Source organism: Mustela nivalis, assembly GCF_964662115.1.
Source record: "Mustela nivalis genome assembly, chromosome: 3".
Classification (NCBI taxonomy): Eukaryota; Metazoa; Chordata; class Mammalia; order Carnivora; family Mustelidae; genus Mustela; species Mustela nivalis.
This window is the reverse complement of record NC_139022.1, coordinates 148,872,379-149,016,557: the sequence shown is the minus strand read 5'-3', so window position 1 is coordinate 149,016,557 and position 144,179 is coordinate 148,872,379. Positions and strand designations below refer to the sequence as shown.

General features: G+C 37.5%; 2 long non-coding RNA genes across 2 annotated transcripts; one reads left to right on the top strand and one right to left on the bottom strand.

Annotated features, from left to right (window-relative positions):
- Positions 1 to 37,169: 37,169 nt before the first annotated feature.
- LOC309861629 lies at positions 37,170 to 39,773 on the bottom strand. Its single transcript, XR_014310079.1, has 2 exons — positions 39,713 to 39,773; positions 37,170 to 37,373 (listed from the first exon to the last, which is right to left on the bottom strand). It is a non-coding gene; the product is annotated as an uncharacterized lncRNA (long non-coding RNA).
- Positions 39,774 to 98,828: 59,055 nt separating this feature from the next.
- LOC309860889 lies at positions 98,829 to 143,881 on the top strand. Its single transcript, XR_014309690.1, has 4 exons — positions 98,829 to 98,903; positions 100,505 to 100,701; positions 138,976 to 139,222; positions 143,424 to 143,881. It is a non-coding gene; the product is annotated as an uncharacterized lncRNA (long non-coding RNA).
- Positions 143,882 to 144,179: the final 298 nt, after the last annotated feature.

The following is a 144,179-nucleotide window of genomic DNA, read 5'->3' as shown; positions in this document are numbered from 1 at the left end:
TGCTGACCTGGTCCATGACCAATACTACATGCTAGTGATTATAAGCCACTGAGTGTGGGGGTAGTTTGTTATGCAGCAATAACAAACTGCTACAGTTAATGAAGGAAAGAAAAATTCCTAGAATGAAACCAAGAGAGACAAAGTGAAATAATGGACCCCAAAGCATGGGAGGTAAGAACGAAAGGCTTAAAATACATCCAGTGGAGTTCCATATGGCAACAGGAGAGAAACTATATTGAAATGGTGATGACTTAATTTTTCAGAGTTGATGAAGAACTTGGATGATAAGTTCAAGAAGGACAAGCAGCAGAATAAAAGGAACCCCTATTTAGATACATTAAAGTGAAATAGTAAAACATCAAAAATAAAATATATTTAAAGCAACCAGAAAAAAGTTTACCAAGAACTGACAATGACAAAAAGGTATGACATTGTATGAAGCTTTCCGTAATCACTGTATAGGTGCAAAGTCTATGCAAATTCTAAATATTCTACTTACTCTTCCCTGATCATCTAACCCTGGGAAGGTTTTCTCTCTCTTCTGGTTATCAGCACTCTATGCAAGAGCCCTGCATACAGCATGTGTCCCATCATTTTTAGTATCATCATTTGCGTGTGGGCCCAAATTTTTCATTTAATATGGAAAAGTACTTTTTTTATTCAAATGCATATTGAAAATAGTAGCAATATTAATACTTTGCTATTTACTTTTATGATGGTCGGCTTATCAAAATATTGTTGTCTTTTCATATTTTTCAACAGGACTGACTTTGGCAAAAACCCTAAAAGGTTTAATTGGCCCAGTATTTTACCAACACTCCCCCGTTCATATATTTAAAACATATTACTGTTCTACTTAATTGCTAGTACATCAATCAAGAATGTAAATAAAGTAAGCAGTAGAACACATCTAGAAGGGATGCTTTTAAAAATTTCATTATTTAAGGGGACCCCTGTGTGTGTCAGTGAGTTGAGTGACCGGCTTTTGATTTCAGCCCAGGTTATGATTTCAAAATTGTGAGACAGAGGCCAGAGTCAGGCTCCACACTCAGCCTGGAGTCTGCTTGTCCCTCTCCGTTGGTTCCCTTGTTCTCTCTCTCTCTCATTGTTTCTCCCTCAAATAAATAAATAAAATCCTTAAAAAATTTTCATTATATAAGATTTAATGTGTGTTTTATACAAACACAAACTTCCTATCTTCCCAATGTGTTTATTTTGCTATTTTGGATAGATAAGTACTCACTTCCTACATTCTTATGGGCATGGAAATGCTATTCACAGCTATGCCATAGAGTACCTAATGATTACCTTTCTTTTCTTGAATATTCCGCTCACCCCTCCCCACCCGGAGATTTTAATAGACCTTATTTATACAGTAGTTTTAAGTTCACAACAAAATTGAGCAAAATAACGGTCTTTCCTTTGTTGAAATGCTTCATATGTTTTTATAATTCAGACCCAAGATCTCCCTAATGTGTTTACATACCCTCTCCATACATCTAAGCACATTAATTATTCTATCAGTTATACAATTTTGAAGAAACTTCTCCTGAACTCATGACTTCTATCTTGACTACTGCTTTCTATGGTGACTAAACAATCCTCTAGGTCAAAGACTATATTTTTTGTCTTTGAAGTCCTTACTGTCAGCATGGTGACATGCATACTGTGAGCCTTCAGTAAACTGTGAAATAAATGATGACCCTACCACACAAGGAAAGCCGATGGAAAAGACGCTGCGTAACTGAGCTATTTACGCAAATACTACAATCAACTGATGACAGAGAGAGCTTAGATCATCCCCAGTTTGTAGGCCTATGGCTGCTTCAGCAGGGTGTCCCAGATCTGGGAATTTGTCTCAACTATCAAGTCAGTCCAGCAACTGGCAACTCCATTCATTTAATTGATCTTCATTTGGGTACATATAGCTACTGCCTATGACATACTTGTTTGAATTGACAACTAGAAGATCATTCAGTAAGCTTCTTATCTAACAGTCTTCCCTTTTTACATAAACAATGAAAAAACAAAGCATGTAAGTACAAATATATTATCATTGTTGCACACATATCAATGTCCCTGAAAAGAATTGATGCAGATGATTTGATGTCCCAAAATCAAGAGAGAGAATCTCATTTCCTTCAGCTTGGTTGGAAACTGCCCCACAGATCAAATGTACTAGTATCTGAGAAATGCTATTATATAATTATTTTATGGATTTCGTGTTTTTTTCATCTCACTGTAGAAAATACTGCACTTATATTAGAAGTAATACAATAGAGAAAGCAATGCACAGATAGAATCCTGGAGGAAACCCAGCTGGAGGTGGAAACCCAGCTCTGAAATCTATTCATAAAAGCTTAGCAAATGCCTACTTCCTCTGTCTCTGCTTTCCCTTATAAAAAAATAATGATAATAATGATCCTTACTTCAAGGATTGCTTGGATTATATGATGTGACAAAGACTATAATAACATTTTATAAATCTTAATGCACATGGAAAATATAAAATATCTTTTCATTCTATATTTAGATATAACCATAGGTTAAGGATTCACAACATACATAAGAAAATAATAAAAGGCCACAGAGAGCAAAATACTGTAGGGTGACAACGAACAGTCATGGTTACTAAGCATGGGATCTGGAGACAGTCTACCCTAGGTTCAAATCCTAGCTCTAGCATATACTGGCTGAGTGACTGTAGGTAAATTATATATCTTCTCTTTTCTCAGTATTCTTATTGTAAAATGGGAATAATAATAATAGTATTCACCCCATAGGGACATAAAGTTAAATAAGTGTGTGAAGCATATAGCCTAGTGTCTAATATATGGAAATCATACAATAAAGATTAGATATTTTCCATCATAATATTACTGCTCAACACGAGCAGTAATTGGTATTAGGGTTCAATTTACCTTAATTCTTCTGCCAAATTCTACATTCTGAGGGCCTGTTTTATAGTTACAGGGAAACATACAGTTATTCCATTAAATCTTTGATGACACATTATAAAAACATGTAATTTTTAGCTAAAAAAATTTTAGAGGTGATTTATCTAACATATTTTGCAGATAAGGAAACTGAGGCATAGTGAGTACATCTACTTGAATAAGATCATAGAGAGTTAGTGGCAGAGTTTAGAGTAGAATCCAGGATCTTGGTGTCTAAGAACCATAGCATACTGCCTTCCAGATACCTCTAATTATCTTAAAGATGTATAAGATCTATGTTATAAAAATTACTAGTACATATCCTGCCTTACCAGTCGATGGACTTTTTCTGTGTTTGCTGATTAGAATGTAAAAGAATGCTCAAACTACCATGTATTATATGTACATATGTATATGTGTTATATGTGCACAAATGGTAAGATCAAAAACATACATTTTACTACAATTATCTGTTGCCAACTACTGGAGGTAGAGATCCCTTGAGAAATTTAAACAATAAATCATTATGTATTTTCAATTAGGTGATGTAACTTCTTTTTAAATTCTGAGATACTACTAAATCCACTTAGGCTTTAATTACAGTTTTGAATTCTGATAACCCCCATCTGAATTGTGAGTACAAAAATAAGTAGCTTTGCTCTTACCCTATAATCTACCCTACTGTTTTCTTCTAGGTCGGATTTTTAGTATCATTCCTATATAAAACTAATAAAATTAAATAGAACAAAAACAAAAAGAGAGATAATCAGAAAACAATAACATTTAAGGGGCCTCAATAGTTTCCCAGACTTGAGTAATTTCTATCTGGCCAAAAGAACCCATATAACCCCTAAACATTTCTGCTCAAATAACCGAGTTTCCTGCCAGGAAGATGGCAGAATATCCATCCCTAGAAACTGTGAACCAGGATACCTGCCCCACCACTGTCTTCTGTAGACCTCCTGCCTGCCCCTGTTGCTGGGGGAATGAGCAGAGACTGAAGAAAGCAAACAGTGAGGAGAGCACTTACTCAATCCGTTCATGCTGCCTCATGGAAATTCCTTGATGTTTATTTTGATCCAATTTTATTTGGATACCATGTGATGGAGACCTGGAGGAGGAAAAACCAAAACAATGTGTACTGAGCTCCACATCTCTCTGAGGGCATTTTTGAATCTTTGAAATCTCTTAGGAAAGTGCTGAAAAATAGAGTTCCTCATTGAGAAATGAAAGCAGTACCATCATTTTTCTATTTGTAGTTTCATAAATTAAGTATACTCTTGAATTGTGACTAAACAATCAGTTAATCTAGGCAAGGAAATAGGTTCTTTGCTATCTTCTTTCCTGATCTGCAGATGGGGACCTCAAAGCAGAGCCAAAACTTACCCTAGTGCTTTTCCTACTCAGCATGGTCCAGCTCCTGGATTCGGAAATGTATGCTCTCTCCTGAGCCCCAGTGCACTTTGTCTCTCATGTCTTCAACTTACTAGTCTTTTGTCATAAATTTCTCTTGAGTTCAACTAATAGTTAATGTAATAGGTCTATTAGTGGTCGTGGCTCTATATTTAAGATGGTATATTTCTTTATTTTCAATATAAAGTTGTGGGTTTTTTTTAATAAAAATTGCTTTTCTGGGGTACCTGGGGGGCTCAGTGGGTTAAAGCCTCTACTTTTGGCTCAGGTCATGATCCCAGTGTCCTGGGATCGAATCCTGCATTGGGCTCTCTGCTCAGCAGGGAGCCTGCCCCCCCACCCCTCTGCCTCCCTCTCTGCATACTTGTGATCTCTGTCAAATAAATAAATAAAAATCCTAAAAAAAAGTGCTTTATTTAACTCTTTCTCAAAGGATAATTTCACACCTGTTGAAAGAAAATCAAGAGTATAAAGACTACATGTTAGGGAGCCTGGATGGCTCAGTTGGTTAAGCAACTGCCTTCAGCTCAGATCATGATCCCGGAATCCCAGGATTAAGTCCCACATCGGGCTACCAACATCATGGGGAGTCTTATCCTCCCTCTGACCTTCTCCCCTCTCATGCTCTTTCTCTCGCTCCCTCTCTCTCAAATGAATAAATAAAATCGTTTTTATAAAGTATAAAAAAAAGACTACATGATACTTATTTACTATACTTTGTATTTTTAAAAGTGAAAAGTATATTATAACTCATTTCCATGTGTCCATCAGGCAGCTTTAACAATTATGAACTCAGGGCACATCTTGTTTCATCTATATCCCTCACCTACTTCCCTTCTCCTCATTATTTTGAAGCAAACATTATAAGTATTTCAAATATTTCATTTTCTATCTTTTTTAAATTAAATTTATTTATTTTCAACATAACAATATTCATTATTTTTTCACCACACCCAGTGCTCCATGCAATCCGTGCCCTCTATAATACCCACCACCTGGTACCCTGACCTCCCACCCCCCCGCCACTTCAAACCCCTCAGATTGTTTTTCAGAGTCCATAGTCTCTCATGATTCACCTCCCCTTCCAATTTCCCCCAACTCCCTTCTCCTCTCTAACTCCCCATGTCCTCCATGCTATTTGTTATGCTCCACAAATAACTGAAACCACATGATAATTGACTCTCTCTGCTTGACTTATTTCACTCAGCATAATCTCTTCCAGTCCCATCCATGTTGCTACAAAAGTTGGGTATTCATCCTTTCTGATGGAGGCATAATACTCCAAAGTGTATACGGACCACATTTTTCTGATCCATTCGTCCATTGAAGGGCATCTTGGTTCTTTCCACAGTTTGGCGACCGTGGCCATTGCTGCTGTGAACACTGAGGTGCAGATGGCCCTTCTTTTCACTACATCTGTATCTTTGGGGTAAATACCCAGGAGTGCAATTGCAGGGTCATAGGGAAGTTCTATTTTTAATTTCTTGAGGAATCTCCACACTGTTCTCCAAAGAGGCTGCACCAACTTGCATTCCCACCAACAGTGTAAGAGGGTTCCCCTTTCTCCACATCCCCTCCAACACATGTTGTTTCCTGTCTTGTTAATTTTGGCCATTCTAACTGGTGTAAGATGATATCTCAATGTGGTTTTAATTTGAATCTCCCTGAAGGCTAGTGATGATGAACATTTTTTCATGTGCCTGATAGCCATTTGTATGTCTTGATGGGAGAAGTCTCTGTTCATATCTTCTGCCCATTTTTTTTTTATATGATTGCCTGTTTTGTGTGTGTTGAGTTTGAGGAGTTCATTATAGATCCTGGATATCAACCTTTTGTCTGTACTGTCATTTGCAAATATCTTCTCCCATTCCTTGGGTTGCCTCTTTGTTTTTTTGACTGTTTCCTTTGCTGTGCAGAAGCTTTTGTCTATGAAAGACTCACAGCAAATATCATCCTCAATGGGAAAAAGCTTGCAGCCTTCCGTTGAGATCAGGAACAAGACAAGGATGCCCACTTTCACCACTCTTGTTCAACATAGTATTAGAAGTCCTAGCAATAGTAATCAGACAATAAAGAGAAATAAAATGTATCCAAATTGGCAATGAAGAAGTCAAACTCTCTCTCTTCCCAGATGACATGATTCTTTATATGGAAAACCCAAAAGACTCCACCCCCAAACTACTAGAACTCATACAGTAAGTCAGCAATGTGGCAGGATACAAAGTCAATATGCAGAAATCAGTGGCTTTCTTATACACTAACAATGAAAATACAGAAAGGGAAATTAGAGAATCATTTCCATCTACTATAGCACCAAGAACCATAAGATACCTGGGAATAAACCTAACCAAAGAGATAAAGGATCTGTACTTGAGGAACTACAGAACACTCATGAAGGAAATTGAAGAAGACACAAAAAAATGGAAGACCATTCCATGCTCTTGGATCGGAAGAATAAACATTGTTAAAATGTCTATACTGCCTAGAGAAATCTATACTTTTAATGCCATTCTGATCAAAATTCCACCAGTATTCTTCAAAGAGCTGGAGCAAATAACCCAGAAATTTGTATGGAATCAGAAGAGACCCTGAATTGCTAAGGAAATGTTGAAAAACAAAAATAAAACTGGGGGCATCACGTTACCTGATTTCAAGCTTTATTACAAAGCTGTGATCACCAAGACAGCATGGTACTGGCATAAAAATAGACACATAGACCAGTGGAACAGAGTAGAGAGCCCAGATATGGACCCTCAGTCTATGGTCATTTAATCTTCGACAAAACAGGAAAAAATATACAGTGGAAAAAAGACAGTCTCTTCAATAAATGGTGCTGGGAAAACTGGACAGCTATATGTAGATGAATGAAACTCGACCATTCTCTTACACCGTACACAAAGATAAACTCAAAATGGATAAAAGACCTCAACGTGAGACAGGAATCCATCAGAATCCTAGAGGAGAACATAGGCAGTTATCTCTTCGATATCAGCCACAGCAACTTCTTTCAAGATGTCTCAAAAGGCAAAGGAAACAAAAGCGAAAATAAACTTTTGAGACTTCATCATTTTCTATCTTTAAAAGTCACCTTTTTCAATAAACATGATCGCAATACCATTACAGTCTTAAAATAATCATGAATAGCTCCCTGTTCCCATCAAACATCCTGTCCGAGAGAACCTCTGGTTGTGGTTGCAATAGAGTAGCTTGTGACAGAACCGTGCAGTTCTCCAAAGACTATCAGCAATGGATGAGATATATCTCTGATACTTGAAGTCATCCAGAAATCCGGGGGCAGGCAGGACTTGGGCACGCAGGTTCAAGGGGGAAAGAAGCTCAGTGTTCCTCATGCTGCCATTTCTCTTGCAGCATATGCCAGTTCTTCAGCTCCAAAAGTGAAATAATGAGAAACAAGGTAGAAGAACTCAGTAAAGAGGCAGAGAAGCCAGCAGAGACTGGCATCTCACAGCCCAGGAAAGAGAAAAGCTAGAGTCCAGACGTGGAGGAAAAAAACAACATCCAGGACTTGAGAAACTAAGAACCTTGAGTAAAGGGATTGCAAGAAAATGAGCCCGACCCTCTTTGCTGATTCCTTCGTAAGGTGGTTGCTACATCACTAGATGTGCAAGGCAAGAAGCCAAGAACCCAAGTAAAATACTGCTGAAGAGCTGAGCAGAGATGTCAGCATTCTTACAATGCAAGGGAGACAGAAAAGAAAAGAGAAAAGAGAAGGGAAGAAAAGAAAAGAGAAAAGAGAAGGGAAGGGAAGGGAAAGGAAAAGGAAAGGAGAAGAGAGGAGGGGAAGGAGAGGGGAGGAGAAGACAGGAGAAGAGAGGAGAGAAGAGGAAAGGAATAAAGAAAAAAGAAACCTTGGGACTTACCAGATCATAACAATTCTCCAGGCTCTCAGTCAGAACTCCAGAGGGCTACAACCTAGCATGAGGTAAACCAGAAGCAAACTGATCAATATGAGGTTATCTGTCCATATTTAGTCAGAGTTTGATAAAGTGTCTTCTCTCTAAAGAAAATGCAGCAAAAATTTCTCATACACAATGCTGGACAGTCAATCAGAATTACCAGGTAAGCCCAGAAACATGACCAAAGCTAAAAAAAAAGAAAAAAGAAAAAAGCTCACAGGTGTTTCAAATGTTGGAATTACCAGAAACAGTCTTTAAAGATAACTATGATTAATATTTTCACAAAAATATACAATGAAATAGAGAATTTAATGGAGACCTAGAATCTGTTTCCTTAGAAAAAGGATCATAGATTCTAGAATTGAAAAATACAGTAACTAAAATTAATATCCAGTTGTATTCAGCTTTCTTTGTCTTTTAACTGTTTTGTGGGTCTTTTCAAAATAATTTGTTTTAAATGGGATTGAAATAAAGTCCATATATTTTCCTTGGTTGATATATTCCTTAAGTATCTTATAAACTATAGGTTTAAAGCTATAGATTTCCTTTTAATCTTTTTTTCTTTTCCTTACAAATTTTCTTAATAAAGCCAGGTTCTTATTCCTTCAGTTTTCTTCAGTCTGAATTTTGCCTTTGTTTTCCCATGGTATGTTGTGTTTTTTTCCTCTGTCCTCTGTCCTGTATTGCTGTGTATTGGTGTTAGATCTGGGTATTTCATAGAGTTCAAGTTTAATTTCTTTGTCAAGGTTATTTAATATTTCATGGGTAGTGATATGTACTTCCATCAGGAAGTACATAATGATGAATTATCTTTCACTTTGTGATGTTAGCAGCCATAAGTGGACAGTGCCTAGATCTATGATTTCATTTGGGGCTGCAAAATAGTGGTATTCTAATTTTGTCATTTATTCACCACTTATTAACTAGAATATTGCTATAAAGATTCCTATCATCCATATAAGGCTACCTTGAGATACAGTTCACAGAGAAAAGACAAATAAATGATTCTTTTCATTTATTTACAAGTTTCCAAAATACTAAGTTGGTTTGCTAGCATCCTTCAACATTTATAAGCATCATTACAAATTAATGGATTTAAAAGCATTTGATGTGTCTAGCCCATTTTATTTATAACCCATTATGATGCTCCAATTAATGGAAGCCTATTTAATTGGCTCCTGAGCCCTTTTGAAATAATTTTTGTTGTCATTTATAGCTTCCCAGGCCACGACTCTTTAGCCTGAACCATTTTTAAGGAAACAGAAGCGTTATTAGAACACATACATATGTTGATATATGGATACATATATGTTGTGTATATGTACATATGTGTGTATATATATATTATATATGTGTGTATATATATGTATAATATATATGTGTATATAATATATGTGTGTATAAATATGTGTGTATATAATAATATATAATTATATTATATATTATATTATTGTATATTATATATTATATTATATTATATATATTGTACATATTATATATGTATATAATATATATGTATATATAGTTCTATATAATTCTATAATATATAATAGAATTATTTATATTATATATGTTATATATAATATATACCACATATATATGTGATATATGTATATAAATGATGAGTCATATATATATGACTCACCTGGATGGTATTTCCATTACATAATAGAATTATATTATATATAATAGAATTATATTACATATAATAGAACTATATGTAATATTACATATATAATAGAATTATATGTAATATAATTCTATTATATAATTATATATAATATAATATAATTCTAAATAAATGATTCTTTTTTATATAATATATATAGAATAGGATATAGAATAGAATATAATTCTATTATATGTAATAGAATTATATATAATTATATATATATATATATATAATGGAAATATCATCCAGATGAGTCACAGTTCTCAACTGAAAACAAATGAAGAAAAACCTTAAATTAAGATTACCTTAAATCCTTCAATTTACGTACCAGAAAGGGAAGCAAAAATTTCCATCAACTGCCTGCCATTTCCTATAACTGCCATATATTCCATAGCACAGTATATGAAACTACCATAGAACCAGGAGAAAAGATGACAATGTTTTTTTCTTCTTTCAGAACTAAGAAAAAGGAAACTGTCTTAAGGTGCAACAAAATAATTATATTTAAGTCCCTAGCACCATGCAGGTTAGGACTAGTCTGTGTAAAAAATACTTTATATGAGTATAGAAAAGTAGAAAACAAAGAAGCAAAATTCAGAAAACAAAATTTTCTGAAGGAGATTATATCATTGCCTTTAAAAAAAAAAATTATTTCTTGGGTGCCTACAACAGTGTGGAGACAAACCCTCTTGAAAAGGAGATAAACAAGATGAATTTTAGGCATGTGGTTCTTTCCAAACTTCTAATTTCATAGGATCAGTTCACCAAAAATAAAATTGTCATAGTAACTTATTGTTTGTCATGTTAAGGCTGGATAATTGGCATCCTATTGTTTGTACAGGACAAAATATTACAGGAAGAACACCATGTGACTTGGGTACCTCTGGGTTCTCGTGGGAACGAGAAGGTTCTTAGCAAGAAGGGAAAATATTCAAACAACATAACCACAAGCTCACTAATGCCTATTCTCTGCTTAAAAGTGGAAATTGAGAGAATTTTACATTCTCATCTATTTTTTTCAAAAATTGAAAACACATCTTTTGAAAAGTAAAGGAGGAAAACTGGAATATTTATTGTAATTCTTATCATCATTTCTGCCCTGATATGAGGCAGCAATGTTTAGAGAAAAGGGCAGTTAAGACTCTGTACTAAAGAATGAATTTGGAAAACAACGAACACTGAAAAGAAATAAAATAAAATAAAATGAAAAAACAAACAAACAAACAAACAAAAACTCTGTACTTTGTAATCTTTTCTTATTTAGTTCTGTGTATTGCTCTTTCCCAGCTCGGCCTTTCTCAATTATCTGCGGTTGTGAAGAGTAACAACAGGATCATTCATTGAATACTGTATTAGTATCCTCTTGTTCTAACAGATTACCACAAATTCCATGGCTTAATGCAACCCAAATTTATTATCTTTTAGTTCTGGAGGTCAGAAGTCCACAGTGGGTCTCACTAGGCTATTTTGGCCTAGTAAGCCAATTACTAGATTTTAGCCTCACGAGCCTCCTTCTGAAGGCTCTAAGGGAGAAACCATTTTCTTGCCTTTTCCAGCTTCTAGATGCTGTCTGAATTGTTCATGTCACAACCACAGAGCACTATAACCCCTGCTCCTTTGGTCACATCTCCTTCTCTGGCTCTAACTCTCCTGCCTCCCTCTTTCACTTGTAACGACCATTACTGTTATACTGGGATAATTTAGGATAATTTAGGATAATACCCCTATCTGAAAATGCTTAATTTAATCTTATCTCCAAAGCCCCTTTTGCCATATAAGGTAATATAAGGTGATGTTTATAGGTTCCTGGGAGCAGGACATAAACAACTTTGGGTGCTATTTTCTTGCCTGTCACAAGTACTTTATATATGCTGGGTGCTTCTAAACTCTTCCCATGTATAAATTCAGCTAGTCTGAAAAACAGCAGATTAGGTAGCAAGGTAGTTACTATTATTCCATTTTAAAGACAAGAAAAGTCGGAGTATGGAGGTTTTATTTCTAGGAAATGGTGGAGGTGATATACAAACCTACTTAGGCTCAAATACCCAATCTTTAAACCATACTACCTTTGAAAATAAAAATAGTATGGAAATCAAAATACATGAATATGCCCAAACACCATTTTTTTTCCATTTTATTTTATTTCTTTTCAGTGTTCCAATACTCAATGTTTATGCACCACACCCAGTGCTCCATGCAATATGTGCTCTCCATAATACCCACCACCAGGCTCACCCAAACCCCCATTCCCCTCCCCTCCAAAACCCTTAATTTGTTCCTCAGAGTCCACAGTCTCTCATGGTTTGTCTCCCCCTCCGATTTCCCCCATCTCACTTCTCCTCTTCATCTCCCCATGTACTCTGTGTTATTCCTTATGCTCCACAAATAAGTGAAATATGATAATTGACTCTCTCTGCTTATTTCACTCAGCATAATTCCCTCCAGTTCCATCCATGTTGATACAAAAGTTGGGTGTTCATCCTTTCCGATGGAGGCATAATACTCCATTGTATATATGGACGATATCTTCTTTATCCATTTGTCTGTTGAAGGGCATGTTGGTTCTTTCCACAGTTTGGTGACTGCGGCCATTGCTGCTATGAACATTGGGGTACAGATAGCCCTTCTTTTCACTACATCTGTATCTTTGGGGTAAATACCCAGTAGTGCAATTGCAGGGTCATAGGGAAGCTCTATTTTTAATTTCTTAAGGAATCGCCACAGTGCTTTTCAAAGTGGCTGCACCAACGTACATTCCCACCAACAGTTTAAGAGGGTTCCTCTTTCTCCACATCCTCTCCAATACATGTTCTTTACTGTCTTGTTGATTTTGGCCATTCTAACTGGTATCTCAATGTGGTTTTGATTTTAATCTCCCTGATGGCTAATGATGATGAAACTTTTCATGTGTCTGTTAGACATTTGTATGTCTTCTTTGGAGAAGTGTCTATTCATGTCTTCTGCCCATTTTTTGACGTGATTATCTGTTTTGTGTGTGTGTTGAGTTTGAGGAGTTCTTCAATATCAGCCCTTTGTCTGTAGTGCCATTTGCTAATATCTTCTCCCATTCCATGAGTTGCCTCTTTGTTTTATTGACTGTTTCCTTTGCTGTGCAGAAGCTTTTGATCTTGATGAAGTCCCAAAAGTTCATTTTTGCTTTTGTTTCCTTTGTCTTTGGAGACATATCTTTAAAGAAATTGCTATGGCCGATGTTGAAGAGGTTACTGCCTATGTTCTCCTCTAGAATTTTGATAGATTCCTACCTCACATTGAGGTCTTTTATCCATTTTGAGTTTATCTTTGTGTATGGTGTAGAGACTAGTCGAATTTCATTCTTCCACACATAGCTGTCCAGTTTTCCCAGCACCATTTATTGAAGAGACTATCTTTTTTCCAATGTATATTTTTTCCTGCTTTGTTGAAGATTATTTGACCACAGAGTTGAGGGTCCAAATCTGGGCTCTCTGCTCTGTTCCACTGGTCTATGTGTCTGTTTTTGCACCAGTACCATGATCTCTTGGTGATCACAGCCTTGGAGTAAAGCTTGAAATCAGGCAACATGATGCCCCAGTTTTGTTTTTCTTTTTCAACACTTCCTTAGCAATTCGGGTCTCTTCTGATTCCATACAAATTTTTGGATTGTTTGTTCCAACTCTGAAAAATGCCAGTGTAATTTTGACTGGGATGGCATTGAAAGTATAGATTTCTCTAGGCAGTTTAGACATTTTAACAATGTTTATTCTTCTAATCCATGAGCATGGAATGGTCTTCCATCTTTTTGTGTCTTCTTCAATTTCTTTCATGTGTGTTCTGCAATTCCTCGAGTACAGATCCTTTACCTCTTTGGTTAGGTTTATTCCCAGCTATCTTATGGCTCTTGGTGCTACAGTAAATGGAATTGATTCTCTCATTTCCCTTCCTATATTTTCATTGTTAGTGTATAAGAAAGCAACTGATTAAAAAGAAAGAATAAGAAGAAAGAAAGAAAGAAAGAAAGAAAGAAAGAAAGAAAGAAAGAAAGAAAGAAAGAAACTGATTTCTGTACATTGATTTTGTATCCTGCCACATTACTTAATTGTTATATGAGTTCTAGTAGTTTGGGGGTGTAGTCTTTTGGGTTTTCCATATAAAGTATCATGTCATCTGTGAAGAGAGAGAATTTGACTTCCTCATTGCCAATCTGAATACTTTTTATTTCTTTTTATTGTCTGATTGCTGTTTCTAGGACTTCTAGTACTTGACAACACTGTTTTAACGAGAAATATTCAATACTCTAAATACATCTTTTACAAGACCTGCAGCGAGATAGTTGTCATTTTAATTCTCAATTAACCAGCAATATTATTGAATCCCATAATCATGGCAAATGTTGAGAATTTGCAAAATCCCTGCCTTCCAAAAATTTACTTGGAAAAACAAAATGAAAACTTTTAAAACTCATTAGAAAAACTACAAATGTATGTACTCAAATACTACATGGAATGAAACTTTCCTTCAAGTATTTTTTAGTAGAATCCAAGACACAAATAACACCATTAGTGTTTTAATTGTAGTGCTCCACAGGAAAACAAAATAAGAGAATCAGCCAGGGACATGGTCAACTTATAGAGTGAATATCCCCATCTAGATAACTGTTATGTGTATTCATTCTTAACTTACATTATAATGGCAGTAATTTCATAGCCAAATCAATTTCATTTAGAATGGTTACAATGGACAACTTGATCCTTTTTTTTCCCCATGGGAGGGTAATAAGACTGTTTCAAGTATGCCTTGATTTTTTTAAACTGCTTCCAGATATTATTATTTTCAGATAAATTCCCTTCCATAACAATAATAAAATCATTTTATCATCATTCATCAGAAAGTGTTCATGAGGAGAAAAATACTGGGTCATCACATAAAACACCAGATATCCAAGTTATTAGCAACATCTGAGTTTTATAGTCTACAAATAAATAATAAAGGAACACATGGTATATTATGCAATATTATGGTATTTTGAAGTGTTGAGGTAAATAGAGGGAGAGAAATGGAGGAGAGGTTATAAAGAAGAGGAAGGTAACTCAAGCTCTTGTAAGAACTTGGAAATAAGATCATTTGTTCCACATTTCTAAGAAATGAATTATGTTAAGTTTGTCTTAAAAGCAGATAACAGAACCTGTTCATCTATATACTCTGAAGTAATTGTATATTTCCTATTCATATTTTTAATATTCAGTGTGAATAATGTGGTTATTAAGCATGATATTGCATTTCAGGGTCTACTTTCTTCTTCTGAGGAGGGATTTCTCTATTTCAGTCAGTTACCTTTTTTTTCAGTTCGATACTTCTTGTTACTCTATGCTTAAACCCATAAAGACTGTTTTCTTGAATTTTTACTGAGAAGCAAACTTCTCTTAAATTTTCATAATCTTATCTATTGTATGCTTCATGAGACTTCTTCTTTTCCCTATACTAAACATATTTTTTTTTCTGTTTACTCATCCTTATATACAGAGCTATCTATCTAGATGTGGTAATTAAAAATGGTCACAATATTTTTGACATTTTTCCCATCAAGAGCTTGGGTCTATTTTCCTCCACAATGAATCTGGGCAAGATAATGGTTACACTGACCAAGCGACACTATGTCACTTCTAAGCACAGGCTTTAGGAGGACTGCTAACATCCTTCTTTGTCTTTTGTAGTCCCAAGCCACCATGTAAGAAATTAGACACTATTGAGATTGACATGCTGTGAAGATGCCCAAGCTTGCCATTTGGAGAAACCATGATGAAAGAGAGAAGTAACCTGTCAATTCATAAATGTTCCAGGCCCCAGCTATTCAATCATGTCACCTAAGCCCAGCCTTCCAGGCGTCACTTCAGAGGTGCCAAGCATAAATGTTAAGCTGTCTTGACTCCAAACTAAATCAGTTACCAGCTAAATAGCACTGAGTGACTCCCATCTATTACCACATGAAGAATCACTTAAACAATTACTGCCTGAATTCCTGGCACACAACATCATGATATAATAAATACAGTTGTTGTTATAAACCACTAATATTTGGGGCAATACACCATAGATGAACTAAATCATACAACAGATGACTAGACACCAAGATTTACACTTCTCAATTTACATGATTCATTAGGAGATCTTTAACTTGTCTTTAGTATCTGCTTAACCTCTGAAGGCTAACAGACATTATCTGGTATGGTGTACTAATCACAGTAGGGTAACTACTGTAATAAATACCCAAATCTCACTGACCTAACACAATAATGGTTCTTTTTCCTTCATATTATAGTCTAGTAAAGTTCTGAAAAGAACACATTGTCTAAAGGCATGCCAGTCACCTTCCACATAGTGGCCCTCCCCTTTCCTAGGGTCTTTGAATCCTTCACTGAATCTTCTATATTTGGCTAGCAAATAAGGGAAAGGAGAAAAAACGGAAATAGGAGAGAAGTTTTTGTGGTTAGGGCTTCAGATGGCTTACATGACCTTTGACTATTTTCTACTAAAAGTAAAAATTGACAATTTAGTTGGAGTCCATTAGGTAGTCATATGCTGAACCTAACTTGCAGGAGGTTAAAAAAAACAGTCTAGCTCTGTGCTTAGGATGAGAAGGAAACAGGGTTTATGAGCATATATGACAGTCTCTCCACATATGTCCATGTTAGCATGGAATGACATCTTTTGATCTGTCAAGATTGCCTCTATCCAAGCAAGCCAGATGTAGAATAGGGTAATACACTTTTGTGTGTGCACATATAGAAAATACCACACCCCACATTCCTTGCTTTCCAGGTACTTTCTCTCTCCTTGACTATAAATCCCAGGAGTGGTGGTCATTATAGCTTTTCCTCTCCATCATGCTACCTACTCAGATATGATGTCTCCAAATAGGCATAAACAGAGAAGAGCCCCTGTGGTCAGGATGGGAGAGGAGAATAGGACAGGACTCTGGTCAGCTCAGAAGTCAGCTACCTGAGTTTCTGGTAAGGGTCAAAGACTAGACTTAGCCAAGACCACTTCATGTTGTATTTCAGCTCTATTTTTTTTTTTTTTCTGATTTGGTTATTCTGTCAAACCAATCAAAACTGCAGTCCCCAAATTCCTATGAGTTGGGCCTATAGTTTTTAGTATTTCCACCACCTCCGATGTCAGTGTCTGTGCACAGATTCATGTGTGCTGGTCTCTTCATACATCTTGCATTGGAAGTTGAGAGAATTATGTATAACCAGGCTGCCATCATACTAACTGAAAGTCACCCTGTCCTCTTTGAATTTTAGTTGTCATTACTGTTGCTTTCTGTTGTTTTGTTTTTCAGTTTTCTGAATGTCACTTCCAGTTAGACTTTATGTAAATAAAGTCTGTAAATAATTATTACTGTAAATAATTACATCATGGAATCCAAGGCTAATGTTTTGTCAAGCTATCACTCTGTTCAATAAAAACAGAATCAAAGACAGGTTTTAGAGCAGGGAAACATCTCGGACATCACTATGATTCAAGTTTCATTTACCCCTGAGGTCTCCAGAAGCCTTATGGTCCTCCTTCTCAAGCCGTCTTTCTGAGAAGCCACTGGGGATCAGCGCTGGCATGTGATCTGAAGTCTGTCTGCCGTCACTGTGTTAGAATGATCTCATTCTGCTTGAATAGGTGGTTCACTTAACAAGCATTTATTAAGCATCTACTATGACGAGCACTGTGATCTTTGCTGGAGATAATTGGTTAAAAAGAACATGCCCTAATTCATCAAGAAACACAATGCCTACTGGAGGGAAAAAAAAATTACACACAGAATAAAAAGGTAAAGAGTAGCTAAATCCAGGATGCCACGGAAGCATCCGGACCAAGCACCTGTCCTAGTGCCCAGAGTCAGGAACGGCCGCTTGGAGGACCAAGAGCCGAAAGATAAATGAGCAGAGGCATCCAGGTATTCCGTACGCCCTTACCAACATTTACCCCACTTCTCTGCTGAACACTTCTCTGGCAAATTCTCCCTCCCGAGGACTCCTGTGCCTAATTCTTCAGGTATTACATGGAAGTTTGGATGCCAGAATTGTTATTATCTCATAGTGAATCATTTCTCTTTGATGGTGGTGTTGAAATTGCAAAGGGATGACATAAACTGGCTATGGTTCTTATTTGGGAAAATCTCCAGAAAGCCTCTTTCCTCTTTCTTTTTATAGATCTCTGCCTTCTATTTTCTGCCTCAGGAGAGGCACTCCTGAAGTAAAGTTTTCCAACACCCGTAAGCATTTCTCAGCTCCTTTATTTTGGTCTCATATAAGCCTCCTGCACCCACCCAAATCTGCTTTCATCTGTGACTCCCAAACAAAGAGATTCTGAGCCTTCAAACAGAAAGCCAATTTTTTATCTTATCTCTAAGATTGGTTTTATGATTGTACGGGGAAACAATTTCCTCTCAGGTTAAACATTTCTTCCAAAAGTTCTCTCATGGAAATCACCGTGAAGAAAGTATGGGAGAGTCAACAACATGCGAAGATATGAAATGATGGACACTGCGAGGATTCACTGCCCCTTCTGAACAACTTCTGTGTCCCAGCCTAGCTTTTGATTCCTTAACTCAATATTGCTTCTTTTGAGTTACCCAAACAGTCTGTGGCTAAAGGGAATCATACCAGACCCTGGTTAAAATCTTGGTACATCTATCTCTGTTCATATTCTAACTTGGATGTTTTTGTTTTTGTTTTTGCATTATAATTAGCCACAACTAACAAAGAACTGGTCTTAAGAAAATAGAACTCAGGTCAGATACTGTCAGGAAGTGTTTAAAAGAATTTGAACAACAGAAAAAAACACCATCTGAGCAGGACATTTCTAGATAGACATTCTGATTATACTTTTTTTTTTTTAAGATTTTATATATTTATTTGACAGAGAGAGAGAGAGAAAACTCAAGTTCAGCAGCAGGTGGAGAGAGAGGGGGAAGCAGGCTCCCCATGAGCAGGGAGCCTGATGCGGGGCTCGATCCCAGGATCCTGGGATCATGACCTGAGCCAAAGGCAGCCGCTTAACCCACTGAGCCACCCAGGCGCCCCTATACTCTTTTTTAATATTAAATTTTTAATAGAGAAAAAAGTTGGAGTCATAAATATGTAATAATTTAATTATTTGGGATTTAGAAGTCAAAAAACAAAACAAAACAAAAACCTATACATGAACATATTTCATAATTAAGTATCTCCCCCCCACACACCCATCCCCACTACCAGGATACACGTTAGGATACCTTTCTGTTTAAGTCTCAAAAGAAAAGGAGCTTAGATGAAGTAATATTTTTGAAAGTTGACCTTTAGTAAGTTATCAGTTGGCAGCACTTCTCTAAATCTTGCTCTCCATTTATAGCCTTTTTGATGCTTATGCTTAGGTATTTTCATAAAGCATCATAATGTTATTTTTTAAAAGTGTAACCACATGGATGCACATGCTTCTTTTAACCTTCATTTGATCACCTTTGGGAAAACCAGTTGGTGCGTCTAGGAGAATATAGCCAAGTCATTAGTATAAAACTGATGAAGGTTCTAAAATAATTATAAGTTAGAGAGTGAAAAAAATAAAACAAATTTTAAAAAAGCAATCGTATAAGCCACAGCTCTAAAATAATTGCAAGCATTTCAAAATACTCCTTGAGATAGTATAACGATCCTTTAACTCTTAACAGTATTTTTAGTCTTCTATTTTTTACAATGGGGGGGGAATGAAAAAGTGAGAAAACCACACTATTCTAAAGGATTCATAAACAAAGCAGTTTCCTGCATAAATCTGGGGATGACAACACATTCATTCCAGCCTCCCAAGTTTCTGCATTATAGTGCTATGTATCAAGTCCTCAGACTTCACAGACAAAAGAGAGTGATTTCATGCATTTTGGGAGGACTCTGGTAACAGTTTTGAAGCAAAAAGGGGTTTTCCACATTAGCCACAGCCGACCACAAAATAGGAATTAATGACTTGCCCCACTTCCTAGACATCCTGGTTGAGGCTTTGACATACATAGCTAGTGGAACATTTTACCGTGTTGTAGCTGGAGCATCCAATCCCATTTGGACCAATGACTTAGAAAAACCTAAGCCTACCACTACTTCTGTTGCATGAAGTCTTCTGATTATCAACTCTATAGTTCAGTGACTCATATCTCATTAACTCAATGTGGTTTTAAGCAGCTGAGGAAACAGAGTGCCAGCACATGCTCAGTAATTCACTTGCATGGTTATTTCCCCGAAATCTTTATTAGGAGTGCCCCTCAATCAGGCATAAACACACATTATTCATTCACTGCACATCCTTTCCACTAAACAGGAGGAATAGCATCCCTAAGCTTTTGCCTGTACCTAAGCCACAATCTGAGCAATTTTGACTTCTCTGGTTTTATACTTTGAGATCCTAGATGCATTTTATAACTTCTCTGGAAAATTACATTTTATTAAATATTTAACCAGAAATTTAATTTACTGCTTCCTTTTCTTTCCCCAGAGTCCCCGTGTGAGGCTCACAGTTAAGTCACAGGTGCACTTTGGAAAGCTTAACTCTCCTTCTGAGTCATGTTGCTGAACAGCTAAAGTCTCCCTCCCATCCCAAGAGGCTCACTCCTCTTCAGTTTCTTCTCTCTTTCTAAGGACACCAGGATAGGATGAATAAACTGCACTTACTGTATTTCCAAGCATGTGGATTTTTAATGTTATCTGTTTCCAAGAACATTTATAACAATACTTAGATTCTAGGACTCACTCTAATACATATAATCTAGTAAAACTCCAGAAGACTGTTCAGTTCTGTAGTCCTGTGTGTGTGTATGTGTGTGCACACACGTGTGTATTCACTTCTATTTGGTCTAATAGAAAGAACCCAAACTCAGATTAGGAGATCTGATTTGAAGTTGCGAATCTGTGTGATCTTAAGTTTGGGAACCATATAGACCTTTTGCTACTGAATCATCTGGCCTCTGAGACCAGAAGCAGCAAGGATAGATTGTGAACATGAACTCCAAAGAGCCCCATGGAGAAAGGAAGGATCTAAGAGCAATATCAAGATGAAAAGGCCTATAAGACCAAGAGATTTTGATTATTAATTTCACTAAGATTATTTATAATCTTATAAGATTATTTGTAATACCAAGGGATCTGAGTATCTTATTGATAGATATCTATCAATTCCTCTTCATCCCTATCATTAGTTTCGTAACTCAAGCTATCACGTGGCTTTCCCAGATGACTGCCATGTCCCCTAAATGATGTCCCTAGCTCCCAGGCTTTATCTCTCTTATCCACTACCCTTTTTATACAGAGAGACATTCCCCTACTTAAAATGCTTACATGACTCCTCACTGTCCTCAAGATGAAAACATGGAATTACAAGGACTTTCTTGCTTTGCTCCTGCTTGCTTTCCTAGCCTTACTTCTTGACCCACCACTTCCTGCCTTGCAATCTAATCTCTAGTCAGACTGAATTACACACACACTCCTACACATAAGGTCTTTGCATAAACTGTGCTTTCTACCAGGGATAACATCTCATTCCATACACCTCCACTCTTACCTAGATCGATCTTACTCATTTTCAGATTACATGATACTTCCTAAATGTTACCACCCTATAACCTCAAAAATTCGTTAAGTGGCTCTCCAGCATACCAGCTACCCAGATAGCAACAGGTACTGTATTGACTCACAGTGCAGCTTCTCACTTAGTTTTGAACAACTCAGTGAACTCAGAAGTCCACAGCTGGGAGACCAGGATAATGAGATTAAGTATTGAAACTGCACTTTCAGGGGCGCCTGGGTGGCTCAGTGGGTTAAGCCTCTGCCTTTGGCTCAGGTCATGGTCTCAGGGTCCTGGGATCGAGCCCCGCATCGGGCTCTCTGCTCAGCAAGGAGCCTGCTTCCCTTCCTCTCTCTCTCTCTCTCTCTGCCTGTCTCTCTGCCTACTTGTGATCTCTGTCAAATAAATAAATAAAATCTTTAAAAAAAAAAAAGAAAGAAAGAAAGAAACTGCACTTTCAGACTCCAGAGCTGCAATGGGAATATCTTCTTTTTCCCTTTAGGACAGTGGGAAGATAAATTCATAAATTTATTTAGCCATGTTTAGTGGAAAGCTATGGTACCAAAGCTTTAAATGTCTTTTATATGTTCACATCCCATTCTATAGTAGAAATAATCTTAACAATTCTAGGTCATTTCATTCAAGTCTGGGAGTCCCAACTCGCCCCTGGAGTTACAGGAAGAAGAGCTGATTTCACGCTTAGAAGATGAGAGCAGGGATGGAAATATGGCCCTTAATCATTACCAGCTCCCCAGACTAGCATTGGTTCTTTGGTCACTGGTCTTTACAATCAGTAGCATAACACATAGCATGAGGTAATGACTACAACAGATAGCGAGAAAGAATGCATTTGCTCCTTTAGACCTCATGTATGCAATTAAACCCTTCTTAGAGTCAGTCATTTGGCCTGTGAAAGGACAGAAGCCTAGGCCAGCTCCCACAACAAAAGGGGTAGAACTGAGAAGAGACTTCTGCACCAACCAATTCATGAAGCAGGAAGTGAAAGAAATAGAGGAGCATGGCTTCTTATATTTCAAGGCACAGTAATCTTGTTCACCAAAAAACTGAAAGAAGAAACAAATGGATAATTAATGAGTGAACGAAAAAAAAAATGTAAAAGGAAGAAAGACATAAAAGAGAAGGAAAATGTGGAAAAAAACCTGGAAATTTGGGTTTGTAAGACATAGCATTTGTACACATAAGTACACATTTGGCTGGAAATTTTGTTGGCTTTGATCAAGACTTATACGTTGTTAAACATATTTCATTCCAAGCATGTTTGAGTCAAACAAAACAATGTATTTGAAAGTATGCCATAGGTTATAAAATACCATAAAAGGAGAGTTATTGCTGTCTATTCCACTAGTGTTACCCATATGTTAATTCTGTTGATTTCAAAAAGATAGGACTGCATTCCAACATATGAATATTTGTGGAGTGTCTGATATTCCTGATTTGCTCCAGAGATTAGAACACTTTCAAAACACAGAAGAACAAGGGAAGGAAGCCTATAGGAGCAATTAGCTGCTTCAGCAAGCAGGACTTTCCACCAGATGCACAAACAAGAATCCAGTCACCCAGAGGAGCAGAAAATGCATAGCTGAAATTGTCAAACCATCCAATGATGCTTAATATTTACAAGTGGCTGTGCATAAAGGAATTAATTCACACAAACACTTTCCTGTTATACCTAAAGCAACAGATATATATATATATATATATATATATATATATATATACACACACACACACACACACACAGATTAAGGGTGTTCCCAGCCAACTGTTTGGGGAAATAAATGTGAGGTTTTTTTCATTCTTTTTTATTTCTCTTTTACTCTTTCCTTCTTATTCTCATTCTAAAAAGGAATCTGAAATCGATAGCCAATTACTCAAAATAAAACAGAACAGAGATAGAGAGATAAATAAATCAGCACAAGGTCAAAATGATGATAGGAAAATGAGAACACCAGGGAGAGGAATCAAGCTTCATGCATAGGTGATAATTTGGCTCCAAGCAGCTCAGTGGTCCACTGAGTTAGTGTGATTGTTACAACATTCATAATGTCCATGAGATAAAAAAAAAAAAAAAACAACCAAATTTTCAGGATAAATATTTCAAATATAAGCATCATTGGGACGATTTTCTTCATCACTCTACATATTGTAAAACCATTGTAATAGAAACTTCCAAGTTCCCCTGCCATGTATTAGAGAGAAATCCCAGCCTAATCTGAATCTTGTGGACAGAATCTCCTTGCCGATGTACCATTCAATGCAGACACATTCACAGAGCATTCTCATCCTGCTAAGGAGTATGTCTGTTACACTACTAATTTGAAGCACTTGCTGCTTTAATAGAGGGTGGTTCTCTTTTGTTTTTACTTGATTTCATTGAATGTTTTCTGTCTCAATTGTACCCCTGTGATGAGTCTATTTTCATATTGTGCCCTTTGCTTTTGTAGGTGTTAATTGATGAAGTTTATTCTTGTTCAGTTTATTGTCTTCTATCCTTACCCTCTTTCATTACTTAAATGTCAGCCCTTCCTTCGTCCCATCTTCTGCCCAGCTGCTCTCAATATCCTGTAGGGGCCTGAGGGCTGGGCTGGACTGAAACCCTCCCAAGTCCATGAGCAGGCGGGAGGCCAATATTAACTAGATTCAGCTGAGCAGGCTGCTCATTTAGAAAATTGGTCTTACAGGGATGGTGGATGAGTTTGTTCTTTCTATGAAGATCCATCATGCTCTTTTCTCTGCTTGCAAACACCATGGACTCCCTCCAACTCCCCTCAAATATTGGTACCCTAAAATGAATTTTCCTCCTACATCCACTCTTTAAAAACCTCAAGAGATCTGCATCTCAAACTCTGTATTCATTTTCTATTGTTGCCATAACAAATTACCACAAATTTAGCAGCTTAGAACAACACCCATTTATTATCTCTTAGTTCTATAGGTTAGAAGTCCAGCAAAGGCCTCACCAGACTCAGTCAAGGTGTCACCAGGGCTTTGTCCCTTACCGGGGACCCTGGGGAAGAATCTGCTTCCAAGTTCCTGGAGGTTGGAAGAGTCTAGATTTTTTCTGAAGTAGGACAGAGCCCTATTTCTTTGCTGGCTCTTAGCTGGAGGCCATGCTCAACTTCTGGAGGCCTCTCTCCAGGCCTCGCATGTGGGCCCCTGCATCTCAGAACCAGCAACAGCACATCAAATCTATCTCGTGCTTGGAATTTTTCTGATTTCCCTTTCCATCATATCTCTGCCCTGCCTCTGCGGGAGAAAACTGTATGCTTCTAAGAATCTATTATTAAACTGTACTCACCTAAATAATGCAAGGTGATCTCCCTGCCTTCTGGTCTCTGAAAGTACATCAAGTCCCTATGACATATTCACAGGCTCCAGGGATTAGGACATGGACATTTGGTGAACCATTACTCAGTCCATCACACGCTACCTCTAATGCTCAGTTTGAAGACTCCATATAATTCTTATTTGGAGTTTGTCAAACTGTCTGGACTCCTGAGGGACTTTTGTGAATTCCTGGCATTCTGCCAACTAAACCTCAATCAATCTATGTAATAAAGCCATTAGACATTTCCCAAACTATTCACAATTTACTTTGTTTCCCTGTGTTCCTATAAGAACCTCTACAGCCTAGTAGCACATTAGTGTCACTACTACACAAGGTATGTTAACGTTTCTCCCCACTTCCCTCCTGCCCACGCCAAGCCAGGTCTTTTGCCACTTGTTTTTAATGAAGAAACAAACTGAGATTTACTGGAGGGGAGGGAGGTGGGGGGATGGGGTAACTGGGTGATGGACATTAATGTGATGTAATGAACACTGGGTATTATATAAGACTGATGAATCATAGTCTTGTACCTCTGAAGCCAGTAATACATTACATGTTAAGAGGCTAGAAGAAATAACATACATCTTGAATTTGCCTAAGAGGATATGATTTTCATAAGTAGATGCATCACATTATAGCTCATGACTTTCCACAGTTCATTTTCTTACAAATACTAAACCATATCAGTCTACCACTCTCTAATATAATAAGAAATGAGCAATAAATCTGGAGTCTAAGGGATCTGAGATTTTTTTCTTGTTTGTTCAGAAAAGTTACCAAGCATTTCAAGAAAAATGTTCTATTTAGCAAGGTCAAATGCAACTTGATTAACAATGAAGGTATGTGCATGGGCCAGATCTATGTAAACTTTTTAACAGCCAAACAGTATATCAAGGGGTGCTGGGTGGCTTAGTTGGTTAAGCCTCTGCCTTCAGCTCAGGTCATGATCCCAGGACCCTGGGATTAAGCCCCATTTCGAGCTCTCTGCTCAATGGGGAGTCTGCCTCTTGCCCTTGCCCTGCTAGTCCATTTTTCTCTCTCTCATTCTCTCTCTCCCAAATAAATAAATAAAATCTTGGGGCACCTGGATGGCTCAGTGGGTTAAGCCTCTGCCTCTGGCTCAGGTCATGATCTCAGGATCCAGGGATTGAGCCCCGCATCGGGCTTTCTGCTCAGCAGAGAGCTTCCCCCTCTCTCTCTCTGCCTGCCTCTCTGCCTACTTGTGATCTCTCTCTCTGTCAAATAAATAAATAAAATCTTTAAAATAAATAATCTTAAAAGAAGTTTCTCAAATTGTATGAGATACTTATCAAGTATAAATCGTGTGATTTTTAGACAATTATTTGTGTGCATTTCACTGTGTGTGTATGTTTGTATTCATCTGTAGGTGAAGTGAAAGAAGATAAGGCAATCAACCACTCAGATGACATCCCTACAGTAATTCCCACCTTGTCTTTTATATGCCCTGGAGTTTGGCTGTACTAATGGACAAGCTACCAATAAATGAATACAGCAAACCTGATGGGAATTGCCATGATTAGGTTACAAAAGGTGTGCAGCTTCTGTCCTAGCTGCTTTCTCTTTGTCTCTCTTGGATGATTCACTCTGGAGGAAACCAGCTGCCATTGCATGAAACCCGCCACGAAGAGGTCTATGTGAGTGACTCTGGAAGATGATTTTCCTTTGATTGAACTTGAAAATGACTCTAGGCTTGTCCAGCTGCTAACTGCAACCTCCAGAGAAAGCCTGAAGCAACCAGCTATGCCATGTTCAGATTCTTGACCCATAGACACTGTGAGATAATAAACTTTTTTTTTTTTTATTTTAAGCACTTGGTCTTGGGGTAACTTTCTACCTAGCAGTCAATAACCTAATATAACAGATGTATACTCACAACCCAATTGAATCCTCAAAACTAACACTTTATGGAGAGTTCCTAATCGTATTTGTATCCAAAGCACTCTATTTAAAATAGATTAAGTAAAAGAAAAAAAAATGATTATCTTTTCTTAATATAAAAAGACCAGACACACATTCGGAATTGGTGAGTTAATCTCCATTCTAAAGTAGTACCCACTTGATCTACTCATACTTGACATCATTTTCTTTCATCAACTATAGAATCTGCTTAAGAAGTTTCTTAGAATCTGCTATGGACACAGAAACAAGGGTGATTTAGAGGACATAGATATTAGCTGTAAGTCCACTGCAAACTAGCTGTGTATCTTTCCTGTATTGTTTAAGGCAGGTCTGTCAGGAAGCCCGTCAGTTGTACTTCTTGTAATGGCACTATAAAATACTGATGTCTTCTCAACTAGGAGGTACCAAAACATGCTAGGTATTCAAAAGGCTGTCTCATCCAATATCACTCTTACCAATGAGGAATAAAAAAATCTAGAGTCATAATATAAAATCAGGACATATGATTACAATGTTCTTACCAGTTTCCTTAGAGTTTCATTAATCAGAGGTGTATCAAGGGTCTCACAGATAAATGGACTGAAATCAAAAACAAAAATTCACAGAAATAGAGATCTGAATGCATAAGAAATATGAAAAATACTAAAGGCTCATTTTTAATCAAAGAAATTATAAGTATCCAATGAGAAATAACTCTGGGGGTTCTCTATCAAGTTGGCAATGATTGAAACACATGCCTGAAGCTGCAGTGACACGAGCACCCCACCAGGTTTCCGGGAGCAAAGAGCTCCTGGAGAACTGTTAGGCCATGTGGATCAGCTACCATAAAAAATTCAACACTTTGGGGGCACCTGAGTGGCTCAGTCAGTTAAGTGTCTGCCTTTGGCTCAGGTCATGATGCCAGAGTCCTGGAATCGAGTCCCGCATCAGACTCTCTGCTCAGCAAGGAGCCTGCTTCTCCCTCTCTGTCTCCCACTCCCCCTGCTTGTGTTCTGTTCCCCCTCTCCCTGTGTCTCTCTCTGTCAAATAAATAAATAAAATCTTAAAAAAAAAAAAAATTCAACACTTTGATTCCTGAAGCCCACTTCTAGAAATCTTTCCTAATGATATAATTTGAGATTAATTCAAACATATACGTGTAAAAAAAAAAAAAATCATGGGAATGTAATTAGTAATAAAGAAAAAATAGTGGAAGGAAGGAGCCATCTGAATGTCTATGCAGGGAATGATGTATGAAAAATGACAAAACCGATCCATGAAGCATTATGCAGACATTTAAAGAGATGTTTTTAAAGACTAGTAATAGAGCTGGCACCTGGGTGACTCAGTGAGTTAAATGTCTGCCTTCAGCTCAGGTCATGATCCACGGGTCCTGGGATTGAGTCCTGCATCAGGTTTCCTATGAGCAAGGAGCCTGCTTTTCCCTCTCCTTCTGATTCTCCCCCAGCACTCTCTCTCAAATAAATAAAATCTTAAATAAATAAAGACTATGCAATAGAGATAATAACAGCATATTTTTAAAGATTATTATTTTAAAGACTATATTTTTAACTATGATAAAAATAATAGTGTGAATAAAGTTTATACCCTATTAATGTTAAGTAAAAATGATAGCATAAAAAATATTATGTATTATCCTGATTTTATATATATAAAATACTCAAAAGTTATTAACTCTGCTGAGGGATTCTAGGAATTTAATTTTGATTTACAGCATGTTATCTAGATAACCTGGAAAACAATGTTTCCAGTAAAGGAATGCACATTTGTTCTCTCCTCTCATGCTATCTCAACAAGTTTTATGAAAGGAGAGCTCTTGCATTTTCAGGGAGCTGTCGCTTAGTTTGAGTTTCACATCTTGTTTTATTTCTCTGAAATTAACATCGAGGCCAAAACTTAACACTTAGATCAGATCAGCTGTCATAAAACTGGCACACCACCTACTTGGATAAAACTTTTCACTATGCTCATTTTTTTTTAAAGCTTTAGGATTTCTGCAAATTAAAATGCACAAAATAATGGGGAAAATGAAATGAAAATAAGTTACAGAATAGATTCTTTAATTTTCAGCAGAAAAACATGGAGTATGATTAAAGGAATTTGCTAAAAGACAATTTATGACTTGCCTTTCATGTAGCATTTCTGTGAATAACAGCTTTCGAAGAGGAAAGAAATGTGTGTGGATCATTTGCTGTTTGCAAGATACCTGAATTTTATGCATTTGTAGATTGTTGGGATAGAACCATCCAGATGCTTTATTGCTACCCTCATGGTTTTTATTTCAGTGGTAACTCTTGACCTTGCCCCCCCCCTCAAATTTCTTATATCTTGAAATTCAAATACCAAGGTCAACAGAATTGAACAGATTTTTGAAGTACTGAACAGAAAAGGTAGACAGAAGGAGCAGACTACACAATCATGTCATCATCCTGGAAAGCTAGAACCACTTTGTCAGCTTTGGCTAATATCCTCCCCTGTTCAAAAGGAGAAAGAACAGTTATGCAGGAAGAACAGAGTGACCTTGTGCCAGAGTTTCTGAAAAGTAGGATTCAGGCTGTTGACAGTAAGTGGAAACATAGTTATATACCAGTGTGGGAGTCACTAAGAATTTTTTTTTAATTTATTTATTTATCTAACAGAGAGTACAAGTAGGCAGAGCAGTAGGCAGAGGGAGAAGCAGACTCCCCGCTGAGCAGGGAGTCTGATGTGGGTCTCGATCCCAGGACTCTGGGATCATGACCCAAGCCGAAGGCAGTCGCTTAACAGACTGAGCCACCCAGGCGCCCCTCACTAAGAACTTTTAAAGGAAAGATTATTGTATTGCTGGAAAGCAACAGCAACAATCATAACAAAAAGCAAGTGATAATCTCAAAAAGAGTTAAAAGGAAAGAAAGAGAAAATAAAAGCAAGAATATAAATAAAATATACTTCAAAATAAAATAAAATAAAATAAAAGCAAGAAGACATTTTATGAAAGATAAAAGGGTCACAAAGGTGAGTTTTTGCTGTTTTCCTTTCTGGTCAAGTCTTCTCATGAATGAATGAGGTCATGATGAAGTCACATTTGATTGACTTTTTCTCTGATTTCCAAAGACAAGAAAGAGCTGGTAAAGCTTAGAAAGCTATCAACCCAAATGGAGGGCGTGCCCAATGATGGAAATTTTGCTTTTAAAAAATGAAATGGATTTGGAGGGAAACAATGAACATTCTAGAACACTGAGAAAGGAAGGAATTCATGATATATTCTGAGGTTCACAAATGATGTATTATTGACAAGTCATTCTGAGCATAGATAGCACACACACAATTTTTTTCAAAAAAAGATTCTATTTATTTGACAGAGAGAAAGAGAGAGCCAGAGAGCACAAGCGGTGGCAGCAGAGGTGGGGGGGGGGGGTGGGGAGGCAGCAGAGGGAGCTGGAGAAGCAGGCTTCCCACTGAACAGGGAGACCAATGTAGGGTTCAATCCCAGGACTCTGGGATCATGAAATGAGCCAAAGGCAGATGCTCAATCCACTGGGCCAGCCACCCAGGTGCTCCCTGACACAATTTGACTGCTAACCAGGGATTAAACCACCTAACTTACTCAACTCCTAGAAAAGGACTTGAATACAGGTAGTTTATCTGCAAGGTGATCTGAGAAAGTAAAAAGTAGGACTAAAAAGGTAGGAAGAATGAGACACAGAGGGGGAAAAACACAACAAAATATTTAGATATGTTGTCAAGGCTACTGCTACATGCATTGGTAGCCCTCTGTGTTTTCGTTTGTTTTGTTTTGCTTTTCTGGGTTTTGGTTTGTTTTTTGGGGGCCTGTTTTGGTTTGGTTTTTTGTTTGTTTGTTTGTTTTGGCTTTGTCTTAAAAAACCTTCCAGAGACTTGGAGAAGTGAACACAATATTTCTCATAAATATCCATCCAAAGGATTGGCAGTAGGGCATTGATTTAGACGCTGACTTCTGTGTGCGATGTTTTAAAGGATAGCGCCAGCGGGTGTTAATTCGCTCACATGTGCTGAGTGTGTGTGCTCCACAGCATCAGAAAAGGCCTTAGTGGAGCAGGTCCATGAGGTCAGATTATCATCATCCATCGCTGGTCCATCACAGATGCAGACGTAAGCAAAGTCACCAAAACATGAGCTACATCGTGTTTATGCCCTCTACATCCTCACTCCTACCCTCTGCTGTGCGCCATACAGGTGAGTGAATAGTACACATGACTTAATACAGGGCCAACTCAACGGTGCAAGCCAAAGAGGACTTTGAGCTGGGGCGGCAGTAAACTGTTCTTTAAAAATATATGTTCGGGGCACCTAGGTGGCTCAGTGGGTTAAAGCCTCTGCCTTTGGCTCGGGTCATGATCTCAGGGTCCTGGGATCGAGTCCCACATCGGGCTCTCTGCTCTGTGGGGAGCCTGCTTCCTCCTCTCTCTCTCTCTGCCTGCCTCTCTGTCTACTGGTGATCTCTGTCTGTCAAATAAATAAATAAATAATCAAAAAAATATATATATATATGTTCAATCACAAAAGTCCCAAAAAATGATGCTAGTTTTACTTAGAGGTAGGAGATAAAAGAAACTTAGACTGACATTTCCAAAATGCAACTAAATGGTGGGGGAGTCAGATGAGTCCCTTAGTGTAGAAGTTTACAGTGGAAATTCTTGAAGGCAAAGATTGTCTCATTCATCTTTGTAACCATCAGTACCTAACAACCTGCATTATAATAGCATGTGTTCAAAATGCTAATAATTAAACAAAGGGTGATTTGAACACACTATGTCTTGAAAGTGAATTATGATGACTTCAGTATAGTTCATTCCTCCATCCAAGCACTAACCATTAAATACTTCTTTGTCTCTTTCTTTCCACTAGATTATAAGCTTATTAACAGCAAAATGTATCTCATGTCTGTACTCTTAACACACAGCCCACTGTATCTTGCTTTATGACCTCTTAATAAATATTAATGAGTTCATGTTTGAGATTTGTTCTTGGAGATTTCTTTATTTGATAAAGGTGTTGCTTTCCCCCCAAAATATTCTTTTCATTTCAATGTTCAAATACTTTTACAAATGTTTTCATCTAGTATATTTAATATAAAGCACAACATTTCAGACTATACATATTAAATGAGTTTTAGTCAGGATCAGATGGATGTCAGGATATTACAAAATTCTGTATGTTTCAATATGATCACCATTAGTCAAATATGGATATTCACATTTTAAATTAATTAAGATTAAATATAATTAATTCAGGACTTCAGTCACATATTTCAAATGTTCAACAACAACATGTGACTAATGGTACCCTACTATACACCACAGATTATGAAACATTTCTTCTATCGTGGCAAAAAGTTGTACTGGACAGTACTATCATAGAATCTGGTGCACACACACACACACACACACACACATGCACTCACAAACTGAGCTTCTAAGGATGAACTGTGTAATTCTGAGGTAGATCTGGGTGTTGGTCCCGTACATCACCCAAATAAATCTCTTTTGTCCACATGTTGGCCAGTGAGTATGAACATCCCAGCCCCACCTATTAGCCTCCCTGAAGATCTGACACAGAAAGCAGAGAATGGGGCAAAGGTGAGGTCTGCAGGCCTGGATGCTCACAAAAGAGGATTTCTCCTCTTAACCCCTGTCTGAAGAATAGTATCACCTCTGGTAAATTCTCTTCAGTGCTTTCAGAAAACTGAGAGCTAAGTCCCTAAGACAATCTCCCTATTTATATTCAGTGACACATAAGGGAAACTCGTCAATAGATACTTGCTGTACAGAACTTGTAAGTAATATTAATAACTTTGAACACACTCTCTGATGCTTTTTTCTCTGTGATTCTGAGATTATCCAGTGGTGTTCATTCCAGCAGTAAATACCATGCTAAACTGTGTGAACTCTGAATGTCATCTGCTAAACTTACATTTTAAAAAAATTACAGTTCAAGGGAACCTGGGTGGCTCAGTGGGTTAGGGCCTCTGCCTTCTGCTCAGGATCAAGCCCCGCATCCGGCTCTCTGCTCCGCAGGGAGCCTGCTTCCCTTCCTCTCTCTCTGCCTGCCTCTCTGCCTACTTGTGATCTCTGTCTATAAAATAAATAAATAAAATCATTTTTTTAAAAATTACAGCTCACTAATGTTCCTAGATTTCTTTGAGTATATACTGTGCTTAGGTTGAGTTTTGTGTTAAGATATTTAAACTCAAGTGACCTCTAGCTTAACCCTCAGAGTCCTAAAGCAACTGTTGAAAGACAAGAAATGTCAGGCTCAGTACACCATTTTCCTCCTGGTGCTTGAATGCTGTAAAACCACATGGTGTTTATGTACTAGGGGTCAAGACATGTTTCCTTTAGTTGGATAAAGAAGCTGTGATGATCAAGTCAGTATTATTTCAAAGTGGCATGAAGACCATGCCTATCCCCTGCTGAAGACAAAACTTTTTTTTTTTTCCTTAGCGTAGCCAAAAACTATAATATACCCAGAACATTGGGCACCTGAGTTGCTTAGCCGGTTAAACACCCAACTCTTGATTTTGGCTCAGGTCATGATCTCAGGGTTGTGAGATCGGCCCTGTGTCAGGCTGTGCTGGGCATGGAGCCTCCTTAAGATACTCTCTTTCTCTCCCTCTGCCCCACTCCACCTTCCAAAAAAAATCCAGAACACTTTTGGTAAACCCTAGAGCCACACTGTGGTGAGTGAAGCCCTGTATGTAAATATAAATGAACCATCTTCTGCTTTGTCCTCATGTGTTCCCAAACAACTTGTGTTTATTTCACTTTAACCAACATTTAGATGCTATTATCAAGATATAGGCAGCATTTAAGAATGGGAATTTTATTAAGTCAAATAATTCTTTTGTTGGAAGTTATAAGAACTCTATTTCCTTACATTTTGTTTTGTTTTGTTTTGTTTCATTTCTGGTGAGTGAGTGAATGAGTGTGTGTGCGTGTGTGTGTGTGCACATACGTGCTCTTTAAGTAGAGCTATCATACTGTTTCTGTCCATTCTTACAATTCTATGCTCCTCTGGTCTTCCCTTCTAGGAAATCATTTTAAAATTCACATCATTTTGGACACCTTTTTTGACTTAACAACTTGAACTTTGATCAAATCCTTAATTCACTTTGCTGAAGAAATTTCTGTGAACGAGTGAGACATTCACTGAGCTTGGTCCATGCTTCTGTTTCTGTATTCCATACAAACATATCTACCACATTCTTCATTGCAACTATCATATGGTTCCAGTCACATGTGGACATAAGGAATAGCACCTTAGGAGAAGGGAGGGAAAACTGAAGGGAAAGAAATCAGAGAGGGAGACAAACCATGAGAGACTCTGGACTCCTGGAAACTGAGGGTTTCAGAACGGAGGGGACTGAGGGGATAGGGTAGCCAGGTGATAGGTATTAAGGAGGCATATGTGGGGATGAGCACTGGGTGTTATACACATTGAACAATACAGCAAGAACTAATGATGTACTATATGTTGGCTAACTGAACATAATAGAAAGATAAAAATAATAAAATCTAATGAAGACTTTAAAAAAAATTGCAGCACTGCCATCAGGAAGTCCAGTATGAGCACAGTGATGGCTCTTTAGGACTGAATTCTTATTTCACTGACTTACCATTACCTGTTTAGACTCACTGTGTTTGATGTAAGGTAGTAGCCAATGGGTCAAGTAAAAACTGCTGGAACAGAAGTACTGGGTGGCTCAGTGGGTTAATCATCAGCTCGGGTCATAATCCAAGGGTTCTGGGATAGAGTCCTGCATCAAGTTCCTTGCTCAGCAAGGAGCCTACTTCTCCCTCTGCCGGCCTCTCTCTTTACTTGTGCGCTTGCTCTTGCTCACTCGCTCTCTCTCTCTCTCTCTCTCTCTGATAAATAAATAAATAAATAATTTTTTTAAAAGCCTGTTGGAATAACTGAGTAATGTTTCAGTTTTCAGTTGGAAAGTTGCCTTATAACCTATCAACTCAGTGTTACATCTGGAAACAAAATAGTTTTCGCATGGAGTGATTCAGAATTTTAATATTGGTCTTGTATCAATTCAGTTGGGTAAACTGCTGAACACATACAGTAGTTTGGACTATTGTTCAAAAAAAAAAGAAAAAAACAATTCATTCTACCTCTTCTTTTCACAGTGGTTAGGGTATAGGGTATAATTCTCTGACCTGGTAATGTTAGGCTTGGCCATAAGACCTGCTTGGGTCAATGGAATGTTAGGCACGACCTAAGTAGAGCCCTCACATAAATTTGCATGACTTGACTTAACTTTGAACCCCCGGAACCAGCAATGGGAAGTGAATGTCCTAGACAGCCATTGCTTGCAGCCTGGGGTCCAGAAGAAAACATGAGCAAGAGAACTAAACCCAAGCCATAGTCTGGCATAAACTCATCCAACCTGCATTCTTCAGCAGTGCCACCTTGCTGAATAAAGTCTAAAACAAAACAAAACAAAAAACAAAACAAAACAAAAATACACTATTGCTGTAAGCCATTGTTTTATTTTGTTGTTGTTATTTTAGTTTTAATGAATCTACTTCCTTTATTGCAATAACCACTGTAAAAAGCAGCAACTGCAATGCTCAATGTTAAAACAGGCAAACTTTTTTTTTTAATTGGCTTGTTATGAAACATTATTGTGGCAATACCTGATCAACAATGTGGTTTTGAAGCATGGGTATGCCTCTCATCGTCAGGGCAGGAATCAGGCACCCTGGCCTTTAGTACAGCTACTAAGAACATAGGTTTCCAAAAACAAATGTGTTTTATCCCAGAAGGAGACCAGGAACAAAATGAGGGGGAAAAGGTAAACTGAAAATTACTCAAGTGACAGTAAGATATCACGGCAGTCCAAAGACCAGGACAGGAGTCCCTGCCCCGTATTATCACCATTAACCTTATCATCGCAGCAAATCAATACATTTTTCTGAAGCTCATTCCTTAGTTTTTTCATGCATAAAGTGAATTAGACTTTGCCACCAACCTCATAACTTTTACAAAAATAAACGTACCATAGGTGTAAATCTAAAAACATAAAACCATATACTTTCTAGAAGAAAACATACGAGGAAATCTTTACAACCTTGGTTTAGGCAAACTATTTTTAAATGATAAAATCTATTAAAAATGACAAATAAAAACTTTTGCTCTACAAAAGATAATGTTAAAGGAATGAAAAAAATCACACACTAGGAAAGAGTAATTGCAAATCACATCTCTGACAAAGTTCTTAAATGCAGAATACATAAAGAACTCTCAAACTCAACAATAAGAAAACAAACAACCTGATATAAAAGTAAGAAAAAGAGGGGTGTCTGGGTGGCGTAGTAGGTTAAGTGTCCAACTCTTGGTTTTGACTCAAATCACGATCTCATGGGTCTTGAGACTGAACCCCGAGTCAGGCTCCAAGCTCAGCAGGGAGTCTGCATAAAGATTCTTTCCCTCTGCCCTTCCCCAACTTTCTCAAATAAATAAATCTTTTTAAAAAGTAGGTAAAAGATCAAAACAGATACAGAGATGGCCAATAAACACATGAAAGTTGTTCAGCCTCATTAGTCACTAGAAAAACACAAATTAAAACCACAATAGAATACCATAACTATGAGAATGGCTAAAATTTAAAAAAAAAAAAAAAAAAAAAAAACCTTGATAACAAATACAATAAGGATAAGGAGTAACTGGAACTTACACATTATTCTTAGGAATGAAAAAATGATTCAATCACCTGGGAAAACAGTTTGGCAGCTTGTTATAAAGTTAAACATATACTTAGCATATGATTCAGCCAACCTATTCCATAAAAATTTATGTTCAGACAAAAATCTATACACAAATACTAACAGCTATTTTATTAAATCATCAAAAACTAGAAACATCCTAGATGTTACTCAACCAGATGTTCTTCATGGTACATCTATAAGATGAAACACTATTCAGTAACAAAAGGAACAAAACTATTGATTTATCAACAAATGGAAGAATTCCAAATAAGTCTTGCAAAGTATAAGAAACCAGTCACAATATACTACATATTCTGTTGTTTCATATATGAGATGTTCTGAGAAAAGGCAAAACTTCAGGGACAGAGAACAGAAAAATGGTTGCCAGGTGTTAGAGGGTGGGTGAAGGGTTAACATGATGGAATTTTGGGAGTGATGGAATTGTTCTGTATCACACTCATGGTGGTGGATACAAACACTTCCCTTTACTCTTTGGATCTTGATCTGTATGCCTATGTAGTCAGCCTCCAAGATCTCTCCAAGAATCCCTGCCTTCTGCTATTTGCACCCTTGTTTAATCTCCTCCTACACTGTACCAGGGCCAGTCTCTGACCAACAGCACTTGAGAGGAAGTGATGATATATTACCCCCAAGATCAGATTATAAAAAAACTGGAGAGTTTCAATGAACATTTATTGAACATGATACCAGACATTGAACTGCATGTCAAAACACAGAGATTAGTAACATTGCTCAGACCCTCAGGGAACTCCCCTTCTAGTGACGTAATGAAGAAGATCCACTACAGCATGCTGGGTGCTACAGAAAGACTGGGAGGTGAAGGGAAACGGCCTGGCAGAGAGCGATCCCCGCTGGCTCCTAAAACACAGAAAGGATGTTAGTTAGACAGAGGATAGAGGTCATAGATGAAAACAGAGGGAACACACTGTTCTGGAAAATTGCAACTAGTTCAGCGTATCTGTGGAATTGGGGTAAGAAGAGAAGTTTGGAAATAGAAGAAGCAAAAGACAGTAGGGACAAATCACAGAAGTCCTCCTATGCCAAGTGGTTTGAATTTACTTTTTTTTTTCCTGAAACTGATATAGAAGTGTCTAAGAAACATATATTTTTAAGTAGAATTACACAGATTACATTTTTAAACATTTTAAATAGAAAATATAATGGTCAGATATTTGTATATAATGTACAACAATCACCATAGTAAGTTAATTAATATGTCACTATAGTTATAGAATTTTTTTCTTATGATGAATACTTTTAAGATCTACTGCCTTAGCAAATTTCAAGTATGCGAAACAGTATTGTTAACTATAGTCACCATACGATACATTACACCCCTATGACTTATTTATTTTATAGCTGAAAGTTCATAGTTTTTGACTCCCTTCACCCACTGTGCACACCCCACACCTTACCTCTGGTAATCACCAATCTGTGTCTCTGTATCTCTGAACTTGATTTTGGTTTTTAGGGGGGTTTTTTGATGCCACATATAAGATCATATAGTATTTGTCTTTCTCTGACTTATTTCACTCTGCATAATGCCCTCTAGGTTCATTCATGTTGTCACAAATGGTAAGATTTCATTCTTTCATTGAGATGAAAAGATGCCATGTCTTCAGAGCAAAGCCTAGAAAGAGCTGAAGATCATTTGCTGCCAGACACGAAAACCTCTTCATGAGAACACTTGGGGAGAAGTTCTGTCTCAGTCCTTAGTACCATTCCTGAGGAACTGATACATTTTATGGTGACTTTTGTGACTCTTAACTATGGCGGCTGAAAAATTCAGGTCCAAATTTAGAGCCTATTTCTATGACATAGAGACTACTATGCATTTCTAAACACTGCTTTAGCTGCATTTAGATTCATCTTACTATCCCATGCTTTTCCTTCCATCCTGCTGTGTCTATCTTTATCATCCTTTGATGGGGAATATATTTCTTTAAGCCCTCAGAATTCCTTTTGGAAACTTGAAATTGAAATAAATATATTAGCAGACAAACAGACAAACATGAATCCCAAGTGTTTTAATGTTGACCTCTTAATAACATCCTATTTTGCCAAGATAAAATAGATTTTAAGATTCGGTATGGCAAATCTTAGAGACTATGTAAATGTTGTTATTATAGATTTCCTTCACTACTAAGTGACTTCTATTACTTCTCAGTTTTTTATTAAGTGTCAAATCATAGTCTTTCCCTTAAGATGGACCGATGTTAGCATAATTTTACAAGAGAAAATAGTTCTTATTGATAGCTATAGATAAATCTAAGAAAAAAAATCTATCTTCTCCTTGATCTAATAAGAACTATAATTATGCATATTCTCGACTAGAAGGGGATATGTTTTGTATGAAAAAGGATTAGAAGAAAAGGCAATAAACTATACTCAAGGCTCATTTTATCACAGTGAAAGTTGAGTCACCCAGATCACACAAATATTTTAATTTTTATAATGCAGAGTACTAGAGAACCTAAACATTTTGACCAAAAAGTTCTTTTAATTAAAAAAAAGAAAATAGGAGGGGCACCTGGGTGGCTCAGTCGTTAAGCATCTGCCTTCAGCTCAGGTCATGATCCCAGGGTTTTGGGATCAAACCCTGAATCAGGCTCCTTGCTCAGGCGGAAGCCTGCTTCTCCCTCTCTCACTCCCCCTACTTGTGATCCCTCTCTCACTGTGTCTCTCTGTGTCAAATAAATAAATAAAACCTTAAAAAAAAAAGTGAGGGGGGATATAGAAGATAAAGACTTCCTGAAATTCCAATCCCAATCCTCCAAGTAATTAGAGAAAACATGCCTAATCTGATCAAAGTCCTCAGCTAGTACTAACATAAATGAATAAGTGAATTTAAGTCAATATTTTAATAAAAATATATACCATTAAAGCCAAGATAAAAGTTATCTCAAAAAACATCCTAGTACCATAATATCTGAGATTGGTATCTTTTTGTTTTTCTATTTGAAGGGTATATAGGAAAGATGCCTGGTGTTCAGAGCAAAGCCTAGAAAGGGAGGTACTTGTGATTTATCTCCAAGAAAGAATCGGTGATGGTAGAATCAAGGTTCAGCTGATATGCTAGGTTAAGAAAGAATAATGAATACAGTTTTGCTACTGACTTAATAACAGCAAAGCACAGTCTAGATTTCTAAGACAAGGATTAGGAACATTTATCTTTAAGTCATACAAGGTTTGCTCACCTGAAAGTTTTAGGGCATCTTGAAATATGATTCTTCCAGAGAACTGATCTTTATCATATTTCTATAGAAAAACCAGATGTACAGAGTTTAAGTTTCCTCCAAAGGAAATAAAAATGAGTCAGCACTTGAGACACAAAAAGCGTTTAAGACTCTGCACCCCAAGATGCTAGGACTCATTACTGTACCTGACTTCCTGTGCTAGAAGAAAACCAGCTGGACTAGTGTTTGACCCTGTACCTCCTTTAAAGAACACAAGTAGGTTCCCTGGGGTCATCAGCCTCCTGATTTCCCAGAAATTTTGGCTGAACCTGAGACCCAGAAATGGGAACTGGCATGTTTGGAGTTCTATCCAGTTTTCTTCTCTGTCTGCTGCTTTCTGTTCTGACACTATAAGGTACTCACTCCCCTGCTGACATCAGTGATATCCAACAGCATGCTTGTCTGTGCTCAAAGTGAACGAACTTTCCATGAGGCAACTGTCTGTTCGTTTGGAGATAGCACATTCTTATAATCTAGATTAAAGCATCCTCATGGAAAGAACTCTAGCCTAAAAATCACAGAGCTTCAGCTCCAGTCCTAGCTTTTACCCTAGACTGGGACAAGTTACTTGACCTCCAAGAGTTTCAACTTTTCATTGTAATTCTGAGGAAACTGGAGTAAATCAGACATCTTGAACTAACAGTTCATGGACTTGTGGAGGTGGTAGTGAGGGGAAGAGAGCTGCAAATATTCGGAAATGTTGTAGAAATTTTAAGTTGTGGGGGTTTTTTCTAAGAAGCTTTCATTGGATTTCTACAGAGGGGTTGTGACCTAAAATTCTTGAAGACCACTGGGCTAAAATACTTTTATTCTATAAACTATATTAAACATATCCAAAGCATTATGCTAGCCGCATGGGAAACACGAGATGAGTGAGGCCAAGTACTGGAATCATCAAAATCAAATGCATGATATGTTAATGCCATAAGAGAGCAGACAGTAATAAGTTTTTAAAGAAATGAGAGACTATAGCTGTCTGGAGATGAGGAAGTAGGAATTAGGGAAGATTTCAGGAAACATAGTTCATATTTGTGCATGCTAAGAAAGCAAAGCATCTTAAGGAAAGGGAATAGCATAATCCAAACATAGAGTCCAAAAAACCTATGGCTTGTGAAGCAGCAGCCTGTAGTTGGACATGTTTGGTTAGGAGATCCGGGTGTGGGGAGAAAAGAATGAGAGGAATAAAGCAGAAAGCTAAACAATGTAAGGATCTAAAAAATAAAAATAACATAGGCACAAGAAAATGGGGTCCTAGCTAAGATTTATGGTAGGTCTACCCCATGGTTGTGTCTCTCAGTCAGAGGCTTTTGATTTTGTGGAAATATCTCCTTTGCTTCCACTAGTGGGGAACATCTTACTCCTCATATTCTCCATATGCCTTCTTTTCCACTTACAGAACTACTATGTATCTATGGCTATAAACTATGTTGTTGTCTTCATTTATGTCTATAGTTGATTCTCATTATTCATAGTAACTACGGTCTATAAAGTGACTACAAACACTGAATTAGAAAATACTGAACCATTGCTCCCAAGGCAAATACAGAGTTGGGTTCCAGCAAGCCTCTGGTCAAATTTTCTTCAGCCAATCTTGTTTTCTCTATCTATTTAAAGACGCCTTTTGAAATGTGTATTGTTGACTCATTAACATTGAGCTCATAGCCAACAGCATATTTTTTTAAAGATTTATTTATTTATTTGACAGAGAGAGATTACAAGTAGGCAGAGAGGCAGGCAGAGAGAGAGAGGAGGAAGCAGGCTCCCTGCTGAGCAGAGAGCCCGATGCGGGACTCGATCCCAGGACCCTGAGATCATGACCCGAGCCGAAGGCAGCGGCTTAACCCACTGAGCCACCCAGGCGCCCAGCCAACAGCATTTTAATTCGTGCCTGAATGAAGCTGATCTAACAAACGTAATTTGTCCATAGGCACACCATACCCTTCTTTGCTTAGGGACACTGGGTAGCATGTTAGCACTTTAGTTGGAGACAGATACAAACAACACAACCACAACAAAAAGCACAAAACTGCAAAACCAGGACACTAAATACATTGTGGAAGGATACTTGTTTACAGTTTGAGTTGAAACAAGAAGGCAATGCATGCATCAGGCCATTCAAATTTGTTGCCACTCTGCACATTTTGGTCAATGGTGGCAGAAGGGCCAGAAAATTTGATTTTGGATTACAAACAAATTCTAGTGAGTAGGTAAATCTGCAAATATGGAATCTGTGAAGAAAGCCAACTCTGTCTCTGTATACATAGATATTATTCTTGCTTCTTAACAGAACTACTAAATAGGAAATTGTGTGCATTGTAAATGATGATGGTATTTGGTTGTTTTCTAAATACTCTTATTATTGTTGGGACAGTCATTTTTGCTATCAGTCTTCTAGATTCAGCAATGTTTTATATCCACACAGGAAACAGGTCCATCTCTCAAGGATAGACACTCATTAACCAGCCCACCACAGACAACTAAATTCAGAAAACCAAGATATTTCTGTATGTACAAAACTATCCAGTAAATTTCTTTGTACAAAAGCTGGTATATTTGTGTATGTACAAACTACCTGTAATCCTTTAGCTAGTACATTCTTTTTCCAGAAGCTATGCCACATGGCAGACTAAATAATACTCTGAGAGGTAGTTTGGGAAGGCTGGAACTTGAGAATTCTAGTTATATGATTTGACTGTTTACTAGTATCAAGCCAAAGGAGCCAGGCCCTTAGTGCAATGAAGAGCTAAGTATTGGTAAACATAAAGGAATGAGCTGTGGATAAAGTTACCCAAGTTCTTGCTTGGCTATGATAGCCCAGATTTTTCACCAGAATAAGACAGACAAGCATTTTTGCAGCAGTATCTTAGGAAAACAGGCTTGTTTTAAAATCACACTCACATCTCCGATTTCATAAGCTAACCTTTTTCTCAGAGAAGGTCCATAGAGAAAAAATAAAATCATTCTTTGCTACTTGACCCAAGGAAGAAGATCAATCAACTAACATGGAGAAAATGAGGGTGAGTCAGGAAGAGATGAGTTAAAAGAGAATCTGGTGGCAAAGTACTAGATTCGGGTACTTATGACTGTCCATTCCCTCCAGACTTCTACCTGGTGATAGGCAGGTGGCATCAGGGGTGACTATTACTCCCTCACCCTTTCACCTAGCCCTACCACTCTTGTCTGGAAAACATATCCCAATACACATGTCTCTCTATTCCTTACTCTTGGCACTCCAGCCATGCCGAATGCCTTTCTTCTTGATGATCCAAGCTCTCTTCTTCCCATAATTCTCTGTACTTGAAAGGATGGCCTATTAGTCGCTCAGTGAATGACTAATCACTTTCCCTCACTTCCTTTAAGGACCCACCTTAAACGTCTTCTCCTCAATTAGGCCTCTTTTGTCTTACCTGTCTGATCCTAAGGGGCCTTTGCTAGGTCCTGACTTTTCATTTCCTTCCTATACTTCTATAGGCTGAAGTCTTGCTTATTTAGATTTTCACATGGTCAATCATCTAGCTCCATCCCCTAGCATGTAAACACCATGAAAGCTAAAAATACACTTCTTCTTTCACCACTAAATCCCCCAAATCAGGAAAAGTGTTGGCCTCAAATCAGATATTCACTATTTATTGAATGAATGAATATAAAGTGTTCCTAAGTCACTCATTTTTCTTAATTATCCTATGAAATAAAGATAAATGAGGGAAATCATAGTTTATAATTACAATTTCAACCCCTGGTTGATTTTCATGGCTTTTCAAATTGAGGTCAGGAAAGTTCAGTACATAATTCTAATTGTGCTGGTAAATATAGGAAATAAGCTGTTGATGCCAGCTCTCCAAAGACCACCAACACAATCTGTTGATAAGACAAAGTTGAGTTCGCACTATTGCCATATTCAAGTCTCCACAGAGTTTTGTTGGTGGCTTGAAGAATAAGGCAAGATTGGAATTTATTAAGAACTGGCAATTTTGTGTAAGGTGGGCCTTTCAATGGAAAAGTGGTGAAGAGAACTTGAGTGGGATTGGGTAAGAAGTGGACAACACTTCATGACCGATGGAAACACAAAAAGGAGGATTTTAACAAGGGATTCAAAGAATAGTAATGTGGACACTAAGGGGTCTTTTTGGGGGAGTAGAGGGTTTAAATTTCAGTCCTCATTTTCCAAGCAGTGTGGGTGGGAGTAGATGATTTTGATTCTCAGGGGGAATGAAGTTTGGTTCATGGTAATTCCCTCTGGATCCCAGTTTCCCACAACCAAACCAAAGCAAAGGTTTAGGAACTAAGTGGATTACCTTTCCTCAACCACCAAAAGTATACATTTTTAAAACAAGTTTCCAGGAAGTACTTTGTGTATTTAATCTGAAGTAGGATGATTTTAAATGGCCAAGAAATATGGACTCCATTCAAATCAGTGCTGTTTCTGAGGTACCCTGAGGATAGCCACTTGCAATAAATTAGTAAAAAGAATTCCATTTATACATATTGATCTTTAGTACAGTCAGAAAAAATAATGTATGCAACTTAAAAATGTTTCCTTGCATTTTTTAGGTATAACAATAAAACACAAAACTTCTGAAGCAATGTAATAAATGTATAAATAATCTGCTTAATATGAGACTTATTCTACATGTATCTTCTAGTACCTAATATGGGTCAGATATTTTGTACTGTACAGAATGACTTTTGATCCAATAGCTTAGTGAAGGCAATCAAATAATATGCAGTTTGACTTCTCTTCTCCCCTTAAAAATAACATTATGGAGCAAGTATATCAAAACCTCAATCAGATATTTTTAAGTTATTTGCAGTCATAAATTAGGATAGTCAAACTTCCAAGTCAAAAGGTCTCACTAAATATTTTTCCAGGCACCCATAAATCCTCTCAAGATTAGAATAATTTAGGCAAACCACATGATGTAGCCATTTCTGAAGGCAAAATCAGTCAAATATTGCAATTTCATATCATACACTTTAATAGAATTGAGAGATAGGTGAGATCTTAAAAGTTATATAGTGCAATAATTTAATATTAGTCAATTTTTAATATACATAATATAATACATTACATTTTTCTGCCAATTAATGAGTTATAAGTTGTTACTGGGGGATGCCTGGGTGGCTCAGTTGGTTAAGCATCTGCCTTCAGCTCAGGTCATGATCCCAACGTCCTGGGATCGAATCCCACATCAGGCTCCCTGCTCAGCGGGGAGCGTGCTTCTCCCTCTGCCTCTGCCTGCCATTCTGTCTGCCTGTGCTCGCTCTCTCCCCCTCTCTCTCTCTGATAAATAAATATTATCTTTAAAAAAAAAAAGTTGTTACTGGAGCCCTCTGTTTTGCTGCAGTACTCTACATATTTTTCTTAGAAATGAACTATTTGTGCATATCAGGTTTTGTAACTTTAACACACAGTTTGTGAGAAATGTTACTGGAGAAATAGATAAGCCACTTTTGAGGTACTGTCATATATCTTGGAATGAATGACCTAAAATTCATATTAACCATTGCCGCTGTAAAGTTACAAAGTCAAAATTGGAAGGTTTTAGTCAATCTTGAGTTTTCCTTTCCAAAGAGATCTTCTATTTATACATACCTAAATTCTTTGAAAATGTAGAGGGATACCTGTCTGCATAATAAAGTCGATCACGTTTTGCTAGAGTTTGCAGGTGACAAAAATAAATATTAGGGAAAAAAATTATCTGGTGCAACCAAACTACAGGAAGCTAAAGCTTATCAGGGATAAATAGCCTGCCAGACACCCAGTTTGCGTGTGGCCAGACTTAGCTCTGAGAATCAGACATTCTGACGTTTGTCCCACTGCATTTGCTCACAAATCGTGCCTTGACTTCCTGACAACTTTTTAAAAGTAAAATATTTTAAAAACAAGTATTGCATTTTGGAAAAGCTAGGCTACTGATTTATTCAACATGTTTAGTTTGGAGATGGTTGGATGATAGCACACTGATTTCTGCTTCAGTTCTTAATTAATAGGGTATTATTTCACAATAAAGTGAGACTGTAGTGCTGCTCCAGCTGGGCCTTACAGGCCCCTCGGGAAATTTATTTTGGAACAGCTAATCTTTGCAGTAGACTCATTGTCCTTTAACTAAAATTCACTGTGCTCAGGCACATAAGTAGTTTCTGCTAATTGACTAATGATACACACACATGACTCACTTAAAAGTCATTCACAACACTTTTTTCAGCATTGATGTCTTCAGAGCCTTTTGTTCCTTAGGGCATTTAAACAATGGCAGATCAAAATGATACTTTCCCAAGAATTTCTTTTACAAAGTTCTTTCAACAGGTTGGAAATCACTGCATAATTCCGGAGATAATCTTTTTTGCAAATGTTGATGGAGTCAGGTTGTGCCTTACTAGCTAAATTTACATGAGACTCTGGGTTTTAGTCACAGGGCAGAGACACCGACAACACCACAACACCGTTCTCTGCATCAGCCCAGTGCCTCTTGGCGTCACACAGGATGGAAGATTGTCAGGGCTACAAAGGGAAATGAGTATGCTCAGTAGCCTCCCATGCTAAGGGACTGCCTGCTTGTAATAGTGCGTTAGAAAGAAAACTTCCCTATGTGTCTACTGTTTGTTCTTACCTGCTGTTTTATGGCTCTCTGATGTACCATATTTTAACTACCCAATATTTAATACCTACTACTTTTCATGACATTTGGCTTCTTGTAATGAAAATCCTTGTTAGGAGCTTCTGAGGTGGAAGAAAATATGAATCTGGGGTGGCAATAAACATGCAGTCTCACCTGAAGGCCTTGGATTTATGCTACCATCTATTCAATGTGGTAACGAGCTGTGACATTCCCAGCAAAATATTTCATGATAATGGTATTATCTGGGAAAATTTTTTCCCCAGATCTGGAGACAGACATTAAACTTGTTCAATGCCCAAGAGTAATGTATGCCTAGTAATTGTACGGTATGTTTGTGGGTAATAATTAAAAGTAAATTTAAGGGAGTAGATTACACATCACCTTTCAGAGCTCTTGCCTCTACCAAGCTACAGAGATATTTTCACCCCCTATTACTGATTTTCACAACTGAAATATTTGCTTTCCTCTTTTCCCTTTTCTTCCTTCTTGATCTTTATCTCATATATTTTGTTTGGGCTTCCTTTATACATAGATGGACTGGCAGAATTCTAAAATAGAAGAGTTGCTGATCCTGTAACTGAACTCAGTCTTCCAACTTTGTAAGCTCTAGGGACCAAATGGAAGGATGCGGATGGTAATAAAGCAACACGACAGTAATCTGCTGAGCAGTGTGCCCTGTGCTGCCTTTCTTCCCTTCCCTGTCACATTTCTTCAGACCTCATTGTGCTTCTTAGGACACAAATAAACTATTTATATTGAAATCTTTTTCTCATGGTCCACTTCAGAATAAACCAAACTAAAAAATGTGTGTGTGTGTGTGTGTGTAATGATGCTTTGGCAGTTTTATGTGTTAAAAATATCAGCCATTCTGTAACTTAATTTTTCACTCATTGTTATCTTGCATAACAGAAGTTCTGGTTTTTTAAGTGGATAAATTTATCAATTTTGTCAATTTTGACAGCACTTTGTGTTTTACTTAAGTATTTTCCTAGCACAAATTCATGAAAACAATGTCTTACATTATATTCCAGAATTTTATTATACATTTATACATATTATATATGTATGTATACATATTACATATGTATGTATTATATGTAATATACATATACATTTATTATATACATTATATTCTAGAATTTTATTGGTGTACCTGTCATGTTTAGATTTAAAATTGAATTTAAAATCCATCTGGAACTCATTTTGTGTATGGTGTGAGTAAGGATCAGACTAATCTGTCGGGTTTCTTTTTTCCATACGAATATCCAGTTTTCCCAAGTAACACGTGTTAAGAAGACTGATCCTTTATGCTTTTGCCATAAATCAAGTCCCCTTGTGTATACTGGTCTGTTTCCGAGCTCTCTATTCTATTTCAATGTCTATTTGTCACACTTTATGACACTCTCTGGGTAACAGAGAGTAACACTCTCTGGGTTCCCCTTATTCCATGACGAAGCAATATTTGGGATCTCAACCCAGTGTAAGTGAACTCATCAGGATTCATTCCCCCTTGGCAAACCTGAACCCCAGTGAGTCTCTTGTTAACCTCACTGTCAAAAGTACTGCTGAGTCTCATTTTTGCCCACCACAAAATCAGCAATATCCCTAGGAGAAAGTATCCCCATATGCATCTCCTCTAAACTCCCCAAATCCTGGACTGGCAATTCTCCCATCTTGTTAGTATTTCAGTTACTTCTAGTAGACTTTTAAATGTGTTTTGACCAGATGAAGGAAGGAAGGAAGGAAGGAATGAATGAGTTTTGACCAGATTTTTCCATTATCCTCATTGGGAAAGTTGTTCCAAACTACCTAGTCTCCTATTACCAGAATCATAAATATTTGTCTGATAATATTTTTGCCTTATAATATACTTTAATTTTTATTTCTAATTCTCTCACCTTTATGTAGTATTTCTGTCTCCAAACTTTTTATAGAATATTTTTAATGGGGCGCCTGGGTGGCTCAGTGGGTTAAGCCGCTGCCTTCGGCTCAGGTCATGATCTCAGGGTCCTGGGATCGAGTCCCACATTGGGCTCTCTGCTCAGCAGGGAGCCTGCTTCCTTCTCTCTCTCTCTCTCTGCCTGCCTCTCAGTGTACTTGTAATTTCTCTCTGTCAAATAAATAAATAAAATCTTTAAAAAATAAAAAATAAAAAAAGAATATTTTTAATGCTTCAATATATTAAATGGATTTTTTAACCTAATATAAGGGTTACATTATCACATTTCTAAATCTAACAATTGTAATAATTTTTTTGAGAAAGGCTATTGCCAGTTAACTAAATTCTCCTAAACAATTTTAAATCAATTTAATAGATTCAATTTATTTTATAAGGATTACCAATGAGGAGTCATCAAATATCTTCCAAATTCTTAATTCTCTTAGAACATAAATAGAAATTGAAATAACTAATCAACAGAATATTTTCACATTTACACAGAAATAATAAAATGGTCTGATTTATTATCCCTATCCTTAATGTTAAATCTTCCCAGGGTTAAATTTACTAGTCACTTCAAAAAACCATGGTCTTGAGCAATCTGGCTTTGTCTTCCCATACGAATGTAGAAAAGTGGTCTCATTTTTTAAATAAAATTCGTAGTCTATTTTGTCACCATATTTAAATATTCCATATTTATCTTATAGGTGACTCTAAATATTAAAAACCAATAAGTGATATGTTCATTATCATGACTATGTAAATATTTACTACAGAAACCAGAAATTCGGTTGGGTAACATTTTCTTCTCATTGTGTGAAAGGTCACAATCTTTGTCCCATGTACAAATGTTCCTCACATACTGGTAAAACCAACACTCTTCCTTTACACTGCACTAGATCTTTAAAAACACACCACCACTTTATTTAATTCTGAACCATGTACTTCGCATGCAGCATTCCCTCCCTTATAACAAAACTAACTGGTTTTTCCTTCCCTTTGTGAGATAAGAAGCAGATGCTATTCATCTTGTCATTAATGCCTTCCAGCTTTTTAGCTGAATTTTCTGTTGCTAGGATCCATTTCATTCTCTTGTTGAAGACTTTCTTCTTGGAGCCAACTGACTTCCTGTTCTAATTTGGAAGAATTCCTTTCTTTTTTTATTAGGTTTTATTTTAAGAAAACTGCATAAAAGATAAATGACGATATAAAAAACCTATATGGTCTACACCCAGAATTAATAACTATTTGTCACATGCCTCATTTTCTTTCAATAAGTACATTAAAGCATACTGGAGAAACACAAAACCTCCTTCATCCCCAATTAATCCCCTCCTTAATCTCCTCCTCCTACCCATCATGTACATAACCCACAACTGCTACCATGAAATTTGCTTTTTTCTATTTTTCCAGTCAATGTTCATACTTCTCATACATTTATGTAAGCTTTAACAATATAAAATATTGTCTAAAGCTATGTTTCTCATGTAGTGAAAGTCTGAGTGTTTTAGTTTTTAATTTTATGCTTTCCACAATCTGTTGCAGACCACATATTGCATTTGTCTGATGCAAACAACTACATTCAACTCACTAGGGAATTCAGCCACACCTATACTAGAGTATATGTCATTATTTATTGGAACAAATTCACTGATTCCAAACTTAGATATCATGGCACTACCAAATTGCTATAAAATTTCTAAACACAGGGGTACCTAGTAGGTTCAGTTGGTTGAGTTGCCAGTTCTTGATTTCAGCTCAGGTCATGATCTCAGGGTTGTAAGATGGAGCCCACATTGGGCTCAGCAGGCAGTTGGCTTGAGATTCTCCCTGTCCTCCCCCACCCACTTGTGCTCCCTCTCATCCTTTCTCAAATAAATGAGTAAATCTTAAAAAAAAAAAATTTCTAAACACATTCCGTTCTCACTGTCTCATAATAGATCATAATGAAACCATTCACAAATCTATACTGATCCTCACATTTTGAATAGCAGTGTCCAGATGTTTTTTAATCCACATTAATAGTTCAATACTAAGTATACATTTTGACAAGTTGGGTTTTTTTCCACTTAGCACTATTTTTTTACTGGTGCATTTAATTTAATCTCTAGTTATCTTTATAAATGACATAATAATATCAAATACTGATACACATTTTGGTTGTTTCCTTTATTTTGCTTTAATAAGCAACACTGTGACATTAAGTATTTGAGTGGGCCTACTTACAAAAGGAGGTAGACAAAGTTGTTGCTCTTCAGCTGTTCACATTCTATTTGGGAGAGACAGAAAATACAAATAGCTACAAATAAGTAATTTCAGACAGTGATATAGCTGTGAGCAAAATGAAACACCTATGTGATAATGGATGGGAAAAGCGCTAATTTAGATGGATGGTTAGGGAAGGTCTCATAGTAGAAGCAATGTTTACACTAACACTAATGACAACAAGAACGAGCCATATGAAGATCTTTTGTAGATTCAGGAAAGTGCAAGTGCAAAAACTGCAAGTTTGGCATATACTCCTTATTTGGGCTTCCTGCTCTGAGAAGATACAGAATTTGTCAGAGTATATGGCTAGAAATGGAATTTCTGCGTCACATGGAATGTATACACAATTTTTCAGGATCCTCTTACATTGTTTTCTATATGGTTTTTCCAAATTACATTCCTACCCTAACGTCTTAACTTCCCAAAATTTCACACAATATACATTTAAAATTTTTGTCAATATGGGGTGCCTGGGTGGCTCTGTGGGTTAAGCCTCTGCCTTTGGCCCAGGTCATGATCTCAGAGTCCTGGGATTGAGTCCCGCCTGGGGCTCTCCGCTCAGAAGGGAGCCTGCTTCCCCCTCTCTCTTTCTGCCTGCCTCTCTGCCCACTTGTGATCTCTGTCAAATAAATAAATCAATCTTTAAAAAAAAAATTTGTCAATAGAAAGTGAAATGTTATCTCAATGTATAAAGTTTCATTTTATTTTATTAATTATTCTAAAGTTTGAGCTTCTTAATTTTTGGTGGGTGATGGAAAGACATAAAAGTTGTCTCTTCTATAAATTGTCTTTTATTTTCTTTGTTCCTTTTTAAGTTGGGTTGTTTATCTTTGTTTTATTATTTAGTGAACATTTCTTTTTTAAGTTTAGGTTATTAATGCATATTTACATATAATAAATTTTTTAACAAACACCACAATCAATACATAAAATATTTTCTTTTTCCCCAAAAATTCCTTGTGCCCATTTGCAGGCAACCCCTTCTCCCTTCTTCAGTCTTTGACAAATATTGTTCATTTTGTTTATTTGTGGGTTTTGATTATTTTCCTCTGGGCCTCAACAATCTTCCAAAAGAAGCTTTCCCATCATTGCCTTTTAATTGAAGACTGTAAGACATAAACCTACCTCCCTGGGTTCTTTTGTCTTAGATTTGGACCAGTTCTGGATTCCCTTGCCAACATTAGGTTTGGCTAATGGGAGGCTAAAGCTCCTTCTGAGTGATCCCTTCTTTTTAGTTCCAGTTCTCATCAAACTTCAGTAACACTCTATTATAACTTTTAGACAAACACTCGACAAATCTGCCTTAGCTTTCACTTCCTGCTTACACAGAGCCTCAAAAAACAACTGGAGGTGAAACTTAGGGCCTTCTTGGGTCTTTTCTGAGCATGCTCATATGCCTATGCATGTTCAAGGCCTCACAGACTCCCAGGAATATACTAGCACTTTTCAAACCCACTCTGGAAATCATCTCCCCAGTTTTCTTTCTCGGTTTTATGGTTAGTCTCTGCAACAGTTATCAACTACCTCAGGCAGCTGTGAAATTAAGCAATTTTCTGTAATTGTTTTTGACAAACATCCTTAGAGAAGAGGTGTTTTTGCACTGGTGATCTCTGACTGAATTCAAAGAAACACAGTCTTGCAGGTGGGGTCTTCAGCAGACCACTAAACAGGATAAATAATAGCAGTGCTCTAGTAACAGGTCTTGGAAGGAGTTTCAACCTCCTTCTATCCTTTGCAGTTGCTATCAGGCTGCTGGGTTTCACTGTGACTGCAGACAGTCAATTTTCAAGTCCACCACAGAGCTGGAGACAAAGGATGGAGCCATGATAAACTAAGACATCACAAAATTCTCTGGTCTTATTGAGAGCCAGTCACTTTTCTTCAGTAAATGCAATCCAGATTTCTACCAGCCTTATCAAATTCTAGAGTTCTGAAAATTCCAATTCTGATAATATTTGCCAGTTTTTGCATTGCTCTTATGAAAGAGAGGATTTTTAAAAGACTTTAATCTGTCATATGTACTAAATTCTATAAATCAATCTAACATGCCCAATTACCTAGATAATTCAGGTTAAAATCATATTGCTCCTTCTAAATTTCTTTGTTGACAAAAAGAAGGATTTTTTCTTCCCATTCTAGGGATGAATTATTGTTGTGATTGATTATGCAGAAATCTCTAGTTAATAGCTAACTGTGCACCTGGCATAAGCTACATACTTTATGGAGATTGTGTTTTAAGTATAATCTCTTTGGAGTTACAAAAAACAAGAACATAAATGCTATTTTAAAATATTAATAGGGCGCCTGGGTGGCTCAGTGGGTTAAGCCTCTGTCTTCCACTCAGGTCATGATCTCAGGGTCCTGAGATCGAGTCCCATATCGGGCTCTTTGCTCAGCGGGGAACCTGCTTCCTCCTCTCTCTGCCTGCCTCTGCCTACTTGTGATCTCCCTGTGTCAAATAAATAAATAAAATCTTTAAAAAAATAAAATAAAATATTAATAAATGGGTGCCTGTGTGGCTCAGTGGGTTAGGCCTCTGCCTTTGGCTCAGGTCATGATCCCAGTATCCTGGGATACAGCCCCACATCTGGCTCTCTGCTCAGCAGGGAGCCTGCTTCCTCCTCTCTCTCTGCCTGCCTCTCTGCCTACTTGTGATCTCTGTCTATCAAATAAATAAAATCTTTAAAAAAATTGTTTTAAATAAAAAAATAAAAATAAATAAAATTTTAATAGAAATTATCTATATATAGTTGACCTTTGGACAACACAGGTTCAAACTGAACAAGTTTACTTAGAGGCAGATATTTTTGATAAATACAGTACAATATTGTAAATGTATTTTCTCATACTTGTGATTCCCTTAGTAACATTTTCTATTCATTTTATTGTAACAATATAGTATATACTACATGTAATATAAAATGTTAGCTGTCTATGTTATCTGTAAGCCTTCTTGTCAATGATAGGCTATTAGTAGTTAAGTTTTGGGGGAATTAAATGTTATACACAGATTTATGACTGCATGAGGTGTCAGTTCTCTTAACCCCTATATTGTTCAATGGTCAACAATAGTTTTTTCTTTAAAAAAATAAAAAAATCCTAACTGATAAAATGATTTTCTTTGTCCTAACAATCCAACATTCTGATTTCAATTGACACTTTTAATTAATGAGAGACCCCCAAATTAATCATTTGTTGAAATTATAAATATGTTACATCTCGCATTGACTCACTTCTCAATTACTTTAAATTAAGTTGTGACTTGATGCATTTTAAATTCAGGCAACACTTGTTGCTGTGAAATTCACCAGTATCTCCTCTTGTTTACCTTTCCCTCTTCTGAGACATAAAGCCATCATATGACGAATTTCATGAAAAAAAGAAATAATTCTTTACTAGTTTTAACAAAACCACCACATAACCAAATGGCACTCACAACTTACTCTCCGTTATCTCTTACAATCCACTCTACATGGTCCAATTCATCAAACCAATTCTCAGAAACATTATTCCAGGAAAATATACTCCATGGCATATTTTATTATAATTTATGAACAATTTATGGTTGGAAAAAATTACATGTACAGTCATTTTACAGCTTCCCCGAAGATGTCTTTAATACATGACTTTTTGAAACATTCAGATATCAAATGCCATGTAGCTTAGTAGAGAAAATCAAAAAGAGTAAGCAATCTGAAAGAAACAGCATTAAATTTCCATCTTCTGGTGCTTACTCGGTGTATCTCATTTTTTGCTTTTGTATAGGTGAGTTTTGCGGAATTGAGAATATAGCTTCTCTATGGAAACCACGCAGGGAAGATGGATGACAGAAAAAATGTGTTTCTGTTGTCAATCAATAACCACAAAAATGCAATTAAGCACAGAAGAAATACGTTTTGACATGACTTAGAAAAATGTGTAATTGTTGGATAATTCTGGGAAATTATAGTTTACTGGAAAACAAGCTGAGTTGGCATTTTCTATGGTTAAAATGCCAAAGAAAGATCATGTATAAAGGAACTGAAATCTCAAAAGGATTTTTCCCCCATTGGCTGCCTTCACAACTTCACGTAATTATTATGGTTAGAAGGTGGAACACTTGACATCATTTTTGGAAGGTGTGGGAACTGCAACATGAAGTGAGGCAGCAGAATTCTACCTATAAAGGTATATTAATCTCTTTAACAAAACAGCCAATAATTCTAAACTGCAAAAGGAGGAAAACTTCCACTCCAAATGGCAGATAAAGCTTACAGTCAGAAGTAAAGTCAAGAGTCTCAGGAGAGTAGCAGCAAATAAAATTAGCTCTAAAATAGCTATGATGTTGTATAATAATCTGTAATACTGCTGCCAGATTGAATAAATTAGGAATTTGTAAACTTTAAAAACTGAAGGAAATATCCTCATGCTAAGTATATCTGGGTCTTGGAAATGCTCTTTTTAGGATAACACATTTGACAGTGATTTTCCATCTTTTTTTTTCTTATCTGCTATACTTCATATGTAAATATGTGCAAGAATAATTCCATGGGCACACCTAACCAGAGGCATACCATAATATACTCTCCATCTCCCATTTTAATCTCTTAAGAACTTCTATGACTAGCAGAAAACACATATTGACTACTGTGTCCTCCCTCCTACACACTCTTCAATCCATCCTCACCACTAATAACATTAGACATCTGTTCTAGATCTTTAAATTTCCCTGTATTAAGCTCAACCAGAAATACTCAGGGGCACAGGAAGTAAAGAACAAAATCTTTAATGTTCTATACGAAGCTCCCCTTAACTGGGATCTTGAGATACATAGCTATATAGCAAATGAATTTTGAAAAAAAGAATAGAGATCAGAGCATATGATTTGTGCATGATTCAAAAATCTATTTTATCATAGTAGTAATTCAATTTCCAAATCTGCATTTAGCCATGAGATTGTTTCACATATAACTATATATATCACAATAGAAAAATAGTGAAGAACCATTATTAGGCAAATGTAGATTGCTTCCAAAATCTCTCAGCGTGGTTTCACCAGGGAAAGTGGGCCCATTGTTAAGATGTTTCTACATCTATTTTTTAAATGTCAATTTTTAAGTTTATTACGAAGGCTACAAATAACCGTCCAATGTTCCTCTGAGTTATATAATTCTCCTTTCAATTCCTCAAAAAATGAAGTTCATGGCTAATGAGATAACAGTGATCTCCATTTCAAATTATAGTCCAGAATTTAATGTGCCCTGCCAATCTAAAAAATGAGTATAGTGTGGGCCCACAAAATCTCCCTGAACAATAGTGGTCGGATAGAGGTATACAATTATTTCTTGGCTTTTAGTAATGGTAATTTAGTGCCCACCTTCTGGTTTCTTTGGTATGGTCTCTGAAACCCATAAAGACCCAGAAAACTAAGGAGGTAAATTGCAGAATCTGGCACAACTTGATTATAATCTATGCAGGTGGCCTTGCTTGGTTTAAGGAAGCTAGCAGCTAGCTGGCAGAAAGCTAAATTATTTTTAATTGATCTAATATTTTTTTTCATTTGAATTATGCTGACCTCTCAGGCCAGTCAGTCTCCTAGCATAACCCTTTCTTTTCCTGGAATGAGCACATGCAAAGAAGAGATGTTTGTCATGGAACACATTATTCACACTCCCTGGTCCTCATTTGATTCCCAAGGACTTGAGAAATCTATGGAATGACAGAGGCCTTGCCGGGCCCAACATACATTGAATAGGAATAAGTGGGAAAAAAGTAGGTGGAAATGTTCTCTGTGCAAAGGATAAATAAAGGTTAATTTCCACCAGAAAACTTTAAAGAAAAAAAGTAGTAATTATCAATTCAAATTTCTTAATAGCAAATTCTTCTGGTGCATGCCAGCCTTCATCTGATGAGTTTGGCCAACACCTTCAAACCCAAAGCAAATATTCCTCCTCTATGATCCTTTCCCCAATATCTGCTAGAAGACTCAGCCACCCTCTGCTAAGGACCCCCAAAACCACTGCCCATTTTTCTAATATTTACTCCACTATGATATACTTGTGTGACTGTCTACTTAGCAATGTACTTGAGTAGGCCATGTGTTTGCAAACTTGTAAAAGATTTCATAAAGAATGAGAAGTTGGTTTGGACCTTTTCATTTTTAAAAGTGAATCATGAACCTCATGATCAGAGCCAAATGAAAGCCCTTTAGTTCAAGCTGAATCCTCATAGGACATATAAAAAGCAGTGCTTTTGTTGGAATATGCCCTACATTTTTCAGGTGGCAGCAGTTTTCTCATCAGACTGACATTTATCAAACAACTGGTGTCAACTGCCACTTTATAAATAAATTATAAGCTTCATTTTGAGCCAGTAATAGGGAATTTAATAACCTCATTTGTTCAGAAAAACTACCCAAGTCACAGTCAGTTCTTGAACTGGTCACTTTTAAAAGAATGGACACCAAATAATGGGCTTGTTAAAGAGTGAATGTCAAAAACAGATTTCTAATATGACTAACAGGTGTCCACTGAAACAAAAAAGCAAATATTTGAACCCAGTGGAACATGAATCTATTATAAATGTTTATGCTAGCAAACACTAAATCTAGATTAAAAAGCACATTTTTAAAAGTAGTAATCTCATATAAATATGCTCATACTAGAAAATGTTAAAATTTAGATGAATGGCATTTTTTAAAATGTAAGCTATACATATTTTCACATATAATAATGCAAAATTTCATCTAATTTAAATTGCTTTTAAACCTCAGTCTGATTTCAGGATTATAGTATTTTGATTAGTAAATATCAGACCATCCCTACACAAATTAAAACAGAGAACTGGTTTAATTTCCAACACTTACAGAGATATCTGACAGGCATTTGGACTGAACTTCCTTAAGAGACAGTGAAAAGAAACAATGGATATGGAAAGAACAATTGAGTCGTGAAGTAAAGGCTCAGAGCAAAGAGATAATAGGCTACAAATTCTACTTCCCACACCAATTAGCTCTAAGACTTGACACCATTATTCAACCGTTGTAAACCTCCATTTTCTTTAACTGTAAAACAGATGTAAAAGCACTTAATTCACTGGATTGTCTCAAGGATAAAATTAGACATCATTTCCAAAATTCTTCACCCAAAGTCTAATCAATAGCAAGTACCAAGTAAATGAGACCTTTCACTGTAAGTGCAATTGCTTTGCATATATTCTTGCCATGAACTCTTACTGGAAGATATTTCCAGATGCTTGGTGTGTTCTGTGCACTATACTCTTAGAAAAATAATGTATTCTCTTTTATTGCACTCTCTCCCGTTTCCTTTATCAAGATTAATTTAATTCCTCTTTTGCCGTCGTAAGGTTTTCCAAATTTAAGAATGTTTCTTCCACGTTATTCTTGTCTTCCTAACACTGAATAGTACTGCAGTTTTTTATAAGTTAAGGTACTTAATTTCATTAATTTCCCAAATTCCCCCTTTTAAGATAAAACTTCATGTTTCCCAAACATTTTAGGATTCCTAAAATATCTACTTACTAATTGTATGCTATCTGTTACTATTAAATTATTCAAAGCTTTTCAGACTAAAGCTGAAAAGAGGAAGTAAACTCACTCAACTCCAGGATGATGACTGGGTTATCTTGACCCTGTGTTCAACTTCAAGTAGAAACTCAGTTAGATTTTTTTGGAGCCAAAAAGAAGTTCTTCACTAACTAAACCCCAAATCACTAGGGAGGTTTACCATCAATCTAGCGCTCCATTAAGAACTGCTTTGATCCCCAGACAGCCTGCGTAATCTATTGTTTTGGAAAAGATATTTTGTTCTCTGTTCTAGAAAACTATCTCTATTTTCTTACATTTGGTGAGAAAAAAATGTTCAAAGCCACAAAGATTAAGAAAAGTGCTAAATGAAGTCCTACGTTCAGATTGTTTTTCTGATGGTCTTTATTTTTTCACACACTTGGGTTTTCATGGCTTCTCCCCCTATTTCACTCTTGGTCCACTGTCTTTGGAAAAGCAGTTAAAATCTGTCCATGTCATGAGACAGGTTTACCTTTTTATATTTTGACCCTTCCAAATGCATTTTTGTTACCTAGTCTCAAATATGCTGTCCAAAAAAAAAAAAAAAAATTGAATGGGAGTGAGCATTTCTGACCCTTGGGAGGGGAAAAAAAAAAAAAGAAAATTTTAGATATCTTGAAAATGGCAAGGAGCATGAGGAGATCAAACAGCACCGCTTCCCTGGACAAAGGAGAAACTCTCTCTACCAGCAATCACTTCTATAGCTCAGCTGAGTAGGGGAGGAGGAGAGTGGAGGACAGCCAGCTATAGAACATTCTTGCCACTACTATGTGGGTTTCTCCTGATAAATGGTGCTCTTCCTGCAGCAACTAATATTCTTCATCTGTACTCTTTGCCTGACTCTAAGCCCTCTACATTTTTTTAAAAAGTCTTGGTAACGGTACAGTGAGTGAAAGTCACTGAAATCCCATTGGGGATCTAAACAGGAAGTGGCAGAAAGCTGTGGGGTCTTAAACATCATTTGCCCTTGCTTGACACCATTTTTTTTAAACTATAATGAGTGACTGGGGCAAAAAAAGGAACTCTAAGGCTACTTTTAGTTCTGGTATTTTATCTTCTTTGTTTTATTTATTTTATGGGTATTTTATTCTAAAGTTTTTAAGCACGTTGTCATTTGTAATTGATATTTTTGAACTGCAGAAACATACAGATACACACACATACACAAAGCTTAAATCTCTCTGTTAATGAACTTTCCAATGACTGTTCAATGTGAAGACACCTCCACTTGTGATGGGATGTACCTACACTAGTTCAGACTCTCATTTAACAGACCAGGGTCATGGACACTGGAATTGCAGTCCAAGAGCCTAAAATGTAGACTCCTGGACATCTGGCAACTTTTACTTTACAAATTACCATGTTCATGTGGTATTCTCAGAAAGGCTCCCATTGTTATTTACTCCTTAGTATTCAATGCTAAACATCAAAAGAGCCAAAACACCAAAATGTCAAGTCCAGGGAGTAATGTTTCAAGAGAGTTTATTTTTGTACCAATTTAACTTTTCTCTGAATTTGAAGAACAAGGGTGTGGTACTGACATTGGACCACTATGTCAAATGGGATTCATCCAGTTCTAATTATTACTCCCAGTACAAGACCTAAGGACGCCATGCTACTCTTGGCACATGTACGTTACAGGCTGGACACACTGTACTAAACAATGAAACCTCCCTAATTGCAAATTATTTAAAACAAAGCAAAACAAAACAAAAAGACCTGTACTACAACTCTGAAATTTGTATTAGTGTTAAGAATTTGAGTGAGGACAAGGAGAGGAGATCCTGGCTGTTTATAACATTTCTATGATCTATTTCTTCTGAAGAACTTAGACTCCCAGGAGCTTTGTCGTATAGTAGCAACTTAAGCCATTTTGTTTTGCTTTGTTTCCTTTTTCTTTTGCAATCTCTTCCTTTCATCTATTCAGTGAAACACAGCTTAAAAGTGGTTCTGCATACATTGGTAGCAGTTTCTGAAGCATCCATTTTCACAACCTATTCCAAACATGTTGTCTTTTTAAAAGACTTTTGCTTCTTTTCTGCTTGACAGTTGTAGTATCTGTCTTTTACACTACCTGTTTTGTTTATTTTCTTTGATTTGTTTGAGTCTCATGATCTAACTGGTTTTAGTCTCACGACGGGGGAGGGATGGGTGTGCAGACTTACACTTATGAATCCTACTTTGTGCAGAGAGCTGGACCAGCAAGCCTCCCACACACAAAGAAAGTATATGAAGACACTGAACAATAAGTGGCAAGGGTATTAGGTTCCACAGAAGGTCACGTAAAAGAAAAAACCTCAGAATATCTGATCTATTATGAAGACATTGTTGAAGTCCTGGTGACAGGCTTACCCTCACTCTGGGAAGCAAGCTTGCCCTGTAAACTCAAGTAAGAAACAAAGAATTGGGCGCCTGATTGACAGAGCAGCTGCCTTTGGCTCAGGTCATGATCCCAGGGTCCTGGGATTCAGCCTCGCTTCAGGATCCCTGCTCAGTGAAGAGTCTGGTTCTCCCTTTCCCTCTGCACGCTGCTCCCCCATTATTTTCTCTATCTCTCCGTCAAATAAATAAATAATCTTAAAAAGAAAAGAAAAGAAAAAGAAACAAAGATTTAAGAATATTCGTCCTGAAACTCTGAAAGCTATGAGAAGCTCCTATTATAGAAGCTCCTATTATAGAATTACCAAAACTTTTGATAGCAACCAATTCTGCTCCACTTGCCCAAATGAAAGTGAATTTTCTCAGCTTAGAATACTTTTCTCTTCCAAAGAGCAAGGGTTTTCAAATGTTAAAATTTCTGCAATATACCTCATGGTACTTCTAAGGCTAGGAATAAGTACATAATGTCAACCTGAAGAGCCCCAAAGGCCATGGTGCTAAAACAAAAGTGCATGGTATAATTTACAACATTCATTTTATTCATGTGCTTTAAAACAGGTAGTGGGGCACCTGGGTGGTTCAGTGGGTTAAGCCTCTGCCTTTGGCTCAGTTCATGATCTCAGGGTCCTGGGATGGAGGCCTACCTCGGGATCTCTGCTGGGCCAGGCTCCCTGCCCTGCCTCTCTCTCTGCCTGTCTCTCCCTACTTGTAATCTCTCTGACAAATAAATAAATAAAATACTTCTTTAAAAATAAAAATAAATAAAACAGGTATTGGGTGAAAGGGAGGGCATATTTAATTTTTCCCCCAACTATGAGATTTCTTGGGCATGGGGATGCTGAACACGACCCTCTGAGAATGGGAGTGAAATAAGGGGAAGCGTGATCAGGACATCTAACCTGGGGTTGAGGCTGCTTGTAAAGAAATGGTTGTAGGTCAAAAAGTTCAGTTGAAAAACTAAGCATGACACACTAGGCAGCTTACCAAGCTTCAAATGGACCATAGCTTATAACTGAGAATTCCATCATGCTTTTAAAGCATCATAACACTTATAAAAGTGTTACCACATTTGCTTGGCTTACTAATTTGAAGTCTGGTATTTGAGTTATAAAGACATCATTTAATCTCTCTGAAACTATATAAATCAGACTTTTGTATCTCATAATAGGAAGCCATCAAAGGAAAAAGTGTACATTCTCTAGAGCAGAGGTTCTCCAAGAATGGCCCCTAAGTCAGTAGCATTACCTGTGAACTTGTTAAAAATGAAAATTCTAACATAAGCAGAAACAGAAACCCAAGGGGTGGGAACTAGCAATCTCTCTTGTAACAAATCTTCCAGCTAAGGTTTGAGAACCACTGCTCAATGATGGGTAGAAACACCATACTTTAAAGTTCAACTGTTTAAAAGATCAAGATTTTAAATCAATTTGTAAAGTATTTGCTGTGTTTACTCTGTTGCTGTGAAAGGCATAAATCCTGACCTACAGGAGCAGTTTCAGCAATGCATACAAAACAGAGAACAGTTCAAGACAGGGTGCCGTCAAGGAAGCAAACCAAATGCCTGAAGCACTGTGAGGAGGCAGGAGGGAGATCAAGTCAGTATGATCTGGAGGCATCCAAAAAGAGTAATGTGATGGGGTCCTTACAGGAGACATTCCTAATAAACCAGCATTTCTAATTCGTGAGAGAATACCTACTCCACTTATCAGAAGAAGAAGAAGAGAAAGAGGAGGAGGAAGAAGGAGGAGAAGAAGAAGAAGGGAAAAGGGGAGGAAGGGGGGATGAGAAAGAAGGAGGAAGAAGAAAAGATGACTCTGTGCCCCATCAGAGCCATACAATACCCTATTCTAGGCACACACTGACAACCCTCTTCACCCTTTAATTTCTATCCCTAGTGTAGTAGAGTTTACAGTCAGTCAAGGAATGAAAGCTGATCACCTTCTGGTTGGGTGGCCTCTGGCTTGCAAAACCAAGTAGCTCCAGAAAACTCCCAAGTCTGAGGAGGACTATCAGGAAACTGAAGAAAGTAAGCTGGGGCTGCTTCTAGTCAGAATCCTCCTAGAATTCTACAACCACTCTTCCTTTGGGTTGTGGTTAGAGCTGCTAAGCAGATGGGGAGAAGAGCCTCACTGCAGGGCAAAATTGTGACACTGGCACCTTCCACCTTGAGTGGCACAATCATGAGGCAGGCCAAACATGGCCCAGGGTGTGAGAACATGGTCCAGTCAACCTTGTCCAATCCTCTTTCCAGGTAGTGGCAATAAGCAATGTACCAGAAAATGGCGTGCCAGCCCCTCTTGGCTTTCCAATGAGTGTTAAGGAAACCCTCTATGTGTTCTTAAATGCAACTCTAACTAAATCCTTTTGATACTACCTATGTTTTCACAGACAGGACCAGGATTTCCATAAACACAATTTAGTAGATTGTAATGGGCTTTTGCACTGACAGGCCCACACCATAAATCCACACCAGTTTTTGATAGATTAAGTGAGTCATGCCTTACTTTAATGTTTTCCAAAGTGTTGACTGATGACCATCTATATAAGAATCCCTTAGGTGGAGTGCTTGGGTGGCTCAGTGGGTTAAAGCCTCTGTCTTTTGCTCAGTTCATGATCTCAGGGTCCTAGGATGGAGCCCCACATCGGGCTTTCTGCTCAGTAGGGAGTCTGCCCCCACCACCAACTCCACCTGCCTCTCTGCCTACTTGAGATCTCTGTCAAATAAGTAAATAAATAACATCTTAAAAAAAAAAAAAAAAGAATCCCTCAGAGTCTTCTATAAAAAGCAAGTTCTCAGGTCCCATCCAGATTGATAAAATCAGAAATGACTTAGGGTAGAAGTCAGGAACCTGCATTTTTTTTTTTTTTTAACAAAACCTCCAAGTGATCTATATGTCCATTAAAGTTTAAAACATGGTTAGTTTGCCTCAACATTCAAACAAGTTTGCAAAAGCCCAACCATAACTGTATGCATTCATTATTGGTATATGCTTTGCCTTGGCACTGATAGAATAATGAGACAGAGAGAGAGAGGAAGGGAGAGAAATCTTGAGAGAGGGCATAAACAGACAAGTAGCACTAAAGTGTAGAAGAACTGAAATGGAGTAAAAGAGACAGTGAAAAGTGGTTTCCTGTGGTCATTGTAAAAAATTCCCACAACTTAGGAGGTTAAAACAATAGCAATGTATTCTCTCACAGTTCTGAAAGCAGGAAACCAAAATCAAGATGCCACAGAGCCACAGTCCCTCCAAAGGCTGTAGGGAAAAATCCTTCCCTGCTTCTGCAAGCTCCTGCTGGCTCTTGGCAGCTGTCACTTCATGGCTGCATGGCTCCAGTCTCTGTCTCAGGGTCACACTGCCTCCTTCTCTTCTCTGCATGTCTTCTCATTGTCTCTCTCTTCTAGGAATACTTATGATTGCATTTTGAGTGCAGGATAAGCAACTCCTCTCAAGATCATTAAGTTAATTACATGTTCAAAGCTCCTTTTTCCAATAAGGTCACATTGCAAGTTCTGGGAATTATTAGGACATGGACATCTTTTGTGGGAGCTATCATTTCAGCCCACTATAGAAACAATAAAAAGCAAAAGAAGTGAGAAGGTCAGAGGAGTCAAGATGGCGGAGAAGTAGCAGGCTGAGACTACTTCAGCTAGGCGGAGATCAGCTAGATAGCTTATCTAAAAATTGCAAACACCTGCAAATCCATCGGCAGATCAAAAGGAAGAACAGCAATTCTGGAAACAGAAAAACAACCACTTTCTGAAAGATAGGACTGGCGGAGAAGTGAATCCAAAGCGACGGGAAGAGAGACCCCGGGGGGAGGGGCCAGCTCCCAGCAAGCGGCGGAGCAACGGAGCACAAAATCAGGACTTTTAAAAGTCTGTTCCGCTGAGGGACATCGCTCCAGAGGCTAAACCGGGGCAAAGCCCACGCGGGGTCAGCGTGGCCTCAGGTCCCGCAGGGTCACAGAAGGATCAGGGGTGTCTGAGTGTCGCAGAGCTTGCGGGTATTGGAACGGGGAAGCCAGCTACAGAGACAGAACCGACAGTAAGCTCGCAGCTCGGGGTTACGTTGAACCGGTCGCAGGCTCCGTGAGCTCGGAGCGCGACCAGAGGTCAGGCAGACGGGAGTAACTGGGCGCTGTTCTCTGAGGGCACACTGAGGAGTGGGGACCCGGGCTCTCGACTCCTCCAGGCCAGAGACCAGGAGGCCGCCATTTGTATTCCCGTCCTCCCCAACTCTATGGAAAGCGCTCAGGGAACAAAAGCTCCTGAAAGCAAACCCAAGCGCATTACTCACCCCAGCCCCTGGTAAGGGCGGTGCAATTCTGCCTGGGGCAAAGACACTTGAGAATCACTACACCAGCCCCCTCCCCCAGAAGATCAACAAGAAATCCAGCCGAGACCAAGTTCACCTACCAAGGAGTGCAGTTTCAATACCAAGGAGAGCAGCAGAATTCCAGAGGAGGAGAAAGCAAAGCACGAAACTCATGGCTTTTTCCCTGTGACTTTCTTTAGTCTTGCAGTTAATTTAATTTTTTTCTTTTTCATTTTTTTGTTTTTTTTCTTGCCTTCTAGTAAAATTTTTTTTAACTTTTACCCTTTTCTTTTTTAACGTTTTTTAACTAGTTTATCTAATATATATATTTTTTCTTTTTTATATTTTTCTTTATTCATTTTCTTTTTTTAAAATTCTTTTCTTTTTTTTTTTTCTGTTTTCTTTTTTTTTCTTTCTCCCTCTTTGAACCTCTTTTTATTCCCTTTCTCCCCACTCACGATTGGGATCTCTTCTGATTTGGTTAAAGCATATTTTCCTGGGGTTGTTGCCACCCTTTTAGTATTTTACTTGCTCCTTCATATACTCTTATCTGGATAAAATGACAAGACGGAAAAATTCACCACAAAAAAAAAGAACAAGAGGCAGTACCGAAGGCTAGGAACCTAATCAATACAGACATTGGTAATATGTCAGATCTAGAGTTCAGAATGACAATTCTCAAGGCTCTAGCCGGGCTCGAAAAAGGCATGGAAGATATTAGAGAAACCCTCTCGGGAGATATAAAAGCCCTTTCTGGAGAAATAAAAGAACTAAAATCTAACCAAGTTGAAATCAAAAAAGCTATTAATGAGGTGCAATCAAAAATGGAGGCTCTCACTGCTAGGATAAATGAGGCAGAAGAAAGAATTAGTGATATAGAAGACCAAATGACAGAGAATAAAGAAGCTGAGCAAAAGAGGGACAAACAGCTACGGGACCACAAGAGAATTCGAGAGATAAGTGACACCATAAGACGAAACAACATTAGAATAATTGGGATTCCAGACGAAGAAGAAAGAGAGAGGGGAGCAGAAGGTATACTGGAGAGAATTATTGGGAGAATTTCCCCAATATGGCAAAGGGAACGAGCATCAAAATTCAGGAGGTTCAGAGAACGCCCCTCAAAATCAATAAGAATAGGCCCACACCCCGTCACCTAATAGTAAAATTTACAAGTCTCAGTGACAAAGAGAAAATCCTGAAAGCAGCCAGGAAAAAGAAGTCTGTAAAATACAATGGTAAAAATATTAGATTGGCAGCTGACTTATCCACAGAGACCTGGCAGGCCAGAAAGAGCTGGCATGATATTTTCAGAGCACTAAACGAGAAAAACATGTAGCCAAGAATACTATATCCAGCTAGGCTATCATTGAAAATAGAAGGAGAGATTAAAAGCTTCCAGGACAAACAAAAACTGAAAGAATTTGCAAACACCAAACCAGGTCTACAGGAAATATTGAAAGGGGTCCCCTAAGCAAAGAGAGAGCCTACAAGTGGTAGATCAGAAAGAAACAGAGACCATATACAGTAACAGTCACCTTACAGGCAATACAATGGCACTAAATTCATATCTCTCAATAGTTACCCTGAATGTTAATGGGCTAAATGCCCCTGTCAAAAGACACAGGCTATCAGAATGGATAAAAAAACAAAACCCATCTATATGTTGCCTCCAAGAAACTCATTTTAAGCCTGAAGACACCTCCAGATTTAAAGTGAGGGGGTGGAAAAGAATTTACCATGCTAACGGACATTAGAAGAAAGCAGGAGTGGCAATTCTTATATCAGATCAATTAGATTTTAAGCCAAAGACTATAATAAGAGATGAGGAAGGACACTATATCAGACTCAAAGGGTCTGTCCAACAAGAAGATCTAACAATTTTAAATATCTATGCCCCCAACGTGGGAGCAGCCAACTATATAAACCAATTAATAACAAAATCAAAGAAACACATCAACAACAATACAATAATAGTAGGGGACTTTAACACTCCCCTCACTGAAATGGACAGATCATCCAAGCAAAAGATCAGCAAGGAAATAAAGGCCTTAAACGAGACACTGGACCAGATGGACATCACAGATATATTCAGAACATTTCATCCCAAAGCAACAGAATACACATTCTTCTCTAGTGCACATGGAACATTCTCCAGAATAGATAACATCCTCGGTCCTAAATCAGGACTCAACCGGTATCAAAAGATTGGGATCATTCTCTGCATATTTTCAGACCACAATGCTCTAAAGCTAGAACTCAACCACAAAAGGAAGTTTGGAAAGAACCCAAATACATGGAGACTAAACAGCATCCTTCTAAAGAATGAATGGGTCAACCAGGAAATTAAAGAAGAATTGAAAAAAATCATGGAAACAAATGACAATGAAAATACAACAGTTCAAAATCTGTGGGACACAACAAAGGCAGTCCTGAGAGGAAAATATATAGCGGTACAAGCCTTTCTCAAGAAACAAGAAAGGTCTCAGGTACACAACCTAACCCTACACCTAAAGGAGTTGGAGAAAGACCAAGAAAGAAACCCTAAGCCCAGCAGGAGAAGAGAAATCATAAAGATCAGAGCAGAAATCAATGAAATAGAAACCAAAAAAACAATAGAACAAATCAACAAAAGTAGGAGCTGGTTCTTTGAAAGAATTAATAAAATTGATAAACCTCTGGCCCGACTTATCAAAAAGAAAAGAGAAAGGACCCAAATAAATAAAATCATGAATGAAAGAGGAGAGATCACAACTAACACCAAAGAAATACAAACTATTATAAGAACATACTATGAGCAACTCTACGCCAACAAATTTGACAATCTGGAAGAAATGGATGCATTCCTAGAAACATATAAACTACCACAACTGAACCAGGAAGAAATAGAAAGCCTGAACAGACCCATAACCAGTAAGGAGATTAAAACAGTCATCAAAAATCTCCAAACAAACAAAAGCCCAGGGCCAGTCGGCTTCCCGGGGGAATTCTACCAAACATTTAAAGAAGAACTAATTCCTATTCTCCTGAAACTGTTCCAAAAAATAGAAATGGAAGGAAAACTTCCAAACTCATTTTATGAGGCCAGCATCACCTTGATCCCAAAACCAGACAAGGATCCCATCAAAAAAGAGAGCTATAGACCAATATCCTTGATGAACACAGATGCGAAAATACTCAGCAAAATACTAGCCAATAGGATTCAACAGTACATTAAAAGGATTATTCACCACGACCAAGTGGGATTTATTCCAGGGCTGCAAGGTTGGTTAAACATCTGCAAATCAGTCAATGGGATACAACACATCAATAAAAGAAAGAACAAGAACCATATGATACTCTCAATAGATGCTGAAAAAGCATTTGACAAAGTACAGCATCCCTTCCTGATCAAAACTCTTCAAAGTGTAGGGATAGAGGGCACATACCTCAATATCATCAAAGCCATCTATGAAAAACCCACCGCACAAGATGGAATTAGGAGGGAGACAAGCCATAAGTGACTCTTAATCTAACAAAACAAACTGAGGGTTGTTGGGGGCGAGGGGGTTTGGGAGAAGGGGGTGGGATTATGGACATTGGGGAGGGTATGTGCTTTGGTGAGTGCTGTGAAGTGTGTAAACCTGGTGATTCACAGACCTGTACCCCTGTGGATAAAAATATATGTTTATAAAAAATAAAAAATTAAAAAAAAAAAAAAGAAGAAGAACTGAGAAGGGAATACAGACAGAAAGCAGTAGCTTCCCGGCCACAGGCATATTTATCCAAGATGTTGGAGATGTCTTGGATTGTGGATTAAACCTGGTGCCCACAGAGACTGTGGAAAGGGTATCTCTGTGTTCTACCTCTTTCTTGGCATGCTTCTCTTTTTCACATAACTAAGTTCAACTCCTCTTGAGGCTAGTAATGACTTGGTCAAAGGGAAATTACCACCTGAAAAGGGTAAGTACAAGTAGTCAGGTGCAATGTTAATTAGCCTAAGAATTCTGGAAATGTGACATCCACATAGCGATAAAACATCTGTCAGCGTGCCAACAATTTTCTTCATCCTTGGAGAGACTTGGGAAAGAGGGTACCTAAAATGAAAACGTCAGCCTTTTATACTTGCCAAACGTTCTCACTTGGAAAACTTACTCCACATTGAAGCATACTAAAATCATGTGAGCCAGGCAGTAAAATTTCATGGTGCAAAGCCTACGTCTTATTTGCAATGAGTCAGTAACACTTGGCATAAATTATTTTTGAATAGGGTAAAACTGCTTCAGAAGTATAAGGAGCCCCAATATAATTTATTTCTAAGATACAAAAAATTTAGAAACTGCCACTTTCATATTCTGGTTCCAAAAACCTTGACAATGCAAGGAAGTCACTATAGGATACAAATGGAAAATCACATGATATCATTGCATGTTACATGTGATTCACTCATACTCAATAGTGTACAGCCTAAAACACAGTTCCTCAGAATTCTGCTGCCTCTAATTAAATAAATCACAAGATAGAATTTTCTATGCATTGGGCATTACATCATATTTTAGACTTCTTTAATACATATAAAGGGAGAAGGGTGCCTGGGTAGCTCAGTTGGTTAAGCATCTGCCTTCTGCTCGGATTATAATCCTGGGGTCCTGGGATGGAGCGCCCATCAGGCTTCCTGCTCAGTGGGGAGTCTGGTTGTCCCTCTCCCTTTGCCCCTGCTCCCGTTCTCTCTCTTGCTCACACTCTCTCAAATAAATAAATGAATAAAATATTTAAAAAGAGAGAGAGAGAGAGAATCCTGTACCCGAGGGATCGTGGTGAGATGATGAAATATCTTCCAGACCTTTCGAGAAACTTCTAGGCCCTATGCCCTTACTGGGAACTCTCTGTACCTAATAACTAGACACTGGCAAATCCTGCTCATGGTTCACCTCTTGGCAACAGGTGGCAAGGAGGCACCTGTGGCAGTGGCAACAGGGCAAGGAGAGTGACATAGATGGAACTAGTCATGCCATGCCAAATGTGGGCCTTTAGTGCCTTATTAATCTAGAATAATCAGGAAGAATTTTTATTATTTCTTAAATTTGATGTTTTCACCTAAGGGCTGTCTTATTGCTAATGATACTAATAACAAATGTTTGCTGAGAACAAGTGATGTCTCATTCTTTACAAGTTGTTTCATTTAATTCCCCAACTCTAAAAGACAGATGCTGATTGCAATCTTACAGGTAATGAAACTGAGACTCGCAGAGGTTAAGTCACCTACCCAAATGCACAGTTACTGGGTTCACGCCTGTTCTAATACCAGACCTAGGTTCTTCAGTTTCATTCCCAATGAAGCAATTTCTTCCCCTAACCAAATATCACTTTGAATTATTCCTCATTTTCTGCTGCTGCTGCTGCACAAGTGCTACCTCATACCTTCATCTGATGTGATTAATTTTTCTTTTCATCCCCTTTGATATGGATTCACATTTCAAATCTGTGTACCATACAGACTATAGCAGAAATGTAGCATCTTTGCTTCCTTCTGTTTTGGGTCTATAGTACACATCTCTAAATCCTCATCCACTCTTTAGTACAAAAATACCACCCTTCCAGAAATAAGATAAACTCTGTGAAAACTGGTCATTCTGCCTTTGAAAGGAGTCATCTAAGTCATACCACCACCTTGGGCCCTTTAGAGGAAGAGCCATTTTCTTCCAGCATCAGTCTGCTTTTTGAAAAACAACAAAGCAGGTTTGACCATGGAGCCATCACATGGGCCAGGCTTCTATACTTCCCTTGGCCTTGGCACCCAGAAACTTGAGGCCCAAGTTATTAAGGAGGAATTATCCCCTGCTAACATTCTGTATGAACTTTAATTCTTTCACAAGCCTTTCCTGTACATTGCTACATCCTTAGCTAGCTGTCCGGTAAATTATTCTTCTGCTAAGTGGTTAATAGCCCATAATTTATTATTGCTCCCCAGAGAAAAATGTCTTCAACTTGAGTTTTGCAAAACAGTCCCTAAATGAGGAATTTCAGTTATTCGAACAGGCCAATGAAGGAGGTAATTTTGAGAAAGTTGTCTAGAAGAATGGGATTTTAGAGCTCAAACCTTAGAAAGCAGTAGTTTTACTTCTCCATGCAGCCCCTGTTTTATAGTTAGGAAATTAAAACTAAGAGTAGAGAAATTTACCCCAAACAAACCAGAATGCAATCAAGGCCTCCTGCTTCACTACTTTTAATAAACACAATTTTACCAATTTCTCCTAAATTATGTCAAGTCAGCAGCTATTTATTCCCACCTTAGAAATGCCACTATAGATAATTATTCAAATATCTTAACTAAAAGAGACATCTCAGGCATTAAGATAGCATAATATTTCTACCAGAAGCTTCAAGAAGTCTTATTTCAACATTAATAAATAAAATCTTTCTTTTTTAAAAAAGATTTTATTTATTTATTTGACAGAGATCATAAGTAGGAAGAGAGGCAGGCAGAGAGAGAAGAGGAAGCAGGCTCCCCGCTGAGCAGAGAACCCAATGCGGAACTCGATCCCAGGACCCTGAGATCATGACCTAAGCTGAAGGCAGAGGCTTTACTCCACTGAGCCACTCAGGTGCCCCTACAAATAAAATATTTCTAAGCAAAAGATGAAAACTTACAATCTTTCTGTTTTCTTTTGCTAAAATAGAAAACTTCATGAATACAGATCAAGTCATTTTGAAAGCCAATTAAGTTGGCCCAGCTGAGGCTCTGCTCATAAAGCTAACTCAGCTATATGGCACTTTGTTCTGTTTGGTCTGTGTTAATGCTGCACGGTTAGTGGGTTGGTTTTCATCTGTCATCACATAGCTGGAAGGCATAATCCCTGCCTGTTGGGATTCTTGCTGCCCAACTCCCAAATGTCTCTTCAACATCTTTTACAAGACTTTCCCAGCAAGTAATGAATACTTCAAGAAGGGAAATCCCATGACAGGGGGAAGGGGAAATTGGTAAGAAGTTAGAATGGGAACTAAAGACCAGAGAAATTCTAGAGGAATGGAGGTTGAGGGCTAGGCAGGTAGTAGAGAAAACCAAAAACATAGTATTTATTCTGATTCTGCTATTTAAGTGAAGAAAAAGAGATCCCTAAGGATATTCTTAAAAGAAGAGGATGATGAATAAAGAATATGTGGTGTATATGTACAATGGAATATTACTCCGCCATTAAAAAGGAGACCACAGCCACAGACCCAGAGGGTATTATGCTAAGTGAAATAAGTCAGACAGAGAGAGAAAAACCATATAATTTAACTTATACATACAATCTAAAAAACAAAAATGAACAAACAAAAACAGAAACAGACTCATAAAGAAAACAAACTGATGGTTGACAGAAAAGAGGAGGGTTAAGGAGATGGACAAAATGGATGAAGAGGAGCAGAAGACACAGGATTCCAGTTATGGAATGAACAGGTCATGGGGATAAAAGGTACAGGACAGGGAATATAGCCAATGTATTATTATAGTGATGTGTGGTGACAGATGGTAGTAACACTATACACAGATGGTGAGCATAGCATAACATATAGATTTGTCAAATCATTATGTTGTACACCTGAAACTAATTGACATTGTGTGTCAACTACACTTCAATTTTAAAAAGAAAGATAAATAAATAAATGTATAAATGGGGGTGTGGTTGGCCAGGGCTGAAGGGTCTGGGCTGCATGCTTGAAACCTATAGCTCTCCTGCTTTTAGTCAGGCCAGAAGACCCTGGCAGTGTCTTTCCTCCACAGTCTCTCCCTCTGTCTCTCTACCTTATACATAACAAAGGAAGCTCCACCTTCTCCCTTCTTTCAAAACACAAAAGAGAGCAACTGATTATTTAAACATACTTTCTGGGGCTGCTAATTTTAACCTACTTTCTGGAGAGGACATTAGTTCCTGATCAGGGGAAGGAGAAAGGTCGTCCCTTTTACAGTTCCTCCTGAGTTACTTCCTCTAAAAATTTGCTCAATTCCTGAATACTAATAGGTTGTTACAGATGGGGAAAGAATAAGGACTTACTAAGAAAACCTTCTGAACACCCAACCACACTAAATCCCCAACTCTTGGGGTTCTACTTGCCTTATCAATCCCCATCTCTCCCTCCTTAAATAAGTAAGGAAGAGGAAGATATACATTTCTTTTAAAAGACTGAATTTGAGGGATGACTGAGGTTGACATTATATTCCAATCCTTTATATTCACCACATAATTTATTATAACCATATTAATGTAATCATTTACCCTTGAAATCAAATCCAAAGGAAAAAAAATTACCACAGATCCATAAATGATGCTAATAGTTTTGATCCAAAGAAGTTTGGTTAAATGACCTGGCATTCCATTTGAAGATTCCCCCAATACAGTCTGAAGAATCTTTCTGTATGAAAGCTGCCCAAAGTCCTAACAACAATCTGAAATTTTCTCAGTGTCCTTTGTTACATCTAAATTACTACTGCTAGTTTTATTTAAACAAGCTGCATGTGCTCAGAAACATTATGGAAAAATAAAATAAATTACAGGCCTATGCAGTCGTGTTTGGTCTGGTTTTAAAATTATTTGAAGTCTGTTGATGACAACACACATGAGAAAAAAAAAAGAAATTAACAAATACACATCTAATCCCTTTAAAATCTAATCAGAGTCAGTTGCTAATAGAAGAAGAGAATGACAGAAAAAACCAAACAGAAACCTGAAAAATGGAAAATACCCTAAAAATCCTTATAAAAAAATGAGTCAGCCTCCCCCAGAATGATTCTTTCAGACAAACTCTTCCTCTAGTAACAGACCTGAAGTCATACCAAAGAATACTGCTAAGAAAATACCATCTTTTTTTTTTTTTTTGGTGAGATTAAATTCATCAAAGGAACATCTGATGATCCATGAGAATTATTTAAAAGTAAAAAATACCAAAAGAATGACTTAGAGTCTTTGTTCTATTAATGATTTAAAACATATGTGGTAATACAAAAACACCAGACTCAAATATGACAGTTCTTTCTACCAAGGTTACCTTTGTGAAAACAGAGTCTGGATTATTCACAACTATAACAAAAGGACAAAAGTAGGTAGAGAATTTTCTGCTTAACGCAAATGTACAAAAGTATTAAAAATCAACAACTCATAGTGTTGTGGCTGTCTCTGAGCCCCTTTGAATCTGAATCTTTTCCTGGAAAAAAGAAATGGACATACACAATGCCATTGCACAACATAATTCTGAGGCCTGTGGACTCCTGAATTAACTTATAAGACCCATGTTAAGAATCCTTTTTGTCAAGTTAAACTCTTAACTGGGAAAAAAAACAAAAACAGAAACAAAACAACAACAACAACAAAAACCCAGAGATTAAGTAAGCATTTAGATAATATTTTATAACAGCTTTTGCAAAATGTGAAATCCATAAACCCAGAATCACTCAAGGGACGTGATGCCTCCTCTTCTACACTAGGATTCCAAAAGAGCCACAGGAGGTCATGATTCAATGGTCCTTGCAAGACTGGGAGAGTGGCCTGTATTCCTGGTAAGGGTCAAAAGAATATATTTTTTAAGTGCCCAGAAATCAGCTGACATGGAAGTTATGGGCAGGGTCTGGAAATTGTCCACTAAATAGTGACAGTAATGTAAGGGTTATTTCAACCTCCCACCTCCCATCACCAAGGTGTGTTAGGAGGCAAGAATTAGGTGATACAGTTGGTTTCTTTGGTCCTGAATAGATGAGGGGCTAGGTTTTTCTAGTTTCCGCTTTGAGAAAGAAGGTGGAGGTAAAATTCCTACAGTGGGAAAGGGAAATGGTATGACACTATTCATTCTAAATACTCTTCTTTTCCACTGGTATGTTTGAGGTGAATTCTGCCCTCTGCAATAGGTAGAAAGAAATGAAAGAACCCAACCTCACACCTCCAGCAAGTGGGAGACAAGACCAGATATTTCACATAAAGAAAAAGCAATAGCCAGTAGCAGTACTTCCCAATGTATCTGGCTGTAGCACATACTGAGACATGGCAGCAATGCAGCTTTTAGCAACGCAGCAGGCATCAAGAATGAACAGGCACTGCTTTTAATTCCTAGGATAAGTGCATGCTTTCCAAACATCTCTGGAAGGAATAAGTTAGAAAGAGAAGGAGAAATTATGAAGTAATGGAGTAAAATAAACAAGGAATGAGATCAGAAGGCATATTAGTCTGCTAGGGCTGCCACAAAAAAATACTACAGACGGAGTGTCTTAAACAACAGAAATTTATTTTTTCACAATTCTGGAGGCTAGAAGTCCAAGATCAAGATGTCACAGGGTTGTTTTCTTCTGAGGCCTCTCTCCTTGGCTTCCTTCTTGCTGTGTCCTCACGGAGTCTATCCTATGTGTATGCATGCACCTAGTGTCTCTCCGTGTGTCCAAATTCCCACTTAACACGGGTACCAGCCAGACTGAATTGGAGTCCACACTTCAGCCTCATTTTAACCTAATCGTCTCTTTAAAGAACCTATCTCCAAATACAGTCATATTCTAAGGTACTGGGGGCTAGGGCTTCAACAAACAAATTGGAGGAGGGACATAATTCACACTGTAGCTGACAGGAACACCAGCTTTGCTGCACTATAGCCCAAGTGCTTCTCCCTCTCATACCCCAAATCTTGACTGGGAGAACAGATTCTCAGAGATGAAGCACAGCCAGGGCCCCAGGCCCTCAGGTGACATGAACAATGATGGCAAAACTTCCCTCAGCCCTCTCTGGACATCCTACTGACTCAGTGGGCAGAATCACAACTACCAGGAATGACCACGGATAACCACAGAGACAATGCAGAAGTTGCCCAAGATTTTCTTCTAACATTTTCTTCTAATGTAAGTTGCCTAAGATTTTCTTCCTTTGTGGAAGGGCTAAATGGTTTATTGATACCTGACAGTCTCTACCTCTGGTAGTGTCTGTCCCTATTCTCAAACCAGAGAAGGAACAAAAATAAAGAAATTTAATATCAGTTTGGGGATAAACTGAGAGAACTTGTCAGGACCATGATAATGCGATTGTCTAAACACACTGGCGAACAACGCAACTCATACGACTGGTGGGAGCTTGATTAATGCCAAAGGCAAAGGGAATATTAGACCCTTAAAAAAATATATTGCTCTTCTCCTAGGGTTTTTATAGAATATTTATTCTCATTATGCTTAAGTGGCTTTTATAGGACAATATCTAGTAGGAAATCCCCTATTCTGTTGAGGATTTCAAGGCTTCCTATTTTCGACGCACTGGGTCAGTCATGAGCTCCAGCGATGACCCCACCACAGTAACGATATGTGTGGCTGCTACCAGTCACTTAACCTTTCTAAGCTTTCATTTCCACATCCATAATTGAGGGCAGTTCATACTCTTGGTTCTGGAGATGGCATGCCTTTAATGCAAACAGTGAAAATCTCCTCAAATGAAGTCATATAATATGGAGTTTAGTAGTTCCCCCTCCCACCTACTCTCCTGAAATGTATTTAATTTCTCTGTGGAAGTCTTTGAAACTTAGGGGCTATTTAACTTAGTATTTTAAAACCTTCTCACCTCATTTTATTTTTTTTTTAAGATTTTTTTATTTATTTATCAGAGAGGGGGAGAGAGCGAGCACAGGCAGACAGAATGGCAGGCAGAGGCAGAGGGAGAAGCAGGCTCCCTGCTGAGCAAGGAGCCTGATGTGGGACTCGATCCCAGGACGCTGGGATCATGACCTGAGCCGAAGGCAGCTGCTTAACCAACTGATCCACCCAGGCATCCCCTCACCTCATTTTATGAAAGGTTAATTAAGTTATCATGACTGAAGGATTACTTGTACCTTAAAAGCTTCAGACTAAAAATAAGAAATCTTATTCCTTATAGTCAACCAGAGATGCTGGAGACAGAATCAGCAAACCATAAGAAGAAGGTTCTATTCTGCTGCCTCTATTTCTTTCCTAGTTTCCTTCCAAAGTTTACAAGGGTCTGTTTTACTAAGACAGTTATAATGGTGATAATAAATATCATCATCTATCATCATCATATTTCTGGAACTTTACTGGTCTTCTAATTCTTGTAATGCTATACTCTTCTGGATGAGATTACAGTGCCACTGAAAAGTTTTTTAAAAAAACAATCCATTTAATTTTCATTATCAACGTCCAGAATATCAGTAATAGAATAAAGGAAAAATCATTTCACTAGTTATTTTAAAACTTTGATAAAATTTTGCATCCAGAGGCACCTGGGTGGCTCAGTGGATTAAGCCTAGACCTTCAGCTCAGGCCCTGATCCCAGGGTGCTGGGATCAAGCTCCACATCAGGTTCTCTCAGCAGGGAGCCTGTTTCCCTCCCTTTATCTCTGCCTGCCTCTCTGCCTACTTGTGATCTCTGTCAAATTAATAAAATCTTAAAAAAAAATTTTTTTTTAATTGCATCCATTTGCGATCTTAAAAATAAACTATTCGCAAACAAGAAATAGAGAAGACCTTTATTAATCTGGTACCAAGTGGCACCTGGGTTGCTCAGTCAGTTGGGCTTCTGCCTTTGGCTTGGGTCATGATCTCGGGGTCCTGGGATCAAACCCTGCATGGGGCCAGCTGCTCGGTAGGGAGTCTGCTTCTCCCTCTCCCTCTGCCTCTCCTCCCCACTTGTATGTGTCTCTCCCTCTGTCTCAAATAAATAGATAAAATCTTTAAAATAAAAATAAATAATCTGATACAGAGTACAGCAGAAGAACCTACAGTTAACATCATAATTAATGGTAAAATACTTAATGCTTTTCTTCTAAAATTGGGGTATTCATAACAATGTGCAAAAAAACCTAGAAGGTCGTAACTAGTGCAAAAAAAAGATGACTTGAAAGGTATAAATAATGGAAATCAAGAAATAAAACTGTAAAAATCTAAAAATTACATGGTTGTATATGTATAAAATCCAAAAAATATACAGTAAATAATTAGAATTAAAAATCAAAACTTTGCTGGTGTATAGATACAAAGTAAATCAACTATAATTCCATATACCAGTATCAAACAGGAAATAAGAATTTTAAAAATCGCATTTAAAATAGAATGAAAATACCATATTTCTAAGAATGAACTAACAAAATGTATATAAAATCTTGACCTAGTGCAACATATGTGATTGACAACACAAACTCATACAAATCAGAACTCTCTTTGCTAAGCTTTACCAGTACTGCCAACCTTGCAATCAAGAGGCACCAGCAAAGTTGGAAAAGATCTGAAATATCCTATTTGGCCCTTAGTCCTTCCCTTCTGCATCAGGCATGAGTTCTCTGGTCCTGAATAATAGATGAGGTCTCTAATGAGATATGGAAATCACTTCATATACTGGGAAAATTTTATTATGAAAAATCTCATTTTATGACCCAGAGAGTTTATAGCTTATGTAACATTCTCCAAGAAGCCATGTCTCATAAATCCATAAAATGCAGTTTTGTTTACAATAGGTAATCCTAAACCAGGGACAGCCCACTCAAATCATTCCATACATAAGGACTCTTCTCTTAGCAACTGCCATTATTCTATTTTTCTGGAGATCTAGTTATTAAGTCTGTAAAGAGAATAGAACAGGTCAGTAATCAGAGGGAAATAAATAAATAAATCATAGGTCATGGCTTTAAGTCCTCCATCCCAGATTTCTAAGCAGAAAACTATAAAATAATGAGACATTAACACACACACACACACACACACACACAAAGGAGATACATTATTTTCATGGATGAAATTACTCAAAATTGGAACATATCAGCTATTTTCATTGGATTTATAGACTCACTGCAATGTCAGTCTAATTTCCAACAGCTTTTTTCCTGCCAAATTTAACAAGCTGATTCTAAAATTTATACAGAAATGGCAGTAATCTAGAATAATCAAGTCAATCTTGAAGAATAAAAAGATGGCTGGTTTGCCCTACCAAATACCAATCTAATAATAAAGCTACAGTAATTAAGACTATGTGCTACTAGCCAAAGATGAACAATACTCTTAGGGAACATAATACAATGTCCAGAAATAGCAGTCATGCATTATTCAACACTTGATTTGTAATGAAGATGCTTGCAGAGTATTGGAAAAAAGACCACCTTTTCAATAACTGCTGGGTGAATTGGATACCCATAGGGAAAAGAATTAAATTTTGATCCCTTTATCATACCATATACAAGACCAGATCCAGGTGAAATAAATGTGGAAAGTTTTAAATGTGAAAGAGAAAACATTAGAGGCTCTAAACATTTTTGTATGAAAATATATTTGTGACTTTGGGATAGGCAAATATTTCTGAAATAAGACACAAATAACACTTTTCTTACAGGAGATGACTGCCACTATGATTATACTAAATTTTAGAACTTCTGTTCCTGGGAAGATAGCATAAAGAGAGTAAAAAAGAAAGCCAGAGAGTGGGAAATGATATTTCAGTTTAATATCTGAAAGATATTATATCCAGAATCTATAAAGAACCACTTCAAATCAATAAGAAAAACACCACCATTAAGGAAAGTAGGGAAAAGATTTCAATGGGCCCTTCAAAAATAAAAAAAATATTGACAATAGTCAATAAACATATAAAAAGAAACTCAAAGAAATGCATATTATTACCATTTTGAGATACAAATGCCTACCTTCCTAAATGGCTAAAAACAAAAAGACTATCTATCAAACTTAGCAATGACATGGAGTAATAGGAATATGCTTACATAGCAGATGGGAGTGTAAACTGGTACATTTTGAAAATTGTACATAATTTTCAGATATTAATTTTTAAAAATCAGTAAATATAGAAAATATTTTGAAATACTGTATCTAAGATTTTAAGGGAAGAAATGTGCCATTTGGTTTTGGTATTCAATATAAAACTAAGTATAAGAATTACTGTATTAATATAAATTATATGGTTACAACTTAATGGTATATTCTGTATATTTGACCAGAAGGCTGAGTTCCTGCATTTTTCACATATTTGTTTGGTATCTTTTTTTTTTTGAGAAGGCCCAGAGTGAGCCTAGTATCTCTTTTACATGACAGTCTCACAGAAATGAGAAGGCATTTTCATGTCCCCCTGAGTCTTGTGTCCCTGAGCAACTCCTTTCCCTGTTCCTTCTCCACCAATCTGATTACCTTCCTATGAGCACATTCTAGTTTGGCTCATATCTCTTAAAGTGCTGGGGTCCAGAATTGAATATATCATCGTATGTATGTTTTGAAAAGCAGACTAGAGTGAGATAAACACTTCTATCTTTTTAGATACTTTGCTTCCAGTAATGCTAAAATCCTGTTAACTTTTTGATAGTCACTTAAGATTATACTTTAGAATATATACTGTTTTACGCTCGTAAAAGTTTATGAACTAAAACTTTTAAGTCTTTTCTATACATATTGTTACAAAGCCACCTCTCTTTTGTGCATATTAACTCACTGTAGACATTTACAATTACCAATTTTTAAATGAATTTTTTTTAATTCAGTACAGTATTCCATCTCCCTTTGGGGATCTATTTTTGGCATTCATCAGGGTTAACTGATGAAAGAATGCATAAAGATGTGGTATATACATAAAGATGTGGTATATACATATATACCACATCTTTATCCAATAGTGTTCCATTGCATATATATATACCACATTGTATATATATATACCACATCTTTATCCAATAGTATTCCAATGCATATATATATATATATATATATATATATATATATACACTATTTAGCCATGAAAATGAATGAAATCTTGCCATTTGCGACAACATGGATGGACATCATGCTCAGTGAAATAAGTCAGATAGAGAAAGACAAATACTCCACGACCTCTTTAATAGGTGGAACCTAAAAAACAAAATGAACGAGCAAAACCAAGATCATAGATCCAAAGAACACAGTGCTGACTGAGGAAGAAGGTGGACATTGGGGAGGGTAAAATGGGTGAAGGGGGTCAAAAGGTACAAACTCTCAGCTTTAAAATAAATAAGTCATGGGAATGTAATGTGCATCATGTTGACCATAGTGAATAATGCTGTATTGCACATTTGAAAGCTGCTAAGAGAATAGATCTTAAAAGTCTTCACAAGAAAAAAAAATTTGTGACTATTTATGAAAATGAATGTTAACTAGACTTATTATGGTAATCACTTCGCTATGTAAACAAATTTAGAATCATTATGTGGTACACTTGAAACTAATATAAGGTTATATGTCAATTATACCTTGATTTAAAAAATTTTTTTTGTAATAACTACATATTTATTTTTATTTTTTTATTGTTAGCATATAATGTATTATTTGTTTCAGGGGCACAGGTCTGTGATTCGTAAGTCTTACACAATACACAGCACTCACCACAACAAACACCCTCCCCAGTGTCTTTAAAATATTCATCAACTGACCTGACAAAGCAGTATAGCATCATCTGCATGTGTGTGTATGTAGATATAAATAGATACAGTCACAGACATAGACAGTGACATATATTACTATAAATATATATGGCAAGTTTTAACTAGTCATTTTGAGGTGGTAGGATTATGTATGATTTTTATTTTCTTATACTTATTTTAATACTTTTTAAAAGATTTTATTTATGTACTTGAGAGAGACAGTAAGTAGAGTGTGTGTGTGAGAGAGAGAGCGCGCGTGTGCGTGCGCAATTGAGGGGAGGGGCAGAGGAAGAGGGAGAAGCAGACTCCCTGCAGAGCAAGGAGCCTGACAGAGCTTGATCCTATGAACCTGAGATCATGACCTAAGCCCAAGGCGGGCACTCAACTCTTTGAGCCACCCCAATATTCTTTCTATAATATGTATCTAGTGAGATAGAATTCTCAAAATTAATGCCATCTTCTTCTACACTTACATGTGGAGAAGGCAAGTCATGTGTGAACAGGTTAGTCCCTGCTAATACTTGGGTTTTCAAAGGCTTGAGATGGATCTTAAAAATGAACAGAAGGTTGCTCCTGGCAATGGAATACCATCAGCAAAGAGTATAGATTTGTGCAGATTAAATAGAAAGCATATTGTGATTTTATCATCAATGTCTTTGAACACCATGCTGAAGAGTTTACTATATAACTAATTTATTCTGGAGATGCTTGGAAAATAAAATGGGTTTTCAGGAGGAAAGTAACATAAACTTACCTATGCTTTAGAAGGTGACCACTGTTAATAGTGAAAAACCCAGGCGCCTGGGTGGCTCGGTTGTTTGGGCAACTGCCTTCAGCTCAGGTCATGATTCTGGAGTCCTGGGATTGAGTCCCACATCAGGCTCCCTGCTCAGCAGGGAGTCTGTTTCTCCCACTGATCTCTCTCCTCTCATGCTCTCTATCAAGTAAATAAATAAAATCTTTTAAAAAAAATAGTGAAAAACCCACATTTGGAGATGAAAGATTGGAAAGGACAGCTCTTAAATTATCCTTCCAATACAGGAATCTTGACAAGATGACTGGATCTGAATACAAAAATGTCAAAGGAAAGCAAGAAAGTAGATTCAAATGGTATTTCCCAAACTAGAACACTGGTATTTATTAATGAACATCTTTGATTATTCAGTAGTGTCAGTGTTATGACTAACACTTTTGTAATTGAATTAAGGGGATTGTTTTTGATCTAACAAACTTTAGAAATGTCATATATTACATTCCTCTCATGAACACTTGAAATATACACAAATATCTAAAAGACCTAAGATGTGTCACCATAAAGAAACATTTAACTTTAATACGCCATCTTCCAAATTCATTTGATCCCATGAAAAGCCTGTACACATTTAACAGTTATACTGTTATATGTATTCTATGCATCCAATTTGGGAAATATAACATTAGAGCAATATTGAGAAGGAAGACACAACAAAACATAGTATGTAATTGCCTATGGAGGAAGAGAGAGAAGGAAAATTTTTTTAATGATTGGTTTTTTGCCTCCTGACTAGAAAAACAGTGCTGTAACTACCAAGTTTTATGAGAGCAGATTTGTCTGAGAATTATGAGTACAAGTTTGGATTAGTTAGATGTCAGGTATTTGTGTACCAACATGTGAAAATAGTCATGTATTACATATCTGCCCAAAAAAAAAAAAATTCTTCAAAAGCAGCATTAGAATTTCAAATAAACCAGTCATAAAACTTCACTACTAATCAAAATGCACTGCCAAGCAGAGAGAGCCAGCACAACGACTGCAGTTCAGAGGGACCCACAGCATGTTGGAGGGTAGGAATTGTTGTGAAGATGCTGCTAAAGAAGCCAGAGGAAATGTGGAAGCTGGGAAATTATTTCCATGGGATAGTCTCTTCCTAGACATCACAACTAAAGAAACTTGAGCCTCTTGTCCACTAGCATACGAAATTCCGAGAAATACCTTTAAATTGTGTTGCCATCTCCTTGAGTTTCCTGTTAAGAGCTTAATTGGTATAACGGTGCTACTCAAGAAAGTAAACAAGATGTGAGGGTCTGGGGGCTGAAATTCCAGAGCATGAAGGAAATTCTCAGAAAGATCATTAACAGCAAGTAGCTGTCAATACATTTCACAATGGGAAGAGGCAGAGTAATTTACCACTCTTTGGCATTCCCAATCAGCTAGAGATCTGGAAGAGCATAAGAAATCCACTGCCCTCTGCAAGGAGAAAGCCAAAAGGCAAGGACAGTTTGTTCCACTCCAGGTGTTTTGCTGACCTACTTTGTGAGCTGGAACAATTCCATGAATTCATCTTCCTCAATCCCACATCCACAGAAGGGAAAGAACCACAATAGCAGAAAGGGGAGAACAGCAATAGCCACGGTGCCTTGGTTGTCCACTCTACAGGCTTGCCAAAAATTACCAGAACAATGAACACTTGTCAGCATGGGCTGGAAAAGGCTTTGAGGTCAGAAAGTTTAAATCCCATGATTCCTTTACCAATTAAAAAATGGGACTTTAGGGATACAAAGGTGGTTCAGTCGGTTAAGCATCTGACTCTTGATTTCAGCTCAGGTCATGATCTCAGGGCTGTGAAATTGAGCCCCAAGTCAGGCTCTGCACTCAGCACGGGGTGTCTGCTTGAGATTCCCTCTCTCCCTATCCCTCCCTACCCCCACCCCCCCACCCCCCACCCCCCGCTCAGGTACTCAGGCTCTCTCACTCTCTCTCTCAAATATCTCAAAAAAAAAAAAAAAAAAAGGGACTTTGCATAAATGTTAGCTTTTTGGTCCTCTACTTTTCTCCTATGTAAAATGAGAATAATAATTCTAAAATAATAGGAATTTACAGAATTAAATAAAATTTATATCTATTTTAAAAATCATAAAATTATAAAAAGCAAAACAAAAATCAAAATGTGCTGAATAATTATAGTGATTATTGCTCTTATCTATTACACATAAGTACCTTTAATGAAATATACTTGACATTCCTCTATTTAGAGAGACCATATACACATACATAGTTCCTAATACTAAATTTTAAACCAAAGTTGAATGTATTTCCTCATGCTCAACTCAATGGCTTTTTTAAAATTTAATTTAATTTAACTTTAAAAGTTCATCTCATAAACATGCATATGACAAGGTTTTCTTGTCCTACTCTCTGTTTCTAGGTGATATTTTACCATTTTTATTTCCAACTTATCCTTTGGTCATTTACCTAGAGAAGAAAGACTTTTCCCCTTCAGAAGGATATTCCTTTGGCAATTTTCTTAGATCTGAATTTGATTCTGAGGAATCAGCTCTTTCAGAGGCCCTTTTGCCCCTATTAGAATAGATATGGTTAATGAAACTTTCAACAAGACCCCTCAGTGTGCAGACTTTTCTTGTTAATTCAGTTTTCCTGTTAATAAGAGAATAAATCAGAAACCATTTTCTTTCATTCATTAATGTTTATGCTAACTTGGTTTTTTTTCTTATAAACATAAATGAGTCAGGCTTTACTACTTAAAGCTCTTACCTGAGCCAGGGCTATCATTTTAAATACAGAAATTTTTTCTCCCAGGAGTCTGAGCAAACCAGTAATTTTACAGCATTGACCATATAGATGCAAATTCTTCAAAACCATTTCAGTGAATATAGACTAGCTCCAAGACAAAGTGAGAAATTGGAATTTTTTAATTGAACAAATTTCTTAATGGTTTATTTTCCTTCTAAAAGTGACATCCCTGAAAAACTATTGATGAGTTGAGGCTTTGGGTTAAATTCACATCTTTTTTCAGATTCAAAATTGTTCACAAAATTACTTTAATTCATCAAACTTTTATTCCTTACATAGTAAGCAATGCATTTATGGGCTAATTCCAAGTGAAAAGAATTCCTACATGTCTTGTATCTTTTGAAAACTGCTGCTTTTTCCTTACCTCTAGTCTTTCTTAAACACCTAGTGCTATATGCTAACAAAAGTACCTATGATAAATATTCCTACTTACTTAAAACAATAAATGAACAAGAGAAATGGTAGCTTAGGAAGTGCAAATTTTAACCCTTAATCTGGAACCACTAATCAAAGCAGCAAAGTGGCAACAGCAGTTAGAAACTGACCAGCAGATCTCTTTCCCACTTGTTCTACCTACAGTCATCTGACTTCACCAATAAAAAGCTGGAATAAAATTGCAGAATGGCCTCCATCTATTCCTGTTTAGGGTCCTTTGCCCCTCAAGTGAGCCTGTAACCTGCTGCAGGCAGGCCAAGACACCCCTCCCTCCACCTAGTATGTGGGGACAATTGCTTTAATAAAATACAGAGGCATTCCATGCTGCCTGTTTTTTCCATCCTTTCTGCTTCTACACTACTTTCCATCATCCAGAAAAAAACAGGTTTACTTTTAAAAATGTATTTTCCAAAGCCTGGAACTGCCCAACATGCAAAAAAAAATATGATGTTAGACAATACATTTCAGTTAATAGGAAAAAGGCAAATATTTACATCCCAGGTTGAATTTCCCAGGAAGCCAACTCTGAGATAGTTTTTCATGCCCTAGGGATCGATATATGTGTAAGGGAAGAAGTAGAGTATAAATAGGCAAAAAGAAAAGTCAAACTACAGTGACCACCCAAAGAGAGCTTTGGCCAATGCAATGGAAAACTCTGAAACTAGAAAAGGTCCCTGAGTTGTCCTGAGTTGGACCAAGATCATCAGACATTTATTCTCTGTCAATCATTAGGCATGGGTTAACTGGGGAAGGGTATGACCCTGTGGAAGATGGCTACCTATAACAAGTAATCTCTGAAGGGGCTGACAACTGAAAGATATCTGCTAACTGCACTCTGAATAAGCCCTTCATTAAAGGGGATCAGGCTGTACGACAGAGCCCACTACAACTTGACAGTGCTTAAATCTGGTACATAATAACCCTTTTCTAGTTCATCAGGTCATGATATTATGGGATCACTGCCAATGCTGGCCATGTTATGTGCATGATAGAATTAAATGTGCTAAAGCTCCTGAAGTACTTATCTTGTGGACATTTCATGAAGTCTACTGAACTGGCATCCAAAATCACATTTTAATGTATCCTCCAGGTACTCCTGGGAAGTCTGCAGGAGTACACTGAAGTAAACTGGACATATCAGACCATTCTTCATAATCCCATTATCAATGGGCCACAGATAGGACAGTGCACCACATTCATAATAGTGGCTGTAAAAAGAACAGTCTCAGGTCAGAAGTCTGAAAGGCTACTAATCTTGTTCAGAAATATACAAATAGTCAAAAATAACTCTCATAAACAAAGTTAATGCTATTTTAGTAGTTTGCTTTACTTCATAAATTTTCAAGAGCAAGAGTGATACTGTGCAGCTGTCGCATAGCATTTATAAAGAACAGGGTCTCCTTAGCTGCTGCAAACAATTGTTCACTTCCCAATTATGAAGAGACAAAGCACATGGTCACAAGAAAGTACTAACCACATTATTTATGTGAACCCCTACTTAACCTTACAGCTCGAAACATTTAATAACAAAGCCACTCTAGTCATTTTAGGTCAGAGGCTGGTTGTTCCCCCTTTGATGTTTAAGAAGGGATAATCCTAGACCAGCATGGCAAGGTGAGACTGGACTGAGAACTGGTACAAGTACCTGACAGGCCTCCCAGTGAGTGAATTTGAACAGTTCAGCCTCATTGTCTTCATCTTTAAAAAGAAGGGGATTCAAATTTTAGATGATCTCTAAAGAATCCTTCTAATGTAAAAGTCTATGATGCTCTTCAACTTTCAGATTAGGGAGTAGGTAGAAAGGAAGTATAGTTACGATTCCATAAGAGTGACTGCAAGATTTTCCCTTAGAGAAACAAATTATAAAAGTCCCAAGTGTGAAATATTCAGAATGTAGGTAGGTATTATCTCTCTACTAATCCATCAAGAATAAAGACATTTTCTTTCATGACTGAAGATGGTTAATGAGATAGTCTGAGGTTGACAGACAATCTGGTGAAATGAATATCATAGTTTGGCATGAGGACTAATCCTAGATTTTCATTAGATCTGAAAAAAAAGTCTTTTATATGAACAACCATTTCTTTTTCCTATTATAATGGTATCACTTTAAAGTGTTAATATTACTATAACATATATCTCTTGAAAGGAGAGTCCCAGGCATTAAGAGTCACTCAACCCGATATTCAGATACTTCATATTTAAGAATATATTCAAAATGTTCCTTTTTTTTTAAAACTAACTCATTATTTAGTTTCATATTAAAATCTCACCAGGAAAATTAAGGATAATTATCAAGTGGTAGATTCTAGAATCTGTATCCTGTAACCCACTTATAGAAGACAGCTGGCTTATATGCCCATAAGGGTTTTTGTTGTGGCTTAAAAAAACAAAACAAAACAAAAAACAGTATCAACACAATTTGGGAAACCACTCTCACATGAAAGAATTCAGGCTCTGCTTCCACCACATTCCTATTAATTTGAACCAGTCCCTGTGAAAAGGAAAATTAGATCTGAGTTTCATATCTACCTTGTGTCAGCATGCAGGCAGAACACTGGGATTGACATTACCATTAGAAATACATGGGATAGGAGCGCCTGGGTGGCTCAGTGGGTTAAGCCTCTGCCTTTGGCTTGGGTCATGATCCCAGGTTCCTGGGATCAAGCCCCACATCAGGCTCTCTGCTCAGTGGGGATCCTGCTTCCCCCTCTCTCTCTCTGCCTGCCTCTCTGCCTACTTGTGATCTCTCTCTGTCAAATAAATAAATAAAATCTTTAAAAAAAAAAAAAAAAAGAAAAGAAAAGAAATACATGGGATAATGGAGAGGTGATTCCCAAGTAGACCAAACTCTGTTGAGCAGGCAACACAACTGATACCATTTACATGGTGACCATTCTGTCTTTCTTGAAACTCTCTCCTTCCATGGCTTCAACAAGGCCACCTCTCCTGGTTGTCTCTTACCTCTCTGGCAGCTCTTCATCAATATCCTTCCAGGGTTCTCTTCTTTCATTACCGTTTCCCAAGTGGGTGTCCCACTGAGCTCCATCCCCAACCCCCTCCTCAATCTGTACACTTCTCTCTGGTAAATTTACATAAACTCATGATTTCTACAGCTACTTTTGTTTTTAGGTCTCACCACTAGACTTTTCTACAAGCTCCAAACCATATTTTCAATTGTCCACTATGTATTCTATAAATATTTCAGATCTGACACATTTGAATACTAAATTTATCAATTTCCTCAAAAATCTGATCACCCTTCTTTTAGTCAGTAGCACCATCATTTCCCTCATAGGCCAAGCCTGAAGTAATGCCGCACGCAATTCTACCTTCCCCTTCTGGTCTATATTCAAGTAATGTAAATAGAAAATAGGTTCAAGCAAGGGCCTCAAGGGACTGCTAGCCTGAAGGCATGCTGCAGAGATCCAAGGGATCATATGGACGTCCTGGTAGCAGGCACCAGCCTGGGCAGAGCTTGGGAGTGCAAAATGGCTGTAATTGCATTAAGAAGGAGAAAAAAGGGCAGGAACAATTATGGACAGCCCCAAAGACAAATGTCTTCCACAAATGTCAAAAACAAATGGAAAAGATACAAAAGACAATGAGGTAAAATCAACAGAATAATTGGATAAGAGAAGTAGGAAAAAAGACTGAAGTTGAGATGACTCCAAGATGGCTGATTAAATGGTAAGGCATAATTGGGTGTTTTTTTTTCTTGATCTCCAAGGCTGCCATCCTTCCCTATACAACAGTAATGAGAGAAAATAGTACCATTTCTTACCTAGACCACTGAAATATCTTTCTCATGGTTCCCCTATATCTACTCTTTTCCCCTCCAATTCACTCTATCAACAGCAGCCACAGTGATATTTTCAAAGCTCAAATGTTATTCTTTCACTACAATGACCGAGCCCCCCTAACAACTTTTCACTGGTCATAAAAGGAAAATACATCTTAGAAGGACCTACGTGGCCTTGTCCTTGCTTACCTAGTCTACATCTGCAACTTTTGCCACTTCCCCAGATATACCAATCTTCTTTCCAGTTCCTCTATTATGCTGGGCTGGCCCAACCCCTCCCACCTCAGGGCCTTTGCAAATGTAATTTCGGTCTGATGTCATCTTCTGCCTAGTTAACTGTTACGCATTCTTTTGATCTTTGCTTAAATGGTAATTGGTCAGGGAAGCCTTTCATGCAGTCCCTTTCCCTACTTCCCCTCAAAGAAGGCAGTTCTCTTTGAGATGCTCTCACAGCATACTACAATTACCCCTCTTAGTGGTTATTCTAGCTTGGAATTAATTGTCTATTTGCATAAGAATGTGATTAATGAGGGTTTCTCCTCTCTAAATAATAAATGCTATAAATACAGGGACCACTATTGTTTTGTTCAACATTTCATCCTCCATGCACAGGCTTCAGTCTGGCTCTCAGTGATGCTTAATAAATTTCTTATCGGTTGGACGCACAAATTAATTGCCAAAGGGAAAGCAGATTTATATCTTGCCTTTAAGAGGATTATAGGAGATTCAAGGGAAGATGCTTAGCATCTGATAGGCAGGTCTCTGTGGTTGAAAAGCACTTACTTTATAATCAAATTGTCAGGATTTTAAACCCAGCATAGTCATTCACTATCTGAGTAACCCTATGCAGACTGTGTGATATGGTCAAACTTTTGTTTCCTCCCCTGTAAATGGAGATGATAATAGTATCTCCCTCCTGGGGGTGGTTCCAAGAGTTAAATGACATTGTGCGTGTACAGTTGTTAATGCAATACCTCGCATACAGTAAGTACACATGGATATTTTGCAGGTCTACACCACAAGGAAATTTGTTGGGACTAATTCTAGTTTCCAAATCATTTAGGATACTTGAAGTGGTAAGAGTTGCTGAGAAAATAGAGTGAGAAAAAGACCAAAAAGGAGAACTTGAGTGAACACTAAAAGATTCAGAGGAAAAGATAAAAAATACACAGTAGGTTGATCAGAGAATTAGAAAAAGGCCAGGGAAATTTGGCATAAAAGAAGACAAGAGATCAGACTGTTCTTTCCTATTTATTGATTACTTTAGAATAAATCTGGGGTGCCTCTGTGTCTCAGTCAGTTGAGTAACCAATTCTTGATTTCAGATCATGATGTCCGGGATCCTAGGACTGAGCCCTGTATTGGTCTCACCACTCAGCAGGGAGTCTGCTTCTCTTTCTCCTTCCTCCTCTGCCCTTCCCCCCACTTGCACATTCCCTCTAAAATAAATAAATCAATCTTAAAAAGAAAAAGATTTAAAATAAATCTATTAATCTATTCTCTAGATGTGTAGGGGCCAAAGGCAGGTCACCCCAAGATGGGCTTTTTTGGTTTGAACATTATTTGGAATTAAAAACATTATTTGGAATTAACACTATTTTTAATGAAAACCCAACAGTTTGGGAAATCTCTTTATCTCCCCCTCAACTGCCTGATTCACCACATACAGAAGTATTAACAGAGATTCCTTTTTACCTAAGAAGTTTATCTACATGGATGCCTGAGTGGCTCAGTTGGTTAGGCGACTGCTTTCAGTTTCTGTTGTGATCCTGGAGTCCCGGGATCGAGTCCCACATGGGGCTCCCAGCTCCATGGAGAGTCTGCTTCTCCCTCTACCTTTTTCCATCTTGTGCCTTCTCTCACTCTCTCTCTCTCAAATAAATAAACAATAACTTGAACAAAAAAAAAAAAAAAAGAAAGAAAAGAAAAGAAAGAAATTTATCTACACAACAAAATAAACTTTGTTTTCTAAATACCTTTCATATTCCTGTTAATGGTCTTTCTCTTTTTTTTTTTTTTTTTTTATCCTTAGACTCCTATCCCTCTCCTAAAATTATGCAAGCATGATGTTGCCTGCCTGCCTCTGGAATTCACCATGTCTGTGTGCATTCCCCACACCTACATTATTAATCTGATTTTCTCCTATTAATCTGTCTTGTGTCAGTTTGATTCTTAGTCCATCTAGAAGGACCTTAAAGGTTAGAATAAATTCTTCCTCCCAAACAGATGCTAGACTCTTAAAATGTCACCATGAGAAGTTAAGTACTTATTGAATCCTCTAGAAATGATCTACTTTGGCTTAGCAACATTCTTACCAGTTGAAAACCAGGAAGTGAGTCAATGTTCTTTCCTCATTATTCTATCAGAGAATAGCTTTCTTGGCCCTTATTAGATCTAAAAAAGGCTATGATTAAACAATACATTGATGCAAGAGGAAAATGACTTGAAAAATTTTCTTACAAGCTCCATACAATCCTACATCAACCCCACGGTCCTTTGTGCATCAAAGAATTTGCTGCAGAAAACCAAATGACTTTGAGCACATGCCATTTTCTTATGACTGGAATAACAGCAAAAAAAAGCAGCCTGCTGCATGTTTCATATCCAATTCAACACACTGTATTTTCATTCCTAACTATTCTCCATTAGCTCTGACATTTTCAGATGCAAAGACCAAAAATTACACATTTTGCTTATGGTAGCATCTACTTTTACTTCAGGGCAACAAAAAACCATTCAAAGAGATTCTTGAGAAATTCAATTCCAAGGATTGCTCCTCTACCAAGCGACCATACCCTCTGTAAGGACAGCATATTAGGGATGACCTGGCAATTAGGAACAAACACAACAACAAATCAAAAGAAACAAACAAAAGGCCCATGATTCTTCACATTGCTTGCTTCCAGATGGTAAACAAAACAAGCAGGTCTCAGTATCAGAACTCATTTTAATGAGACTAAAATATAAGAGCTGGGTGGATGGGTACCTAGCTGGCTCGATCAGTAGAGCATGTGACCCTTGATCTCGGAGTCATGAGTTCAAGCCTGACATTGGGCATAGAGCTTAGTTATAAATAAATAGATAGATAAATGACAGATGGATAGATAGATAGATAGATAAATGACAATTGGGTTATATTGTGGCACTTTCTTTTCTTTTCTTTCCTGTTTTGAGATTTTATTTATTTATTTATTTAGAGAGCACATAAGCAGAGGGAAGGGCAGAGAGAGGGGGGAAAAGAGAATCCTAAGCACACCCTGCACTGAGCACAGAGCCTGACGCGGGGCTCAATTCCTCTGGCCTGAGATCATGACCTGAGCTGAAATCAAGAGTCAGATGCTTAACTGACTAAGCTATGAAGGCACCCCTGAGGCATTTTCAACAAATAAGTAACAGCTCTTATAATTTTACAAATAATGGATAAATAGTAATAAAACTAAAGTGGTTCCAATTATACTGCCAGATTGAATAGGATTTTAAGGTGTGCCCAGCCATCTATTTCCCAGGAATAATTCAAAGAACTGAGTTGCAAGATAAGACTTCTATGGACAATTATCTTGACTGGCTATTTTTAGAATTTATATCTTTGTGTTGCAAGTTCCAGAAAGAATGTAAGCAATAGATAGGTTTTCATTCACTCTTAAAAACTTACAGTTTCATTAGAGAGATCACATGAACAAATACAGTGAGAATGGACATAACATGTTCTTTCAATATTAGAGAATTTATAATGCTATAAATATCTACACAATGCCATCTGTCTAAAAATACTACACCTAGTGAAAAAGAATCTCCTTTTTCAGCTGGCTTGTATTTTATGGAGTTATTGCAACAGTCATAGTTGTTCTAGAATATATTTAGTAGTCATGGTGACCAGCAGCACTGGCTTTGATTTCAATGTAACTGTTTTTGTTCTACGTTCTCATTTACCTGAGTCACAAGTAGCTTTGTTACCTGAATTAGTTTTATCCATTAGAGTCACATATATAGCCCAGAGTAATACCACAGTCCAGTGTCAAATACCATACTTCAGCATTCAACAAGCATGTTGTGACCAATGACTTTAAAATAATAATAATAATAATAATAGCAGTAGTAGTAGTACTAGTACTACTACTAGTACTGTGATCGATGACTTTAAAATAATAATAATAGTAGTAGTAGTACTAGTAGTAACAACAACACCCTCTGAACGATAGATAGGAGATCAAAAACTTATCTCCAGAGTTACAACAGCCCATTTGAGCATATGCAGTACAGATTGCTTTCCATTCAGGAAGCACATTCTGCGAAGCAGTAAGTGAATTTGGAGAGAACAGAAAAGAAAAAAATGTCATTTCAGAATTTGCTTATCTTCGAAACAATCAACAAATGTGAAAGCCTGCTACAGACAAGGTGCTAAAGGGCTAAGAGCATGTTCTCTGCCTTCCAAAAGCCTAGAGTATAGACTAGTTTAATTGATGGAGCTATAGTCTCCACATAAATCTACATGATCTCCTATTTCATCCAGCAAACTACTGCTCCTGGGCAGCTTTTTAGAACTATGCCTGAGGATCAATTTATTCCTTCTTAGTGGGCTTCTGTTCTTTTTTGAATTCTCAGCAATACTAACCTGATTAGCAGGGAGGATAGGACCAAATATTAATGAGAAATTATGATGTTTTCTTACACCAGGCAACCATGGATTCCTGGCAAAGATCAGTAGGATGAAAAGCAGAAGGACAAGAGTAAAATGTTGGTTTCCAGAAATGACATGCTCTCTGGTATCTTCGTTGAAGAAGCGAAATCTAATACTAAGCATAATAAAAACAACAGCATGCAACAGAAGAGGGGAAAACAATGGGTACGAGGTCCTGGGAAGAAAAAAGTACTTGTTGAAAGTCTTCTGTAATATAGTGACCCCATTTATAGAATTTTTTTTGCATACACTCTGGTAAATAGTCCCTATAACTAAAGTGTGTTTTTTAAAATAATTTTTTCTTACTTTGCATGCAACAAGGTCACAAAATTTCAACCACGTTATCATACTACCATTCAAATATACATAGACATTTTAATTTCTAAATTTTTCTTTAAATAATGTCTTTATCTTTAGGCCAAGACATTGATTAGGAGGGAAAAAAAGAGATAAAATGTCTCATTTATAATTTAATATTAATTAAATCCAATTATATATATATATCCCCCAAAATGGTGAGTAGATATTGGTGTAAGAAATATGTGGCTTGGGGCACCTGGGTGGCTTAGTTGGTTAATCTGACTCTTGAGTTCAAGGTCATGAGTTCAAGCCCTGCATTGGGTTTCATGCTGGGCACGGAGTCAACTTAAAAAAAAAAAAAAATGTGTGGCTAACATTTCCTTGTAATGTGAATCCTCAGGGATGTTCTGGCTCCAGCTGGTACCTAGCATGATGTCCCGTTAACAGGAGTTCATATGAGAATATCAAAATATGTCTGGGTTGTAAGCAAAGCCTGGGTGATTTAGAGCATTGTCTGCTATGCTTCATGTCTAATATTTTAGGGGCGTGTTGAATGGTTATAAGCAGAACACAAAATTGGCATTTTAGAAAGATCATTCTAGAACTATATGAAAACTTAATTGAACATGATTTAGAAGGTTTACAATAATCTAGTTGAGAAATAATAAAATCAACATAATAAATATAGCAGCAAAGAGACAGAATGAGATGGATTTGAAAATTATTAATGTGGCAGGATGAAGGTCTTGGCATCTAATGGATTGTATACTATTAGAAAGAAGAAGAAAAAAGATGAGACATTTCTGGCCTAAGGGGGGAAATACAGGAAGATGAGCAGGTTCTGGAGAAGATGATGATTATTCCCACTTTGTTTTTAATTTTTAATATGACCAGCACATGATTAAAACTAGCCTCGAAAAGAATTTGATAGGGGGGATAGGAAGATAGGGAGGAGAGGAAGAGAGAGGGCAGGCTGAAGGGGAGTCAGAAGAGGACAATGTGTTTCACAGGATCCTTGAATCCTCAATTTCCTACTCTCACTTATTATGCATACCACCAATCATTTCAAACTTAGTCTACCAGAAGCCTACGATGCGTTTTAGTCCTCTATATTTTAAGTGAGTCTTATATTCAACCCACTGGTATTAGAGGGGAATGAGTCTTACTCTGTACCCAAAGAAAGAACATAACAGCAATGTATCTTGAAGATATCACTCGACGTCCACCCCAAGCCTCCGTAAGTTTATCTTTAAGAGTTTGACTTTCACCAAGGGCCAATGTAAAAAACCACTGACTGTGTAATCCATATGGATTTTTAATTTTAAGTATGCTATTTAATGCATAATTTTGTGTTTTAATATACTTACAGACTTGGTGTCCTGCTTATATGCTGAGATTCATAATTTTGAGATTCAATGCTGTCTGTATAAAAACCTCATGATACATTCACCTGAGATCAACACAAAAGGAAAAAGCTGTTTCTTTTAATAGGCTAATATATTGTATATCCTATTGTCAAGCAATGAGAACTACATCATCATCTAGCTACTGTCTTGCCCGGGCTACCCAAATTAAAGTTTAGGTTTAACTCTTATTGCTATTCTTTAATTATTATCACTATTACTAATCTTAGTCTGAAATTTGTTTTATTTTTGTCTTTCTTCTTCATGCCCCCGTTCTTCAAGTTTATGTAACTTAAATTTTGACTTTTATTCTATGTTACTGGTCTCATCCATCTGTATCATGTTCTATTAGTTAGCCAACTTATACCCTTTCAAAAACAAAACTGTTCTACTGGGGATACTAGAATTGTGTCTACTACTGAGGCCTTCCTCAAGTTCCCATGCTACATAAATATTTTGGTGGAATCCTTTTTGTCCCTCCTCAAAAGCAACATCAAATCTCCAGTTGCTGGGAAATGGTGCATTTTCCTATTATTGGAATCAATGACTCAAGGCATATGTCTTTAATGGAGGTTTTGGCAAGCATGATAATATTACAGTTATTATTAGATAGACAGAAGTAAACTGAACAATTTGTTTTCCGTGCTGTAAATACAAATCTATGGTTTAAATCAAACACTGGAGTTTATAACGTGGTAGAAATATTTACATGGAAAAAAGCACTAATCGAAGTGCAACATTAAGAAAAATTCTAGGAGCCAAAGTATTTCACAGATCACAAGAAAAGTAAGAACAAAGAAAACTCAAAGAAAGCATATAAGCCCATTGGGAAATGTGCTCCACCCTCAAAGAGTCTTCTGGTTGCAAGGAAAAGACGGCTCACTTTAGTTACCCCAAGTAATAAAGCAGTGCTGGGGATGGTGAGGTATACTATGTAAATACAAATACACAGTAATCTAGGAAAAGTCAAGTAACTTGAGTAGGATCCATAGTAGAGCCAGGCTACGAAATCTTCACCTACAGCCTAGACACAGAGTCTATAAATACAGCCAAACATATTATTGGTATTGCATCACAATGCATTACGAAATAATACTCTTTTCTGACTTTATGGATACCCTGCCCTGCTACGTTACGAATATCTCTGCTTGCCTTTTTCTATCCTATCACCAATTTTCTTGATTTTTTTTCTTTTCACCTTCTTCTTATGTTTCTCCTTAATCATTCTTGCTTTCTTCTAACTCCAGCCAGACCCTGACTTTCTACTTCAATCACATAGCTTAATTATCTCTATATGTTCTTGGATATGCCTCCCATTTCTCTCTGTATTTCCTAATTTGGCCCAAACAAAAAAAAGTCTCTTTGGCTTATACATCTTTTTGCACCAGGCCAAATATAGGTCATGGGCCAGTCTCTGGATTTTGGTAGGGAAGACTATGAAGTCACATAGAACTCCTAGACCTGCTATATAAACTATGAGTAAAGAAGTTTCACTTAGGAAGGACCAAGGACATGGCACCAAGACTGATGTATTGAATATGCAACCCTATAACACATTCATGAGATGAGAAAATGACAGAGTTTTATCATCTTGTTCCTTCTAAAAAAAAATTTTTTTAATCATCTTTTAGGCAGATTTCCCTGGTATTCAACATGGATTTCCAGAAAGAACACATACAACCCAATCAAAATAATCAATAACTCAAGGTACATGTCTCTAATGAGAACAAACTGCTGCCTTTAAAAAAAAAAAAAAGTGTCATATACATTCCAAAATTAAATGCAAGTGAATTTTTCTGATTACTGGGTATTGTTCTTTATCCGCATCACCCTCCTTTTGAATGCCATAATCTCTCGCTGTAACTGACAACCTTTATAGGCATTACTACTCAACTCCTAATGCATCCATTACAACTAATTCCAACTGCATATCTTACATCTTGAAGGTTTCCAGTACTGTTGGAACAAAACATTCTTGTTTCAAAATACTAAAAGGTCGAAAGCTGTATGTACTTCATAAATGTGGATTAACAGAATGTATACAACTAGACTTAAAGCTCATTCAAAGCCAGGACTGTCTCTCTTGTTCATTTCTCTTCCTCAGATACTAGTATGATGGCTGACATATAGTATGTGCTCAATATATTCTTCAAAATAAATAATCAACCAATCAATAAACCAATGAGCACTGCACCTATTTTCCCATAACTTCTACACAATGGAAAGAATGAAGATTAGAAACTAGTAAGGAGGGACGCCTGGGTGACTCAGCTGGTTAAGCGTCTACCTTCAGCTCAGGTCATGATCCCGGGGTCCTGGAATCAAGTCCCACATTGGGCTCCCTGATCAGTGGGGAGTCTGCTTCTCCCTTGACCTGCTGCCCCATGCTTGTGTGCTCTCTCTCTCGCTCTCTCTCTCTATCTCTGATAAACAAATAAATACATAAATCTTTTTTTAAAAAATTTTATAAACATATAATGTATTATTAGTCCCAGGGGTACAGGTATGTGAATTGCCAGTTTTACACACTTAACAGCCCTCACCATAGCACATACCTTCCCCAATGTCCATAACCCAACCTAAATACATAAATCTTTTAAAAAGAAAGAAAGAAAGGAACGAACGAACGAACGAACGAATGAAACGAAACTAGTAAGGACTGTTTTTGAATAGTAGTAAAAAGTGTTTCCAGATTCCATAGAATCCCTGCATAGACAAACTAGAAAAGAAATAGATGCAGGTCTTCTAATGAAAAATAAGTTCCTAGATAAAAGCAAAACAAAATACTGCAGAGACTCTAATAGGAAAGTGTTTATTTGTTCTTAACCTAGGTAGATTTCATATATATATATATATATATTTCTAAATGTAGCTTCTTCTAGCCAGAGCTTGATGTTTACTGTTTTGTGTTCTCAAATAAAGAGTATCTGGTGATAGGATTTCTTGCATTTTTCTTAGGAGGGAAGATTCTGAAAAATAGCCTTGAAACCCCTCATATCCTAGCACTGGACCAATCCTCCAACAGGAGTTACCTTCCCATTGTCTACCTTGGAGCTGAGTTTGTGAGAAATAGTCCTTGCTCCAATTACCCCTCTCATCTCATTTGGCAACACAGTAATCAGATTTCTAAGCTCATCTTCACTCTCTTAAATAGGAAGAACGAAAGACAGAAAATCCACAGAATGTTATGTGTGACTCATTTTCAACTCTGTGTGAATAATTTGGCACAAAGGCATAATTTTGCTATTAACGAGAAATATTTATGTGTGTTTTCTCCTCATTCAGTTGAGCACCCAAATGAGAGACCGATTGCTCTGAACAATGCTACTGTCTTCCTCCAGTGCTTGTTATGTTATGTGAAATCACAGAAAGGCTCTGATTCACCAACTGAATCACACGCATAATGACCAAAGTTCTAGAAGCTTGTGCCCTGGGGCCCAAGAGCTGGATTCTTTCTGCTTCTGCTGTATGTGACAACTCTGATGCCAGCTCCAATGGTAAGGTTTGCAGGAACTCTGGTCTCTTTATTTAAATTAAAATAAACTTTGCCATTTTGCTCTTTGACAAATAACAATCCTTTAGCTAAATAAAGTTTTCTTTCTCTTTTAGCTATGAGCCATGATTTCTTATAAGGGGTAAGATCAAAGGGTATTAGGACAGTCCCTCTCATGTGTATTAATGGTATCTTCCCTGGCTTGAAGAACAGGGTGCATTGTTTCCACCCAGTTTTATGTATCATTTTTAAATAGTGCTGCCCTGAGCCACTAAAGGCCAGTGTAGGAAGACTAGAGAGTAGTGCACAAAGCCACAGTACCCTCAGCCCTCCTACCAGACATCTGACCCATCTCTCGTCCTTCAACCAGGGAAGCTGGGCTTTATTTGTTTTATATGGAGAGTTTCTACATGATGTTTCATTTGAAAAAATTAATTCAAAGGCTTAGAAAAGATGAAAAACCAGTGTTGTGGGGGAATGAGCACTGAACTGGAAATTAGAGTATCTTCACCATAATCCTGCTTCTGGTCCTAATTAGCCTAGACTTTGAGAACTCACTTTACCTTATTAGAGCGTGACTCCTCTGCATGGAATTGAGGCAACAGATGGTAGAATATAAGCCAGGCCCTATGAAGGTGAGAAAGTTCCTCAAAGGTCAGAATTGACCTCAAAAAGGAAAGGTGAGGACTCCCATTTCCCAGCTTTACCTCAAACAGTGCAACTCTGATATATATATACATGCATATATATGAGATAGAGTTTCTATATACGATTTGAGCTTTCAAAATTTGAAAAGCAAAAAATAATAATAATAAATAAATAAATAAAAATTTGAAAAGCATTCAATTCTCTATCAATACACTCTTCATTCTGACATTCTGTTGTTCTGTAATCCCTATTTCTGATGTTCCATTGATTAAGAAGCAAAACACTTTACAATGACTTTTTATTCATATATTGTGCTATTTGTTGATGTTAATAACATATAATGCAATAATACATAACACATGTATATTTATAACACCATTCTTTTTCTAGGTACTCAGAAACCTGCACATAAATGTAAATTCACATTCAAATTCATAGATAAATAGATAGATATAAACATTTTTGTCTGGTCAGTATGAACATTTTCTACATTTTGTTCCATAGAATACTCTTGTGGGCTATAGTAGTAAACATGGCATGAAAAAAATGTCATGTTGAAATGAGTTTGGGAGACTATTCATACTTAATCTCGTATAAGTAACACACAATGCACACATACATTTCAGGCTCCAAAAGGAACTTCAGGGAAAATATCTGTTTGATTTGGATTAATACAGAATTTATCAAACTTGTTTCAGTGGACACTCTTTTTAATCAATATACTTATTGAATTTACTAGAACCATGGTTCCGAAGCAAACTCAGAAACAATAATATAGTGATTTTCCAATGTTATGGACTGATTGTGTTCCTCCAAAAGTCATATGCTGACATCCTAACCTCTTTGGGACGAAATTAGGTTTGGATGAGGTCATGAAGGTGGTGCTTTCATTATGGGATTAGTGGCCTTATAAGAAGAGGTAGAGACACTAGAGCTCTTTTTGTCCCTCCACACTAGCACAAAGACAAGACCATGTGAGCTCACAGAGAAATGGTGGCCATCTGCTAACCTAAAAGAGGACTCTCACCAAGAACTGAATCTGCTGGCATCCTGACCTTGGTATTTCCATCTCTTGGAATTGTGAAAAATACATGTCTGTTGTTGAAGGCCCCTAGTGTTTTGCTACAGCAGCCCGAGAAGACTAAGATATCCAGGTAAGAAAATTAGGGTTTGACTGGTTGCACAACTTTCTGACACAACTAGCATTCTAAATTTTTACCTAAAAATCTATTTGAAAACTCCAGTCAAGATGGTGAATTAACTTCATACCTTGGCATATCCCTTTTCCTCCAAAAGAATAACTGAAGAATGTAAAATGAGGAAATCCAAAATATATAACCAGGCTTCAAAACAAAATAAGCATTGTTATGGACTAGAATTGGAACAGAAACCCAAAGCAGCAAATATGGTTAAAGCCCAGAGTCTCCAGGATTTATAGTCTACAAATAGGCATGAGCAGTTGAAATGATAATGATGGAGGTCTTAAAATCCACAGCAGACAAGGGACAGGATCCAGACTCACTGTTTATAGCCAGGTGCTGGCAAAGAAGTACTTCCTCCTGTCCATTCTCCCCTCCTCGTTGAGCATAGAAAGAGGTTGATAAAACTGCTTTCTTACAGTAGTGCCTGGATGGCTCAGTGGGTTAAAGCCTCTGCCTTCAGCTCAGGTGGTGATCTTAGGGTCCTGGGATTGAGCCCTGAATCGGGCTCTCTGCTCAGCTGGGAGCCTGCTTATCCCCCTCTCTCTGCCTGCCTGTCTGCCTACTTGTGATCTCTGTCTGTCAAATAAATAAATAAAATCTTTTAAAAAGAAAACTGCTTTCATACAGAGCCCAAAGCTTTATAAACTGTGGACTCGGCAAATCTGGTTGACAAGGCATGACCCCATGCTCAGGACCTGGCTTTTAGACTGAATCTGCACTCACTATACCAAATCTCACAACAAAGAAGGAGCCCCAATCCATTAAAACCTGATTCTAGACTGGAGGCCCCAAGACCAGGAGGGAGACAATGTCCAAGGGAACTTGGTGCATTGTAGATGGTTATGGTTATTATGGTTATTATGCTGATGATGTGACTGACCCTCCTGGAACAAAGAGACTAGCAGAGCAGACTAAGTAGGGAGTTATTGGTAGTGGAATGGCTGGTTAAATCACAGTGCTCAGCCTTTATTAAGTGTTTCCTGTATGTCAGGGATAGTTTATTGATTTGATCAACAAGTCAATACTGAGTGCCTACAATGTGTCAGACACTGTTCCTGGCACTGGAGATATAGCACTAAAATAAAAGAGATAAACCCCCCAGTTCTCAAGGAGTTTACAGCCTAGTGGGGGAAGACACAAGTAAATGTATAATGCATTTTGAATGTGAGCTAGTGCTGAGTGCGGAGGGGAGGAATGCAGCAGGGAAGGAGGACAGGCAGGGCAGGAGTGGGAAGGCAAGTTTAAACAGGGTGGCCAGGGAAGATCCTCCAGAGGAAGATGATGTGTGAGCAAAGAACTGGAGAATGTGATTTAACCACTGTTGAATGACCAGTAACTCCCTACTCAGTCTTCTCTACTAGACTCTATTCCAGGAGGCCAGGAGGGTCAGTCACATCATCAGCATAATAACCATAACCATCTATGATGCACAAGTACCCTTGGACACTTTTTATTTCTTATATTACTTTAACATCAGTTCAAAAACGGGGACATTACTCTCCTCTATAATCCCCTTCTTTCCTCCATGATGCCTAACGCTTTCAGTATAATCATCTCTCATAGTAAACACTGTCGTCCATTCCTCTTTGCTAAGCTTGATTTATCTAGATTCTCTCTCTTCTAAAAATGACTCTATGCATCCCCAGCTCCAAACGGAAATGTAATTAATCTAAGACTATGAGAAGGCTAAGGTGACATCACCAAAAATGGCAGAGTAGGGAACATCAGAGTTCTGCCTCTTCACAAAAGCAATTAATAAACTACAAAAACTATCAGAATCTAAGCCAGTCATGCAATCCATTTGCCTTCTCAGTGATTGGCTTAGGAAGACATTTAATACAATCCCAGCCAATAAGACAGGAAGATAGTCAGCTGGGGCACTTTTTGAAATAGTCTCTTCATTATTATGGAGAAAGGAGAAATAGACTCTTATTCCTCCATACATGCTCGTATTTAAATGAGATGTTTGAAATATTACCATCATCTCTGAATCAACCAGAAGATAACACTAACAAAAGAAAAAGAATACAATTAATAGAATCTCAAAGAAATAAAATTAGAGGTCTTGTATAACAAGCCTAATGCCCACCTTACCCATGGAAGTTGCATGAAACTTTTTTAAAAGTTCTATACAGTATAAGCAAGGCTGAATTAGTTTCCCACTACTTTAACTGCTGAGCTCCTGCTCAGCAAGGAGCTGAGCAGTTGAAAGGAGGAACAGGAGAACTCATGTCCAATTTCAGGTCTCTGAGGTCAAAGATCACGCTCTAGTTTGGTCATAGAGGGCTACCTATAAAGGAGTAATATTAGGGCACAAAGAAGTAACCAAGTGACCAAGCTTACCATGTTAATTGACAGGCAAGTTAAGATATAAGCCAAATTCCTCAACTTCTATTATTGGACATTATCCACACCCAGATTAAACCTAGCAATATTTATACTTCCAGGTGCATTGTATAGTCAGTCTAAGAGGGGAAAAGGGCTAAGACTAGATGTATTTCAATTATACCTAGGAGATGCATACTTGAAATTTCATCCACCAGCAATTATCCTTTGTACTCAGAGAAGAAGCTATCATTTGAAAATATAGTTCCATAGAGCCATTGACCTCTTTGTTGGATCTCTGTCAGGTTAACAATCAAGGTACAATACCCATTCACTTTGTCAAGAACAATATTTTAAAAACCCAAGCCTGCTTCACATCTTTCATCTTATTTGGTAAGTGATTTCCTTTGACCTCATTACAGAAAAATAACTGTCCACCGGTATGCAAGCATGGTTTTCATAAACTGCTTCTTTTCTGACCTCCGAAGTCATTCTTGAGAGGATATTTATGTTTGTCTCAGAGTTGTCCAGGATTATAAGTCTCCTTTAAGTGAAAAAAATATATATTATTTCCAATTATTGGAGGTAGAGAATTCCTTAGTTTAGAAGTAGTGTAATATTGTAGCTAAGAACACACATTCAGGTACTAGATTAACTGAAGTGAAATCCTAGCCTTACCATTTCCAAGCTGGGTGACCTTTGACAATTACTTAACTTCTTTGCACCTTAGTTTACTTATCTTCAAAACTTAAATCCTTTCTAATAGTATCTACTTATGGTGTACAGACTAGATCATACCAAATTTTTCTATTATATATAATAAGTACTACCTATACATTGTGTGGGTTAAATGAGTTAATATATGCAAGGTTTCTAGAATCCAATCTAGCACATCATAGTCACTATAGAAGTATTATCAATTGCTATTATTAATTCTTTAATGATAGATACAACCACCAAAGCAAACTGAGAATTTGCTATATATTTCCAGTACAGAGTTGAACATCTCAAGTGTGATCATACACATAGTAGAAACAGTTCTTGTCCTCATGCGTTTCAGTCGGGGAATACAAACAACAAACAGGCAATTCCAACCCAAAGTTGTAACTGCTGGGACAGAGGTAGCACAGGGTGCCATGCTAACTGTGGGCAAGATAAAGGGAGAGAGCAAACGAGCAATACCTAATTTGAAAAACAAAAAAAAAAAACTTTCTGGAAGAGAGAAGCACCTCAGTTGGGATAAGAAGTAAGGGTAGAAGTCAGTTTAGCTAAGCAAACAACTGGGCATAAAAGTGCTACAAGCATAGAAATAGGTCTTACTGCTCCTCTAGCCTTGTAATAATGAAAAACAGCTTCCATCCTGGCCCCACGCTCATCAGTGAACACAGTGAAAGTGTCTTACATGTCTTTCATTGACCAGGTGGAGGTGGGAGATGAGGTCTGTTCCTTTCCCTCTGTCATGTGAACACATACCCTAATAAGTCTCCTTCAACTACTCTAAGTTCATGGTGGCTGACTCCAACTATAGTGAGTTTGGGATAAGGGTGAAGCCAAAAACAATTTTTCACCTTTGGTCTATCTTATTCCTCCCAAAGCACCATATGCAAGCATGGAGAGCCACTGCTCCGCTCTCTAGGGATCCCCACATGGATGTCATCTAGGTTAGTGGAGAATCGTCTATACAGCCCCTGCTTTCGTCCTGCTGTTCTCTTCCACCAATACCCCACTTCTTCCAGTGTCTTCTCCCAGTCCCAAATCCCCTTAGCCCCCCTTCTTCAAACAGAGCTGTGGTCATTTACCAAGTGGTACGCATGCTCCAAGTTTTCCCATTTCTTAGAAATTTTCCTAGCTTCCTGTGCTAGTTATGTGAAAATTTTCACATAACTCTTCTCCTACAACTATTCTTTCCCTCATTATGGTGTGGGATAGAGGGAGGAGGAGTTTCTCATCCTAAGAATAGATAAGCGCAGACATGATTTTACTGTCATTGTGTGCGAAGTTTTCTAATATTCTTTTATTTGGTTGCCTGAAAACCAAAACAAATAATAACAGCAGCAACGATTATAATATTAACCAAAGACATCTTACACTGAAAAGTTAATTTCCTCCTGATAGCTGTCTTCAGTTCTGTGCATCCTTCTTATTCCACTCCCAACTCTAAAATCATACATTTTAAGTCTTACTTTGTAAAGAGAATATCTTAACTTTGTAAAGAGAATAATGTGACTTACTTTGTAAGTCCCATTACAGTGCTATCCTGTACTAATTTAATCTTAAGAGTGTTTTCCTAGTTCTGGATATTCACCACACTCCCTAGCCTCCATTCCCAAAGTTCAACAAAAATGAGATAGGAAAGTTTTGGTAAATAAAAAAGTATTTATACAAAACTCTAATATTAGTAATTTTTAATAGTAGAATTACAGGCAATTTAGCTTTTATTAACTTTTTATTTCTTTATTATTTTTCATCATTTTCACTATTTTCTTTGTTTTTAACTTGACACCATCATTATAGAATTTTGATAATATAAGGAGAAGCACTCTTCTTTTAAATGAGTCATCATTGACTTCATATGACACTAAGGAAAAAAATATAAGAACTTCTAATTGGGGGCGCCTGAGTGGCTCAGTGGGTTAAGCCGCTGCCTTCGGCTCAGGTCATGATCTCAGGGTCCTGGGATCGAGTCCTGCATTGGGCTCTCTGCTCAGCAGGGGGCCTGCTTCCTCCTCTCTCTCTCTCTGCCTGCCTCTATGCCTACTTGTGATCTCTCTCTGTCAAATAAATAAATAAAATATTTTTAAAAAATTAAAAAAAGAATTTCTAATTGAACATGGTGCACATACACAGTGTCTTCAGCAGCTCTGATCATTTAAGTTTCTAAAACTATTTAAAAAAATCTTTTAAATTCATAAATACATTCAAATCAAGAAAAAGGAAGGGTACCTGGGTAGCTCAGTCAGTTAGCATCTACCTTCAGTTCAGGTCATGATCTCAGGGTCCTGGGATCTAGCCCCATACATCAGGTTCCCTGTTGAGGGTGGTCTCTTTCTTCCTTTCCTTTTGTCCCTACCCCCTGTTCCTGCTATCTCTCTCTCTTTTTTCTCTCCCTCAGGCACTCTTTCTCTCTTAAATAATAAAAAAAAAAAGAAAGAAAGAAAGAAAGAAAGAAAGAAAGAAAGAAAGAAAGAAAGAAAGAAAGAAAGGGAAAAAGGAACCTCAGTAAACCAGAGACCATGAGGAATCTCTGGAGAGGGATAAGCAAAATAGGCCATTAAGTTTAAAGAGTAAAGCTAATGAGAAAAATAATAACTATCACAGAGAAATGGTGTTGACACTGTAATTAAAGCCTTTCAATAAAATAAACAACAGAAAAGACACAGCAGAAGTTGAACTGGCGAGCTGAAAGGCTGAGCTGATGAACTTACAGAACATATCATAAAGGGATTAAGAATTAAAAAGTATGAAAGAAAAGTCAAGAAACATTAAAGATAAATTCAGTACTTCTAACACCTGCCTCTTAGAAATACCAAGAAAAAAGAGACTACAATTTTCTTAGATAAAACTCAAAGAGAAAATATGTGGCTCTGGTTATTACTAAAGTATATATTTTTAATATGAGAATGTTTTTAGAATCCTTATTTAATTCGTAATTCCCTCATCTAGTACTTCCTCAGACCCAAGAATGTGCTAAGCACTGTGTGAGACAATGGGAATCTAATAAAAGTAATCAATCTTCTCCCCAGAAAATGCATATATGCACAGATCAGAATTTTCCACATTATTTTAGAGGTTAAGAGTTCATTGATAATCTTCTGTATTTTTATTACAGTTTACCTGTTTTGTCTGGAATGACTTTGCAAACACAAGACTATTTATTCCCTATTGAACTGCTGGATTTCTTGACAGGGTATCTTAGCAACTGATTGTCCGAAGGCATGAAATTATACAGAGACTCAGTCTATAATAAGACTGCAATTGGTGAACTCACAGTCTGGGGACTATTCCACAATAGTTATGGAATCTTTCATGAGGTAAAGTGGAGTGATTTTGAAATTCCAAAGGAGGTAAATTGAGATAAATTGAAGCCCTTGAAGAATTAGTACATTGAGTAATAAAAACCACAAGTTTCCTACTAAGTGTTAACAGACAGACTCACGAGTAATCTCAGCCACAAAATCAGCAAACATTAAAGAAGATAGTCTTCCATCTTCCTACAGGATTTTGCATGAAGGGAAATTTATTGCCAAAGAGGGAAATTAAAAACAAAGAGCTTGTCTGAGATAATCATATGGAAATAAAGAGTTGGCTACTGAATCAATTTTCAGAAAATTAAATACACTTAAGAATATCACAAATTAGGGGGCCCTGGGTGGCTCAGTGGGTTAAGCCACTGCCTTCGGCTCAGGTCATGATCTCAGGGTCCTGGGATTGAGTCCCGCATCAGGCTCTCTGCTCAGCAGGGAGCCTGCTTCCTCCTCTCTCTCTGCCTGCCTCTCTGCCTACTTGTGATCTCTCTCTGTCAAATAAATAAATAAAACCTTTAAAAAAAAAAAGAATATCACAAATTAATCTGGAGACATTTATTGAGCTTTAAGTTAGATACTGATTGACAAAGAGAGGAGCTAAAGAAAAATAGGAAAGCACCTGAAAACAGAGAAAATAGAAAGGCCTTTGCTCTTGATAGGAACTGAAGAAGGAAGAAGAGCTTTATAAATAACTAGAAAGTCAGCTGAAGGAGGACAAAGAGAGGAGTCACTCAAAAGATTGGATTTGCAACTGACAGAAGTAAATAACAAGTTACACAATGGAACATAAATATATGATACAAAAAAAGAAAAAACAGACTCCACTTAACATAAAATGTGAATGTATATGTGAAGAGGTATAATAGCGAGGGTGAAGTAGATGTCTGGCTACATACCTGTGTCCTGACTTCTATACCCCTTGGTCCTAAACATTAAACTGTAAGGTACATTTTCACAATATTTCCTAATTGAATATGACATACCACTAAAGGCATGGTGTTTTATTATCAGATCCAGAGTTGGTCGTGCAAGCAAAGGTTACAATCTCTTAAATGGCTTAGATATTAGGACAAGTGCTCTGAAGCAATACGAAGTGTTTAGTGACATTTGGGTTCCATCAGATCTATAGTCATGATTATCAACTCATACCTTGTAACCTCTGGAAATTATTTTTTTTTATTATTCATCGTTTAGCTTTCTCTTTTTTCAGCACTCCCTGAATGATTGCAGCTCTTCTAAGCTGTTGATAAATTGCTACAACTTGTCATGTGTGGTCTGACCAGAATTACTGCAAAGAGATGATAAACGAAATTAAATCTGTTTGTGAAGAGAGTTGACTCACAAAGCTGTCTGCCAAAGGTCATGGTATGTTATGTGCTTAAGATAGCACACTGAGGTCTTCAGAGCCAGAATGCCTGCTGGGGTTTCAACAGGGCTTCTTTTGCAGACACTGACCAACCACACCTTTGTGCATATTCCTTCCATGGCTTCTTTGTTCTATACATTTAATAGAAATTTATCCTCTCTTGCATGGCCACCAAATTGTGCAGTCGGCAAAGGAAGTGGGTGATTTTAGTGAGACATAAGAAATATCATCAGCTATAAAATAGCTGTCATCTGGTAAAAGTCTAATCTTTCTTTTAAATCTGATAGTCATCTGTATTTTGCTCTGAAATAAATGCTAATTGCTTAAAGTTGCATTTTTAAAGACAACAAAGTGAATCTGATTTATTTGGAACAAACTCATGATGAAGAAAAGCCTCCTCAAGAAACATCTAATGGAGGGGTGGTGCCTGGGTGGCTTAGTCAGTTTAGCATTGGCCTTTGGCTTAGGTTATGATCTCAGGGTCCTGGGATTTAGGGCCACTTCTGACTCCCTGCTCAGTGGGGAATCTTCTCTCTCTCCCTCCCACCCTCTCCCTGACCCCCACTCTGCATGCACACACTCTCTCTCTTTCAAATAAATAAAATATTTTTTTAAAAAGGCTAATGGGTCATAAAGCTCAATAACAACCTGGTAGGTCTTGAATGATAGTGTTATAGGTCTCTCCTTTCTGGAATCTATTAGTTTTGCAACAAATGAAGGTTGGAGACCTTTTCTAAGTAATTTTACAACTAGTCCATCAAACCTCTCCTAAAACTTGGGGAAGCTCAGACGAAGCAGGAAGAGAAGAAGGCAGCTGAGATTGCAAGAATGGATAGTAGAAAGTGAAACAAAACCGTCCCTTGCTTCTGTCTGGGCACATCTCTCACATGAATGTTGCACTGGATCCTGAACTGGTGATTCTGGACAGGACTGCCATGGGTGGAGACAGACACCTCATGAAGAACTGAGCAGTCTCCGTGTCAATTGACTGAAGAAGAGGTAGGACCTCAAAGAGAAAAAACATGCACTAAGAAAGCTACACTGTAGGGAGGAGATACAGTGTGGCCAGTGAGCCCTACACTTGCACTTCGAACACCTGGGTTCAAGTCTTACAGAGTTTCTTGTCTACATGATTTTGAATGAAGCAAAATCTCTCTGAGTCTCTTCCTCATATGTGTAGAATGAAATAACAATACTCACCTTAACTTCTCCCTATTATCCTTATGAGGATCAGCTAATCTATGTATTTAGATTATAAAGTTTCTTTCACATGCAAATGTCTTACTTTTAATAATTAAACAGTGGAAATTATTATCAATACTAGTAGTAATAATCAGGAAAGAGCTTAGCTACTATAATGAGGGAAAAAAAAATTGAGAGCAAGACCAAAGAGGTTGACTTAATGAAAAAGCAGTATAATACAGAGGAGACAAAGGACAGGGCAGTTAACAGCCTAAATGTTAACTCTGTGATTTAGGAGTTGTGTGACTAGGGGCATGTTACTTACACTATCTATGCTTTAGTCTGCACATCTATAAAATGAAAATAATAGTACCAACTTCATCAGTTGTTTTTGAAAATTGAGTGTGTTATGTATGTACTAGTGTTTAGCATGATGTTGACACATAAGAAACATTATACAAGCTGATATTATAATGCTGAGCTAAGGTACTAAACTGTTTAGTCCCTCTTCATTGGGAACTGGGTTGATCATAAACTAGAATTAACTGTGTGACCCCAGATATACAGAATTACAGGGACGCTGACCAGGCATCTAAAAAGGTCATTACATAAACCATCAGAAAACCACCCCACACTGAACATAGCTCAGATTTCTTTTTTTTTTTAATTAATTAATTTATTTATTTGACAGACAGAGATCACAAGTAGGCAGAGAGAGAGCAAGGGAAGCAGGCTCCCTGCTGAGCAGAGAGCCTGATGCGGGCCTCGATCCCAGGACCCTGGGATCATGACCTGAGCCGAAGGCAGAGGCTTCAACCGACTGAGCCACCCAGGTGCCCCCGTAGCTCAGATTTCAATTGGTAAGTGAGAGTAGAAGAGAATAAGTTAACTTTTCCATCATATCACTACTTTCCGGCTCTCCATTTATACATAAGAAAGCAAACTGGCTTCAGAGTACAAGTTGGATGCTGGTCATTACCTGTAGTGACCAATAGAGAAAAAATATGGAGTGTCATTTCTTCATCTCCACTAATCTTGTACTTATCTTGACATATATTAACAGAGGTAAATCTGTATTTTCCTCTACATGGGGTATATACCACTTACATAAGACCCTTAGTTTTCTTATTTTATTTTTACTGGTTTCCATATAGATAATAGTTTTCTATACTACACATTATAACCATTTGTCCTTTAATAAAACTAGGATGCTGCAAATCTCTATGGAGGTAAACAAGGAAAACGGATTCAATGGATAAATGAGATGGATGAATGGACGGATGGATAAATTGAAAGATTAAGAGAAGTGGGGGGACACCTGGGTGACTCAGTGGGTTAAGCCTCTGCCTTCAGCTCAGGTCATGATCTCAGGGTCCCGGGATAGAGTCCCACATCGGGCTCTCTGCTCAGAGGGGAGCCTGCTTCCCCACTCCACTCTCTGCCTGCTTCTCTGCCTACTTGTGATCTCTGTCCATGAATAAATAAAAATCTTAAAAAAAAGAAAGAAAGAAAGAGAAGTGGGGTGCCTCAGTTGGTTAAACATCTGCCTTTGGCTCAGATCATGATCCTGGGGTCCTGGGATCAACTCCATGTCAGGATCCATGCTCAGCAGGGAGTCTGCTTTTCCCTCACCCTCTACCCCTCCCCTTGCTTATGCTCTCTCTCTCAAATGGATAAATAAACAATCTTTAAAAAGAGAGAGAGAGAGAGTCATGCCTGAGTAGCTCAGTCAGTTGGGTGTTCAACTCTTGATTTCAAGTCACAATCTCCGGATCATGATATCGAGCCTCAAATGGGGCTCTGCACTGAGTGTGGAACTTACTTGGGATTCTCTCCCTCTGCCCTGCCCCCCACTTGTAAGCTCTCTGTCACTCAAATAATATTTAAAAAGAGAGACAGAGAGATTTATCTTTGTTCTTCTAGGATGGGGGGTAATTTTACACCAAGAAGAGAAAGGCTCAGAAATTGTCTAACTAGGATTATATTAACTTTAAGGTTTAAAAACTTAACAGTGGAAAAATCAGAAACGATGAGAAATGAGGTAGTTGGTATGCAGATTTATCAAAATGTAAAAGAAACATTCATCCATGTTTTGTCCCTTTTTGTAGAAAAAGCAAATAATAATAGTAAGAGGAGTGCAAAGAGACAAAATAATATAGATTCAATAGAAAATAAAATCATTATTGCCCATAGCAATTAAATTATATATGCAGTGACAGCTTTGCCATAATTAACCATATGAGCATACCTCTAAAATAAAATGTTTCATGTGTGGCTTGTAAAGTTTATAAAGCAGACTCATTGTTAAATGAGAGAACTATATCGTTCTATGCATTTTAAGGAAAATGAAATGTAAGGAAACCCTTGTATAAAAATCTTTCTGAGGAAGTTATTCAACATTTAAAGATAATAGCCATTAGTGATAAAAATACGACATTTTCCATATGATTCACAGGAAAGTAACAAGATCTTCAGTCAGAATTTTCTAATTTCTAACACAACCCAGAAACTGCATCTGTCAAAAATCACAAGTCAAAACAAAATTGGTTTCAGTCTTGGAATATGAATGCTACTGGTCATGCTCATTTAATTACACAAAATAAAATATCCAAAGTAGATATTCACTTAGTTGGCGTTCTTCAAAAAAAGTCTCTGGGTCTCAGTTTTGTGTGAAAAACACATTGGCCATGCATATGAAATATGATAATACACACACATTTTAAAGCACTATAAAGCAACACACAAATATAAGTTCTAAATGCTGTAACACATTGCATAGGCAGTGCACATGTTAAATGTTCAGTAAGTACCTGAGTTAATGATTGAGGCATTGCAGGTAGTTGGCCTGCAAGGAGAGGCAGTTGGCCTGAACTGCCCCACAAGGACTGTTCTCTTCACTCTGACAATGCTCTGGCTCAAAGTGTTATGGTCTCGGGAATGTTTTCTATCTAAATGGTATCACTCAGCATGACAATTTACCTTACCTGCCATTACTTAGTACTCCTTCCAGTACTTAAATTCACTTTCAACAAATGAATATTCATCATAATCAATACTATTCAATAATGAAAATGTGAGCTCTGAAAACAAATCCAAGATAGGAGCCTATACCAGTATTGAGAAAAAGAGACATCATCAAAACAAAAAATAGAAAACCAAAAGAGTACACAATACGTGAAGGTGATTTCACTGAAGATCTCAGTACTCTCAGAATTCTGAAGAATTCTGGGCATGGATTTCCATTCACCCTCCCGCTGTCTATACTGCAGAAACTGCTATGAGGTAGGAATTGCAGAGAAACTCCCTCAATACCTTTTTAACCCTCTTTTTTTTTTATAGATTTTATTTATTTATTTGACAGAGAGAAATCACAAGTAGTCGGAGAGGCAGGCAGAGAGAGCGGGAAGCAGGCTCCCCGCTGAGCAGAGAGCCCGATGCGGGACTCGATCCCAGGACCCTGAGATCATGACCCGAGTCGAAGGCAGCGGCTTAACCCACTGAGCCACCCAGGCGCCCCCTTTTTAACCCTCTTCAGTGTACCTTCCTACAATGCAAAAACAGGACTTAAACAGTATTTCTCAGACTTCCCTGCCTCTCAATTTCCACATTTCAGGCTTGGGGAGCAGACTGAGACAGAGACCACTCTTCTGCTGCTTAGGGCATTCCTGCTGGCAAGCCTGGTGGCGGAGGTGTTTGCATTCCTACAACAACTTTAGCAGGTGTAGTAACTGGTCCCTTGCTTCCTGGCTAAGAGAGTGTGAATCCATTCTGTTGGCACGGATGACAGTTTCTGTTGTCTGCAAGTGAACCCGGACCAGTAGAACAGTCATGGCGCACGTATATATAGACAGAATTGCTCTGATTTTATGAAGAATTACAGGCACATTCCCTGAATATCCCACACCCATATTTGTGGTTTGGTGGTAACACACTTAACCCTTAGAACGCTTGAGAGATGACTACATGTTACCTCCTTTGCCTAGCTGGACCCAACTTCCTGAAGACGATTTGCACTGTCTTGTCATTCCCCCACAGCACACATGTACATTTTGTCACGATAATAATCATTACACTGTATTCTCTCTGTGAGTCTGTCTCCCAAAAAGACTTTAAGAAAGGCACTTTTTTTTTTTTTAAATCTATGTATTCCTGTGGCTGGCCTATATCCTCAATAACACTGGTAAAAGGAAGAGAAGGATCTGGAGTTGAAATAATTTAATTAAATCCTGTCTTCTCCACTTGTCATTAGGTTACCTGGGGCAACTGAATAAATTCTCTGTACCTCAGTGTTCTGATTTTTTAAATGGGAATAATGAGAGGATCTACTTCATTTAATTAATATGTTTAATTATCTAATTTAATCTATTTAATTAATACATATAAAGAGATGGGAGTCCTCAGAATAGTGTCTGGCACATACTTTTATGCAATAAGTGTAGGCTTTATTGTTCAGAATCAAGTTATGCGTGGCTCAGTCAGTTAAGTGTCTGACTTCGGCTCGGGTCATAATCTCAGTGTCCTGGGATCCAGTCAGGTATTCAGCTCTGCACTCAGTGGGGAATCTGCCTATTCCTCTTCCTTTGCCCCTCCCCACACTTGTAACACACTCTCTCTCAAATAAAATATTTAAAAGAAAATCAACTTATCAGTTTTAGTAGACATATAGAATTAGCACTACACTTTTTTCATTAAGAACATTATACTACGCCTTAAGCAAATGATTAAAAAAATCGTTTTCCCAAAAATTATCTCCCCAAAAAATATGAATCATCAACTGGGGGAATAAAAAACTGTGGTATTTAAACTTTAAGTATATTATTTAAAAAAATTCTTTCAGGGGCATCTAAAGATTAACAAATCATAACCATCACATTTTACAAGATATAGTCTATTCACTGAGATGCATAAAATGTTGGCAAATTTTCATCTTTCATTTTTTTCTTCAATTCATTTTCATCACCAAGGGAGCCCAAAAAGATAACTCAGGGGCTACTGAAAAATAAAATCCCAGTATCTCCTCTGATCATTTTGCTGTGCTTTCAGAAATCTATATTGGATACAAAATTAACTTGTATAGCCAACAATAATTTATTAAAGCTAATATTTAAATCTATAAATTTTATGGACAAAACAAAGCAGAATTAGAATGTCTGAGTGTTTAATCTGCTTATTACACTTTAGGTCTACAAAAATATTAAAAATAAGTCATTGAAAAAAACAAATAGAAATTTAAAAACTGAAATATGCAACAATGAAAAAAAAACTCAATGGATGGACCTAATAGAAAATGGAAATGACAGAGAAAAAAAATCAGTAAACTTGAAGACAAAGCAAAAAAAATATCTAAACAATGGAGAATTTAATTTTTTTCTCAATCTTGAAGATCTGTGGCACAATACCAAAAAAGCTAATACTCAAGTCATCAGAGTCACAGAAGGAAAGGAAGTGCTTGATGCAGAAAAATATTTGAAGAGATAATAAATGAAAACTTCCCAAATTGGGCAAAAGATATAAACATACAAATTCAAGATAATCTGTAAGTTAAATAAATGGGGTAAAATTAATTAAATTATTACACAGTGGGGGGCTGGGTGGCTCAGTCAGTTAAGCTTCTGCTTCAGCTCAGGTCATGACCCTGGGGTCCTGGGTTAGAGCCTGAGTCAGGCTCCATGCTCAGCAGGAGTCTGCTTCTTCCTCTCCCTTTGCCCCTCCCCCCTCCCTGCTCATGCTCTCTCTCTCTCTCTGTGTCTCCCTCTCTCTCTCAAATAAATAAAATCTTTTAAATAATTAATTAATTGATTATACAATGATTCCATAAAATAGAACATAACTGTTATAAGATAGTATGTAATTATGTGTATAAATATGAAGTGGTTTTAAAATGCAAACAAGAACTTAGATTCATTAGAATAGTGAGACCATAGGTATTATTTGCAAGGCAATCTTTCTTTAAAGTTGTGACATTATTTTTACAATGGAAAAAATAAGGGAATACTGCCACTCACTGACATTTATTTATTGAGGCATCACTTCAAAGTATTCTGTGTCCTACACTACAGAAAATAATTATAAAATTAGTTAATTACTGTAGTGTAGGACCATTGCTCCTACACTCTATCACGTGACTGTATGGATTTTAGGATGATCCAATGTCACCCAGATTACAAGTGAAGGCAGCCTGTAGCAACCAGACATTATAGGGTTATGACAAAATACCATTAAGAGTTCCCAAAACAATTCCAAGAGCATTGACAGCTTTACTGGAAAATATGCTTCCTTGAGATGGACAGTCATGAAGATAACCAGCCCCAGATTATTGCTGTTTGTTACAAAACTTAACATCTGCTTTCTCTTTATCTGTGGCTTGCTTTCTATTTTCATGGAGGAGGAAAAATAATATGTTTAGACTGCCTAAATAGTTTAGTTGATAGGTAAGTGTTGATATTTATATTAGTAACTAGAAACACTGCAATACGTAAAATTATTCAAGTTCCATATTATATCCCTTTTCACTAACTATACTCCCAACAAGCTTATGTAATTAAAAGTAGTTTCAAGCCAAGTCCTAATGTGTACAGACTCATGGAATAGTTGTCCGAGTCTCTTCCGCTTAAAGTTCTATTTTCTGATTTGGAAACTATGACTTATTGAGCCAACCTTTCATTAAATACTATATTCTTCTCAGCCAACTCCCAGAGGGGAGGTTATTTTATTGCAGTATATGAATAGTGGTACATGGAATTTGCAGATATTTGTGGGCAAGCCCCAACAACTATTTCATAGTTCACTGTACCAACTGTTTATTTCATGAGCCAAGTTTATATATCCCTTGACATCTAGGCTAGAGCTCCCCAAAAAGTTAGAGTTCTACCCTCCACACCTAAGCTTAAAACTCCAAAGCATATTTAAATAGATTTCTTATAGCATGAAGTAGACAGAAATTTATTGAGTAGATCAGAAACTAGCATAGTGCCTCCAATATTCTGAATTCAATCACAGAAATAAAACATTCATATTTAATTATTTACTACTTCATTCATTCAACCACCATTTATTGAGTGATGACTGTAGGTAAAACACCCTATTAAGCACTAGGGACATACTGCAGATCCAAAGGAAGGTAGTTCCTAGTCTCACTAAGGTAAATACAGACATTAAACACTCAATTACACAGCTGGGTCATAAATGCATGGCATGAAGAAGACCTCTGTGTGTTAACAGCATAAAACAGAGAAACTTTTGAAAGCCTCCTCTGGGAGGGGGTAAGGGAAAAGCACATGTGCTAAAATATGGAAGACACTGTAGCAACAGATAAAAATGGATTCAAAGGTATCACCTATGGAAGGCAGGAGATCAGTTAGCCTTAAGAGGTTCAAGGGAGAAATAATAGCGGCTTTGACTAAAACAGTTGTTCTCAACTGAGGGCACTTTGATACCTCTCACCTCTCAGAATACATGTTTGGCAATGTCTGGAGAAATTTTTGGTTGTCACAAGTAGGGACAGTGGTACTACAAACCCATTAGTAGGTAAAGGCCAAGGATACTATTCACTACCCTAAAATACTAGGGCAACACTCATAACAAAGAATGACCCAGTCCCCAAATGCCAATAGTGCCAAAATTAAGAACCTTGGACTAGTGTGATGGCAGCAAAAATGAAGAGTAAACATGTTTAAAAAGTACAAATGACAATCTGTAATCACTGAAAATAGGATGAGAGTGATAAAATTAAAAAATATGTCAAGAACAAACCCCAGTTTCCTAGCTTGTGCAACTGAGTGAATTATCAGCCATTCACTGAAGACCCTTTAAGTTTGGAGGCAGAAGATCAGATTTGAGTTTAGACTGAGTTTGAGATGCCTTTAACACATCAAATTACATAAGCAGTTGTGCATATTGATTTGCATTTCAAAGAAGGAACAAGCACAGAATGTGCTGACAAGTCAAATAAAATGAGAACTGTGCCATGAGATGAGATGAGTAAACACTGGTAAGGGTAGGTGTGACTAAGGTGGGACAATGGAAACAGTGGATACTGGGACTTCTGGGAACAAACTACGAAAGTCCTGAGAATGTTTCAAAGGCTGATAAGGAAAGAGCCCAAAAAAAGTGAGCTGAAAAGACAACAGAAGAAATAACAAAATGACAAGATTTACCTCCTCGAAAATCCAAATTCCTCTTGACATCCATGTTAGGATCTCTCAAAAATATTACAAATGTAATACATTAAAAACTGAGTTATGCTCCCTCCTCTGCAGTGGTTTCTTTTCTCAAAAGACAGCACCATCCAACCATACAGATAACCCAGTAACAGAGGAGAGGAGTCAGGCTTGATGCCTCTCTGCCAGCCACTCTTACACTGAATTCATCAGAAGCACCGCTCAGATTATTTCATTTCTCTCCAAAACCTCGCAACACCCTAGTCAAAGCAATCACTTGCTCACATAACAACCTCCTGTTTCCCTGCCCGTTATGAGCTGTTCTTGCACTCTATAGCCACAAAATCTGATTTTCTCCTTCCATAATTTAAAGCTCTTCAGTGCCTGTCCATTGTTTAAGGACAGATACAAATCCTTAATATTGCCCTCAAAGCCATTTTTGTGTTTCAAGTCTCAGTGCATGACAGGCTGTTCTCACTCCTTCTGCTGTGCACTCACACACAACCTTCTCTCAGTCATTCCTCCCTCTGTCCTCTGCACAACACTATTCCCTCTGCTGGGACTTCTCTTCATGCCTCGCTTCCTACTCATTCTATAAACAAAAAGTTTAAAGCCATTTCCTCAATGAACCATTACCAAACTGGACAAGTCAACCTAGCTACAGAACCATATCTTTCTCCCTTATAGAACCTTCCCCCCAAAATGATTCTACATGCATTATGTATGTGTCTGATTGTGTGTCTGTCTCTCAAGTTCTATGAGAACACAGATCCTGCTTGATTTTATTCAGTCACATGTTCAACATGGTGCCTGACACTAGGAGGCGTTTAAAAACCACCTGTTAGAAAAATGAATTATCTTTATACAACCCTATGAAATGACTAGTTTTTTTATTGCTAACATTAACAGTCTTCACTTACAGACCAGTGTTTGGACCCATCTCTTCTCAACTCCTGCCACAATGCTTCCTAAATTCGGTATATTTCCGATCAAATGTACAGATCAAATGAGTCTTAGGCTAATTCAAACTTGGAGTATACCCCTCTCATGATTGTGCCCACCTGGATTTTATTTTACATCAGTGACTTCAACTCATGGAAAATCTTTTTTTTTTTCCTTTAAGATTTTATTTATTTATTTGACAGAGAGAGAGAGAGAGAGAGAGAGAACACAAGCAGAGGGAACAGAAGAGGGAGAAGCAGTCTCCCTGCTGAGCAGAGAGCCCGATGAGGGGCTAGATCCCAGGACACTGGGATCATGACCTAAGCCAAAGGCACATGCTTAACCAACTGATGCAAACCACTCGTGGAACGCTTCAAATGCTGTCACAGGAGATGACATAGGAAACTTATACTAAAAAAAAAACAAAAACAAAAACACCTCATCCCTGGGAACTGTGGTTTTCCTGCCAGAGCCTTCTAGTAGTACTTACAGTGAAACACTTTACTATAACTTGATAAACTGTGCTCACTTAAAATCTTAATTACTTAATTAAGTACAGTATCAATTTATAGAAGATTCAGAACTAGCTTATTTTGAGACTGGGTCTAAATTAGAGATCATCACTGGTAAAACTAATTCATATTTACTATGTCATAGTCAATCTGCTAAATTCTATACACTCTAAAGATAAATTGGTCTTAACCATACTTTCTGAGAAAGGAATTTAGAATATGTCTATGGATATGATAAATAAACTATGCCATTTAGCTGACTCAGCAACACAATGCACTCAAAGTGCACTAAAATGACAAATATTCTAGTTCCACAATATTTGGTATATTCATTATTTACAAATTACTTTTCAAAGGTAGAAAACCCTAAAACATAACTGAACATTAAGGTTATAATAAATACTTTTCCTCTCCACACTGGCTCCACCAAAATGCTAGGTCATGTGTCATTATAAATTGAATATGGCATCGCTGGTGATCTCTGCCTCATCAGGGTTTCCTCACTTTTACTGTCTGCACCAGGTATTAGACACTTAGGCTATTTCTACTGTGTATTACTCATGACCATATGTTGTTTTATTTAAATTTCCAACATTGCCTTGGTCTTGGACTTAGAGTCAAAGAAAAGGGAACCCCAATACTGAGGATCTATTCAATAGCAAGAAATGTGTAGGAACTCCAAATATATCATTTTATTTAATCTTCACAACAGCCTATGAGATCAATGTTTCCACATTACATAAGAAGTAGAGTTGAAAAACTGTTTGATCAATAAGTGTCCAAATTTACTAACTTCTAGTAAATTGAGGATGTGGATACTTTTCCAATAATATTTCAGTAATGTCCAAACCTTGCAGATATCACCAACATGGCTTCCTCTACATCATTTAAAATAATGTCCAGTTTTTGATCAATAGTGATCCAAAGAGCATTTTGACCTTATCAGGTTTTTTTTGTTTTGTTTTGTTTTGTTTTTGTTTTTTGTTTTTTGTTTTTAAGATTTTATTTATTTACTTGACAAAGATCACAAGTAGGCAGAGAGGCAGAGAAAGCGAGAGATAGAGAGAGAGAGAAGCAGGCTCACCGCTGAGCAGAGAGCCGGATGCGAGGCTCGATCCCAGGACCCTGAGATCATGACCTGAGCCGAAGGCAGAGGCTTAACCCACTGAGCCACCCAGGCGCCCCGACCTTATCAGTTTTATATTGTTTCTTACAAAGACTCTTTCTGAGGAATTTAAGAAAGATAAATATTAATATCATGACTCATTTAGGAAAATACTATCACAGAATAAATTTTAGTCTTGGAAAGAAGTCCCTAGTATCTATTTGTCATAGTAAAATCATCAACAAATATCCATTTGTAAAGAAAAATGTCCAGTGGCTTTCTGACTTTTGAGCATTTTTTAGGAACATGATTTTAAAACATACAGTAAAGTGACAGATCAACACTCACCCATCTATCATTAACCTTTACATAATAAAATCAACTAGGATTATTAACCTAACCTATGCAGGGCTGGTCCATGACCTGAGACATGAGCATGTTGTTAGTCCAAGTCAGCTCAGAAAATCAGCAATTTTACTTGGTAATGCAAATCCTCTGGTTGTATTTGCTTGTGTGCTTGTTAGCTCAGTTGCTTTAAGTCCATGATTCTTTTTTTTTTTAAGATTTTATTTATTTATTTATTTATTTGACAGACAAGAGATCACAAGTAGGCAGAGAGGCAGACAGAGAGAAGGAAGCAGGCTCCCTGCTGAGCAGAGAGCCCGATGCGGGGCTCGATCCCAGGACCCTGGGATCATGACCTGAGCCGAAGGCAGCGGCTTTAACCCACTGAGCCACCCAGGAGCCCCTATGATTCATTTTATAATGACAACCTCAGTTTGTGATTTAGCTAAGGCCTATAGTGAATTAATAGACTAAATTCACAGAGCGCCATTGTGTCTGGAATTAGGAAATCATTTTCCTTTGCTATTCTCGAAAGAAAGAAAGGAAGGAATTCTGATTCAAGATACAGGTGAGGTGTTTTGTCAAAGAGGGCAAGCTGAAACTGATGTTTAACCTAGAGAGGTTTCTGTGAAATTCTACGTAGTTTCATTGGGATTTTGGAAAGACTGTATTAAAACATATGATTGAGATGAGAAGGGCAGTATTTATATATTACTCTGAATTTAAATCTAACACACAATTCTAGAAAAAGAAGAAAGGAAGGAAGGGAGGGAGGGAGGGGAGGAAGGGAAGGAGGGGATGTGGGGGGAGAGAGAGGAAGAAAGGGAAGGATGAAGAAGGAAAGATGGATATATTATTCAAATTTGCTATTATAATTCTGTATGGACATAATGTTAATGACTTTAAAGTAGCTGTCAAGCAGAAATATGTACCCTGTAGGCCCTTATTTTTAGATACCAATGATGCAATAATACTCATGGTCACCACCTTTCATTAAACTCTAGTTAGGGGTTGGGTGCTGTGACAGGCACAATTCAGCACGGTGTTATCAGGTCCCTACCACACTCCAAGAAATGGCTTATCACACACATTGTATAGAGGAGGAACCTGCAACTAACACAGAGTAGTGGGATTTGAGGAAGATGACAGAACTAGAACTGCTGAGCAAGAAGCCTTCCCAGGTCTGACTCCAGAGTTCATGTCCATTACGTGCTTTTCCATTCATTTTATTTCTTTCACTTTTCATTTTCTTATTTTATTGAGAGAGTCTTCTAAAAAGAAAACCATCTTTTGTTTAAGCCCTAAGCCTCCAGAGACAAATTTATCGGGGACCATGATTCATTCAAATCTGTTTAAAGCACACACACACACACACACACACACACACACACACAAAACATCTCTTCCTGCACGTCCTCACAAATCAGATCAAACCCCATAAGAGACGAGTCATGCTACAATAATGAGCCTCCAGATTTCATTTGTGCATCATTTTACTTATCTAACATGCCTGTGTCTCTCATATTGCAGTGATATCTTAGGAAGTAAAGGAATGGATAATGGGAGGGAATATAAACCTGCTTCATCTAAGATATGGTCTTTTTACTCTCACCAAGTTTTACCATACTCTTTACAATAAGTTATATTTGGTAAAATATCTTTTGATCATCCTCAAAATGTTACTAATAAAATGAAATATAAAGTTCAAAGAGATAATTTTCACAAAACAAAATCTCTATTCACAACTGCATAAGACTAGTACCAAATTTCGGATTAGTCTTTAAGTATACTAAACTGCAGAGGATAAACACATTATATAAAGGCCAAATCACCATATTCCACAATTCTTTCTAGGACTTTTTGGCACATAATTTCTAATAGAATCCAAATCACTTCTTTTCAGCCTATATTCCTTACCCACAATGAAATATGTTTTTTTCTATTTAAGTGATACATACATATTAGGCTTCATGTTACACCATGATAGAATGTGCTAATATGGACACACCTGTCCACATTTAAAAAAAAAAATTTTTAGATTTTTTAAAAATTTATTTGACAGACAGAGATCACAAGCAGGTAGAGAGTCAGGCAGAGAGAGAGGAAGGGAAGCAGGCTTCCCCGCTGAGCAGAGAGCCCGATGCAGGGCTTGATCCCAGGACCCTGGGATCATGACCCGAGCCAAAGGCAGAGGCTTTTACCCACTGAGCCACGCAGGTACCCCACACTTGTCCACTTTAAACATGGAATTGGGAAAAGCATAACCCCTGTTCTAATGGCTTAAAACAAAAAAGAAAGGAAATGTCCAAGTCCCAGAAAACAAAGAGGGGACATAAAGATCGAGTCAAAGCTCTCCCCATGCCAGAGCAATGCACTGCTACTGAAGGAAGCCTGCAGAGTAGATCCAGATACAAGCTAGGGCTGTGACATAGCCCCAGGCAGGGACAGGCCAGGATGCAGTGCTCCACCCATGGTCCTTGGGATTTTTTACCAACTTGTGTGCCCAAATATCCTGTGCACTTTTCAATTAGCATCTTCATCTCTTTGTCAGGAAGCTGGCCTCGGACTGCTAGAACCACTTCGAGAGCTCATACTACTATGGCCCCCTTCACTCTGATAAGGAGGGCTCTAAGGTGTGACCCTCCAATATGCACTTCAGACCTAAGCCAAAGGTGGGATTTTACTTGATACCATGCCCTTGTTTTGTCAAATTCCTTTTCCATTTCTCCAAACCCCTATTTTCTTGGCATCACTTACTAATAAATTACTTTCACATGAATCCTCATCTCAGAGTCTCCTTCTGAGGCAATCAACTTAAGACACAAGGTATTGATTTCTTACAGACAGTAACCAAAACAGGATATTCTGCTTCAAGTCAGGAGCCTAGAAGGAAAGGCCTCTCAGTGCAAGAAGCATCACCAGCTTAGACAAACCATAAGGAAGGTCTCTGAATAGAAACAATCAAAAGACTGCCACAAGAAAGTGAGACCTCCAAAATATGCACACATGGAATAAGAATTTACACGATTTATGAGAAGCAAGACGCCTCAAGCTAAGAAATTAACATAATGACGAGACTGGAGCAGGTGAGATGCAGATGGAAATGCAAAATGACAGCAACATTTCTGCCATGAGTAAGACAGGCAACTCCCACAGGAGTGGTGATGGGGGGCAGGAGGTGTTGGATGATGAGAGAAGCTCACGGTCTATAAAATTAGAGATCACACAATGAAATAGTTTCGCCTTGATAAAGCAAGTCTCACTTTAGCAAGTGGAGGACTCAACAGTGTAAAAATGTAAAAAATGTAAAACAATGTAAATGTAAAATATAAACAACAACGTAAAACATGTACAACAATGTAAAAAATGATAAAGGTACATTTAAAATAAAGAAAATAATAAGGAATGGGAACCCTAATGAAATCACTCTAAAAAGTAGCAGAGTGATTTGAAGAAGAATTAATAGAACATCTATAAAAGCTATGATGGCAGATTGAACACATGCACATAGTTTTTATTCACTCTTGCCACATATGGGAAAAAAAAAATACCATTTTATTCCACAAAGATGGAGAGAGCAGCGGGGGAGCCAACGTGACTAAATTTTGAAAGCTGGGAAGCAGAACAAGTATAAATGACTTAAGAGACCAGAAAAAGATGAATACAAATTTGACAGAAAAACTAAAAACCAAATCCACACTACCACAGAATCCTCAAAGATTCTGGAACTGGCAACACTAGTAACTCTAGGACTGGGTGAAAGAGAATTTCAGGAGCAGTTTAATTTCTACTAGCCAAGATTCCCTCTTCTTACCTTTCCTGGTCCACTGTTTGGAACAATTATTCCTGCCCCAGAAGTTTGGAGGGTTTTGTTTTGTTTTCTGGATAGATAAACAAAGATGGTATGGACTGGTAAATGAACTGCAACACTGGTTACTCCGTGGGTCTCTGTCCCACCGGTCAATGTTACAGATTTTGGATTTGTCTGTCTCCATAATCACATAAGCCAATTTGTAAATATACATAAGCACATGTACATTCTAATAGCTCTGTTTCTCTGTAAAACTCTAAAACAAATAGTTAACAAAAAGTCAGGACAATGGCTACATGGCAATTGGTGGTAGGAATGGAGAGAGGTACACAGGAGAGAGAATTCTAAACCATTAGTCATAATCTGTTTTATTACCTAAGTGGAGAGCACATGCATTTTATATTACTATTAGAAATGTCTGACACATTTTTCTGTGTGAATAACATCACACACAAACACACACATGCACACACAAAAAAACTTAACTCAGGACAGGTAATATATCAGACTACCAGCTAAACACAGAAATGGTAAACTAGAAAATACATGAAAAAAATTATTAAATATACCAGAAGAAGATAAAGAGATGTAAAATATGAGAAATTAGCAAACAGGAACAAGAAAATGAAGAAAGTCAAGCTCAAGTAGGAATTCTAAAAGAACAGCATCTAGATTATGGTAAAAGAAAAATATTCAAACAGATCATAACTGACAAATTTCCATATAAAAGAAGCAAATTTGGGGCACCAGGGTGGCTCAGTCAGTTATGTACTTGTCTTTGATTCCGGTCATGATCCTGGGGTCCAAGGATCAAGCCCCGCGTTAGGCACCCTGCTCAGTAGGGAGTCTGCTTCTCCCTTTCCCTCTGACTCTCCCCTTTCATGTTCTTGCTCACTCTGTGTCTCTCTGTCAAATGAATAAAGATTTTTAAAAATCTTTTTTAAAAGGAGCAAAAATAATCAAATAAATATAAATACAAATGTATAAAATATCAAATATCAAAAAAAAGAGTGAAAGAAATCTTCGAGAAAACCAAAAGAAAATGGAAACAACAATTATATGTATAAGAGATTTCATATCAACAAGTGGTCAAAGAGGTAACTACTGAAAGAAGTGTGCTAAGAAAAAAATATCTGTCCATGTCAAACTCTATCCTCAGCTAAACAATCATTTAAAAGCTGAAAAACAAAAATACATTGATAACCAAAAACATGGGCTTTCTCTTTCAGACTATGACTACAAGAATTAGCGGAAGAACATTTCTGCAGAAAGGAAAACTGAACCTCTAATAAAGGAGTAGACTGCTAGAAACAACACTAAGCAAATAAAATCAGAATTTGAAAAATAAAACTAGAAAGTCTTGGTAAAAACTATTGGTACAAGTCATTAATTGGAGAGAAGAGGGTTAAGAAAATCAAGCTGGAAATAAAGTGCTAGAATAAGTATGACATACATTATAGGAGAGGACATAGACACTATTTTCTTAAAATCTTTGTATTATTTTGGAAAAGGGTTAAGATGCTGATTAAGTTCAAATGTTGGTTAAGTATACATATATTAAAAATTTAAGAGAATTACTGAAGTAGTAGACTGTAAAATCTCCCCAAGTATGGAGGATGAAAAAAGAAATAAGAAATAAGAAACAAGGGACAAAGCCACAAAAAACGGATGATCATAAAGAAAAATTATGATGGTAGGAATATACCCAAACATATCTGTATACACAGTACAGAGTAAATGCAAACAATTTTCACTGACAAACCCATAAACCTAGTGGTATATTTTCATAATAAGCACACAAAAGTTAAAATTGCATCATCTCTGAACACTACCCTTTAGAAATTTGATAGAACGAATATATATTGTCCACTCTACAGGTGCATAAAATATCTGTAACCAACAATTAGAGATTAACGGCTCTCGTGTTCAGGTGGTAACAAAGAACTCCCTTGATCAGCAGTAAGGGCTGCTTCTCCACAGCTCCAGGGAGTGAATAACCAATTGTTTTATAACCGCACATTGTTGGTTTAGAGTTATGCAAATGATTTTATTTTAAAATAAAATTCTTAAGAATAAAATAAAATAATATTTTATTATTTTAATAAAATTAAATAATAAAATAAAATTCTTAATTTTATTAAGAATAAAATTCTTAAAGATACTCTTGAGTTTTCTGAGTGGACAATCATATGGAAGTGAAGAGGTTTTCAGGACATCTAGTCTGTGGTGTTCCCAGACAGCAAATTGCATTATCAAGAGATCTGCACTCTAGCCTAGCTGTAGAAAGTCAGATGGCACACAGAGATCACTCTGTGTCATACTGAATGTCTTTTTTGCTGTTTTCCAAGGTTTTATTAAATGCTAAAAATATTTATCCAACCTCTTTTAGGTTCTAGAGTTGCCTGCACATTTGGGGAGTCAGGCAATAGGCTGTTCCTAAAGCTATGCCGGATTATGTGAACTTCACCAAGTCACTTAAACCCCACTTACCTTTACTTGCTTCCCACTGTTGTGGAAGTTATTACTTTAAAAATAAATAAATAAAAATAGCACCCGACCAAAACTTGGGAACCTAGTCTGTGAATAAGAAGTGAAGGCCTTCAAAGAAGAGGGAATAGGTAGAAAGCAGGTGTTCCTGTCTTCCTACTTTAATTTGTGGCCCCCTCTTTCAATTCCTCTAGTTGAATTTTAGACATTGAGTAAAGAAAGAAAGAAAAAAGACCTAGTATTTTAGCTCCATCACTGACACTGAATCACGTATGAGCAGGGAATATCACCAAGATTCTAATGGTACAAGGAACAACGTTAGCCATTCTGAGGGCAGCACAAAACATTGCTGATGAGTTGGGATCCAACAACACCAACTTGAAAACTGGTTTACTGTAGACTTAGGAAGGCTGAGGTAGAAGCAGAACAGACAGGGAGCTTCCTTTCACTTTTGCTCAGTAGAGGGTTGCCATTTAAAAAAAAAAAAAAAGAATGTTGCCATAATTATTCCAGAACCATGCCATCCTAAATGAGGTCCCTAACATCTGCCCTCTGCTCTCCAGTTGCTCCTCTTCACTTCTAAAAAAGGATAAGCTCTCACTGGGAGTCTAGCTTCAGCTGAGCTCCTCAGAGTTATTCCATCCCCAGGCAAAAAGAATGGCTTTAAGAATACCTGTGTCAGTCCATCATCATTGGCTGAAGACTGCTCCTTGAGGTTGTCACCTCTTAGGATATGGGTCTCATTCAACTGAAGGCTCCTCTCCAAAAGCAGGTGGCAGCAAGCCTAAGCTGCAGCACTTACAGAACTCAGGATGGGAGTGGAGGGGCACTCCAGCTGGTGGTGGGGGTCTATAAGGGGCACCCATAGAATTCACTACAGTTTTCAAGACTTTATGTTCCCATAGCAAAGTCTGCTTGCAGGGTGAATGTGGCCCTGTGAATAGTATTTTAAAAGAAACAGGCTTACCCATACTCCTAACATGTTGTGTTTTTGTTTGGAAGCTGCCCTGCATAGAGTTGGCTGTCACATTTTCAGTAGCCAATACTTTTTTTACAGTTTGGAAATGCTGTATTTAGTCTGGAGTGCATGAATAGAGAAGAAAGAACAATAATTCCAAAAAACTCCTTTCATAAGTGCCCTTTCACCATGGTATTTTGCTACCTTATTTCAGGGACTAGTTTCGAAACCCACTGAAAATACCAGAGCTAATTTCAGGATTCCTATGTCTTGCAAAGGGGAGAATATTCTTTATAAGGAAAATAGATTTGCATTTAACTTAATTAAGTACAGTAAATTATTTATCATCTTGGCCTAACCATATTGAACTGTCATATAAATTCAATATAAAATGTAATGTTTGGTACAAATACGAAAGCCATAAAGTATGTCCCACAGTTCTATAGCCTAGATGATCTTAGATAAATTATATTAGACGTATTTGTATCAAAGTGGCACCACCTCCATTCCTTATGAAAACAATAATAAATCTTCATATTCATATAGATTAAAAGTTCAGATTCAAAAATACTTTTAAAAGCAATTTAGAAAAAAATGTTTGTTTCTGCTTACAGACACATCCATTTTCTCTGGTAGGATAATCAAAAAACTGGTAACATTGGTTACCTAGTTGAGAAAGGTGATTGATACAAAGGCTTTCAGCTCCTTTTTTTTTTCTTTTTTGAATTCTGAACCATGAGACTATATTTTCAAAAGTTATTAAGAACATTTTATTTTTCTGAGATTCCTCCAAATGTATGCATTTTTATTAAGAGTATGCTTCAAATGATTTTATATTGATAAACATAGAGAAGGGATAGACTTTCATTGAGAAATAAGTATAAAGATGTTAAAATTCATTAATTACCTATTATATTTAGCTACTTTGCCAAGAGATTTATATGTGTTCCTACTGAATCTTCATCACAAAATTTGGGGTAGGTGATATTTTCCCCACTGTACAAATGAGGGGATTAAGACTTCATCAAGATCAAAATCTTCTGCATGGCAAAGGAAACCGTCAATAAAACAAAGAGGTAACCCATGGAATGGGAGAAGATATTCACAAATGACACTACAGACAAAGGGCTGATATTGAAGATCTATAAAGAACTCCTCAAACTCAACCCACACAAAACAGATAATCATGTCAAAAAATGGGCAGAAGATATGAACAGACACTTCCCCAAAGAAGACATAAAAATGGCTAACAGACACATGAAAAAATGCTCATCAGCATTAGTCATCAGGGAGATTCAAATCAAAATCACATTGAGATACCACCTTACACCAGGTAGAATGGCCAAAATCAACAAGACTGTAAACAACAAGTTTGGAGAGGATGTGGAGAAAGGGGAACCCTCTTACCCTGTTGGTGGGAATGCAAGTTGATACAGCCACTTTAGAAAACAGTGTGGAGATTCTTTAAGAAATTAAAAAGAGAGCTACCTATGACCCTACAATTGCACTCCCAGGTATTTATCCCAAAGGTACAGATGTAGTGAAAAGAAGGGCTATCTGTACCCTAATGTTCATAGCAGCAATGGCCACAGTCGCCAAACTGTGGAAACAAGATGCCCTTTAACAGACAGATGGATAAAGAAGATATGGTCCATATATACAATGGAGTATTATGCCTCCATCAAAAAGGATGAATACCCAACTTTTATATCAGCATGGATGGGACTGGAGGAGATTATGCAGAGTGAAATAAGTCAAGCAGAGAGAGTCAATTATCATATGGTTTCACTTACTTGTGGAGCATAAGGAATAACACGAAGACATAGAAGGGTGTTGGGGGAAACTGGAGGGGGAGATGAACCATGAGAGATTGTGAACACTGAGAAACAAACTGAGGGTTTTGGACGGGATGGGGGTGGAGGGTTGGGTGAGCCTGATTGTGTGTATTAAGGAGGGCATGTATTGCATGGAGCACGGGATGTGGTGCATAAACAATAAAAAATAAAAAATAAAATAAAATACTTATTATGGATAGGCAGCTTATCTGATCTCTCATAGCTAGTAAGTAACTAGTATAACCCATCGCTATAAAATCCAGGCAGTCTAACTATAGGGCTTTTTAGTTAAAAACAAGTTAGTACACAAATCCCTACCTGGGTTCTTTTCTCGGTTTTTTGTTTGTTTTTGGTTGTTTTGTTTTGTCCTTTCTCATTTTTAATTCATTTATAAAACTCTAGTTAATTCTTTAAAATCATTCATTCCCCTTCAAGTTAGCATTAGAAAAATTAGTGTCAGAGATTTTGGTGCTGCTGGGACATCTCTAGATTAGTCCTGAAAGACATAGGCCTCTGGAGGTACTTCCCAAGTTAAACTTGAAGACCAGAGGATGAGCTAACCATGAGAAGATCACTTTCTCCCCAGTTCCATGTTCTATCTAAAATTAATTATTTGATCTATGAACCTGAAATCCACTTAAAGAATGGACATTTAAGTTTCTAATAGGCCATGCGGAATGGTGAGACACATGGTACAAAACAATCCTTGCCTGATCTGGTTTATACCATTACTGTACATTTTTCAGAAACTCGCCTAATTCATGACCCTACTTTCATAAAAACATGAATATACAGTTAGTGCTAACACATAAAAACTGGAAGAGGAAAAAGAGATTTCCCAGACTGCACTGACTGTATGCTACATTGTTCTAATTTCGGAACTGGGAATTATTCTAGCAGACCCCCTACCATGACTAAAAATATTCTGGACTCTTGCCTTGGTCACCCAAGGTAAGAAGATCAGATCTGCTAAGCCCATATGTGGATTCAGACAGCGTGCCTCGCTGGAAAGAAATAGAGCGTTTGTGTTGTTTCCTCACGAAACCAGTTAGAAATGCCAATAAGGAAGCTTTCAGAATAATCCAGGCAAATTACAACAGAACCTGGTGTAGAGCAATGGCAATAGGGATGGACAGACAAGGAGAAGAGCCATGCAAGTTCAGCAGGTGACATTTTCTAGCCCTGAGTCATCACAAGATGTGAAGACTGAGGCAAAACAAAGTCATAAACCCTGCGAAGTTTCTTAGTTAAATAACTTAGTAGGTGATTGACACCATCGGTGGAGACTCTGAGGGAGAAGCTGAGGTTTGGGCAGTTATTTTTGTCTTTTGTTTGGTTTCATTTGTGCTTGTTTGCTTTTTATTTAGTGAGTTAGAAGGTGGTTAGAGTGAGATGATTAATTGACTTCATTTCAATGACAAGCCCTAACTAACTGGCTTCTTGCTCCCTTTGGTTTATACTCATGTTTTTGTGGTTTTTAAAAAGAAACAAAGAGACTCCTCTAAAGCACCCAAGAGACAGAAATCCTGCAATATGTAGCCAAAAAGTCTTCTGAGGCTAGGTATCACAAACCAGTACCTACCAAAGGGACGCCAGCCCTCATGGCATTCTATACACCTTGGAAATTAGTTTCCAATTAAAAATGGAGATGCCATTAAAAATGGAGATGTTTCATTTTAAAAGATAGATGCTCGTTTCTATATTTGCAAAATCTGGGGTCCAGATTCCCAGATGATACTACCAGTTAAAGCTGACCCTTCAAATGGGGTATTTGTTTGTCATTACATCACTGTCTCTTCCATCCCAGCTTTGGTTTATATATCACCTGCTGGCTTCCCTAGGTATTCTATTTTTAAATCCCCTGCCTTAGGCCAAGCATTTGACTAGCTCTGAAATCCCTTCCCCTCTGTAAATATTACTTCCCACTCCTGCCACAAATTTGTAATAACTGCCCCTAAGGACCTACCACGGGAAGAAAAACATTTTCTTCTTAATTATAGGTTGGATATTGGTCTACATCTGATCACTAGATTCTGGGTCATTACCAAACTGTTTTTGCACCCAAAACCCTCCTTCTAGTCTTAGTCACCATTAGGCCTTAATTAACAGTGCCCACCCCAAGATACTTGGTTGAGAAAGATGTAGAACAAGTACTATCCAGTTGTTAAGTGCCTTAAGACCTGGATTTGGACCAGCCCTCACTCTGAAAGGACCTCTTACTACCTGCTCTTTCTTACCCTATGCTAATTTTCTAGACACTTAGACCTAACCTTCTGGATTAAATATGTGAATCTATCCATCCATTCACTTGATTCCAATCTCAGGATGTGCTCTTGGTACCTACTATCTCTCAGCCCTCTTTCCCCACTCAGAACACCAGACATTGAATCCACCATTTATCTCAGTGAGCCAAAAAAAAAAAAAGATGGGATATGGGTTGTAGCAGATTTATACAGTTAACAGAGGAGTCCCAGTGAAAACCTCTGTTATAATTAGCTGTTCTTACTGCTGAAAATCTGTCTAATCTCTTGGGTATGTTGGGATAGAAAAATATTCAGAACCCTGGGCACACATTGTTGCCTTAGGTGACTCTGCTTTCTCCCTAAGACCATTCACGTATCTAGAAACCAAATCATACATTTCCCATCATGCCATTGCTATATGGTTCTTATGTCCAAAAATCACTTCTTTCTCACCAATAGATCTAGAAAGCTGACCAACATACTGTTTTCTATTCATTCACACTTTCAGTGTGTAAGGCCACATAAGCCAAATGGACATCTGAGAAACTTCCACTTAGACTTAAACAACTAATTTTGTTATGCATGGGTAACCTTGCTTTTTCACTTATTCAACATGAATGAAGCCTCCAATATGTGCCAGGTGACAGGAGAGCAAAAATGAGTAAGACATGGTGACTAACCTAGAAGAACAGGCAAAAAGATATTAACTGTTCTAATAGAGCCATGATCACAATTTTATGGTATATTAGGAGGCACAAATGAGGAGCACCTAAGTTCTAGAATAGTGTCTCTCAACGTTTATTTTGCTTCTAGATCACCAGAAATCTTGTAAAAATGAAGATTCTGGACAAGATTCATGTCTTGAGTAGGACTAAGAATCCTGAAAATTTCTTACAAGTCCCCAAGTAATGACAATGATACTGAACTGTGGACTAGACTTTGAGTAACAAAATCCTGCAGAACCAGGAACTACTTCCAACAAGAGATGGTGTGAAAGAATGAATAGGACTTAACAGTAAAATAAAATAAAGGGTTTCTTTCTAGGCAAAGAAACAACATAGTTTGAAAATCATAAAGGGGTTTTCTAGTGACTTGATAATTAGCATACATAATGTTAGAATTAGGCTCTCTTTTGAAATTAATGGTATTCAAAACATATGGATTGGTTTGAATGTTTTAGATACAGTCTCCACCACTGCCTGAACAGAATACAGGGACCAACTAAAGCCTACACCCCAAGGTCCTTAAGGACAACACGGGGCCCTACTCACTGATCAGTCACTGTCTAGCCAATAGTTCAGAAGGGCACAGAATACAACTCTAAATGTTTCCATGTGGGATTCAAGTGAATCTTCCTTATGAAGTGTGGTTAAGGGACCTCAAAGAAGAGTGTGCTGGTGCTTCATCAAAATTACAGATGCATTTTGTGCCTGCCTTTTTAATAAATGTCTAACAAGTGTCCATATATGTCACAGACTATCATCTGAAACATGTTCTTCTTACTCTTAGGCATGTGACTATGGAGGTGTAGCTAACCAGCCCTCACCCTCCCAAAAGCTTTGATTGTTCTTCTTATCAACCAAAACCTTTAGAGTTATTGGCTTAGTTAGGTAACTTGACATAATAACTTACAGAATGAAGGTAACAATACTTGCCCTGCACCCTCCTTAGGAACAAACTAGGATAGATATACTCAGAAAGATGAAAATATGATGAAGATGTTGGCTATAATTTAAAGAGCCAAGAGGCTTCCTATAGTAGCTACCAATGTAGAAGTTCCTAAATTTGCATGATCAGGAGAATAATCTAAGGTTCTCTCTCTCTTTTTTTTTTTAATTATAATTGAATTCTAGTACAGTTAAGATACAGTGTTATATTAGTTTCAGGTATACAATACAGTAATTCAACATTTCACACCTCAACAGGTACTCATCCTGACAAGTGCACTCCTTAATCCCCATCACTTATTTCACCCATCTTCCCACCCACCTCCCCTCTGGTAATGATTAGTTTGTTCTCTATAGTTACGAATCTGTTTCTTGGTCATGTCTCTCTCTCTTTCTCTCTTTTCTTTTCTCAATTGTTTTGTTTCTTAAATTCCAGATGTGAGTGAAATCATATGCTATTTGTCTGTCTCTGACTGACTTATTTCACTTAGCATTATACTCTGTAGTGCCATCCATGTCATTGCAAATGGCGAGATCTTATTCTTTTTTTACAGCTGAATAATATACTGTTGCATAAATGTACCACATCTTCTTTATCCATTTATCTATCTATGGACACTTGAGATACTTTCATAATTTAACTATTGTAAATAAGGAAAATTCAACAAAACAAAAAGCTGGGTCTTTCAGAAGATTAATAAAATTGATGTCTTTAGCCAAACTTAAAAAAATAAATAAATAAATAAATAAAACAAGAGGATACAAACTACTGGTACCAGAAATGAAAGAGGAGCATTACTACAGATCCCATGGAAATTAAAAGGATAATAAAGGAATACTATGAACAACTTTATGCCCACAAGTTTAATAACCCAGATAAAGGGACTAGTTCTTTGGAAGGCACAATCGGCTAAAACTCACACAAAAAGAAACAGTCTATCTGAATAGGCCTATATCCATTAAAGAGAAAATAGCATTCCCAAACAGAAAGCAACAAACCCAGATGGGTTCACTGGTGAATTCTACCAAACATTTAAGGAAGAAATGATATCAATTCTCCACAATCTCTTTCAGAAGTTAGAAGCAGAGGGAATACTTTCTAATGGATTCTATGAGGCCAGAATTAGACAACACTAAAAATAGTCAGATATTAGGGCGCCTGGGTGGCTCAGTGGGTTAAGCCGCTGCCTTCGGCTCAGGTCATGATCTCAGGGTCCTGGGATCGAGTCCCGCATCGGGCTCTCTGCTCAGCAGGAAGCCTGCTTCCATCTCTCTCTCTCTCTCTCTGCCTGCCTCTCCATCTACTTGTGATCTCTCTCTATCAAATAAATAAATAAAATCTTTAAAAAAAAAAAATAGTCAGATATTAGAAGAAAGGAAAACTACAGACTAATATCTCTCATGAACACAGATACAAAAATCTTCAACAAAATATTATGAAATAGAATTCTTGATCATTTCATGTAATTCTTTTTATAATCTAAGGTTTATGTGAAAAATACATATTCCTAGATCCCACCATTTGGAATTCTGATTCAAGTCTTCTGGGAGAGGCCTAGATCTTTATAATCATGTCAATTTTGGAAACTCTGCACTGTGCATTGGAATATGGGGCACACAGGATAAACTCAACTTCCCATCACCAACTTCTTCATATAGAAGAGAACATCTGTACCATTACCATTACCAGGAATGACTCACAGCAAATATTTCCCCATCAGGTAGCTCCCTCTGTCCCGGCAATTTGTGTAAAACATGAGACTGAATTGATACTATATGCAATACAGCCTACAAAAATATTTGAGAAGCAAGATTTGAGGCTTCCAATACAATGAATTATTTTTCATCATCATTTTACAATCAACAAATTTCCTCTACATGAAAGTCCTTTGAACGTTTATTCTCAAAGGTGAGCAAATAGAATGAGTCACTTAAAGACATAATCTGATAACTGTATCTTTCTAGAGCTGTGTTAATACTAGAGTCTTGGAAGGTGTGGCCAAGGGAAGAACATTAGACTGAATGATATCTGATACTATTTTTGTTATATTTATCTAAAGTATCCATGACAAAATAACCTAAGCAGGCCATCTATGTACCTAATTATAACTATCACATAAAAACTCACTGGTGGTAGGCACAATTACAAACACAGTGGATACATCAGTAAATTTCTCCCCAGGAGTCACAACCACCTCGATGGGTTCTCTTGTACTTCCCACCCACAAGCTCTGTAATCAGGTTAGATTTACACTGAATTGCTTAGACAATCCAATCAAATAAACCTTTCAATTCAATTATAAATTACTGCTTTAATTTGAGTGTGGTAAATTACCAGATTTTATTATCCCTACAGTTGCTGAAAACACCAGTTGATTTAAAATAAACCTGTGCTAGAGCGCCTGGGTGGCTCAGTTGGGTAAAGCTTCTGCCTTGGGCTCAGGTCGTGATCCCAGGGTCCTGGAATCAAGTCCTGCATCAGGCTCTCTGCTCGACAGGAAGCCTGCTTCCTCCTATCTCTCTGCCTGCCTCTCTGCCTATATGTAATCTCTGATAAATAAATAGATAAAATATTTTAAAATAAATAAATAAAATAAAATAAACCTGTGCTGATTAAGGACGTCTGGGATACAGCCTTTACCTTTAAGTTTGACTGAAGGAGGATGACTGGTGGTAAATGTCACAGGTCAACTGGGCAGACTCTGTTCAAGCCAGGCAGCATGTGCTGAGGATTTGTTGCTATTTGTTCTTCTCTTTATTTTTCCACTGTGATTGAACATCTGTACATTTAGCACTATAAACATCTCCCCTACTACTAATAACCAGAACAAAAAATACATCTGTAACAAAATGTACAATCTAGAGATCACATCATTTTACAAAAGCTTCAAAAATGTTAATATTTTCTTAGCAAACAATGATATGCTCTGCAAACACTTGAACACAATATTGTCCATTTTGCTTTCTTGATTACAGATTAATTTCAGTGATCTTCTTTTCAACTTATCTGCTTTAACAGAAATTTTGAGGGTTATCGGTCATCTGTAAAATATTTTAAAAATTGACTAATAAGTTATGGTAACTATTTTATTAATAAAAGAAATATATTTTTAAGTAAGGGACTATGGTTGTCAGATACTAAAGCATTAAAAAGACATTAATAGATCCGGAGGAGAAATTCACAAAGTAGTTAAATTGAAGAGTACTTACATGAAGCAATCACACCTATTTTACTCCAAAGTAAATGCCATGAACTGAAAATTTTAGATGAAAGTCACCTAAAACCTAAATCAGAAGTCGGTCTATTGTCTCTTTTTATGGGATGAGTACCATTCACATCACAGTTTTCCTCCTAGACAAAGCAATTTCTTGTGAATAGTTGTGAAACCCTCATAAATGTTAACAACTATATATAACAAGCACACAGCCAGAAGAGGTCCCAGAGCAGCTTGAAAGAAAATTCAGCATGGAAGTTCTGGTTCTCGCTATCTCTGCGTGAGCCAGGAAGTCACTAAATAATCTCACGCCTCAGCTTCCTCACCTAATTCTGGGAAGAACGTCCGCAGTGTGTCAGGGAGGATTACCATGGAGATGAATGAGATACTGTATGGAGGCAGCACAATTTCAAACGGTATTTCCTTTACCATAACTTTTCTGCTAAACACTACCAGCATTTTAATTTTCAGCCCTTGTATCAATGTAGTCTGTTTCTCCTCTCCTAATACCCTTTGTAAGGTGCTGACCTCCGTGTGCTGACCTTCCTGGTTCGTGATTATATAGGGTTCCCTTTATTTTTATTTTCTATCTCCCCTACATAATCACCAAACAGCCCATATAATCACCAGTCCTTGCTCTGGTACAGTACTCCATTCTTTTATTATTCTTATTATTTTAATTAAGTAAACATTTATATGCCAATGTGGGGCTCAAACTCACGACCCCATCAAGAGTCTCATGCTCTACTGACTGAGCCAGCCAGGTGCACCAGTACCACATTCTTGAAGCTACCTCACCACTGGGTAACGGGACTTCTATGCGTACTGATGAAGCACAGGAGAGCAGCATAACCCAGTCAGAGAACTTCACACTTTCCAAGGAATCAGAGATGTTTCCCCAGATAACTGGCTAAACTATGGTTACCAGAGACAAAAGCACCGGAGCAGAATAATTATCTCCTAATCATTAGAGGCATCAGGCAATTTTTATCTGAAGCCTCATAAAGTAAATGTATCCATGATAGACAAGCCTCACCTACAGAGCACTCATTCAATATGTTTCAGTGATTATACGGCACTGATCTCCCCCACCGACCCTTTTCAGATTTAAGAAATAGTTGAGGGGCGCCTGGGTGGCTCAGTGGATTAAAGCCTCTGCCTTCAGCTCAGGTCATGATCTCAGGGTCCTGGGATTGAGCCCTGCATCAGGCTCTCTGCTCAGCGGGGATCCTGCTTCTTCCCTCTCTCTCTCCTGCCTTTCTGCCTGCCTCTCTGCCTACTTGTGATCTCTCTTTAAAAAAAAAAAAAAGAAAGAAAGAAAGAAAAAAGAAATAGTTGAAAATTAAAAACAAGCCATAAATCACATATTCTTAAAGTGTATACCCTTCAACTAGAAAACACTGTAACACATCTCTAGGACAGTGAGGCTAACAAAGATAGGTGTCATGTTAGCCACTATGTTACCCACACCAGGCCTTGTCCTCCTGCTTCTACACCTAGGCAACCATTGCCTGGCAAGAATCAAGTTTATTAATTTGGACAATGCCATTGTTTCTCATTTAAATCCTCCTGAAAAACACAGAATATACATTTCACTCTTACATAGTCTCAGTTTTTTCAAAAGTCTGGCAAGAGGAGAAGGCAATGAAGTAGATTGCAAAGAATATTATGAAATTGTTATTCATTTGTTTTTTTTTTCCCTTTGCCCTCCTCTGAAAGTTACTGGATTACTTCATCTTTCCATCTGTCTACAGACAAGCTGTTTATGTATATTAAGATACATAGTTAATACTCTACTGGTTACTTCACACTTAACACTAAATCACAACAGAAAAAGAAAAAAAGGTTTCCTGTCTTTCCCAAAGAAGTATGGAGAAACTATTTTCCATTATTAAAAGAATAAGAAAAAAAAAAAAAACTGATCCAAGAGTGAAGAGACTATTTTTATACATGGGGAAAAAAAAATGTATTTTAGCCAGGCATTATAACATCAGTAATTCCCTTTGGAAATCAAATTTCCACTCTGTAATCATGCCTCTAATGATTTAGAACTGAGTCAGTTGAACGTGATGCCTCTGGAATGCCAGCTGGCTATGAGCGTGTGAAGAAGCCTGTGTGGTCACTGACACTGAGCAGCACCCACAGTTCTACGGTAGGACCATCCCAACACCACCTCCTAGGTGCTGCGTGACGTCACAGCCAGGTAGAGCGCTGCTGCTACTCTAAAAGGAAAAGAATGTGGCTCCACCCTCCCAAGAAGACAATCCTGCAGCTTCCCACAGGTAATTCTTTCAAGGTGAGTCACCCATCCTCCCTCAGTACAGGTGAAGTTCACAGGAAGGACTAGTTCACCCTCTAGGCCAGCAAGAGCCACACAATCGGCTTCTGAATCCCAGTGTTCAACTCATCTCCAAACACCTTTTCATTGGAATTTCTAAAGCCAAAGAATATACCTAATCTTTGCCCCTTAGCTTCTCTAGGATCATTAATTTCATAGATATTTAGGTACCTATTATATGTAAGATATACTAGGTTCTGGATAGAGAATGGTTAACAGGAAAAAACATAATAATAATAAAAGCCTACATTTTTTTAGTAAAACGGGAAAAATAGAGAAAAAGAACTGAGAAAGCTCTAAGAAGGAAGAGAACAGGTGGCTATAATAAAGACTCACACACAAGGGGGTCTTGCTCAAAGACGTCTCACCTAACTTTCATGTGCATTCCGGTTAAAATGCAGGTTCCAGTTTAACGGGTCAGGGGTGGGACCTGGATTTATGCATTTCTTACAGACCCCAAGGTCTGCTGCTGGTTCACAGATCATATTTTTTAGTAACAAAAGCACCAGTGTTTCTCTAGTCACTGGTTTTCAAAATGTGGTCACCAAACCAGCAACCTCGGAATTACCTGTCGGTTTTTTTGGGAAATGCAAATTCTCAGGCCCCACCCCAGACCTGCTGAATCAGAAGCTCTGCAGCACAGTGCAGTAAATCTATGTTTTAACCGACCTTCAAAGTGATTCTGATGCCTACTAAACCCCAATACAGTAGCCCCTAGCCACATGTGGCTACTGAGGACTCAAAATGTAGCTACTGTGCATTAAAATACACTGTAATCTGGTGAATCACATACCAGATTTCAAAGACTTGGACAAAGAACGTAAAAACGCCTATTAATTTTTTTATATTGAATGTATATTAAATTACTATTTTGGATATAGTGGGCTAGATTAACTATACTGTTAACATTAGTTTCACCTGTTTTACTTTGCTTATTTTAATGTAGCTACTAAAAAGCTTAAAATTACAAATGTGGTGAGTATGATAATTACACTGGGCAGTGCTGCAGTAAACTTGGAGAATTGTTCTGTAAAGGAATTGTTCTCAACTGGGACAGTTCTGCCACCAGGGAACATGTGGCAGTATCTGGAGATATTACTGGTAATCATAAATGAGAGCAGAGATTCTACAGAAATCTAGTAGCTAAAGAGCAGGGATGCTGATAAATGCCCTATAATGTGCAGGACAGCCCCACAACAAGGAATTATCCAGTTCAATGGTGGCCAATAGTCAATAGTGCTGAGGTTTCAGAAATCTGCATGTTACAATCACTCGGGGAGAGTTACAAGATACTGACACCTCTGCCCCTGGCCTATCCCTAATTCAATTGGAATCTCTGGTACAGTGGCCATGGCATTAGTTGTTCATTTTGTTTTGTTATTTTAAATTCCCCCAGGGATTCTAATGTACAGCCAGGGTTGAGAACATCTGTTCGAAAGGTGTCGCTCATTTATAAACGCTCTGCACTGCCAGTACCACTATCCCTCAGCCCTAGACTTAGGCCTTTACATTTTTATCAGGTTTCCAGGTGATGCTGAGTTGCTGGTCCAGTGTCCTGGGAGGGTTTACATAGTGATCAACATAACACTACGTATTTCTCCTCTCCGGATGTCCCAGCACCCAGAGAAGGCAGAGACAGTCTTGGGATCAGGCTGTCCTGTAGAAAAGGACAACCCCACTGTCAAAGGTGACCCTTTGACCCCACTGTCAAAGGTGGTGGGACCTGACTGGAACCTGAGGCTCTATCACAGTGACTTCCTCATTTTACAAAGGCAGATGCAACTCTTTCATGGAAGGCAAGGGGGTTAAAGAGGCCAAGTATTCACTTAAATCCTCACGACCTGCACTGCAGCATGGAACAAACATTTCGGTAGTTAGGTCATCTTACTGAAACACCTTTCATGTGACTATTCAGTTCCTGCCAATACACAATTTAAATCACTTTAAAGGGGCACCTGGGGGACTCAGTCTCAGCTTTCTCCCCACTCTCTAGAGTCCCTGGCTTCCTACGGCCATGACTTGCATCCTTGACTAAAGATCCCAAAAGACAACAAAACCTCCCTGCCTCACACTGAGGCAGAAGCATTAGAAAGTTCTCCGTGTTAACAGTTTTTTCATGCTACATCGTTTTTTTTAAACTGTTTTCATACAACTTTTCTCTCCATCTTATCAAAGCTTTAAAGAATGGTCAGAGGATTCCTGGCGATTTGTAAGATCCCTTCAGGAAGTTGCATAGTCAAAATTGTTTTCACGCTAATACTATGACATTATGTTCTTTTTTCGTGCTCAGTCACTCATGAGGATTCAAAATAAAAAGCCACACTGCAACTAACTCTTTAGAAACTACCCGTTTGAGTGTAGTGTCAAGGAAGAACATCTAGTTAACTTGAAAAGTCTAATAAAACACTTCTCAGTCTTCCAACTACTCATCTGTGGGAGGCTGATTTTCTTCGTATGTTTCAACTCAAATCGCATATTACAACAGATGAGATGCAGATGCAGGTATGAGAATCCAGCTGTCTTCCATTAAACCAGCCATCAAAAGAGATTGGCAAAAATGTAAAATATCGCCAGTATTCTATTTTTTAAATTTTGGAAATAGTGATTTTTTCAAAATATGTTATTTGTGTTAACATGCAAAAGATTATTTTAAACAAATTAAATATTTCCCAAATTTATGTTTTAATTCCTAAGACAGTATTATATTAATAAATATAGCTCATGTAAACAACAGTTCTTTGAGTCCTCCACAATTTTTAAGAGTAAAAGTGGAGATCAGGAGGTTTGAGCACTGCTTCATTAGAGCAAAGTAAAATGAAGACTGAACACCCTCTTGTGAGCAACAATGTCTTTAAGTAGACTGTTGAGTAAGCAGGATGGAGCATACTGATAAGAGAGAAGTCATCCTGCCTCTAAAATAAACAGAACCATGAGCAAGAATGGAAGTGTCTATATTCGGTTCTCAGTGTTCTCTTTATTATGGCTATTTACTCTGTCATAAATAACTGAATTGCTAAAACCAGGCTTGCTCCCCACTTAGGACCCTGCTGTTCTCTCGGTCCCAGAATGCTCTTGTACCAGCTATCCATATGACTCATTTCCTCATCTCCCTCAAGTCCATCAAAAATCATCACCCCAGGGCGCCTGGGTGGCTCAGTCTGTTAAACAACTGCCTTCTGCTCAGGTCATGATCCTGGAGTCCTGGGACCGAGTCCCTCATTGGGCTCCCCACTATCTACTTCTCCCTCTGACCCTCCCCCTCTTGTGCTCTCTCCCTCATTCATTCTCTCTCTCTCTCTCTCTCTCTCTCTCAAATAATGATCTTAAAAAGAAAAAGATCACCATTTCAATGATGCCCACCCTGACCACCTAGTTCAAAATCACAACCTAACCCACTCCATTCACATACATTTCCAACTCTCTTCACTCACTTTCTCTTTTCTTTTTCCATAGCACTTACGACCTGATATAATACCACATTACTCATGTGTTTATTACATCTGCTGATACTACTCACCCTTGCTAGAATATAAGCTGCACTGAAGGAAGGCTTTCTGCTTGTTTTGTAGTCAATTATAATCATCTATTCTAGAGCAGTGCCTAGTCCTTGAAGCCTTACAATGAAGACTGGTTAAAAGAAGGAGAATGAACTTTGCAGATAGGGGCAGTGGAGTCTAGCAGATCAAGATTGGCTGTTAGACTTAAGCAGAACCTCAATCTGAACTTTGTTCGGACAATTACCAGGCTCATGCTCTTCAGCAAGTTACCGAACTCTCCAGCCCTCAATTTTCTTTCATGTACAATCAACCTCACAGGAGTGTGGTGAGAATAATAAGATAGTATCTGAAAACTCTGTAGTACCTGGAACTCAGTAAGTGATTGTTAAGCATACTACCATGGACTTCACATCATTATTAGCTAGTTCATCTTTTATGCTCCCAGGAGGCAGTGTCCAGAGTTTCCTGATTGGATTAAAGGCAATTGACAGCCCCAGGTTCACCTTTGCTACTCAAAAAGTAGCTCAATTTTCCATTGCTCAAGAAGATAATATATTTCCATAACTCAGGGATATGAGTTAAAATAGCTTTAACTCATAGCATATCTACGGTAGAAGCATTATGAAAGGCCATTTAATTCAACTTTTATGTTTTCTTAACAGGTAAGTAAAGGGAGGCCTGAGGTGAAAAGATTTCTAAAAATCACATGGATTGTTCACATAGAGAAGAGAACCTAAAATCCGGGTTTCTGGATTCCCAGGACAATATTCTTTCCACTCTGATCTGCATGGAAACTGTTTATTGGAACCCTTAAAAAATTCCAAACTTTTTATCTCATAGAAGGTTAGCACAAAGAAGTAGAAGATAATTGAGATCCTGTCTGGAGTGGACACAAGATCCTCTCGGTCACTCACGCCTGCCATCTTTATAACTCATAATAGATGGTCTACACAATACACAGTGGACAGATAAGTCCTACGTATGCACTGAAAGAACAGTAAGTTCCTACCTATGGCCATCTAGAAGAATTGTATCAAGGAAAAGGAAATGAAAGATAATTCAGTCATGGAATTGCTGCATTTTTTTTAACTTTATATCTAGACTGTACCTATAAATTATACATTTGGTCAACTATTCATTAACCAACTATCAACTATTGTGACTTTTTCCCTGAATACTGTTCAAAAGTGTCAGAAATAGTAACATACATGGAATTTTGTTCTATTATTGTTAGTAGCACCTTCTAAATACATATTCAAAACTGGTCCATATGCTTACAGCTAGGTAGTTATAAAGCTGGCTCTTCCACTTGTATAGACAAATGATCAAATGATAAGCACTAAAAGGGAAATTGTGTAAAATTTTAAATACATAAGATGGGACAGTCTGGTCTCTGATCAAGCCTCAAAAAAAAAAAA